Source organism: Clavelina lepadiformis, chromosome 5, assembly GCF_947623445.1.
Source record: "Clavelina lepadiformis chromosome 5, kaClaLepa1.1, whole genome shotgun sequence".
NCBI classification, from domain to species: domain Eukaryota; kingdom Metazoa; phylum Chordata; class Ascidiacea; order Aplousobranchia; family Clavelinidae; genus Clavelina; species Clavelina lepadiformis.
The window spans coordinates 10,873,741-11,017,919 of record NC_135244.1 but is presented as its reverse complement, the minus strand read 5'-3'; the positions used below and the strand labels follow the sequence as shown (position 1 = coordinate 11,017,919).

At 36.0% G+C, this 144,179-nt stretch overlaps 6 protein-coding genes, 2 long non-coding RNA genes and 1 pseudogene across 15 annotated transcripts; 4 read left to right on the top strand and 5 right to left on the bottom strand.

Moving 5' to 3' along the window:
- Nucleotides 1-6,782: 6,782 nt before the first annotated feature.
- LOC143461174 (uncharacterized) lies at nucleotides 6,783-24,381 on the bottom strand. Its single transcript, XM_076958992.1, has 2 exons — nucleotides 17,146-24,381; nucleotides 6,783-7,127 (listed from the first exon to the last, which is right to left on the bottom strand). The coding sequence occupies exons 1-2, from the start codon at nucleotides 18,401-18,403 to the stop codon at nucleotides 6,961-6,963; spliced, it is 1,425 nt and encodes a 474-aa protein (XP_076815107.1). The 5' UTR covers nucleotides 18,404-24,381; the 3' UTR covers nucleotides 6,783-6,960.
- Nucleotides 24,382-39,435: 15,054 nt separating this feature from the next.
- LOC143459556 (uncharacterized) lies at nucleotides 39,436-40,774 on the bottom strand (annotated as a pseudogene).
- Nucleotides 40,775-41,969: 1,195 nt separating this feature from the next.
- On the top strand, nucleotides 41,970-63,830 carry LOC143460378 (cAMP-dependent protein kinase catalytic subunit alpha). 5 transcript variants are annotated; one of them, XM_076957864.1, is made up of 10 exons: nucleotides 41,970-42,126; nucleotides 58,760-58,821; nucleotides 58,924-59,052; nucleotides 59,435-59,533; nucleotides 59,797-59,879; nucleotides 61,420-61,546; nucleotides 61,636-61,731; nucleotides 61,865-61,987; nucleotides 62,080-62,244; nucleotides 62,444-63,830. In XM_076957864.1, exons 1-10 carry the CDS (start codon nucleotides 42,084-42,086, stop codon nucleotides 62,567-62,569), a joined length of 1,053 nt encoding a protein of 350 aa, XP_076813979.1. In that variant the 5' UTR covers nucleotides 41,970-42,083; the 3' UTR covers nucleotides 62,570-63,830. The 5 variants fall into 5 exon arrangements, with proteins under 5 accessions (XP_076813979.1, XP_076813978.1, XP_076813980.1 ...); XM_076957863.1 differs by lacking the exon at nucleotides 41,970-42,126 and adding an exon at nucleotides 51,113-51,603; XM_076957865.1 differs by lacking the exon at nucleotides 41,970-42,126 and adding an exon at nucleotides 55,698-55,872.
- Nucleotides 63,831-65,437: 1,607 nt separating this feature from the next.
- Nucleotides 65,438-68,886, bottom strand: LOC143461188 (uncharacterized). Its single transcript, XR_013118019.1, has 3 exons — nucleotides 67,069-68,886; nucleotides 65,781-65,912; nucleotides 65,438-65,568 (listed from the first exon to the last, which is right to left on the bottom strand). It is a non-coding gene; the product is annotated as an uncharacterized LOC143461188 (long non-coding RNA).
- Nucleotides 68,887-68,982: 96 nt separating this feature from the next.
- On the top strand, nucleotides 68,983-69,791 carry LOC143461187 (uncharacterized). Its single transcript, XR_013118018.1, has 2 exons — nucleotides 68,983-69,118; nucleotides 69,652-69,791. It is a non-coding gene; the product is annotated as an uncharacterized LOC143461187 (long non-coding RNA).
- A 2,703-nt stretch (nucleotides 69,792-72,494) lies between these two features.
- Nucleotides 72,495-87,706, top strand: LOC143458932 (inactive tyrosine-protein kinase transmembrane receptor ROR1-like). Its single transcript, XM_076955843.1, has 19 exons — nucleotides 72,495-72,747; nucleotides 72,994-73,089; nucleotides 75,386-75,485; nucleotides 76,132-76,163; nucleotides 78,053-78,173; nucleotides 78,276-78,457; nucleotides 79,289-79,325; nucleotides 79,474-79,613; nucleotides 79,676-79,893; nucleotides 80,080-80,280; nucleotides 80,413-80,533; nucleotides 80,900-81,078; nucleotides 81,211-81,333; nucleotides 81,493-81,603; nucleotides 81,680-81,859; nucleotides 84,507-84,685; nucleotides 84,768-85,017; nucleotides 85,106-85,254; nucleotides 85,601-87,706. The coding sequence occupies exons 1-19, from the start codon at nucleotides 72,684-72,686 to the stop codon at nucleotides 86,637-86,639; spliced, it is 3,522 nt and encodes a 1,173-aa protein (XP_076811958.1). The 5' UTR covers nucleotides 72,495-72,683; the 3' UTR covers nucleotides 86,640-87,706.
- On the bottom strand, nucleotides 87,544-99,029 carry LOC143458933 (inactive tyrosine-protein kinase transmembrane receptor ROR1-like). 2 transcript variants are annotated; one of them, XM_076955845.1, is made up of 19 exons: nucleotides 98,859-99,029; nucleotides 95,612-95,669; nucleotides 95,318-95,358; nucleotides 93,950-94,073; nucleotides 93,343-93,524; nucleotides 92,966-92,993; nucleotides 92,670-92,809; nucleotides 92,355-92,560; nucleotides 91,952-92,149; nucleotides 91,719-91,833; nucleotides 91,289-91,476; nucleotides 91,079-91,201; nucleotides 90,908-91,018; nucleotides 90,581-90,760; nucleotides 90,312-90,490; nucleotides 89,962-90,211; nucleotides 89,706-89,854; nucleotides 88,893-89,083; nucleotides 87,544-88,778 (listed from the first exon to the last, which is right to left on the bottom strand). In XM_076955845.1, exons 1-19 carry the CDS (start codon nucleotides 98,911-98,913, stop codon nucleotides 88,219-88,221), a joined length of 3,078 nt encoding a protein of 1,025 aa, XP_076811960.1. In that variant the 5' UTR covers nucleotides 98,914-99,029; the 3' UTR covers nucleotides 87,544-88,218. The 2 variants fall into 2 exon arrangements, with proteins under 2 accessions (XP_076811960.1, XP_076811959.1); XM_076955844.1 differs by having other exon boundaries at nucleotides 87,544-89,083.
- An 18,401-nt stretch (nucleotides 99,030-117,430) lies between these two features.
- LOC143461113 (uncharacterized) lies at nucleotides 117,431-120,403 on the top strand. Of its 3 annotated transcripts, none has more exons than XM_076958898.1 (4): nucleotides 117,431-118,134; nucleotides 118,979-119,111; nucleotides 119,307-119,466; nucleotides 119,948-120,403. In XM_076958898.1, the coding sequence occupies exons 2-4, from the start codon at nucleotides 119,015-119,017 to the stop codon at nucleotides 120,057-120,059; spliced, it is 369 nt and encodes a 122-aa protein (XP_076815013.1). In that variant the 5' UTR covers nucleotides 117,431-118,134; nucleotides 118,979-119,014; the 3' UTR covers nucleotides 120,060-120,403. The 3 variants fall into 3 exon arrangements, with proteins under 3 accessions (XP_076815013.1, XP_076815014.1, XP_076815015.1); XM_076958899.1 differs by having other exon boundaries at nucleotides 117,476-117,495; XM_076958900.1 differs by lacking the exon at nucleotides 117,431-118,134 and having other exon boundaries at nucleotides 118,142-119,111; nucleotides 119,385-119,466.
- Nucleotides 120,404-129,083: 8,680 nt separating this feature from the next.
- On the bottom strand, nucleotides 129,084-137,405 carry LOC143460589 (dynein light chain Tctex-type 5-B-like). Its single transcript, XM_076958169.1, has 4 exons — nucleotides 137,232-137,405; nucleotides 136,792-137,046; nucleotides 131,146-131,359; nucleotides 129,084-130,669 (listed from the first exon to the last, which is right to left on the bottom strand). Exons 2-4 carry the CDS (start codon nucleotides 136,923-136,925, stop codon nucleotides 130,466-130,468), a joined length of 552 nt encoding a protein of 183 aa, XP_076814284.1. The 5' UTR covers nucleotides 136,926-137,046; nucleotides 137,232-137,405; the 3' UTR covers nucleotides 129,084-130,465.
- Nucleotides 137,406-144,179: the final 6,774 nt, after the last annotated feature.

Below are 144,179 nucleotides of genomic sequence, written 5' to 3'. Positions count from 1 at the left end.
AAAACGCATTGCTCTTCAAGTTGCTCATTGCTCTTCATTGCTCTTCAATTCCTCTTTCTTTATTATCTCTTTCATGGTATAAATGTACCCTTGCATGCTATGTATTAAGTGGGTTATTTAGAATTGGTATTAGAGAGATTGATGTTGTTGTCCAAACATTAGTTCTTCAATGTTCACTTTAGAGTTTTAAAGTACAATTAATGAGAAGATATAGATTGTAATAACTTTGGTGAATTAATCCTTTAAGTCCAAATGAAATGTAGTGTGATGTGCTTTTATTGTTAAATAATTCTTAAAACCCTTTTCTGTATAATAATAATATCGTTGTAATTTTGAGTGTTGTTGAAGTTGTGATAAATATATCAATTAATGTAACATAAAATTGTGTACGACATAGAATTCTCGGCTATCGAATCAGCGAAGCATAACACTGCATGACGTAATCGATTGCTTCTCTGTTACTGTGCGTGCATTACGAATTATCACTGGTCACTTTTCAGTCGTACGTTCAACGCCGCAACATGTCTTTGTGCTGTTGCTGTAACAATGTTCTATTTTGATTTATTTGTTCAATGAAGCTTCAATATAATCAGATTATACAGTTGTCATTCCTGTGTCATTATTACTGAAGTCTATAAAAGTTCACTGTTAAGATATACACAAGTAAACAGAATTTGTAAGGAAGTGGGCAAACCTTACAGGTTAAGGTACCATATACCACTTTTCATTACAAAGTAATAATGAAGAATATTAAAATCTATATTAATCAGATTCTCAGCGTTTAAAATTATATAAACTATTCAACTGAAGTTTAGGAGTTTCTAGACAGAATTCGCAACCTTCTAATCATTCTTAAAAGTCAGATAGCAATATATATTAATTTCCATAATTTGGCAGTTATTGTAAAAACAAAACAGCAACCGCAAAATTCTTCTTTGGGTGGTAAATTTATATGATTAAATTTCTCAAAACTATCCATGTAATCATAGGGATAAACACTTTTTCTTGTAATAAGCTCAATCTCACCAATTTCCTGTGATGTATACTTCATATCATCTTTTGTTATATTTTTAAATAACTCCTCTAATGAACTACTCATAAACTGAAAGCTTTCAATAACCTTCAAATGTTTCCCTATGTACTGTTCCATGTTGTTTGGAATTAAATGGATTTCCTCCCCAAATTTTCCTATTTTTTGCATGATAAAATGTGAATCATAACCTCTTAAATTACAGGTATTTTGTCAGTCAATCTAAACTTCAAATTGCATTTGTCATGTGCTGCACCTCTGTATTTTCCTGTAATGTGACAGTGGTCTCTAACTTTTTTATAAGTTTTTTTGAATTTTTTACTGCAAGTATGACGATTTATTGCTGCTCTTTCTTCATTATCTGTTAAATTCATAGGTTGATTGAAATGCTCGTTTTATTTTTTGACAACATTTAACCCCTTTCAACATAACTTCAAAAATTTATAAACAGATGTGTCACCTCTATGTGGCATTCGGATAGCCCAAACATTGCAATAATAATTTATACATTGGCATTGCATAAGGTTTTGTTTTTCTCCAGGCAGATAGTAATGTTTGCAAAAGCTTCGTATTTCGTGCAAGCAATTCTAACCGTCATATTTGACGCAGATTGAAATATTGAAGTAGCATTGTTTTCACGGCGTAAAGTTTGAGTGTACTTGAAAACGTTCAGATAACACAATATGCGACACGTGGTTCTATGGTAGCAGGTATTGTTTTCTAGTATCTTTAATCAATCGTAGTTTCAAACCGACCTGTGACGTAGTTAAGTGTGTCAAGTGGTTTTCTGTACACGATAGTAAATCGATATTGAATTCTTTGTGAGAAAAAGGCTTAAATTGGAATTGTACACGTGACTTATGGGCTAATTGGCAATAGCTGATTGGTCAATATTTTAGTATAAAAGTAAATGTTGGATTTAAATAGCTCTCTTCTCTTACTCTGACAAATGCAATTCTTTTCTGAGTATTTCCTTCTCTTGAAGTTCTGCAGAAGTATGTCAGATTAGGATCGAGAGACAAACTGCTTTCAACGGTCTATTAGCGAGCGAATTGCGGCAGACATTTCAGAAATTCTCGAAGTAGCCAGTTGAAAGACTTCTCGCTAACGAACAATGACTGTCATGCTACTGGCATTATGGATTACGATGATGACGACGCTAGCCAACACTAGCCAAATCCAGCAACCAACACAGACCAGCGACAAGCATCGCTCAAAAGAAAAATGGAAGAAAAATCATCAAGAAGTACGAAGTTATCAATCTGTTGTGGACACTTCTACATTTGATTCTGCTCCCGATTAATTCTTAGCCGGTAGAGTACATTACTCATTTCTGAATAAATCGTAGCTTGTTATTGGTGTTATTAGATATTAGCTAGCGCACATATGTCATGATTATTAATTACAACAATATTAAATACGTTTCTTATTCTGATTTTACCTCATCAATTTATGTCCCCAAGGACAACGCGCACGTAAATTCATACTGTAGTTATATCTTATATTTGTTATGCGTAAACCATGTATCATCATTATAATCGAGAAATTCAATTTGAATTAAAAGTTAATGTATTCCTTATCCCCCTGTCGACTTCTATCTATACTTATTTTTCAATATCATATTTTGTGGTAGATGATTTTTTATTTTATTTTATTGCATGGACACAGGCTAACTAAGCCAAATACTTATCAACGGTCACTCTCGCCCATTGTCTACCTACAAAGCATTCTTTTAATCTTTTCTTACGCTAAGCACTTTTAGCTACGTTTTATATTAACCCACCCTTATTGGTTTCATAAATGACTTACATAAGTACAAGCGTTAACAAAAACGCCGTACGATTATTTCGCCTTGTTTGTCAGAATATACCAGGTTGCAAACTGCCAGCCTGTATAAGTCAGAATCTGTTAATTGTCACTGTCCCGATATAACCTCGATTCACAAATGGTACCGCATAACTTGCATCAACAAATGCAAGCAGAAAACGAGTTGGGGCGAATCGCGATATTAAGCTTATTACTCAGACTGATCGAACTTTTATTTTCTTCTCCTGCATTATGCAAATCCTCTTAACCCTTACCCACCCTTATACTTACATTATCTTGCTATATAAATTCGGCAAACCAAACGCGTTGTCCGATATCATTGTGTCAAAATATTGAAATGCATTTAGTTATAATGGCAATCATTTCATTCAAACTGTTTGTGTTAGGTTTTGTGTGCAACTACATTTACGATACTTTTATGTTACTTCGGTTGTGGTAAAAGTATATAAACCAAAAAACATATCGAAATATTTAAAAACCCTTATATATAACATAGTATTAGTGAAGAATGTTTACTGCTATTTTTTTCTTTTGCATATTCCATCTGTGTACGTTCGTTGACCGCATCAAAATTCTGGCTGGAGAGAAAACAAATTCTGCATTCCCATTGCAAGCTGACAACAAGACGTCTTGCATGTTGCCAACGCCGACAATTCCTACCTCGAAGCTTTTTGGGTTAGGGGAGTTATTGTGGCATTCGGATAGCCCAAACATTGCAATAATAATTTATACATTGGCATTGCATAAGGTTTTGTTTTTCTCCAGGCAGATAGTAATGTTTGCAAAAGCTTCGTATTTCGTGCAAGCAATTATTCAAACAAGAAATTCTAACCGACATATTTGACGCAGATTGAAATATTGAAGTAGCATTGTTTTCACGGCGTAAAGTTTGAGTGTACTTGAAAACGTTCAGATAACACAATATGCGACACGTGGTTCTATGGTAGCAGGTATTGTTTTCTAGTATCTTTAATCAATCGTAGTTTCAAACCGACCTGTGACGTAGTTAAGTGTGTCAAGTGGTTTTCTGTACACGATAGTAAATCGATATTGAATTCTTTGTGAGAAAAAGGCTTAAATTGGAATTGTACACGTGACTTATGGGCTAATTGGCAATAGCTGATTGGTCAATATTTTAGTATAAAAGTAAATGTTGGATTTAAATAGCTCTCTTCTCTTACACTGAGAAATTCTCTTCTTTCGGAGTTATTCCTGTAAATTGAAGTAATTGCTAAGATATTGGGAATTGGAATCATGGTGTAAATATTCTAATTCGGACAAGTTATTCGAACAATATAACAATTTGAACTTATGAAGTTGGTGTTGATTTAAGAAGCAAATAAGACAGTAAAAGCAACGGAGTCAAAGACAATCATTAGCGGAGTCAAACAGTAGACTTGGCTCAGGCCAGTCTAAAAAACCAATCCACCACCCCAAATCCCATATCTATATAATTGAATTGGTTTACTGAATTCATCATCATAATAACAAATAGTTTGTAAGCATATCCACAATCAATATATTTTCAATATTTTTTGTGTAATAATTTGTATCATCTGGGTGACAGCTGTCATTTTTTTGAGTTATTGCTTCAAAGTCAGCATGTATAACAAATGGAACTTGTAACTGTTTGTGTAAGTTTTGAAATCTAACAAAACTATCTTTTTTAAGTAATTTTATAGCTTATTTATCATTAATAGCAATACAATTTGGTGTACATTCTTGAAGAATATCCTCAAAGTTAAAACATTGCAAACAGTATCTACAGAAATGTTTTTGTGTTCTTATTAACTTCGATTAAACGTGTATCTATTAAACTTTTTTATCCAAACATAATGTTGTTTTATTAATAACAACTTAAGGATTGTATTGACTACCTTTTTTGAAACATATAATGGATATAATGGTTCTATTTTTCATAACCAGATACATTGATATTGACGTTATTTTGTTTTTCAATTTTCGGTAGCCTATTTGTTTGATTGCAACTGAAAATGTTATACCATCATAATTCAATGTGTTAACATATTTTTTGTAATGATTTACCCTTTCAGGATGACTTTTCACCTCATCAGCAAATATTTTTGCTAGATAACACCATTTGAAACACTCATTACCTTTATTCTTAATATTTATCAAACCTTTCCTGGAATTTTGAAGTTCTTTTAGTAAATCAATATAAGATTACCCCGTTAGAGGTTTATTTTTGGCAATGTTAAGATAATGAACATTAGTAGAATGAATCGTCCACCTCGAACCTTCTCTGAGGTTGTTTGCCTGCCATTTTTTTTCTGTTATTTGATTTGCTGCGTTTTCTAACATGTCATCAATTTTATTCTCACTATATATTACAACTACTTTATTGTTAAAAAATGCATCTTTTGTATGTTCTTCTTCTCCTGGTTATGATTTTTTAAAAGTGATTTTGAGAGAGATTGATGGATTGAAACCTTTCATTTATCTTAGGTTTAATCGTATTTTATCTCCTACAGCTTTCTTCGTTATATTTAGCTGTTGTAATGGATACTTTTTATCAATGATATCCACTTCATACAATTTTGCACAAATTTTCAAGGCTTTTTTGAGTGAAGTTACTTTAGGAAATAGATTTAAAAAATTTTGAATACTTCCAGAAACTGTTGTTTTAACTTTTTGTGGTGTATATTTAACAACCAGTCAGCAAATTTATTAATATTTCTTCAAACTTTAGAAATTGCATTATAAGCTAATGTTTTTAGCTGGTTGTTGGAGACTTATTATAAGATGTTAATTTCAACACAGGAGTTTTGATCTCAGGAACTGGAGAATCTAAAATATTTGATTGATCCATGTTTTTATCTTAACATCATTTTTATACTTTACTGTATAATTGATATCATCTTTGTATGTTTTACTATTTCTCCAAAATACTGAAACTTTTTTTATTTGTAAATATTCAATTTCTGCTTTACAATAATCTTTAAAGCCGCGTGGGCGCGGCCCACATACAAATTCTCATCGCAGTGTATAAAAAACGCAAGCTTTAATATTTAAGTGCATGGGGTAAGTTTGGCTATATGACGTGTAAGATTTTACATTTATGTAAAGTCAATAGCCTACAAATTAAACTAAAAACTAACATTTTTATTTAATCAAATTTTTATTTTCACCACGTTATAATGTCAAATGTTATAAAAACGTTCTTAAAATAAAATTTTTGAAACATTTGCAGTAAATTGAAATTTATGAACCATATAGCCAAAGATGTTTAGTCTTCAATGAAGGAATGTACGACTTTTTTTGATTTTAACTTGCGTCGGAATAAATGCATTGTGATTAAAATCTGCAGCCAACAGTGAGTAACGTTACATTGGTGGCAACTGGCCGTTTATGAAACATGCATTTATTATTTACGACCTTCCTTAATTTACTTTCTGGCCCGGGTGTCATTTACATTTCTGGGAAGCTGATGGGCACCCATCTGACTGTCAGTTGGAGCATTTCTTCAGCAAATACAGATACACGCTACAGCATGGGTCCCTTGTTTTTGAAGTTTTTCTGTTCTCTGTGTATAGCCTCATCCTTTCCACTGCCTTCCATTGTGTCTATGTTTATCCCCGCAAGATTTAGGAGTCCACAATTTCTGTTTTTATCTTTTCGGCAAGATTTCTCGGTCAATCTTAAATTCTTTTTGTGTCTCGTGGTGGCAACATGTTGGGCATACGTGAATGTCATTTCCTTTAAATAATGATTGCTTTTTAAGTGAAAAGAGAAGAGTCAAGACTTCAGCTTTTTAAACATGACCTGAATGTGGTTGTTACAATTGTCGGTTATTTTTGAAAAATTGAAAACCGGTTTTGCAACATTCCTTGTGACTTGAGTTCCGTTCGCATAAATGGGAAAATGTCTGTTATAATTTATCTAAGTTACACGGTACACGCATATATTCATTCACATGGCTGTACAATTTATTTAAAAATCACATCACACAGTTTTTATTCTATTTTACCAACAATTTGTATCATGCTATGATGTACATAACATCAGCTTATATACATGTTCTTACAGATGCACCAGCCAGTGACGCATTTTCTATTTGTGATATCAACATTAACGGCAACAAATCAGTAACGCCGTGGTCGTCGCTCAACTGATAAACTTCTGCGACTAGATGCACGTTTCAACCCGCGATTATATCCTGAACGAGGGTTTGTTGAACCTTCATGGCGACTGGATGAATAATGCGAACCTTCACTGAAAGTATTTGCTTGTCCATGGTGTGAGCGTGAACCTTCAATGAAATAAAAATTTATTATTGTTCACGCTCTACGGAATTCGCTATACTACTTTTAGTGTTGTAATGACTCGACTCAAGTCATGTTAAGATAGTTGTGACGGCAAACAACAGAGCTTTAACAAAAACGGTTCTTTCTCTAAAAATGGACTTCTCTGTAAAAACTATTAACCAGACTAATTCGTAGACAACCATGGTGTTCTAGCGAGCATTTTAAACCTCAGAAAAACCTTGCACCAAACCAAACAATCAGTTTACTGTTTTTATTCATCACCGACACGTATAACAGCAAACTTCCGATGCAATTAAAGCAAAAGTGTATACTGCTTCAACCATTGGGTCTAAAACTTATTGCTTAACCATTGGATCAACTTCCATGACATTTTACAACCATCGGCAAATACAAACTCGCTGGAGATACACCTGTAGCAATTCGACCAGTTAACAACATTCTTGGTGTAAGAGGGAAATCGTTAGGATCGTCACTCATATGAGTGATTGGTCGGTTGTTAAAAATTCCTTTAACTTTAGTAATGAATGTTTGCAATCCTTCGGCCATGGATAAGTGTATATAGCATTTTGCAAACAGATTGAATAACACATTTCCAAATACCACCCAGATGACTAGCAAAATGAAGAAGAAAATTGCCAATCTATTCCTTGTTAAGACATCGTATGATGCACATTCTCTTGATTCTACTTCTGTAGTGCATCGCGCAGCTCATGTTCAGCGCCAAAAAATAGTCACTGCAAACAGCAGTTGGTCTGCCATAACGACTGACAAATCTTTTGAAAGACTGAAGAAACGAACTAGCAAAATGGGGAAAAAAACACCTCAAGGTGTACTGCACGAATGGACATATGTGTTAATACACAAATATAACGCTTGGGAGTGCTGCGACAACTTTCGACTAGCAATGGCCACTCTACGCCAGTCCAAGTGAACGGAGGATAATTTGGAGTGACCCGACATGTTGGAGCCATAATCTGTCTCCAGACTTTGCCTCCGCGACACTTCATAAGTACAGAGTGAACGGTTGACCATAAATAAACCAGAATTGCTAGCGAATGACCGCAAGCACACGTAACGTCTTGATAATGCCTTATCACCGAGGTAGGTACCGTGATAGGTAGCCTTCCAGAAGCTGATGGCTCATGGTTGTTAGGGAGCCTTCTTGCATAACCATTCTAAATATGTATTCTGTCTCCATACTTAACAAAGAGTTCTGGCTCAAGCTGAAAATTTTTAGGAAGATAACCAATTCGTTTCTCTGCCAGGAATAGATTGTTCGGCTTGGATAGCTTTTAAAGAAAAGCCATCTCATATTATCCATCTACTTTCTTTGTTAACTTTTCCATTATGGCAAGGGCTTTATTGTCATTAATTGAGGTAATTTTATAGCTTATTTATTATTAATAGCAATACAATTTGGACAGGTTGTCTTGTTAAATTTCACAGAAATCACACAAGAACATTGTTGTGACTTGATCATAAATCATTGCATCACCAACATGAGTAGAATGAACTAAAACAGTTGATTCTTTACCAGTGTCCAAGCCCATAAGTGCCCATCCTATAGCTGTATGATCTGCTCCAGGCTCCTGTCCTTAACTCCATTTCCGTTACATCCAGTGCAGGAAATTCTATTCCATTAAGATCAGGGAATTGAATAACATTATCTTGGAATGATAATTAATCATCACTGACCTTAGTCAAAGTTCGGACAGCAAACACATTTTTCATGGATACAATCACAGATTCACTCATACTTTTTTCTCTACCGTCCATTTACAGTAGAAATAGTAGATATATAGGCTTACGCATATGTCTTTACAGAAAGAGACCTATCATCGGACCATACTTCAATAGGTATCATACTACTTTCAAACGTACATTTCCAGCTCAGACACAAGGTGTTTCAGTACTACCAGATGTGGTTGTGGAACAAGAAACTGACACATTCTTCTTCATTTCATATACATGGGTCTTATCAACTGATTTTGCATACTTTGACTTATGTAGGAGCGTATTACGCAGTTTACAACAACCATTTAACATCTGCCTCTACTCTGGCAGCAACATGACCAGAGTGGAAAAAAAGGATCATTAACCGCTAACGCGTCAAATTGTGGAGATTTTCGTATTTTTCTGATGAATTTATCTCCACCACCATCTGCCAAACAAACTATATGCAAACCAAGTCATTAGCAATAAAATCTTTATTTCATTGCAACTACAAATTCTGTGATTTTCTCGATTTCCTTTGTTGACAAAACAGTACCAGTTGTAGAACGCTGAAAAAAATGTAACACAGCATATCCTGTATTTTAGCAAGTGGGGTTAATAGCATGGTCACTGGCCTTTATTTCATATTACTATGATGAAACGAACATTCACCACATAGCTGTATTTCAGTTCGATCTTGTTTGCGCCAAGTTTTTGAGCTATTCACAAAAAAATTGTTGCCAGCATATAGGCCCACTTTTGAGTGTGTCCATATCATCCAAAAAATTAACAGTGGGCTTATACAGTAAGTATAAAATGTTACCTAAAAAATTTTTGCTGCACTTGGCCGTAGTGGTCGTGATTAAAGCATATATTAATGTTGAACAAATGCGTAACCGGTACAGTTCAAATTCGTTTAACAGCATAATAAAAAAAATAAATAGACTTTGTAAGTAGTAGGCCAAACAGAAAGTTGTGTTGGGATTGATAACGATTACCTTTTAAGATGTCTTTTGTTTGAAAGCACAAAGATCTGTTATAAAATCGTCAAGATGGCGAGCAAACCACACAGACAAAGACGTCATTGTGTGAGGTGTAATTATTCTATTGTAGTCAAAGGCCAAAATGTGGCATGGGCTTATACACCGACATACGGTAATTACATATGAGTTAAAAACAATGGAAAAAATATATTTTTGTGACGTTACGTCATCACACATGAGTTCAGTATACGAAATAAAGTAAAGCACAAGTAAGTATGCTGGTTTGCATTTTAAATAATTAAGTGTACAGAGCTTGAAAGCTACAAATAACGAAAAAATGTATACTTCAAAAATTATAATGGGAAAAATAACTCTAAAACCACAAAACCTACCTTTATTTTTTTGAACTCATTATCTGAACCGTTTCAACAAGAACTGTGCGCTTTACAAGTGTTCTCATGAGTTATCAAAAAGTGCATGTTCATACATAAATCTCCAAAGGAAATTCATAAAGGCATGATGTAAACATTTAGTTACAAGTATCAGTCAAACAAAATTGTAAAAAAGGTGCGCGCCAAGTTTTAGCATGAACTCAATTGGAAACCGAAGACGCAACAAGGTCTAGGGGTTTTGAGAAATTACAGATTTCCTGATAATTCAATGATCAGCTGCAAATGCAGAAGCAGTCTGCTAAGTGGATATGGTATTATACTCTGAATTGCTCATCCTTACTTGTCACGAAATGCTTGCTTCATACACATATTAATATCCTTTAACATTTGTTCAGGGCTAACATACACTTCATGACAATCCAGAAATTGAAAAACTCTTGAAAATTACACAAAACTGGTTGACAGGATTCATATGATAGTTCGAAAATGTTTAAAAATTCCCTGCATTTTGAAAACTTACAGTATACTAAAACACTCATTTGAGCAAAAGCGACAAAATAATGTTGAAAATTCGAACCTTTCAACACTCCCTTGCACTGAAAATTCTAAAACATGATAAACACTTGTGTGGATTGAAAATAATGCAGTAGCGCACTAAACTTATGCAAAACCACATGCATTTGAATAATTTTGTTTGTTTCTGCTGAAACCTTACCATGAATATGATATCTGTTTATACTACTTGAAACCAGTTGAAATAGATTCTACAGGAAGAGCTCTCCTGTAATTATTTGCTTCAAATTAAGCTACCTAGATTTAAATTATTTGACTTAACTCTTGGTGCACTTCATTGATTTTAAACAGGTTTTTAACTCCACACTTTCACAGGTGACAACACTGGTTGCTTATAGCAGGAGTACTACTCAAAAGTCAGTGCTATTGTCGACCAACTGCAATGTAAAGTTGTCAACTCTTCAGTTTTACAAGGTACTAAGAAAAAAACGATCAGTAAAATTCAACATATCTTGAGCATTTGATTTCCCATAATTCTTTCGGATTAACAAACATGAAGTACAATGTAAAAAATTTGGATGACATATAAGTAGTGGAAAAGAGTTGTGTCATACAACAACGTATCACCAGCAGGCTAACACGACTGTTTCCATGAACACCAAGTCCGTTAAGATCTCATAATCCAGAAAATAGGAAACAAATTTAAAACTGAATGAAAATGTTAAATGCGTTCATCATGGAGCTTTCTAAATATTTGGTTACCACCATCTGCAAGGGGTAAAAACTGACGATCTTGCTCACTTTAAACAGCCTGGCCTGGAAAACATGACAATTCTGATTTTTACTTATACAGAACATGATTAGTAGAAACCAAGTGAACAGTCACACTCAAATTCGGCTTGACTTTCTGCATTGATGACAGTAGGAAGCCAGTGCCTATGATTACAATTACTGTATTGTGAAATAGATCAAGGAAGGGTGTAAATTTACGATGCAATTTTGGTGGTAATTTTATAAAGCGTTCTGAAAAAGTTTTGCCAAATATTTACTGAAGTTTTTTAATATCAAACTCACTTGTATACAAGTTGTAAATTAGCACTAAACGAAAAATATTATGACTATTTTTATTTAAACTGTAAATGTAAAACAAATTTCTTATCGATGTAGCTGAGAACATGGCAATCTCCAACTTACTGCAAAAAGCTTAATTTATCCTTTCATTTCACTTTCATTGAATTAATAAGGCCTCAACATAGTTTTAATTATGTATGGGGACAGTGTCTGCAGTTGTATCACATACTGTGCTAATAATGACATGATAACATCCTTGTCATTTCTTCATAGAAAACAAATTTGCTGCACAGCGGGTCAGATTAGAAGAACTGGTAACAGACAAGCAGGTGACCAAGATCCACGTAGCACGTAGATCGTACGTTGACGGTGCTGCTACCGTGTCATTTTGTGATTATACCTGGAACCCATCGTGGTTACTGGTCGTGTCATGGGACAAAGTTAGTGAGTGCACTATGTCTTTTGACTGCTCCTTGGTTTTTATTCTTGCCTGCCGCCCCTGGACCTGACGTGTATGAGATAGAAGGAAGACATCCATCTTCCTGCAAATTCGCTGACTGTTCAGGAATTCAATCTGCGAAAATCAAGTTGCTGAAGGTGTTCGCTGGTACTGCATTTCATATTCAGAAAGAGCGTCTCTCGGCGCCTATTTAGGCTTTCAAAGAGCTAGCTTAAATGTCTTCACCATCCTTTCTACAGCCTCATTTGTAGTAAGATGGTACAGAGCACCAGCAAGACAATTAATTCCTCGTGCGTGACAATATTCCTGAAACTCTTCGGATAAGTTCTGTCCAGGAAACTTATTGTTGAATTTGCCAACCCCGACTGGGTTTATGCACAGTTACTTCGAGTAGGTGTCTAACTTCACCAGCCAGTTTTAGCCCATAAAATTATGGCATGGTGCACATGTAGACGACTCCATGGCTTTTCAGGTATATTAGTGAGGACCACAGCTCCTAAACCGTACAAAGAACATCCGTGACAGTGGTAAGAGACTCGATCGATCAACGTTACTTTTGCGATCCTTTGCTGGCCATCCATCACAGATAAAATGAATTACCTTTGATAAGGTTGAATGCTTCTCAGTTGCTTTCGCTATGGAGCCAGGATTGGACGGTTGAACTTGGGCACTCAACGTCATGCAAAATGGCATTGGCATTAGCATCTGGCCACCAGCAGGTAAATGACTCAAAGCATCTGCATTCTGATGCTGTGATGTCCTGCGGTAAACTATTTCGTAGGAAAACTGGTTCAGAAATAGGTACCAATCACTTTGCTGCAAGCGCTGCCGTAGCATTGCTTCGTTCAAAAAACGAAAGCAATGGCTTGTGATCCGACACCAGGATGAACTTCCTTCCGAAAAGATATTGATAAAATTTCTTGAGAGTGTTGACAATTGCCAAATCTTCTCTCCGAATTTGACTGTACTTAAGTTGACTTTGTGTTAAAGTCTTGGACGCATTCACTATTAGTCTTTCCCTGTCACCTGGATAGCGGTGAAATAAAATTACCCCGATAAAACACTGAAGGCATTGCATGAGATTCGGCAAGGACATCCTCAGGTGGCAGGAGAGTTGTCAATTGACTCATGGCTGCTTCTTCTATTCCATGGGACTTCCTTTCTGGTTAGGTGATGCAGTGCTTCTGCCACCGTTGAGAAATTTGAGGGCAAGAACTTTCTATAAAACTGTATGGAACCAAGAAATGATCGTAGAAAGGACACATCGTGTGGGGTAGGCATCTTCAAAACATCATCCACTTTAGGGCTCTTTTGAATGCCGTTTTAGGAGAGAGTGTTGCCCAAATAATACAGTTCAAGAAGTTGGCAACGTAACCACATTTCATGCAGGCATCTTAGCAAGCGTTGATGATCACCTGCAGAATAACCACTCGCCAGAATATCATCCACATAAACTGCTAATCCTGGTAGGTCACTAGTCAAGCTGTCCATAATGTTCTGAAAATTGCCGAGTGCTGAAGAAATGCCAAATGAAAAGACATTCTGGACCTTGATGAGAGTACTGAAAGCCAGTCGCTGATGTATTTCCGGACACAGTTCAATCTGATAGTGGCCATGATATTGCAGCCCACTGAAACCAATGAGATTGCACCTACATGCAACTGCACCCGCACGGAATAACACAACAACATAATACAGTAGAACATTTGATTTAAGTCCAACTTGATTTTGGACTTGCCCCTCACTTTAAGTTGTTGGTGCCCTTGTTATTCTATTAGGCATCACACAATCAATCATGTTATTCTTTGTCAAAAGTGCGACGAGGGTGAAAAAATGCATGCAATGCTTAATATGAATGCTTAACATGCGCTCAAAAATAAATTAAGGTAATAAATGCTGGTAACAACTAGCACTGCCACTAAATCCATGGAGCCACAGGAGCAACCTAGCCTTACAAAGTTGCAAGAGGCTTTCATACAATAGCTTAAATGTTATTTTAAATCGTAAGTGCAAATTGCCTTTGACCGACTTTTTTGGGAGAGTCTTTGATTAACTTTTTATTAAGTTTTCATCCTTTCCAGATGTCTTTTGCAATCTTTAATGAAGTATAGACAAGTAATATATCAAAACATGTTCACTTATTTTGTCGTTTCTCTACAACATAACTGCACAATAACATCAATCCTATATTTCGAGGTTCATACATGTTTTTAGCTAAATCTTAAAAAAATCAAAAGGTGGCCGATATAAGCTAATTTCACATTCAATTGTTTACGTTGCAATATAAAGCAATCTTTTGAAAGGCAGCTTTTATTTTTCAGCTGGAGTTTTCCAAAATACTATACCTAAATTTAGTGTACACAGTTAAGGCACTGTACCTTGGACTGCATTCTTTACAAAAGGATCAACAAATGGTAGTATTCCATTTTTGTTGATTGCTAAAGTTAAACCTGTGTCTGATATTGTTTGAAAACTCGACATTTTAATACAGATCTGAGAACGAAAAAAAAATGCAACTTCAATGTTGTATTCAGCAGAACACTATGTAGCAAACAGAATCAAGCTTTTATGAGCTAAGTACCTTTTCAACATTCTCTCCGACCCTTAGGTAAAGTCTGGAAAGTATACTAAGATGTAATGCTACATCTGCTACCCACAATAAGAACTGATTATTTCGAACGAATTATTTCAAAACTAGAAAGTAATCAGAGAATCAAAAACACCAACAAGATGGCTGAATTTTTGTTTTCTTTTTAACAGTAATCTGGATTACTTCCAAAATCTAATTAATCGTTACTTTAGGTGACCCATTTGCCATTTGCTTCAGGTGAATCATTCATCCTTCTTTGATTTAAATCGTTCACTAAGAAAGAATTAACTAAATAGATATACTGTATATAAAAACTGGACAAAAAACCTTTTCAGAAGTAAAAACATAGCTTTCATTGAAGTAATAAAGAAACAGTAATTCCTGTTTCCAGAAAGTGAACACAAATGTTTTCGCTAAGCTTCCAAAAAATAAGCAACACATTCAAAAGTTTTTCATTTCATGGAAATGATTCTTTCACTCATGGATTCATGTGAAGTCACCATTTGTAGATCTTGTACTTTTATAGAAGCAACACCAAACAATTTTGAATAACAAAAGTGGACTTGACAAATGTTACAGTTACCAGCGGTCCATTAACAACACCTGAAGTACAATAAGCATTCTTTGTACTGGTTCAGAACTTCAGACTTTCACTTTTGTACAAACAGGTACAATGTGTGGCCAGGTGATATACTGATGTGAAAGGTAACAGAAACAAAATTACAAAACACATGGGTCCATTAATTATTAGCTGTTTTTTTATATAGTCAAACATCCTAAATCGGGCATACCCAGATTAATCCCCCAAAAATGTGTACCCGTCATGATAAAAAATGAATTATAGCTTTTCATATCCTTGTGTTGACCTATCTTTCATCTAACTACACAGGAAATAGAATGACACACGTCGGACAAGAAAATGTTTTAGAATCTGTCCCGACCTTGAGAGTGGGGAGCAAGTGGCGCATTCCAGAATTCGCCTCAGTGAAACGTGTAAACAATGATGATGAGTATGTGAATAGATTGGAGTTGGCAACGAAGGTTTTAATGTGAATTACTCCTATTACTCGTGTGTTGTTGTTTATTTATTTTCTTTGCAAAGTTTTGCAGCAACCAACTATTCTCAATACTATTTAATATTGACGATTTTATTTTTTTCTTAAAAGGTGTTGTGGCTAATGTGTTTTTGCTGACAAAAACATTGTCTTAGTCTACTGCTGTACTCATCCAGTAGTCCCATATTATTGGCCTAAAATCAATAGCCTAACAAAATACGTTCAGATAAGGTCAGAGGTTATCTTGCAGTCAGCAGTGCAATGAGGTTATCTTTAGTGTATGGTTAGTCAAGAAAAGGACAGGGAAAGCATGATTTTTTGTTTGTTTTTTTTATAATGACGGGTGCGCATTTTGTGGGAACAAATCTGTGTGTGCTCCATTTGGAACGTTTGACCATATTAAAGAAATCCTTGGATTGTTATAACCGAAACAGTTGTTTTGAGGAGTTTCAGACAAATTTCGAATACGTAGCACAATTCAATAAGTAATTCCAAATGTCACCATGCCAAATACAGAGCTTTTGTACTGCATTACTGGAAACATGATCACTATAAGCTTTTATTTCTGACCCAACATCTATTGCACTTAACTGGTTATATACCTTAGAAAACTGTCATGTTTTTGTATTAAAACCACAGCATCAGAAAACTAGATAGTACCCTTCATAGCTGGATTGAGCATAAAATAGCTTCCTGGTTTCAAACGATGTCAGCAAAGTAACAATGGTGGCTTATGCTGTTGTGTTTTCCAATAACAAAACAAACATTTACAGGGGTGGAAGTGTTGACTGTTCAACATATGCACGGCAGCATTGCATAATTTTAATTCTTAATTCAGCGTTAGATACCAGTAACCAGAAACACGTTAAATCCATCATGACATTGGAATTGTTTTCCCACATGTTGTGTAATTCGTATATCCTTTTACTTTGAATGAGAGTATTTATTAGTACATTGGTTACTATGACCAACATCTCTTTTTCTAGTATAAAAGTAAAGCAAATAAATTCATTTTATTCAGTAGTGGAATTCACATTAATGAAGCTTCCATTCGCAAAATGACTTCCACAATCCAATAGCACCAAAAAATTTAATTTCCTTTTGTAGTTGCACATATTCATCACCAGTCTAAACTGGTTTCAAACAAATAATCCTGTCATCCAAAAGTAAAACCACAAAATGAAATAAACAACATATTGTAGTAAGTAAATTTTTTCATAAATACCTGTAGGACGGTCAAGTATATTTCCTCTTTGACCAGTTTTTTCTCTAACACCAAGTTCCCCCCCGGCTGCATAACGTGATGTACGGCTACCAGAAAATTGAGATCGGCTTGAAGAATATTCATTGCTTTCAATTGGAGAATTTGAACGGAAAGATCCTGGATTGCCATGACATTTTGGCTTTAATGGGGAAACTCCTCTATTTTTTCGTGATGTTCCATATCGATTTGAAGATGTAGTATATGAGCGATCCCCATGGCTAGAATGCGGTGACCCCCTATATGTAGATGCATGGTAACCACGTTGGCGATCCTGCCCAGTCATCTCTTGTGAACTGTAACCTCTTCCACCCACAGGAGATGGAGAATATTGTCTTCCAAGATGATGCTCATTTGGACTTCGCTGAAAATTTCCACCATAACCAGACTGACCTGATGGCATTCGCCGCCTTTTATTGGAAACAGGACTCTCTTCATGCTTGGAAGAATATCTTTCCATAGGACTCCTTGATCTCCAACGAGTACTATACTGAACATTATCAAAACCTTCTTTGATACCATGACTGGTGTAGCTTCGAGAGATTGCATCATTACTATCCCTTCGTGTTTCCATGTAGGCATCACTGGAGGATCTTCTATGTGGATCATCATAACTTCGTGTAGTTTCAAGCACTTCACGATAACCTGCTGACCTTGATGAACTGTCATAAAAAGCATTGTTACTATTATCGAAATCATTTCCTCTTCTGTCATCATATGTACTTTTATAACCAAGTCTTGCAGTATCAAAACCTTCCCTTCTGGGAATAACATAACTACTACTACTACGATTTCTGGCATCGCCATACTGACGTTCTTGATAGGCTTCTGTGGATTGTCTTCGTTGCGTTTCATATCCTCTTCCACGTACCGTCCCATACTTGCCTTCGTTATCATGGTTGTAGCCTCTGTTTCCAACACTTCTAAACCCCTCTCTTCGAGGGCGATCTGGGAGACTTCCCTGCTTTTCTGCTTTTCTCACGGTTACACATCTTCCCATAATTTCAACACCATGCATTCTACGTATTGCATCTTCAGCTGATGCTGGCTCAAGAAAAGATATAAACCCAAATCCGCGGGAACGCTTTGTTTCACGATCTTTCATTATCAGTACTTGCGTTATATCTCCAAATATCTGAAATGATTTTTCTAGAGCCATTTCATCACAGCTGTGATCTAATCCTCCAACAAAAATTCGGGCGCCAATATCACCATGATCCATTTTTGAACAGAATAGAGAAAAAGTTTCTAAAGTGAAAGCTGCAAATACCAAAAAATAATATCTTATGTCGCAATGCCTAAAATTCTAAAAGATGTCTGCCACTGGCTAATTTCAATTTTCAAATTCAATTCTTTCCAAAGTAATTTTTTTGATTGAAAGGCTACTTTTTTATTTCAGCAAGTATGTACATCTGTGCAGTTCCACACGGTATCTGTTACAAGTATTCATAAACATATAAATCTTTTCATTAATAACCAGCACTAAAAGTTCCAGTTCTGTCAGCATGCAAAATCCAAAATCAGCAATCATCACTGTACTGACCAGGAAGTAACCAGATAACCAAATCTACGCTATCCATTTCGAGTTTCTGGTAAGAATTTGCAATGAGTAATTCGTTACTGCAGTCAATGCATATAATAACAGTTAATTCATGGTAAGCTACTTTCAAACCTTCTTTGCTATTTCTAAAAGTTTAAGTTTTACAAATATCAACAAAAATCTTGCCAAAATTATTAAAACTTTTAGTGTAGCAGATGTACCAACTTCAGTGGAATGATCCAGAAGGTACAGTTTAACGGATTCACATTTTCTGAACGATCAAGACTTAAGTAAACTGACCTTAGTTTGCATGCTATACCCAAAAACAAATGTTGGTTCTACTTGTGTAAGCCTACAAAGTCTTACAGGTATGGTTGAAAACTAGGCCTACAAGCTGACAGAACAGCAGTATAGCCTTGCTTTTGTTTCGACAAATGTTTAGCTTTAGCACAATTTTCTGGTTCAATCAATCCTATTTGAATAAGGGCGATGACAGTGTAGGTTTCTAAACATACATAGGCCATATTCCAATGGATTATTGCCACGCCACGTTTATTGCCACCCTTAAAGAGATAAAGAAATAAATGTAAAAAATAATACAACAACAAAAATTATTGGAGAATAAGTACTGTATCTATTCAATAAAAACACAAATGAATCCAGTTATCCTGTCGCAAATCATATTTATACATGAAAAGCAGGTGAATTGATCACTCTTTGGCAGCAAATTGACTCCTTTAACAAACAGGTAAAAGTGATATGAAAATGGCTGAAAATCAATAATGAAGAGCTGATGATCTGGAGCAGTATGGATGATGCAACTGGTTTATACTGCATGGTTGCCCAACAATTTCAAATACGCAAAAGATGGATTATGAAGAGTTAGTAAAATCAGATGTTGATGTTTTAAAGTTAAACAATAAACTGCTATCGAATGTTGTCTCCACAGACATCAACATTTTGCACGATTTGCCCAATACAAATTAAAAAATGTACCTAACCATCTGTAATTGCCAATTGATCGATGTTTACAAAACAATTCAAAACTTCCATACATTATACACAACAAAATTTGCAATTACAGTACTATTTTAAGTAAAATATTAACTTGTTAAAAACTTGATGTATATATATATATAGAGCAGTAGTCAAGTCGGTCATAGTAGGCGCAGTTGACTTTGGGGGAAAAGGCACATGCTAATTATAAAACAGAAACAAAAAAATTAAAGTTTTGTAATGCCAATTTATCGCCCTATCATTCTTCTAGATATTTTATAAAGATAGGCTAACTACGTGTGCTCTCACTTTTTGAGATAACATGTTTTGAGACAGCTGGTTGAACTTTGGTATCGTTCTCGATAGGCTAGCAGGATCAAGTGAGTTATGATGTCATTTCCTCAACAGAAGCATTAACCTTCGGTTACATAAAAAAAATTCCCAAAATTCCCGCCTAGTGCAAGGTAGCAGCCCGCACCTTCAATGCCCACGTGACTGGAGGGAAAGGGGTTATGCTACACAGGTCATATAGAATAGTCTGGCGAGTGTTGTGATGTGCACGTTGTACATGGTTATTGGCAGTTAACAATGTATGAAATCTTTGCTTAATATTTAAATACTTTAAATATTTAAAGGCATTTAGTTATTAATATTTAAAGGCAGTAATCTCGTAATTAAACTAGCATTCATAGGTGGGCAGTACCACAGTACTTTAATACTGAAGTACTGTACGCAGTACTGATACTGGTACCATCTATACTTTTGAGAAAAAGTACTGAATCTCTGTACTGAATTACTCGGTACTTTTCATGTGATAATTTCAGAATTTTAAAAAATACGTTTTCAAAAATAAATGTTAATAGATCCTTAATATTAACTTAGCATTTGTTGATCTTTTTTAATCTAGAAATGTCAAGTAAAATAGCAAGCGATTAACGTCACATATGTTTTGACCTGGAGTAACCTTTACCGGGGACATAATTGTGGCAAACATTGGATTTGCAGCAGCATCTTTTGCACAAAAAGAATCGGTACCGAGTACCGACAAATAGTATGATACCGAATATCAGAACCATCGGTACATTTTGCCAAGTACCAGTACCATTACTGATGGTACTTTCAAAGTACCGACTGCCCACCTCTACTAGCATTGAACTCATCAAAGAATAGATTAAAATACAGTAAATAATTTTTTAAGTCTGTAAAATAAGGTATTATTTTTTCTGTAGCAGTACATCTAAACGAGGTCAAACCATTTTGGGTGATAGTATAATAAGACGCATATCTTGAGAATTCATTATAATTTTCCATCTGGTGTGTTACCATGTGTGATAAACTTTCTGTTATATTGAATGGACTCTATTGTAGAAATCTAATTCATCTTTTGAAGGAACAACTTAAATGGTTCCCAAGATTGACTGTCTGAAGTATTTTTTTTTAACTTTCCCTGACCATATGCCAAAAGCCATTGTCTTTCCGACTAATCAAGCACATAACATTATCAGCGTGTCTTTGGTAGTAGAATTGTTGAAAGCAATAAAGCGAAGTGTTCAGAAATATGTCATGATAAAGAAACTTTTTAATCTTTGTGTAAGTATTCTAGTATAAGTAGCATGTTTTGAAGTTGATCAGCATTAGTGATAGTTTTTTCTCGACTGTAATTAGATACATTTGATTTTTCGTAGTTTTTGCTCAATAAATTGAATACAAACCTATTTCTAATAACAAACAGGAAAGTTCTGTCATTCATCAGTGTTTGTGTGTGGTACTTTTCATCTTTAACTCAAATACTATGTGCTTAGCGAAGCGCGTTGGCTAAGTCGACATAACTAAGCCTGATTCACTCTGTGTCAACTCTTCACTTGGTTGCACCTTTGTTGATTGTTTTCAATTACCTTGTAGTCTGTGGTTACTTTTGTATAACCTTACTACGGATATATATAGTTAGGTATAAGATATCATAGAAGTATGACTCAACACCAGTAGGTACAAAGGCAAGCGTGTAATTGGAAAGTTTGCAAAAATTGCGCATAACATACCCGACTTCACTATACATGTACAATATTCTTACTTAAAGATTAGGAAAAATCGACATTGATGAATTACTCTCAATCCACCATAAATATACCACAATGCATTATATGTATATGCCAAAGAAATGTTCTACAAATAGTAAGTACAGTCAGTTCAGTTTTTACAAAATTACAACATGGATAATCATATGGATACAACAAAGCTATGTATACGAGTTGAGTTGAAATCTGTAAAATACATTTAATCGATAAATGTGATCTTAGGCATCTGAATCTGTAAAAGTTAACAAAAAGTCTAAATTCAAAATAACATAAGCAAAAACACACATAGTAGGGATGTACCCCTACTACACGAACCTGGATATATTCGGCAAATTAGTGGTAATCATGTTCACACGAATAATGTGCACCATTCGTATACGAATATAATTTATCAATGATTATAACGTTACTCTTTCATCAGGGGAAGATTTTTCACGTCGAAATAGGCTTTAATTGTGTTAATCGATCCATAGTTTCTCTGCTTTTATAAAATCAGAGAAAAATATTCTTTTTTCATTACACGCTTTTATTGTTGTAGTTACCGTATTTTACGGACCATAAGGCGCACTGTCAATAAATTGCTTTGATTAGTTTTTTGTTCATATATAAGGCGCACCCGATTATAAGGAGTATGGGTTACCATATAAAGCTCATTAAAATACGTTGCACGCATGCGCATTATGATCCATACATTAGGCGCACCGGCTTATATGGCGCACGATCAATTTATGAGGAAAAATAGGATTTAAGTTGCGCCTTATGGTCCGTAAAATACGGTATGTACAATTGCAGTATAGTGAAAATGCTTCAGGAGTTTACAGTTTTTTTCCACTGCCTGAGCTTCCTAATTTAAATAAGTTTCGTTTAGTTACAATACTGTTAATATCAAAGATTTCGTTTTGACAAGCAGAAATGTGTTAAGCTCAATGGTATATCATAAAAGGATAGCATCTTAAAAGTATATTATAACTTATTAACGTGAACTTCAGTTTGCTTTTTAGGTGTAAATATAAGACCAAAAAATGCATTAACTTATTGTTTGAAATGACAATCAGTAGTGTTTAGTCGTACTCGTACCGTGTTTTAACAACAAAAAAATTCCAACAAATTTTATTCCATTCACTAAACTGAATCACATTCGCTCTAGGCTGATACCAGAAAAGCGTTTGGTCCGGTGCCTATAACGGGTCTGGTGCAATACTTGTAATTATTTTAAAATTTTTACTGGACCCAGTTCGCATTATCAAATGTTATGGAAAATTACTTCAGAATCGTTACCCGAGCTAGTGGCAAACAAACAGGCTTTTATCAGAAATAATGTTGCTACGTTGATCATACAAACAAAGCTGACGACATGCCCAGTCAGATGAAAAGGAAAATAAAATGAAAAGCGGTTGAGATACTGCTCGTAAGGATTGTGGAACGTTAAAGTTAGTTACACAGACAACGTGCGTGCACAGTGCGAGCGGAGCATAATGGCTTTAATGGTGTGTTCATCTGCCATCTGATGTCAGACAATTACACTGTGTATGAAATTGAATAAATTCAGATTCACTTAGTACTCGTAAGATATTCGGATTCAAACAAAACCAAACAATTTTGACTTCGAATTCAGCACATCCCTAACACATAGCCTGGGCTACCTTCTTTCATATATTTGCCTAGTTACTTTGCAAAAGAATTGAACCAGCAGTCATTCTTTCAAAGTGCTTCGAAGGAAAAGAACGTTTCTGCAAAAAGCTCTATTTATTTTGATTAAAAATTAAATTAGTATACCTCTAATTATTTGAAACTTACTAAACTGTAAAATTTAGTTGTTTGTCTTTGGTTCGAGCTTTCTTAATTCAAAACTTTTTGCGGATATATGTGTGGTGCACCAAGATACTCTTTGAGCAGAACGCATGTATCTTACACCTCACTAAAATGTACCGTTTCCTGAAACCAGACTGCAAGTATGGCTGTTTTCAGCTAGAACTAGGGTGGGCCAAATAACCAAAAATGAGCAAATGCCATGCGCCATAATGGTAAGAAGAAATGGAAGTACACAATTAGCCTATACAGGTTGACTTGATCTTTAAATCAATTGAAAATTGCGTGCACAGAAGTTCTGTCCAAGTAATTGAATGCAAAATAGCGCACCTTAAGTGCAGCACTGAAGCTCATGAAAAGCAGTATTGAATCCACCTATGCAAATTCTGCAGTTTGATCAGAAGTATTTACGTTTTCAGACAACGTTCGAACACCCGTTAGCCAAAAAGCAATTATGTCTGTTATTGAGCTAGCTGAGCTAAATTTCGGAACAGTCATTTTTCCTGTGTTGCAAGTTCCCTTAACCTGACAGCAATCTTCAAGGTTTTGGGTGGAAAACTTATGATGAATCATGTGACGTTTTTACGTCAAAATGCATGAAATAACTCTGGCGTGAAATCGGCTTTAAAAACGTCTAGCCTCAATTTTAGAAAATTTCCAGAATCGCACTGCTTGGATTTTTTGGGCAGTAAAGCCTATGAATAAGGTGTTAGATAAACTTATAGGCCTAGTTACCAGTGTTAACCCAAGACATGCACCATAGTTGGAGAAAGATTGAACAGGTGCACACCTGGTTACTGGACTGCAAGTTACGTCGAAATGTCGAGGGTATTGGCTACGAAAGCAAGATCCTGGTGTGCCGTACTGTAGAGTATTTGCAGTTTTTCCCCAGATCTCGGGTGTGCAAGGAAGCGGCTGGTCTGTACTGCGACTCGTGACTCGAGGCTGCCCAACCTAAGTCATACCAGCAGACACCTTCTGGCAGACATTTTTTAAAGAGCACTAATGACCACAGATCTCCTAGAATTTTTTTTCCGAAATAATGTTCAACTAGGTATGCATTTGGCTTCAGACCTGCTTTAGTTACAAATTTTTCTCGCACATTACGATACTGCGTATTGTTTATCATTGCTCCAAGTTTTAAAATCCTGCTTTTCTACTTATACAAATATTCCAAACAGAAGTACAGCATTCAAACTGCAAACATTGCTAGGAAAAGGTTGCAAAGTTAGTACTGTAGTAGAAGTAAGTCGTAGTTTTTGAATAGCAGGATCATTAGCCTGAGCTTGTGCTATTTTCTCATACTCTAAAGGAGGCGGAAGATTGGAGAGAGTATTAATGTTGGGTGCTGAAGGTTGAGACCTTGACAAGAGGTCCGCCACAACATTGGCAGAGCCTTGTGTATGAATGTATGTATGATGTGCTCAACGGTTGTAGTGTATTCTGAAATGAACAACAATTGTCGAAACTGTCTTGGTGAGTAATGTTCGGAGAGCTTACTGAGACTTGAAACCAGAGGAAGATGGTCAGTACACAAAGTAAATTGGCGGCCTGCCAAGAAGTAGCGGAAATGTCGAATTGAGTTGTAAGCGGCCAACAGCTCTCGGTCAAAACAACTGTACCTCTGTTGCCTAGCATTCAGCTGTTTTGAAAAGAAGACCAAAGGAGCAAGTTGATTCCCTTGTTGTTGTTCTAATGTTGCTCCAATACCGGTCAAAGAAGCGTCGACTGTTAAATAAGTTGGAGCATGGAGTTTAGGAAACGCCAAGGTGCTAGTATTAGCAATAGCTTGTTTGCTGTTGGCAAAAGCGCGTTCAGCTTCTACATTCCATTTTAAGGGAGCGCGTTTGCTTCGATTGCTCGGAAAGAGCTTGTAAAGTGGTTGCAAGATGGTAGAACAATGTTTCAGAAAACGAAAATAATAGCAATAAATGCCCAAGTAACGTTTCAACTGTTAGCAGGTTTGGGGCTGAGCGTAATCAAGAATGGCCTGCACTTTTTCCTTAGTAGGTCGTATACCTGGGGGATTTATGTGATGGCCAAGGTAGTCAAGAGACGTGCGGTTGAATTTACATTTGTCTAAATTCAACGTTAAGCCAAATTCATCAAGACGTCGAAAAAGCAGCTTAAGGTGTTCAAGGTGTTCTGACAGGCTACTACTTCCAATGATGATATCATCGAGGTAGGCAAAGATTCCAAGGTGCTGAAGAGGATCGACGTACCACTTCTCCTATGAGTCTGGAAAACGTCCGTGGAGCGCCGGACAAATCAAACGGAAGTCTTGTATATTCAAATTGTCCAAGAGGAAAAACAAATGCCGTTTTGTTAACATCTTCTGAAGCTACACTTATTTGATGATAAGCGGCTGACAAATCACATTTAGAAAAGACAGTCTTGTGGCGGCCTGGGTGGCTTTTGTAATACCATTACGTCATTCTTGGAAATGTGTTTTCCAGTTAACAATTGGAGTTTTTAAACTTTCAGTTCCGCCACATCATTCTTTGGAAAGAGTTTTCCAGCTAGTAATTGGAGTTTATAAACTTGCTTTTTCAGAACACTGCAATTATCGTTGGTATATTTGAAAACTTGCTCTGAATAACTTCGTGTGAAAACTCCTTTTAGTACGTTACCAGGTCGCTTCCAAGAAACTGTTTCCAACTTTAACCGAATGTAAATTGCATTGCAAACGCACTGTTTTTCTCGTTCACACGCTTTGAAATGTTCATGCCTTTTTTGTCGTATATTTCCGGCACATCGCACAATGTTTTATAAGCTCGAACTTCTGTGCGCAGACGTAAAGTTATAGACAGATGCACGACCGTACTACTGTAGTCACGGTGATTGCAAATTAATAGACATCTTATTAGCAATGGCTTACTATGCTTTTAGTTATGCGTAATATTGAGAAAGTGTACAGCACCTACAATAAAAGCCTTTTCTGGTAAACTGTGTTTGTTATAATATAATAAGAACGTTCGGCTGTCAATAAGGTTAGAGAATTCTAACCGCACGCAACAATAGAGTCAGATACTAATTAATGCAGTAGGTTAATTAAGTCAATAACGTAAGTTAAGACCGATAAACTCGGCATCTGCATTGTGGCGTTCGGACAATTTCATAATTGCAATAATTATATATATTGGCATTGCATAAAGTTTGATTTTTCTCCAGTCTAGATAATGTAATAATGTGCAAAGCTTGTAGCGTGCTGACATAGATTGAAGTGTTTCAAGTACCTTGTTTTCGTGGTGTAATATGCGACACGTGGTTTATGGTAGCAGGTATTGTTCTAGTATCTTTAATCACAAGCGTAGTTTCAAACCAATATGTGATATAGTAAGTGTGTCAAGTGGTTTTTTTGTACTGGTGTAAAGCGGTTTGAATGCTTTGTGAGAAAAAGGCTTAAATTGGAACTGACACGTGATTATGGGCTGATTGGCTAAAAGCTGATTGGTCAATACTTTAGTATAAAAAGAAATGTTTTGTTTAAATCGCTCTCTTCTCTGACTCGTACGAATTGAATTCTTTTCTGAGTTATTCTATTTTGAATAAGTAATTGCTAACAAATTGGGAATTGGAATCATGGTGTAAATATCCTAATTCGGACAAGTTATTCGGACAATATAGCAAATTTGAACTTATGAAGTTGGTGTTAATTTAAGAAGCAATATAGAGACAGTAAACGCAACGGAGTCAAAGACAATCATAGGAGTCAGACAATAAAACTGAAAGACTGGGTTTGGCTTAGGCCATCCCAAAACCATTACCACACCACCCAATCCCATAAATGGTGACCCCGACTTTCTTCTACAACAAGGAGAAGAATACGCACCTCTGACGAGCAAGCAGCAAGACGAGAAGTTCAAGGCCACAACGAACTCGGATTATTACTACTCTGCGACGTTGGCTGTACTTGGGATATATATCGAATTGCTTAACTTCACGGTAATGTCTTTCTTATTATTCTTTCATTACCGTAGTAATTTTCTATTCATTTATTGTTAGTTTATGGCATCGTTTCTACCAATTTTCAGCTCTAAGTATAATTTGCGCTCGACTAAAACCAAACCTACGTTATCGCCTATCTTTAATAGGACAACGCGACCGACGCCTACCCCAAATTTTGTAATGTCGCTTATAGAAACAAGTCCTACATCTAGAACCAGTATAATGTCTAATCCTACCGAGGAAACCTTCGCTATTGTAACCTCCCACGTAACTGTACCCGATAGTAGTATAAGTCGGTTGCCGGATTCAAATGTCGTTACTTCGGTTTTGAGTGAACTGACAGTTTCTCTATCGACATCGAGCAGACAAAACCCCGTCATGTCGACGTTCGTAGTCCCGCCACGTGGTAGCTTCGCTTCCGATGGGTTACCAGTCGATAGAGGTGTACGCGCCTCAGGATCGTCGCTGAATATACCTAAGCTTTGGCCTAAGAATATTTTTGCCTGGGTGTCTGTGGTTGAAAACATCTTTGTCGAACATAACATTATATCCGAACGTTCAAAATTCTTACATGTTATTTCGGCTTTGGATTCTGGGCATATAGATCGTGTCAACCATGTAATTTTGCAACCAAACGCCGAAGCACCGTATCAACATCTGAAACATGAGTTAATCAAGCAGTTTATGGCCAGTAAAGCTTTGCGCTTGAACAAGTTATTGTCTGATACGGACATAAACAGCACGACTAGGCGTCCTAGTGATTTGCTGCGCGATATGCGAAATACACTTAATCAACATGGTCAAATTGATCCGATGGTGGAAACGCTTCTCAAAAAGCTTTTACTCGATAGACTTCCAGCGGATGTTCGCAAAATTTTAGCGGCTTCACCAGAATTGACTTTGAGTGAATTGGCGGATAGAGCAGATAACATTTTGCAAGTATCTAACCCACACATGTTTGCGGAAACGACAGAAGGCAAATTAGACGCTAAAACAAGGGTTCATCAACCTCCACGGGCGGATGCTACGCAAATGCTTATTAATGACAATTTTGAACAACGTATTACTCAACTTACTACTGCTCTAAATCAAAGACAAAACGATACAAGAGGTTCAGCAGCAGATAACGTGTACCGTTCAAATCCGTCTTATCGTGCACCACAAAGATATCGACATACGCAGGACCATGCAGGTCATACAAATTTTCGTCAGAGAGTTCCGTTTGCGCACCAAGCAACATTTCGTCCAGCTTTTCGTCCTGCCCAGGACGGACGTAGGGCTGGAAGTAGTCACTTCAACAGACCAGTTGCGCAACAGCATAACCAACCACCTGTATGCTATTATCATGCTATGTTCGGCCGAAATGCTTACAAATGCAAGGAACCATGTGTCTACCATGCCAGATTTGCAAAAAACGGCCAAGGTTCTCCTCCCGGCCCTTATTAAATTCGGTGGAGGAGAACAGAAGTCAAAGAGCTACCTTTTATGTATATGATTGTAATTCTGCCCTTTCATTTTTAGTAGATTCCGGTAGCGATGTCAGTGTCTTACCCAGTAGTTTTAAAGGCACGGGAGCCCGACATCCAATCACGATGCAAGGCCCCACTGTACACTCCAGCATCCGTTGTTCTGCGACAACCAAGCTCAAGTTGGATTTAGGTTTTTCTTTCTGCTGTCCATGGTCGTTTTATATTTGTGATAAGTTACGCCAGCCAATTTTGGGAGCTGACTTCTTACGCCATTACGGTCTTTTGGTAGATGTTAAGCACAGACGTTTACTCCATCCATATTCTCATGAACAGGTTTCCGCCCAGTATTGCGGAGGAATCAGGAAGAAAATTGGCATATCTAGCACTGCTCTGGATCATATTATCAGTGACGATGACGTGGGCATATGTGGACCACTTCAAGCTTCAGCGGCGAATACGTCACGTTGCGACCGAAGCACTTCAGAAGATAAGGACCCTTCGGCGACACAACCCGTTCTGGACGCGAACAACAGCGATTCTAAGCCACCTTTGGCGCTCCTGGAGGAGTTTCCAGAGATTACTGCACCCTTACGGCTAAAATTAAACCCTAAACATAACATTAAACATTATATCAATACAACAGGACCGCCTGTTTTCAGCCGCTGCCGACGTATGTCACCGGAACTGGCTCGCGTACTACGAAAGGAGCTGGACAAGCTGCTGGAAGCTGGAATCATCACACCCGTTTCACAGGAATCCCAATGGGCATCACCCATTGTTCTCGTCAAAAAGAAAACCGGTTCATATCGTCTTTGTACAGACTTTCGTCAGGCGAACCTTCAAATTCCGAGAGACACATACCCCTTACCTCATCTGCAAGATTTTCTCAATGAACTCGATGGTAGTACCATATTTTCGGTTTGCGATTTAAAGGCGGCATTTCATCAAATCCCCGTAAACCCTGCAGATGTCATTAAAACTACCTTTACTACGATTTTTGGGAATTATTCCTATAATTCGCTTCCATTCGGGATCAAAAACGCGTCACAGACTTGTCAGCGCTTAATGAATCATGTTTTTCAAGGTGTTTCCAACGTGGCAACCTTCATTGATGATATTTTGATCTTCTCCAAATCGCCGGAAGAGCATAGGGAGCATTTACGCACTGTATTTGAACGACTTTCCAGATTCGGACTGGTGATTAACAGAGAGAAATCCATTTTCTTCCAGGAGGAAATTAAGTTTCTGGGTCATATGGTGAGCAAAAACGGGATTCTTCCCTTACGAGACCGCGTAGCTGTTATTCGGAAATACCCATTGCCCGACACGGTAAAGGAGCTTCGCCGATTTTTGGGTATGTTTGGATTTTATAGACGCTTCATTAAGCATTGTGCTGCCTTACTCATTCCCCTTAATTCGATGTTGTGTAAAGTCAAACGGCCCAGTCAGAAATTGGCATGGTCTGAAGAAGCTCAGCAAGCTTTTCAGGACTGTAAAGAACGTTTAGCTTCAGCGACGGAGCTCTGTTTTCCAAAAATCAATGCAAATTATGTTTTGTCATGCGATGCTTCGGGAAAAGCAGTTGGTGCTGTGTTAGCTCAATGCATTGACAATAAATGGCAGCCTTTGGCATTCTTTTCAAAAGCGCTCAACTCAGCACAAAGAAACTATAGCACCTTTGATAGAGAACTAACTGCTTTGTTTTTGGCCACCCGGCACTTTGCAGATATTCTGATTGGCAGGTCACTTACCCTGGTGACCGATCATCGCCCCATAACACAGGCTTTCCAAAAAGCCGGCACATCAATGTCCCCGAGACAAACCCGTCAGTTCAGTTACTTATCTCAGTTTACCGACAAGCTCATTTACCAAAGTGGACTTAGTAATGTTATAGCGGACAGTTTGTCCCGTATAGAAATCAATACTTTTCAGTTACAGGACTATACTATCGACTATGAACAATTCGCTCAAGATCAAATGGCTGACGCATCTGTAACAGCACTGCTGACCGACCAAACTGGCCTGAAATTGGAACGCCGTAAACTCCCGGATTCGGACCTCTCGATTCTGGGTGACATTTCACAGAAGAGATTTCGACCGATCGTGCCGACCACGTATCGTGACGTCATTTTTCACAACATTCACTCGCTCTCACACAGTGGATACAAGAGCACACTCAAACAGATTGGCGAACGCTTTGTATGGAGTGGTATGAAAACGGATGTCAAAAATTTTTGTCGCACATGTTTGCCATGTCAACAAAGTAAAGTTAGCAGACATAACAAAACACCTTTACAGCCGCACAGTGAACCCACAGAACGATTTCGGTTTATTTTGGCAGATATTGTTGGACCATTGGTGGAAAGTGACAATTGTCGTTACATTTTAACATTTGCTGACAGGTTCACGAAATGGGTTGAAGCGATTCCTATACCAGACGCCACTGCAGCAACCATTGCCAGAAATTTCCTGCTGCACATTGTTGGACGCTACGGAGTACCTGAGCAACTTCACACCGATCGTGGTCAGGTGTTTATGAGCAAACTTTTCACAGGCGTATGCAGGACCCTTGGAGTCAAGCTTGTTCATTCCCTGTCATTCCGGCCTTCCTGTCTTGGATTTTTGGAACGCACCCACCGAACGTTGAAAGGTGCCTTGAGAGCGTGTGAATTTCCGCAGAATTGGACGGCCAACTTGGGACTAGTTCTTCTAGGTTTACGGACATCGCTGAAGGAGCATGTAAATTGTTCCCCAGCTGAGCTTGTGTATGGCTCTACCTTACGAGTTCCCGGGCAGTTTTTCGAAGCCCTGGACGATGACACGCCTTCACCTTCTCAATATGTGCAACATTTAACGGACTTTATGGCTACCTTGCGGTGCACACCGCCAGTACATCACGATACTCCGCCAGTGTACATAGACAAAAGTCTTGCGGACTGTACGCATGTGTTCGTTCGCGTTGACGCTTCTAGGCCTAGCTTATCTCCTCCGTATGCAGGACCTTATAAAGTTTTGGCCAAATATGACAAGTATTTCACCTTAGCTATTGTAGGACAGCATCCTAATGTGTCAGTAGACCGTCTTAAAGTAGCTCATTTGCCTGTTTTTGATTCTGTAGATATAAGCATTCCGCCAATGAAAGAGACGGATATAGTTGATGAAGTGGTTCGTGATACTAATCATTTGCCTGTTTTTGATTCTGTAGATATAAGCATTCCGCCAATGAAAGAGACGGATATAGTTGATGAAGTGGTTCGTGATACTAATGATATCTCTATCGCTGCAGATTCCAACGTTGAGTTGAGTGGACTTCCGACCTCTCCGGTAGACACTGCGGAAGACATTGCAGTCGACGACATATATCGGGACGCCTTAACCGACATTCCACCTTTACGCACCACAAGCCGAGGACGTCAAATTCATTTGCCGAAGCGTTTTCAAGACTAAGCATGTACGTGCCACTTGCCTTGTACTTGATTTGCATAGTTGTGGTCTCCCAACCGACAATTGGCCTACAAACCTTTAACCTGTGTCAACCACATTACAAAAAGGGAGAATATTTTATACCTCCGCCGGAACCATGTTTGCATAAGAAACATACTGCAATTCACCAATGCACAGCCAAAATTTATGATCCTAGTCACCGCCTAATCGACATCGAGGTTTTTGTATGCCGTACGTTTATAACTACCTCAATAGCAACCCATTATTTCTTTGGATCCAAAAGTCACGATGATAGTACAGTCGCAGGACCTGCACCTAACCCGGATGCTTGCGATCTTTGGAGAAGAACTTTTCAAGCACCAAATGTTGGAGAGTTGAAGCAGCAAAACGAATTCACATGGGCGACCAGAAACAAAGTCAAACGCAGTTACAGCTGGCCCTCTACTACCACTACACGAACAATCAATGGCATCCTGAACAAATCGATTTTAAAGTATGATCCGGTAACGCAGAAACTGATGTCGAGTATTGCCACTTTATCGAAGTGCCAAGTGTCTTCGGGTTCCTATATTGTGGGAGCCAGAACATTTATATGGAAATTTAAACAATCGTTTCAATGTCCTCAGACTGTTCCTCAGGGAGTCCATAAACTGTTACTACATTACCACAAAGAACATTTATACCGAGTGCAAATTAAAGCTCTTGGGATTAGTGTGCATCATCGTGCAAAGTGTGCTGAAAAGACATTTCAATGCTACAGCCAAAACGCCATTTGCACGCCTACAGGATTGATTCTGGTTCCGCAAAATTGTTCGGAGCTTGCAGCTTTAGACTTTTACAAACCCGCGACAATCAAACAGCAATCCAACGACGTACATAGCCGCTCGTCCAGTTCGGAAGCCGGTGCCCTTGCAAGATTCATGACGGAAAGCAATGACAATATGGCTGACCATGTGTCTAATCTAGTGGACGATATACATTACCTAGAGTGTCAAGTTGAAACACTCGTCTCATCTCTTTATGCGCTGGTCGCACGTCAATACCCCAGGGAAACTTTAACCGCAATTAGCGGACAGAAAAAAGCAGCCGTCACCATAGGTGATCTTATAACAGAAATTCAATGTTACCCAGTATCGGGAACCGTATTACGAAGTCTGGTATATAAGGGTCAGTTTTCTGCTAGGCCCTTAGTTGAATTCTTCTATAATAATGGTACCAAATCGCTCGGTCAAATCTACCGAGACGGAAATCTTTATAGAGGAGTTCGATATGTAGAATCCTATGTTCCTGGTCGCATATTCTCATTTAACATTGGTAACCAATTCTATCAATTTGAGAATTACTCTCTGAGTCAAATAGACTCGGATGTGCAAGCTTTACGGCCGTCTTTCGCACCAGTGAACTTTACAGAACCAGACATTGATTTTGAAACCTTTATCGATGATTATCCTTCAGAAGAAGACCAAGGATTTGAAGACATCCAAAATATGTTAGTGTCGATGAGCCATTTCAAGCTCGCACATGATAAATTTTACCATTTTCTAGATGCCAATACTGATCAAACTAGGGATTACGATTTCTCTAGCGTCAGACACACAATCGAGAATACCTTCTCCAATGTATTTTTGAGTGTTTTATCTTCTATTACAAATCCTGTTTTAGGCGGGATATTGGTTATTTTACTATTCATGGCAATGTTCTGGGGCTTTGTCTTAACTATTTGGGCAATTAAGTTTTACAGAGGACATGTAGTCGATTTGGCACGATCTCTCATCTCTCGTGTCCGTCGCATCCGTCAGCCAGCCATGGAAGAAAACGTCCCTCCCGACGATGCTCCAGAAAACAGAGAGGACTTAGTTGTAACGCAAGAGGTCCGGCATACCGATGAAAACCCCAATGAACCGCTATACCCCAATTTACGTCAGCATTAGGCCTTGTCGCGGCGTTGTCCTATTACGGTTATGACGTAGGTACAGCGCGAACGTTTATTTCGAACGAATTACCTTTACATTTGCGTTTCCTCTGGTTCACATAGCTGATTCATACCTTGTGTTTGTGTGTTATTTTTTATATGTAGGTGTCTACTTATATGTAGTGTGGTATTAGGTTTTGTGTGAAATTACAATTACGATTCTTTTATGTTACTTTGGTTCGTGGTAAAAGCTATATATATAAAAAAAAATAAAAACATAAAAAAAAAATATATCAAAATATTAAAAAACCCTTCTATATAACATAGTATTAGTGAAGAATTTACTGCTATTTTTTCTATTGCATGTATCAATTCGTGTGACCTGTGATGACTGCACAAATATGACTGGAGGGAAAACAAATTCTGCATTCACATTGCAAGCTGACAACAAGAATCTTGCAAGCTGCCAACGCCAGTATCCCTACCTCGAAGCTTTTTGGGTTGGGGGAGTTAATTGTGGCGTTCGGACAATTTCATAATTGCAATAATTATATATATTGGCATTGCATAAAGTTTGATTTTTCTCCAGTCTAGATAATGTAATAATGTGCAAAGCTTGTAGCGTGCTGACATAGATTGAAGTGTTTCAAGTACCTTGTTTTCGTGGTGTAATATGCGACACGTGGTTTATGGTAGCAGGTATTGTTCTAGTATCTTTAATCACAAGCGTAGTTTCAAACCAATATGTGATATAGTAAGTGTGTCAAGTGGTTTTTTTGTACTGGTGTAAAGCGGTTTGAATGCTTTGTGAGAAAAAGGCTTAAATTGGAACTGACACGTGATTATGGGCTGATTGGCTAAAAGCTGATTGGTCAATACTTTAGTATAAAAAGAAATGTTTTGTTTAAATCGCTCTCTTCTCTGACTCGTACGAATTGAATTCTTTTCTGAGTTATTCTATTTTGAATAAGTAATTGCTAACAAATTGGGAATTGGAATCATGGTGTAAATATCCTAATTCGGACAAGTTATTCGGACAATATAGCAAATTTGAACTTATGAAGTTGGTGTTGATTTAAGAAGCAATATAAAGACAGTAAACGCAACGGAGTCAAAGACAATCATAGGAGTCAGACAATAAAACTGAAAGACTGGGTTTGGCTTAGGCCATCCCAAAACCATTACCACACCACCCAATCCCATAGCATTCTGCCACATCAACCTCTACAGTCTACATCCTAACGACCCCAACCTCTGCAGTCTTACTATACAAAACATCGGAAAAACTATGTAAGAACGGAAGAGGATAACAGCTGTCGATTGTTTGTTTATTGACCAATTTATAATCAATGACAAGACGATATTTGTTGCCAGAAGAACCTTTAGGAACAAGTAAAGCTGGACTTCCGTAGGGAGAATCACTGAAGCGGATAATTTCCGCTCAAGTAAGCTGTCATTCTCTGTCTTCAAGATCTTCATAGTTTCTGGGCTATACCGACGTGGACGTGCACGCACAGGAGGACCGGTAGTACGAATGTGGTGAACGACGACAGGACTGTACCAACATTGACAGCTGGGTGAACTAATCGAACTTTGATCGCTGTTATTATGTATTTGCACGAGCATGAGTAAACATGACATTCAATCTTGCAGCAATTATGGCGGACAGACTTTAAAACGCATGTGACTTTTCCCCCGCACCAAGGACGTGCTATCGCCGCGGGAGGGCAGATGGACCTGGTCGTTGTTTTTTACCTTTGTATATGGCTGAAACATAAACGTAGGATTGCGACAAGTCTGAATACTCATGTCTCATGTGCTTTGTATATCAAAGGACAAGTGCATCAATGTGTGTTATTACTGCCAAGTTTAGTCATATTACTGTACCAAATTGTTATCGCAAACTTCGTCGTTATTTAATTTTTATTTGTCTTTTTGAACATAGAAAGTGTAACGAAAAAGTGGGTAGGCCTATATGGCAACTGAACTTGAGAGGTTGACCCACTTCACTACAATAAGTACTTGTTGAAATGTTTATTGCGGGTGATGATATATGAGTCTCATGAGGTCGTTGTCTGCTTTTCTCACCCACAGATTTAATTGTTCACTTTGACGGCTTATTGTCTTGTGTAGATGACAATAAAGTTGTCTATCTTGACACTGAACTTCTTCAAATTGAATTCAACAAAGATTACACAAGAATGACAACTATTTACATTGATTATATTGAAGTTTCTTTGAACAAATACATTTAGACAAATCTTTGGCACAGCAACAGCATAAAGACGTCCGTGTTACAGCGATTATCTTAGTACTCTGTATGCATTGAACAACTGTGAATAATACACGCAGGATAGGCAAGCACGACATTTATGCTACGATTTTAAACGGTAAACAGGAAGTTATCGGAACGTAATGCCATGCTTCGCAAAGCAGATGTTCGAAAACGAGAATTCTACACTGTATTCGATCTGTATACTATAGTATCCCCTTATTATCACAAAACATTTCAGATTTTTTGCGCTACTTTTTCGTATCAATTTCATTTTCACTCAAGGTTATTTCAAGCAAAGGGAGCTTTTGTGACGTAACACGCACAGTTTTTGCTTACGGAACTATTTATCTTCGGGCAAGTTCTATTTTCAAAAGAATTGTTTCTCTGTCTTGACAAACCTACATTTTCAACAGTCAGAGATGTAATAAATCGTATCGACCACGCTTTGTCGAGAATTTTAGCTCTGACGGTCGAACTAATAAAACAACTGCAAATTAGTATGTGTTTATCTGACCGTATGTAAGTCTTTCCTAGGATAACTAACTACCAACAATTAATTATTCACGCCTTTAGATGAAAGTCGTTAGTATCGAGGAAAAACCGCGAAGCAGCATCAACTTCACCATCCAACTCGTTCGATTAAGGAATAACAACCGCATGCCGGCATGTAACATTGATGGATGTTACTGTTATACGTCAAGTAGCGCAGTACACATCCACAAATCATTACAATGCATGTGGAAATAAACACCATTTCCTATCGATTTACACTTGGCGCCCCAAGTGTTTCATTGGCAAGTGAATGGCTGACCCGGCTAAATTCCGTGGTGGCGTATATGGTTTAAGCATAGAACATAAATAACAAGTATTCTATTCTGTTGTTATTATTATTCTGTGATTTAGGCAGTGTCTATTTCGAGACGCAGAGTATGGTAGGAGCACACGCGAGATTTTTTTTCCGAAACGGTATTGAAAAATGCGATATATCTAAAAAATAAAAAAATGATACATTAATTTTGTCGTGTGTTGTATACAAATGCACAACCAGAGGACATCACAATTTGAGTAGCTCGGGTCTAGAAAACAAAGGCATTCTGTGGTTAAGTAGTTGTATACTGCATTCTTTTTTCTCCGTTTTGTTTTATAAATTGCCGTACTGGTAACTTGCCTCCCACAAACGCCGGAGAGACTTAGGTCACGAGTCGGAATGCTCACCGGCTGCTTCCTTTCACACCCGAATTTTGCTTAAAACTGCACCCCCGAGATCTGGGCGAAAACTGTCATTCTCTGTGGACCGTTAGCCAAGTGTACACCTATTCAATCTTAATAGAATAGACTCTATTTTAATGGCTGCTGGTTGGTCTATTTTAATTGGAAAAAGCAACTTCAGTAAACGGTTACGCAATTGGTCGGTCGGTCGTTAAAAGCTATTTTTCACAGTTTCTTGTCAACCCAACTTAAATGTTATAACTTAGTAACCAAAAATAACCTAAATCTACCTTCTAATCAAACTTTAACTTCAATATCGGTATTGGATGTAGTTCATTTTAGTGGGGTTTTCTTCTTCCATCCAAATACACAGTTCGTTTCTATATTCTATAAAGGTGACAGTTTGGGTTGGAGGGGATTACTATAAAATTAATTTAGACTTTGAAAAAAAAATTTAATTTATATTTGAAAAACAGCGTTTATTTCAATTTGCAGCCTAGCGTAGTAATTTATTCATGAGAAATGAGAATTTGGGTTAGAGGGAATTAGTTTTAGGTGAATTTACACCTTGGGAAAATTAGTATGTTGTTTTAAGTTGGAAATTTTCAAAAATCGGCCAGTGAAATAAATGTCTAGGCCTACTTTGCTATACATACTTTATGTATGTTGCTATTTACTGAAGTAAGAAAAGACCAATTGCGTAACCAGTTGCCATTTACGGAAGTAGGTTTTTCCAGATTCGGCAGCTGGTGAAATAGACATTCCTAACAGAAATGTAATATTGCCAGGAATCGAACCCGAATTACTTACTGTTGCAACTAAGTCTTTCTTTTCTGACTCAAGTCAATTGTACTACTTACACATTATCTTGAGTCAAGGTTTCAAAATTATTAATATGATTCAAATCGAGTCATATTAGTCAATGCATTTCACTTCTGAGGTCACCAAGATTGGAAAATTTGCTGTTTTTGAGTGAGAAATCCTCGTGCAACAAGCTGAAAAAATGACCATTATACGCACAGATAAAAATGCGCGTTATGTGTGAAAACAGTTCTTTCCCATAAGTTCGTTTATTTTATACAGAAACAAAATAGCCTACCAAGCAGATTGCTGCTGTAGTGCCAAGACCTGTTTACATATTGTGACGTCATAAATTCAAATGTAATTATGGTTTTAACTCAGCAAAAAAAGAGCAGGAGCCTGATTGGCGGGTTGCGGTTAACACAGTTGACTGAGTTGGAATATTGGACACTTTGTCCTGCATTTCTTCTAGGCTGTCTTTATTTTGACCAGATAAAAATTATTGTTTAATTTTTGTGGTTGTAAAGATCGACTGATCGTTTTTTTTTCAGGGCCGATACCGATTATTTTACAGTCAAAGAAGCTGACAGTCGAAATTTGAAGCCGATTTTAAATTGTTGTAAAAATATTGACGTCAAAATTTTGAAAAACACAAACTCTGACTTTTTTGAAATACTTTTGTATGCATATCAAACAGCTTAGCACCTTAGTAACATGATTTTGTTTTATTTTAACAATAGAAAGCCATGTTTTAAAATTTTAAACATTGAGTGCACTCAGCTCTCATGCTCTGCAGCATGTATTAAAACGTTAATCTGACACTTAAATAAACAAATAGCTTACTAAACTTTTACAAAATTTCTTTGTAACTGAACTGTTAATCTTTCACTTTGTCTCTGACATTTTGATATCAAATAATAACAAAATCAAAAGGTTTTTCAAAACATCAGCAGCATCTCTTATGAAGTTAACTAAAAATTAAACAACGTTTGCATAAAAATGTTAGTTTAAAATTAATTTATGATCCCAATTAAATAACACCATATTGTGGTAGTGGTACACAAAGAAGAGTTATTCACTATGCTCTCTAATTTTTAGGCGACTTCGCTTGCTCTCAAATATTGTGGGAGACATGCACATTTGGGCTGATGAGGGTGGTGAACAAAGAAACTTTCTTGTTTTGCAAGTAGCTTAAAGCGCCTTTCATTCTGTCTCCACCAGTATAGTCCATCAATACTGCTTCCTGGAGGTACAAATGTAACTCAACCCCAACACAGCTACAAGCTAGTAGGTTACCAGTATGAGATGTCAACAGAGAATTGAACATCTCATCAACAAGGCTGCAGCAGGGTGTATGTTCCACACATTGCCTTTTGTGGGTGTTTCCATGTGCAGCTGTCTTTTGCTTCAAAGTAGTTCCTTCTTTGACAACATGCGTCTCCGTTCTGACTTTGTTTGTGGCAACATGCTCCTTTCGAATGATATGTTGTGTGGGCTGCATCCTATTCCTCTTTAAAGCATATTTTGGCTTTGCTCGATGTTGTGGCAGAGAGAATCCATGACTCTTATAACGATGAGGTTTGAGCCAGGCGAGCACTACTGTTTTCGTGTCTTCTACTTTTGAAAAGTGCTTAACGAGGCGGCTCTCTCTCAAGACTTGCCTGAGAGTTCCAATACCTTTTAAAGATAGTCGCTTATCACCTTCAGTACAGCCAGGAATGAAATGATGCAGGATGCTGATGAGTTGCTGTGACTCACCTGAAGTGTCATATCTTATTTTTGGAAAAGAGTTTCCATTAAAATTCACACAAGACGCAGACGCTGTTTGGCCAGAATGGATTGGTGGAAATGTGTGGGATATCTTTCAAGTATACTAATAATATCAATAACGGCCCTTTGACTTGACAGGTCATTATTCATCACAAGTTGCAAGGTGTGCGCCATACAGCTGGCATTTGGGAGATCAGCAAGCCCATTCCCATAAAAATATTTTAAGCACGTTAAGCTCATGAGAGACTATGTCACTCCAGACCAACATTCTGTTGTGAAGGAATGAAAGTAGTCAGCATTCTCTGGTTGAATCAGAGCTTTGATTTTTTCCACAATTTTGTGGTGCACTTCTTCCAGCTTCTTTGTACGATAATACTTTCACTGAGTATCGTAGTTCTGCTTCTGTCAGTGAACAAGAAGTGTTGTGTCTAACATGAAACTTTGTGCATATATCATATGGCTTGGCTGGCAACTATTTGTGACTGCTACCTCCATCTGCAAATAAACGCGGTACCTGGCTGGGAAGATTGATCAACTCTAGAACATTTGCGTTAATATTTCAATCCGTATTGAAGTTGGCTGGCCAACTATTTGTTATTAGTTTTGACAGACGATTACGCGCTCTATGTTTGTTCTATGATCATTGTACTTGGTACGAAGGTACATAAATTTGAAATATTTGTCAAGTTCGAAGCTGGGGTGTGTCCTTGTAATTAAATGGTTAACAATTTTTGTAGACTTAATGTTTTAGCATGTGTGAGATCGAAACTATGCACATAGAAGCGGATGAGCACGATTTATCACCTGTTGCAAGGAATCCCAGATCAATGTGCAATGCCTTTTGCCCTCTAGTGGCAGAAAACTAAAATTTTTGTGATGAGCCATATCCTTGTATTGTGTGCAGTTTTATACTCAAAATGTGTTAGGTGGGAGCACATTAACTTGCTCCAACACATTAAGTGGACCCTGGATAAGGAATTATATCATTTAGCTCTCTAGTGACGGAGGACAAAACAGTTAAATGTTCTTAAAGCTAAATACTAAATATACTTTTACAATAAATATACTTACCGGTAAATATATATATGCATATAGAGAAATATCCAGGAGTTAAAAATTGCATGCGCTAAGGTTTTGCAGAGAAGGGCTGTCCAACTCAGCGAGAGTCCAAGGTGAACTTAAGTTCAGGCACACTTCTAGCATGTGGAAGGAGGTTTCAGGTGTCGCTCCACAGATGCAGGCACTGCTCTTTGCTAGTCCCAGCAGTGCATGTTAGTGATGAATCTTCCAGCACAGTTTAGAGTCTGTTCAGTTGGACCCACTAGTGTCGGGCGAGATCAAATACAGGAAGTAGTCTCGACTACTCTGGAATAAATTCAATCAGGTCATCGGCAATTGAATTGTTCTCAGATGGGAGGGTTGCTGGGTGGTCTTCAGTGGGTGCATGGAACGAAGTCTTGACAGCTTACGGGACCAAACTTTCGTACTAATATAAAAAATCTAGTACAGTACTATATAATGTATGCTTAGTAATGTAATAAATTCTTTTATGATTGCTTTGTAGAATTATTTTCTGTAGTATTGCAACAGAAGCAAGGATTATATTATTTTTAAACTCCTGCACTTCTGGAAAGGTGAGGTGGCTCCATACGGCATGGGAAACACACCTGCAAAAAAAGGGGATCAAGCAGAGAGTGGTAAGTGATGATAGTAAACAAATTTGTAACTGAACGATGTGCATTTAGGGTACATGCATAGACTTATTTTGAAACAATTATGTTCTACTTTTGTGTTGTAAGGTTTATTCTAACAAACCCTATCAAAAAGTCGAGGAGTTAGTGTTACATCGGAGCAGTGTTTCTTAGCCTGGGCTAAAAGCACCCTTGGAGGTGCTGAAAAGTTGTAAATAAAAGTAAATAGAAATTAGAATGAAGTTTTTTAAATAGAAATTAGAATGAAGTTTTTTAAATAGAAGGCAGTTAAGTGTAGAAATATTGCCTTTTTAGCTTTCTATATGTTAAAGATAATTATTGGTCGAAAAAAGATGGCAGCTAATGGCCTTTTTAGCCACAGTTTGGGAATATATGGCTGTTTTGATAAAAAAAAAAGTAAGAAATTATTTTATTAGCAAGCAAATGGTTAGCAAATTGCACTTTTTACTTTCCCATTCTGTGCACGCTAAATTCTACTGTCTGGCTTAAAGGGGTGCCAGTCTATTCAAACCTGTCCAAAAAGGTGCTAAAATCGCAATAGGTTACGGGACTCCAGGACAGTGCTCTTCAACTGTGGTGCTTGGTGCTGGTTCACCACTGATTTTTTATTGCATGTTATTTGCAGCCAGGATATATGCTTCGTAGACGCTGGAATACGAACAAGAACAAATAGGTAGGCGATATCTTGGGAAGCAAGAGTTGGTAAGATTAAAAGATGATACCGGTCTATAGGCCTACCATAGTGAATGAGTGGAAGTTGGAGGTGTAAAGATTGAAAACCGCTAAACTAGAGGCTTTTACTTCTTATAAAAAATTCTTGATGGAGTATAAACTAGGTAAATTCTCAATAGGCTTTAATCTTTAGATAGTTAGTTTATTCTTACAGAGATTTTCAAAATTCATACCAAGTAGGCTATATATTTGTTCGGGTAAATTCCTAAAACATACTGATCTCAGTAACTAATTTCTATGAAAAGATAGTAAAACTTCATAATATTTCTTTCGAGAAGGCAATTAAAATTTGCTGTGTATTCAAAATAGACCAGTTTGCCAACGCAATGTATTTGTTGCTGTAGTAACTTACTTTGAATATCGTTGAAGACTACAATTTGACATTCCACAATGCAGTATTTGGTCAAGTCAACAGATAAGCTGTCACTTTTTAATTTTCTCCCTGCTTAGTGTTAGTACTAACTTAGCCACTAGGTTAAGCAAAGGAAATGTAAAGTTTAATCATTTGAAATCTCTGCCCGGATCCAAGTTAACAGAAACCAAGTCAATAGAGAAACCTATTTAAAAGATATTTTTTGAGTATTTACTTATTTAAATTTTGTGCATGACATGATTAGCACGTCTCTATTTTAGAAACACATTTTCAAAAATGCCTCTCCGCCACTAAGAACCCATCGTGGCCTTCTATCTGGTAGCCTGAAGGGGCATCAAATTGCAATCTTGTGTAATGTAACATCTTCAATGTTTCGTCTGTTGAGGCATCTTCAGTACCCATCCAAAACACAAACGAACACAATCACAAGTATAAACCTTAATCAGCTGCATGTGTAGTCAGCATTGGTACGTTTAAATCCAATGTCGTGTGGGATGTGTACGTAAACTGCATCTAAATTAACCATAAAAAAGTTTTTTAACATAAAATGGCAACACATAACAGGCTTGTCCTAACAGTTAGCCTATAATTCTAAAACCAAATCGGAAGGCGGAATTTGTATTGTAATAATCAGGCCAATGGTCTTATCTCATTTGACTGATGCAAAATATTTTTTGATCCTTAATTTTTGATTAATACAAAAGTTGATTTGACAGGCTTAATATTCTGGCAATATTCTTTGTTTGATGCCAGCCTACCTTGAAGTTTCAGATACATTAGCTCTTGCTATGTTTGATTTCATTCTGTTTTTTCTAAAGAAAAGATCTCTATTGTAGTTTGTTTGCAACCATTGTTGTGGTTTGGAAAATTATTATGCTACTTCATCTTAATTTACGCCTAGTGGATGTCAGCAGGCCGATTTCCCGCTGAAGCCGATTTCATTTGTTTATCTGTTTGGATGTACAAGACCTGCAACATCTGACACTTGCATAATATTGCGTAATGCCCCATGCTGGCTTTAATATTGTGACTGTTAGCGTATGGAACTTAATTTTGTGTCATTATCTTACAAAACTTAATCAATACAGTACTACAGATCATACCTGCATGGTACGCGTATGCCATCAAAATTGTAAAGAAAATTTTCATGAGTGTTCATTGCTTGTGTTAGACAGAGTTATATGTGCTGGCTAGATTGTTACAAAAGTTTTTTGCTTATGCGTGCGAAAACGTCATGGAAACGCTTTCCAGAGAAGCTTTCTTAAAACAACGCTGCGCTGTGTGTTTAAACTTAGACTTTAATCCAACGCAACGAACACACAACGCAACATTCGTTCAGCGTCAGGGACAGCTTTGGAAACGCCATAAAGGGAAAAGTTACACAAATAGTGTCAGGATATGCCAGTACCACAAAGATGGTTTGATTATGCGTGATGAACATGGTGTTTAAGACAACAGTAACGATTACTGCATTCACTAACATTAAATTGGCGTTTTTTCAATTTCTCGGTATTGTTGTTTACATGATGCGATTTACCGTTATACAATCTGCTATGACTTTTACACTTGTGATTACAAACTCATGGAAACTATTAAACAGTTAAAGGATCTATGCTTTTTTGAAAATGCGCTGTCAGTGATATGAACTTTTCGTTTGAAAGGATTCCTTATACAAAAAACAGAGAAGAAAATGTTGGAACAACAAGTGCTGCTTGGCAATGAATTAGGTTTACTTTTTTTAACTCGAATCGGGATGTAATCAATGTAGGTGAATAGTGATAGCAACAGTGGTGTTGCTCATTAGAAAGCTTTCATAATAAAAACCAGCTCGTCAGTAGCCTTCCGTTGATACAGTCTCTGCTGTGCCATTTTATAAATGCTAATATTTAGATACTTACCGTAATTAAAAGTTGCCTTCGGGCAAGCTGTTACATGCTGTTCTGTTCATAATGTAATGTCAATGTTCAAGTTGTGCGTTTTGACGTAATCAAGTGTTCAATAGGGTATTATGGATTTGACATCGGCACATTGCTTGAGGTCGCAACATAGATGTTTTTGCAAGGAGCCTTTATCGATTTTACCGTAAGTGTTTTTGAGGAGCTAAGCACGGTACGGTTGAGGTTTACAATGCTGTAGAATCCGCTTTGGTTTATGCCAAAAACGCTAGCGTAGTTACATCATGGCTGTTTCTATTGACTGTGGTTAACATATTTTGATCAGCATAAGCATTTAAGGATACCGAATCCAAAACTATTCCGATCTTATTTTTGTAGCCGAAATTATTCTGACTATAAATATTTCGTATGGAAATTTTCATCTACTTTGTGTAATCTTTTCCTGGGCAATTATTATACAGTGAACGCGATTTTCACCACTATGCACAATTGTAAAATTATTGTGGAATTGAAGGAATATGACCGTGACGGCGAATGTTTGTGCAGTGACTCGTGCGTTTGACGGTTTGCTCAGCGGTCACAGTTGAAAAAAGGCAATCAAAGAAAAGAAGTATTCATACATTGATTTTTTAAAAACAACTTGCATAGACAAAACGTGGAGGTCGCATTTCATTGCACCTTGCTTTTATGAATTTGTTGCTGCATCCGGTTTATTCGCGTTTTGGCGGTAATGCACGAATCACTAACTGCTTTTTTTAATTCGAAACGAAATTCGCTTTCGATAAAAATTATTTTTTTACCGTGTAGCTCAGCTTTCAGTTCGAATTAATATCACTAACTTGTGGGAAGTTCCGCCTCATCAGACAAAAAACTACTTGCCAAAATCACAAAGAATAGTGCTGTACCGAATCGTGTTTTTTAGATTCGGTTCGAAACCTAATTTCGTATCGCAAAGTGAACAAAACATTGTCAATACATATAGTTGCTGCTCATATAGTTCTAATTCAAAAAACACAGTAGTTGAATTTAAGTGCATGTTGGTGTAATTTGCAACGGAAAGATGTGTAAATGACATGCTTAGGTTTCCTGTTAAGTGCAGAAACAATCATATCGGCTGTTGTTGTAGATTTGTTGTAGTTAAGGGATTTTCAGGCAGGTTTTTAAAAGTATTGTAATACAGTATTCGGATTATGTTCAAATCAAGAAACAGTTTCAGGAATTATTAATCTCGATAACCGTATTTGGGCATATTTACACGGTTCGGCCTGCCGAATATTCAGTGCACCTCTGCTACAATGCCTTCTACATATCACATTGGGCGATATTGGAACGCAGTTATGGTGTGAGACTTTGATCTTTCCGGAAGTTGCTGATTTCTTGCTTTTGTGCATAATTATAATCACTGTTAACGATTGTAAGGGAAATTACCATATAAATGCGACTTTGTACTATGAAATCTACACATACATTTGGCTCGGATGCTTTTTACGTTTGTTTGCCTTAATTAAGCAGGCGAGGGAGTGAACTGGCTAAATAAGTAAAATCCGTTCGTAAAAATTCCCTGTGTGAATCCACCCTTAAAATCTTCTATTTGGATTAATTTGTTTTGATGATTGTGTATATTTCTTGAAAAATGCCTTGAAATTAAATGCTTTCGGTCGATAAAACGGACAAATAACAACAAGAGTTTTATGCAATAACCTGTCATAGTCTTTGAAACGAGATATTTATGAAAACTTCATGGAGCTTATGCCTATCCTAATCGGACTGATATCAATTGATAATATACTTCAGAATCGTTCACTATACTTCAAAAGTCGTATATGTGGCAGCTAAGTAAGTATCGTTGTTGGTGATACTCTGTATGTTATTCGAAGGAACTGCAGTTTTATCAGGATATCAGGATGTAGTCTTGTGGTACGATTCTGGTACTTGACGCGACTTCCATGTTACAAATACTTGCGTGGGTGCGTGTGCCTTATGCAACTCTTCGAAGTGCGGGCTTGGTTGGAAAGTGTACATCGTTGACCCACCGCCAGAGTTTTGTCGTTTTATACCGTACTCTGAATTTTCGTCGTAGCGTGTTACAAATGTTACCATGTTACAAATACTTGCGTGGGTGCGTGTGCCTTATGCAACTCTTCGAAGTGCGGGCTTGGTTGGAAAGTGTACATTGTTGACCCACCGCCAGAGTTTTGTCGTTTTATACCGTACTCTGAATTTTCGTCGTAGCGTAGCAGTTGGCAAATTATGTTGCTTTATTGAACCACAAAAGACATGAGTTTACAATTTTACGTGGTGCGTATTTTCGGAGACATTTTTTGATTGTTATTATTAAGAAGCTCATTATGTTTTTTGATTACACGAATAACGTTTTCTCGGGACAGAATAATGGTATCGTTGCCATGTGGGCAGTTAGTGTGTAACTGCTGGCCATAAATAACGATCATCAATAGGCTGTGTGAATAATTTTTAGAATTTGCTACATCCTGGTACATCATTTCCCACTGCTGTATTATTTCCGCCGCTTAAAGACAGATTGTTTAAATCGATTAAAACGAGCGACTTGTTGCGGTGTGTTACTAACGTTATCTTGGGCGGCGTGTGTTTGACATGTGATGACTGCTTAGCTATGATTTAGTATTGAGGTGTTAGTAAAAACATGGTTGCTAGTCGCTACATACTTTATTGTCTTAGCGCTGGGCAAAAGAACGTTGCTTCTATTATATATAGATATAAACTAAAATATTTACTTTTATATATAAATGCGTTAGACTTCGAATTATTACTAACTATATTATTGTCTTCCATGCTGTGCTTTTGACATGTTTGCCCAGAAAGGAATATGGTTGATGGGCTTGACCAGAAAGATACCTGCAACTCCCAGGATAGACTGGATGGTGATGCTATTTTTTGTGTAACTTAGGTAGTTGATTGAGATTTTTCACAGAAATGTTTGTGATTATGTGGTACTTCATCAGTAGAATTAACAAGATCATCAAGCTTTTACCTCTCAGAGGCAATTGAGTACATTAGTGAGTTAGTCAACATTTGGTACTGTGGACAGATCGCTTACTGTGTGGAGTATTTGACTTTTTTTTGTACACACAATGTAACCTGCATTGTAGTAGTGTTAGTTTTGTGATGCGCTATGATGCCTGATAACAACTAGTGTACATGTTTACGATTCTTGTGTATTTTGCATGGTAATGGGGAAGGGGCACAGATGTTTTCAGCAAACAACAGCAGCCAACTTATTCTACTGAAAAGTACAACAGTAGCAACACATTTAGTGGACACACATAGTGCTAGCTGTGCAGTTTATTCCGATTTAAAAAGGGAGAATAAACTGCACAACTAGCACTGTGATAAAATTTCATCTGCATGTAAACTGTTATTTAAGTGTTTTTTTTTGTATAGCAATTTTAGTGTAATAGTGAGATTAGTTGCATGACATGTTTGTGACTGGTGTTGAATTTTATGTCAAAGTCAAATTATAAAAAGAGTGAGTGAGTGACCATTCAAGGTTGGAGATTTTTTTAAATGTCTTTACCTACAAAATTATATCATTCACAATGTGAGGAAGTTCATCTCAATGTAAATGGAATAACCGATATTTCTGAAGTGTTCGTTCCCTCAAAGACGCCAAGCGTAATTAAAGCAGTAAAGCAGGTTAGTCAGCCTGGCTGGTCGTTTCTCTGCAGCAGGCAGTTTTAACTGAGTGCCTGCAGAAGTTCACTGTTTCTTAAAATAGCTATAAGTAGTGATGTGCCAAATGAAACATGAGTCAGAATTGTCAACCATATTTTTTGCTACTTTTGTGGTTCTCGAAATTTACAATTTAGAACAACGCGTCCCCCTAGGTTTTACAGAAATGAGACTACTAAAATAATAATTGACAAATCATACTTGAGATACGATTGTCCTACTGAAATATTTTTAACAAACTACGGGTTCTGGCCATCTTGAAAAGTTTGGCACAGTTTCTTATTTGTTGTTATGTTAGTCCATATATTGACTAGACTGCACGATAATGTTTCCAGAAATCATCCTCGTTGTCATGGAACGATTTAGGGCTCTAGGCATTAAGTCGAGTATCGCGATGATAAGAGATATTGCTCATAAAAAAAGCGAAAACGAAAGGAGGGAGTCAATAAAACACAGTGGAAGCACTCCTTATCTTCACAATATCCAAGAAAATAGGGCATCGTGCAAGAAAATGAAGAGATGACAAGTTAAAAATTTAAGCAAGGAAAAAGATGAAAAGAAATAAAGACATTACTAAGAGAGCAGAAAGCGCAACACGCGACATATACAGAAACAGGAGCTAGATGGAAAGCGGAAGGTGTGAATGGAGATAACGAGATAATAAAAGAGAATAGGTAAGAGAAGAAAGGGAGCAACTCTGGGCCGCCTTTTTGATGCTTCAAGTATGACATTTATAATACGTTTTACATATGTCATGCCATTCATTTGCCATTTTGCAAATTTCGTAAAGTAAGTCTAAAGAATGGATTTGACTCGCGGGTTGCAAGCAACTTTTTACCATGTAAAAACAACTCTAAAATGTCCAGCCAAGCCAGTTTAAACCTGTAACGAATAATTACGGGCTAATCATTCAGTTTGTTCACCGTTTGACAACTGAAGCGTCACAATAAAGGATGGAATTAAAAAAGTATTACGAAATAAGTTTTGGCGATATTTGAAAATTTGTTAACAGCTTTTGAACAAAATCAATAAAAAAGTTATTTGAATTCCATCAGTTTTAGCACTTTTGAAAAGGTTTTACTTATCCATAAGAGAGAACGCCCTAATTTAGAAACCTGCAACGAATCATTGAGCGAGCGGCGCAAGTTTTCTCCCTTCGCTAGTTTCTCCTTTTGAGATCCTTTCAACTTGTTTCACGCGTCGTGCGCATGTCGTAGGAAAGGTTATTTTAATCGATCAGTTTATGTTTCGTCAAAAGCGCGGTGGGTACGAAAAAATCAAGCCAGTTGTTATTAACATGCGCTGATAATCCGCAAAAAATGACAAAGCCCGAAAAGGCTTAAAACGTTATCAAAATTAATGAATCTAATAATAGCTGGTAACAACAAGCACGGCAAGTAACAACAATAGTGACTTTGTTACATTTGATCTGCTATGATTAGACAACATTTGTTTTGTTACCTTCAATCTTTGGTGATGTTTTATAACCCCATTGTGCATCACAATTTACATTTACAGACACAGTATTTGGTCACTTTACTCGACCTTTATGAGTGCTATGTGAACAACCAAAAAATTAACCTTAGTTTTAGACAATAGTGCATGTGGAGAGTTTAACTGAACCTAACGGTATTGTACAGCAACTCAAATACTTCTTCCTATTTGTGTTTTTTATTTCTTTGTTGTTCAGCTTTCACAGAAAAAGAGGATTATTAAGTTTTAGTAGGGCTGTGCAAAGTAATGTGTTGTTGCCTAAGCCTACAGTGTCTGTGAAATCACTGTGCATGATGACCTGTGTTCTATTCCAGTATGGAAAGAGCTTTAAAATATTTTTGGAGTGATCTAATTTTTAAAAGCAAAAACCTGAGATTTTTGTCACTTACATGTTATCATACCTTGTTTCAAATAATTAAATGGCAAATAACATTTTCTGATCAACAAAATTTTGTTTGTTGTGGCACTATTGATTTTTCTTTACGCCTGTTACGTGAACTAGTTATTCTTAATTGGATTAAATTTGGTAACAGATGGGTGAAATAAGAACCACTGATGTAGATTTTGTAGTGAATATGACCTGATAAATAGGTGATTAGTAGCAGGTGACCATTATTTTCAATGGGCATAAGATAATTTTAAGTTACAGTTCATCTAATTCTTAAGTTATCATAACTTTATGATAGATGCTGGTATTAGAATAATGTTGATAATAGCCTACTCTGAACTGGAGCCTAGTAGCATGGTAAATAAAATTTATTCCTAACCTAAGATACTCCTATTATTCTCCTTTGCCCCAGCGTTTAAACTAAACTTGCTGCCAACTGTTTTATGAGATGTCCTATTCAATATGAATATGCATATGGATGGATGCTTTTCATTTGAATCCAACATCAGCTGTGAAACATATTGATTTCATGTTGTGATTTCATAACTGCCACTCACATCATAATCCATTGGACATTTGCCACACATTTTGCGCGTATAATCGCTTTACTACTAATTTTCTTAATTTTTTTGCTTTACCTACTAGCAGGCTGTCTTTCATGGTAAAAGTTTGCTTGTATCGGCATTGGTCCCACACTTTTACGCTATATATTAGGTTGCCACATTAAGCCCTGTTTAATTATTAGTTATGTATGTAAGGCCTCTAGGTCAAGTTCAATAGTAAGTGAAGGTTTTCAACTTTTGATATAATGCCCTGGTTTGGTAAAAAGGATCCTGCTCATAAATCACCTAAACTTCCAAAAGAAGATTCTGGTGAGTTAACTAAATACTTACCTACGTAACGCCAATTGTAGGTAATAATTTATGCTTTTAGTCAAACTTTTATGCAATAGAGTGTAGCTGATCTGCACGAAAATGATTAGCCTGACTGAAAAGTGATGTTTGCAGCCATGTAATATGACAAAGTTTCATATTTGGTTGTTATTTCAGGGTAGGAGTTTCGAAAAGAAGTTTCCCTCAGGTTTCTGTATATATGCATACATAATTATATGATACTAAATTTTATCTGCTACTTTAATTCAGTTATTTTAGTATAAAAATCTAACAAAAAAATTTACAACCAGTTTTGCTTTGGCAATCCAAGATCAGCGGTTACCAACTATAAAATCTTTTAATTTTAGAGTTACTGGATTTACTGTGAAATATTTTTATACAAACATTTTGGTCTAATGTGATTTTTTTGTTTTGTCATCTTGCAAGCAGTTTGTTATTCTGCAAGCTGATTTTACTACATGAGTTTACAGTACAAAAACCAAACAATTTGCAATTGGTTTGATGATAGCACCCAAATAAAAATATTGAAACCACAAAATAAATGTAGATAGATAAAACCACTTTTTTAGATTTACTTTGCATTTAGATCAAGTTTAAAGGGAATTTAAATTTTCAAAGGGCTTTTAAATTTTTTTAAACCTTAATATTGTAGAATTTTTTGCATCAATTTTCTTGAAATTTTATGAGTTTGTGGCATGTTTAGATGCAGGAAAATATTTTAAATTTTAAAACGGAGGTCGATGTTTTTCACAAAAAATTACCGCAATAATGATAACGCCATATTCAACAATTTTGTTGCATAATTTCATTACTTTGAGCGTAAAAAACATATTCGGCTATTTTCTGTTCATTCACATGACTAGTTCAGCTAGAAATTTCCAAAAACCTATAGAAATAACCACTTTTCGGCTCCTTTACGCTTTTGCTTATGTTAAAAACTTTGAACAGTCAGTGGCAACAATCAAGGCCAGTAACCATGTAAAAAATCATATTCATTGAAAAACGCACTAAGAAGTTATAACTCTAAATGTGAAGGTTACTTTGACGTTCTTTGACATTTTGGCCCAAAGTGTGTAAAATACCACTACTCGGTAAATTTCGACGAATAATTTAAACTCTAGGCGAGATTTGCACATTTTAAACCATAAGAACATTATACTGAACAAAAATAATATAACTGCCTATTTTCATGTTAATCACGTGATGACTTTGACCGTAAGTTGCCGAAAATCTTGAAAAATCAGCATTTTTGGTGTTTCCTGTCTTTTTTATGCATTGAGATATTGTCTTCACATTTAATTGACAGATGGGTATAGTCCTCTTCAGTATTTAGCCATACCAATCAACTTTATTTCAGTCAAATTTTTAGCTGCGCTCGTCTCAAAGATTTGGTCAAAGTTAATGCATTTGTATCCATCTTCATTAAACAAACTGTATAGTTTTGGATCGAGTGTAGGACCCATAATTTAAATTTAAATCGCTTTTTCCCTCGCCTCATCAGACAATAACAATCGCGATGTTATAATCAGCATTGTTGTTGTTCTGATTTATGCCCTGCAAAAGATGGTAAGGTAATGAATGCAGGCTATTACTGCTTTTAATTAAGGTTGTATTTTTAATTCCGCTATTACATGATTTGAGGCTAAGTTCAATATATTCTACCACGTCTAAATTTCTCTATGACACCTTTATGGCGTAATAAGCAAGGGCCATAGAAGATCATATATCCACCACAGACATCTTTTTACAAACAACACGCCAAACTGCCAGTTAGAAAATCAGCCAAATTCGGACTCAAACATTTAACCTTTTTCGGGTAAGACCTGGCCAAAGTTACTACAAGTCTAGCCTATTATCCTACTACCTCATTAGTTGTAAATAGCTTAAGTTGTTGTGTTTCAATGAACATGCACCTAAACGCTGCGACGTTCCATTTATACGCACAAGTGTATACGATTACTTTTGGCATCTGCGTCGGCCAAGCATCACCTACATGACGTAACTTACGACATGGCTCATTTCTATTCCCTTCTTCTAATGCATATTGAAGTGAGACCTGGCTGGAAAGATCGTCAATCAGAAGATATCAACTCTAGAACATCCGCATTAATATTTCGATCCATATTGAGGTTGGCTGCTCAACTACTAGTTGTATTTTCACTGGTGCATGTAGATGCTAAGCTGCAGCTCAGAAAACTAAGTTTTGGATGTTGGCACCAGCCTAGTCCAGTATCGGTAACTGGCAAAAAGAAATCAATACTTGTGTCTTCGAGAAATACATTGACTGTCTTCTGTGACGTTTCTTTGCTAAAAATAACCATTGCTTGCTACTAATCACCTGTCCATGGAGACATGTTCCTTTCAAAACGCATTAGCTAATCTACTATCGTACCTAATTCGAATCTCACTCATCAGGCATATGGTTTTTACATTGTGACATCATAATGGCCACGATCTCTGTCATAAGACGCCAGATTTGCAATGCATTTTTGGCAATAGCTACCCAACTAATATATATTATAAATAGGGCAATTATTTTTTGACTTGTCAAAAACAGTCCAAATCTGGTCAAAATTTAGGTTTAGGACAAAACTTGTCAAAACTGGTTAAAATGAGGAGCAAATTCACAAATGCAGAATACAGATGCACCACAAATACAAATGGTTTTAAGCAGCTGTTGCCAAAAATAAGTGGTAAAATTACACAAATTCGTTTTATAAAAATCGTGATGTTCGTCATTTTATTTATGACGAACATTATGGCTCTTTAAGTTTGAGCCGGTAATTCGACATGACACGAAAACTGTCTTTCCGCTTTCTTATTCAAAGCAATGTCTCTACCTTATGGTTTTGTATTTTCTTTTGTACAAATGTCTGTGCAATGCTGACTTTGTTATGGCAATTTCTTTGATGGTTTTTGTAGGTTAACTTAGCACCTAATTAACTACAACTATTTAACTATAGTATATATACATTTAACTGAACAAACTCGGTCCATGGATGTTGCTGCAAGATAAAGAAATATGAAACACAGGTGCTAACAGATACAGGAAACAAAGACAATTAATCGCTACATTGTAAAACAAATAAAGCCTTAAGGATCAAACAGTGTAACGAAATAAATACAACTGCAAAACTATAACACAACTACACCTGATGCACACAAAAACAATCGTTTCACATGCATATAAATAAGTGTTTTCTTCTCCCAACAAAGCTACCTTGGGCGATTTGAAAGTAACCTCCCTCCAAAGTATGCTCCAGATTAAATTTTACTCCTCGATTACTATGCATAAACTTGGATTGAAGTCATCAGAAATTTATCAGTTAAAAGCATCAAATGGTAATAGATTGTAAAGTTGCCTTTGCCTGACATTATACAAACAAGAAGTACTGTAAAGTTACAATGCTCTATCGTGTATCATAAAAATTAGCGAGCTTATGAATGGTAAAGGCTGGTGTATAAATCTATCTACACTGGAACAATCCAATAGAATATGCTTACTATAATATGAAGTCAACCAAGTTGGATTAAATCTGACTGAAAAGGGTTTTAACAGTGTCTCAGGGTTAAATGATTAATTTTTTTCGAGTAAATGTATTGAATATTGTATGTAGTATGGTATATATTCAATATACCATTCATCAATACTGTTCACAACAATAAATACATTTTTTGAAAATACCTAATTTAATGACATGTGGTTGCTAACCACAATTATCTTTTCTATATCCCAATTTTTTTGGTACTTGTCTGTGTAGTATGTTAATAGCCATGTTAATCTTGAACAAAGTTGATGGTTTGGAAATTAAACTGTGTCTTTGGTTTCTGCTATTACGACAGTTATACTTTAATTATTAAGTAAGACATTAGTCTGTTAACCTCACCTTTTATTCGAAGTGATTCAACCAAATTTAAGGCCAGGCTTCTCTGCCCTTGGTAAAACTTAAAAACTTTTGATCTATTGTACAATTTTTTCTTATACAAAAGCTGAGTACTGTTAGCAAATAGAGCTGGCCAGGCATTGTTGATACAGTGATTGTTGGAATAATTTTTGCTTATAGGCCTTCTGAGTAGAACATACAATATCGTATTGAATGTGACTGTGAAAGCTTTTATTATTCCGAAATGCTACTTCAGTCACATTTGAAAAAACAGCTTTCTGTTGGCCAACAGTTTGGCTTCAGATTGCATTTTTTTTGAGAAAATTCATAGTTTCTTATAAGATGGCAAAAAAGGGGAATCCAAGTGAGTGGCTGAAAATTCAGTTTTTTTGCATAAAATATTAAAAGAATTTGTTTAAACTTGATTTGTGCGTTTGATGAAATCACATTCTAATTCTTTGGTATATAACCTTTAAAAGATGTACTACTTAGCATATGCTGTAGTTGCAGCGATAACAGCCAATAACAATTTGGTCTAATTGATCGATATACCTTTTGTTGTTATTTAAAATAATTCAAATAAAATTTGCGGAATTCTTTATTTAAATTCCGACATGGGCGTTTTGCTATTATTGTAATTCATGAATATTTCATGTTGCCTATGCACTACTGCATGGATTTAACTTACTACTTACTGGAAAAATGATTGTTTGCTTTGTTGATACGCTTAGTTTGGCAGGAAGCAATACAAAGAATGACAGGCTGTGTTTCTCCTTGTGAAATTTCATGCTCTCTTGCCTTTAGTCTCTAAAAATAGCTTTCCCAGACATGTTTATCTCACTTTAAACAGTTGACTGCATCAAACAGGCAGCTTTGTGAGTTTACAAAAACTTGATTGCTTTGTGAAAATATGCATGGTTTGTATTCGCTTTTTGGAAAAGATAGAGATAGTCATAAACATTATAAACATTCACAGGAGTATCATGAAAAATACTATGCATCAGGTTTGTCCAATCAGTAAGATATTTTGTATTTCTTTGGTTTTATACCTGTTTTACCTATTTTTTGTTAAACATAGCCATTTATGTGTTAATTACGGCGTAACAGATACAAAAATGTAAAGTAGAACGTTTACTCTCTCTAGAGTCGTTGACATTTTGACAAGCGAGAAACATAGGGTTGACTTAAAGGATTGTGTACGTAATCATTTGCTGTACAGATTACCATACATGCATATTGTACATATTTTTTGGTACCACTTTAAAAGTAAAGTTTAGCAAGAATGACTAATAACATTTTTATCAATGCATACAGTGTATGTGTTCATGTAGCATTTTGAAACAAAATGTACTGTACTTTGTGCTGAATAGGGGTAATTTTTTATTCTTTTTTACGATACTTGTAACAAGGAAAACATTATTTAAAACCTTTGTTGGTGTAAATTTTGGCCATGATTTTGCTATACAGCAAAATATAAAAGTATAGTTGGAAGTTTTTGTGGTTTCATATGTACTTTTTTCAGAATAGATGTTTTATTTCACCCCGATTTTTGTAGTGAATAGAATAGGAATAGGTAAAAATATTTTTAAATGTGACAGCACCAGTTTTATCAATTACTAAATGTTTGACAGACTTCCACAGCAGTTTACAAATGCTTAATAAAGGTATCCCATCCAAGGTTTTCAGTTGTTAGTATAAGCTTGATATTCTGTTTTTGGTACCAGCACATGGTCGCCTGATGTTTTGACACATCCTTCAGACTAATTTATTATTGTATTATGTATATATTTCCCTCTTTAAATTGTCTTTGCGAAGTACCCTACTAGTAAAGGTAATGCTTTACAACTTGCTTAAATCTGTAATGTACAGCAGATAGACTAAATTTGAGCAGGTGATTCGACATGACACGAAAACTGTCTTTCCACTTTCTTGTACAAAGCAATGTTTCTACCTTATTGTTTTGTATTTTCTTTTGTACAAATGTCTGTGCAATGCTGACTTTGTTATGGCATTTTCTTTGATGGTTTTTGTAGCTTAACTTAGCATATTCTGCTCTTATTACCGCTATATGGGATTGGCTTCTTTGTACCTTGTAAACCAGGTAAATTATATTTGTCCTAATCATTCCAGAAGGTATATTTTACCTAACATAAAAACAAAGTCTTAAACAGTGAAAACGAAAATACTTTTTTTCTTAAAATGTTATGACTTGTACTATTAGGGAAAAGCTACTTTTTCCTACTTTCACTGACTGCTTTGACATTATATTTGCTTTGCTGTCATCTTTTGTTGCTATCTTCTGAGTCTAGGCAGACAGAGAAAAGTATCAGCTTCCATGTTATATTAAAATATCATCATAAATTGTGTACTTAGTCAACATTTTCATTACTGTTAAAGGTTGAATTGCGCCTAAGTAAAAGATGTTTGACATTAAGTTTAATACTATCAGTTACATTCCTTAATATGTTGGGAGATTAACTGAAAGCTTAGCAACAGATAACATGCTTTTACCAACTGCCATTTACTGTTTGGCGATGAGATATCACAGCTGTGAAAAACTGCAGCCTGTTTTGTCAACGCAAATATAATTTATTCGTAAAAATATATAATCTCAAAATAAATAGAGCATCCAATAGTATCACAACAGTAAATGCCGCTTTAAGGAAAAATATTTCCTATTAATTTTAAACAAGATAGAGCAAAATGTGTTAAACAGAATTACCAAATTCTGGAATTTCATATTATGACGACTGGCATATCGACTTGTAGATACAAAGAATGTGCGAGTGCCCTAATTTTGGATTTTTATATGTATTTTTCATGTTTTGCTTTTGAAAATATAGCAATTGTTTTCTATTTAGAGTTAAGACATTATTTAGCTATATACACAGAAGGTACAAGGGCAACCTTACAATGTTATATGATTACTTAATAACCGCTGTTGTGTTCATTAAAATCACTATTCAAAAATACTAAAATTGTGATAACACGCCCCCTTTTGCTCTACTCATTGCAACATGTAAGGCAAATAGTATAATTGCTTGTTTGCCAGCAACATTTTGCAAAATTTCGAGAATTGAATTAAATTTAGTATAAAGAAACTTGTAATAAAACTGTATTAAAACTATATTTTCTGTTTTGTCACTATTTGCCCCTAATTACGGTACATATATCTACACTCATTTAAAAGCAATATATTATATTTACCATATGTGCTTTCGATGTTATCAATCTCTTCTTTGTTGTTTCAGTAAAAGCCTTTTTGGCAGAAGCAAAAGAAGAATTTCTACGGAAATGGGAAGCACCAACTCAAGTAGGCTTCAAGTTTTATCTGTTTCAGTATCTGCTCATCATTAATGAATGCTAAGTTTTGGCTATTGTTAAATGAAAATAAGTGTTTTCAACTTGACTTTAGAACAATGCTAAGTTGGATGATTTTGAACGTTTGAAGACTCTTGGTACTGGTTCATTTGGTCGAGTAATTCTTGTTAAACGGAAAGAAAACTCTACCTTTTATGCTATGAAAATTCTTGATAAACAGAAAGTAAGCTTTGCATATCTATATTGATCAGCTTTCTTTAGATATATCATTAATACCTATTGATGCTGACATAATATAAAGTAGGTAGGCTATATAGAGTACGCTTAAAGGCATAAGTTTGTCTTGGCTTTATTTCTCGTGATTGGCGTACAGCATACAATTTTGTACAAGAGAAATTAGCTATGTGATTAAAAATGTTGGTGATAAAAAAATTAAACGCTTACTATGGTTTAATCTACTACTATTGCAATAGAACTTCATAATTGATATTAATGTTAGAAGTTAATCGTTAAGCATATGCATAATGTAGTACCCAATATTTTCGTATATATTCATTTTTGTATATGATGTTACATACTGGTACAATTTTTTTATTTTCATGTAGGTTGTTAAGCTCAAACAAGTGGAACACACGCTTAATGAAAAGAAAATTCTTCAAGCAATTAATTTTCCTTTTCTTGTCAAAATGGACTTTTCCTTCAAGGTACTTTTTATTTTGTAAGATGATTTTTTGTATTTTGATTAAATAGGTTGTTTAGTAGCTATAAAACAATTTTGCTGAAATGGCTGTGCGACTTTATGGCTATGCCTGGAACCTGCAAGACAGATATAGCTGTAGCAGCCTACCCATGAATATAGCGAGTTTTTTCATCTTTTTTCATAATCTTTATAATCCTTATATTTGCTAATTATTTTGTAGTACTGTATACATTACTTTTCATTCTAATATATTCTTCTATATTTTAGGACAACAGCAACTTATACATGGTACTTGAATATGTTATTGGAGGGGAAATGTTTTCACATTTGAGAAGAATTGGCCGCTTTAGGTAGGGCGCTTCCTTCTGCTATTGTATGATTCTACCTTCCTTCTGCTTTGTAAATTTAGGCTCAAAATATCTTACGTTAATGAATATTTTTTATTAATTCATGTATCATGTGCATGCACGCAAGAACTTTCTCATACTGTAACATTAGTCAATGAAAAATTAGTTTTTGTTTTCGTAGTAAACAACACCAATCTTGCCTCTTTAGCAGGTTTCAGGATCACTCTTTGAAAAATGAGCAAATTATTACAAAATATTAGGCATAACCCCATATTGAGGAACGGATTTTTTGTTTACCATATTAGGCTGCTTGGAGCATGACATCACTGCAAACAAAATTATTGACAAAACTTGCATTCGTGTTTGCTATGTTGATAATCGGTTTAAAGTCAAAAAAAATGAGCTTCTCAGAAGAGAAACAGTGACCTTTGATTGAACAAAATATAATTCAGAAATGTTGCAACAAAAACTTTACTAATCGTGATTGTACAAATTGTGTCTGACCCACTTAGACAACAAGCAACTTGGATGACGATTTTTTGGTCAGTCAAAGGCGACCAGTGCCGGGACATCAGATAAGCATGATGAGAAATGGATTTTATTGTCACTTTTTTGAAACTACGTGCTGGATTTGTTAATCGTCATAAATTATATTGCATCATGTTAATTTGACAACTGTCATTTTACTTAAACCATAATAACTTAGTAAAGGCGAAAGAAAAGCAATGCTGGGGTTTCAAACTATTCTAGAATAGGAAATTTGAAATAAACTATTCTGGGTAAATGTGTATTTTAGAATAGTCAGGTATTTTGTATTATACATTCCTAGGTACGACACACCCCACTGGTTCTATAGAGCAGCCTGAAAGGTTGTTACTGTAATGAAACTCTTAACCTGATGTGACAGTTGACAAGTTAAGGGAAGAAAAGTTCACATAGTTTTGGGTTCACATGCATAAGATTCAAAAGCAAATTGATGTGGTGTAAGGTTATCTTGTTAGAGTTAAGCAGTTATTACTGTCTTTGTTGTTACTATAATGTATTTTGTTAATTACAGCCATATGTACGATTTAAAAATTATGTTTGTTAAATAGTTATGTTTTAATTATCTCATCAGCAAACAACATCCACTTTGGAAGTTGTTGTGCCTACTTACATGACATGCAAGTACCAATCAAGTCTACTAATAAAAGCTGTTCTGCTTGTGTCATTACTATAGATAAAAATCATGGTTCGAATTGAATCTGTTTGCAAGATTTGTTTTGGGAGAATAACAAAGATGGTCTGATACTCTGATTATGATGCAATATACATTTTTGCGTATGTTTAAATCAACCTTTCCCTAAAAATTAAAAAAATTACTTTGCATATGTGTCGGTTTCACTTTTCAACACTCAGCAGAAACATTCTGCATTTGCGACAAAAATAGATCGGTGCTTTAACAGGAACAAATATCTGTTGACCAATGTTACAATTGAAAGACAGAGATGTATTTGCTGAAGAAACATTTATTTGTAGCTATATAAACTTCATTTTTGTCCAGTGAACCACATTCTCGATTCTACGCTGCCCAGATTGTACTTGGATTTGAATACTTGCATTATCTTGACATCATTTATCGCGATTTGAAACCAGAAAATCTTCTCATTGATCAGCAAGGATATATACAGGTAAATAATACACACAGTACATTTTTATAAATGTGAACATGTGCAGTGGTGTAAAAAGTAAATAATTTCCTATATTTTTGTTCTAAAAGGTGACTGACTTTGGGTTTGCAAAACGTGTTAAAGGAAGAACATGGACATTATGTGGCACTCCGGAATACTTAGCTCCAGAAATTATCCTGAGCAAGGTGCATTGTGTTGTTTTTGTATGATGAATTACTTGTTTCCTTGATCCTTAATTATTTCATAATAAAAATAGCTTTGATTATTGTCAGCAACAGCAACCACTAGTGGATATTTCGTGCAACCTTTGTTTTGTAGGGTTACAACAAAGCTGTTGATTGGTGGGCTTTAGGTGTCTTGATATACGAAATGGCTGCAGGCTACCCTCCATTTTTTGCTGATCAACCAATTCAGATCTATGAGAAAATAGTGTCTGGAAAGGTATGTTGCCAGTGTGAAGACTGACTGTCACCTTAGCAGTGAGAGCATGCAGTAAATACAAACGTTAACTGATCACGCTTTGTTTTGTTTAGGTTCGATTTCCATCCCATTTTACATCGGAATTAAAAGATTTGCTTCGAAATCTTCTTCAGGTTGATTTAACAAAGCGCTATGGTAATTTAAAAAACGGTGTTGCTGATATCAAAAATCATAGGTGGTTCCAACCCATTGACTGGATCGCTGTTTATCAGCGAAAGGTATACCATTATGCAGTGGTCTAATACTAATATATTTTGCGATATTAATTGATGTACATAACTTGATCTGTTTACCACTTATAGTTTGGAGTATGCAATCAATGCATACTTCAATATGCTTGAGGCTCTGTCATAGTTCGTGACAGTCATAAATCTCTATATCATACAATTTCAAAGCACAGGTGCGATATTTTTACAGTTGGACGCTCCGTTTATTCCAAAATTTAAGCATCCAGGATCCACTGAAAATTTTGACGATTACGAAGAAGAACAGCTACGTATTCATTCTACGGAGAAATGTGCAAAGGAATTTGCTGATTTTTAAGCTTATCATCAGCGTGAATTGTCAGGTTTTAAATGACAGCTTGTATGGCTGTTGTGGTTTAAGTTTTTTTGATAGTTCCCTTAACAAATGACATTGTTCGGGGAATGTAGTGATCAATTTGCCATTTGTACATTACGGCGTTGAACCACCCTTGCGTTTTGCTAGCTACATTTGCATTATCGTTCCAGAGTTTTACTGGAATCTAACTCAGTTTTTGTGCTAAATTCTTCAACGAACATTCGGTACCCTTGGTACCCATAACTCGGCAAATCTTGACGTCGCCCAATCAAATGCTTCAGCTGCTTAATTGCCATTTGGTTATCTGTATGAAATAATAGTATTGCCTTGCACAGTCTATACAAACTTAATTCCTGTAATTAGCTTTGTTTTGTAACAGAATACCGGGGTACAATCGCTTGTTTTGCGAAGTCAACTGCAGCCATTCTGCTGAGTCAAAGTAATTTTTTATAGTTAACATTTCAGTTAACTGGTTCATCACGACTTAATCGAATTGAACAGGTTTAATTAACGCGGTTAAAATTACGGTAGACTTAGCAAGGTGCAAGAACTATTAATTGTTCTGCTTTCCATGTTGAAAATGCGTTGGTACTTCGTGGCTATGTTAAAAGTGAGACTGTTAAGTATTACTCATGTAGTTTTAGTGCAAATCATATTTTATTCTATGTTCAAAATGTTCATTTGCATTAATTTTAATTTGACTAAACTTGTGAAATTAGGAAGAAAGCATAAAGCATAGTAAAGTTTTGTATTTACCAAGCGCATTTCCAGATATTCCAAAATATACTAACTTAGTGCTTTTCTATCTAAAGACTTGGCAGTTTACTTAGTGCATTGTGTAGATCGTTTTAGATTTTGTTGATGTTTGGTGTTAAAGGCGTTTTGTTTTACGTTATGCTGTTCATATTCATTCGTTTATATTCGTGGAGAGTCACTGCATTGTTTTCATTTTCAGTTAGATACGACTGTCATCACAGTAAACGTGGACGTTGTTTTGCATTGCTTTACGTTTAACTCGCACTACGAGTTCTATGTGTACGTACAAACGGATGTGCGTTGTTGTGTTTGTGAAGAAAATTAGTTTTATATGTCAGGTAAACCTAAGACCCGAAGTCATGCATGAATCATTTTGGAAACATTCGTGATTTTTTGTCCAGTTTTGCAAGTATAACTTTTTACACTAAAATGTGTTACGTCTCTTACCACCTTGAAAGGAAATACATCAAAAGTTAAATGCTGAAAATATATCCTTACAAATATACCTTATCTTCAGTAGTTCATCGCGTGAGACAGGCCTGCTATGTTAGCAATTTGACCTAATTCCCTGGAAGAGCTATTGTAAAACCTCCATTCTTAGCTCTTTACATGGTGATGTAAGAATCAGAAAATTAGTGTGAAAAGGGCGAGCTCAAAATTTATTTCGGGTGTTCTTCAAATTTTCTAACGGTCGCCAAAGTCAAACCTTAAACACTACATAGGTCTAACCTTGTGACTGCAAAAAATCTAAGCTATGACGGGAAATAAACTGGTTCTAGTGCCACACTTAAATAATAAAGAAACTAAGCATATGCCGTTACCGTTGTTGCACAGGCATTGTGATTATATAGATACTTCAAGCCTACTGACTTTCGGTTCAAAGTGTGAAAATCCTTGAAATATTTTTTGCTTTTACAACAGTAATTGATAAATAAAGTGCTGGATTTACATGGTAAAAAAACATAGCGTTTGTTACTGGCCTCGCGCTTACGCTGTTTTTTTGTCACAAAAAAAGAAATAAATACGAACGTATGTTGTGTGCAAGTACGTTTGTCCGATTATTCAGTCACTCAAACCTGGAGTTAGGTGCTGAATGACTCCCCCAGTTCAGGTGGCGTCAAGCACCAAAAAATGCCATAAAATCTTTGTTCGTTTTATTATACATTGAATTTACTACAGACTGATAACTCGAAAAATCCTCCATAGGGCTCTCTGAAATTTTGCATGTTAATTTAGTATACTTTGGACTACCATTCCATAAAATGCCATCAAAAAAACATAATTCAAACTTTTTTTTTACAGAGGCGCAAAATAAACACTAGAATTTTAGCTACTTTCGTGCTAATTTTTATCATAATTCTGCACGCGACATGGGACATTGAAGCACGCCAACTGCTCGGGTAATTCCCAGGCTAGAAAACAACTCTAACCGTGCTGCATTCTGATTGGTCTAAACATGTTTTTTAAAGCCCTACGTAGGACGTCCAACAAATTCATAAAGATCTTAGTTTTAGGTGTTTGACGCCTCCTTAAAGTCTGAGTATCGAAGAGAGCATAGTTCAAGTGGGGTCATCTGTTCCCGGGTGTAGCAACATGGTGCACCAAATTAGGCCAGAATGTTTTTTTATAATAGTACCATTAGGCTGCGTAATGGGGCTCGCACTAACATAATAAGAGGGGAATAATTGGGCCTAATTGCTAATTGCTGCTTTCATAAACACAATTTGGGGGGCCATTGGCGTTTTCACGTCATTATTCCTTTTCGTTCATCGCATTTTGTTGTGTGTGATTAATTATTTATCAGCTATATACGATCTAGAAAAATATGTTTAGCCTAATAGAATAGTTGGGTTACAGTGGCGGAAAACTGTGTGCATTATTGGGGAGACAACAACCAAAGTACAAAAATAAGAAATTTGATGTGAAAAAATTATTTTTTTCTGGTGAACTAACAGCCACGGTTTACTATCCGTATTGAAATAGTTTTACTCCGTTTACCAATTTCAATTATATTACATCACTATCTCGTTCAAACACAAATAAGAATACAATGCAATTTTTATTAAATTTCGTTTTTTCAAAGCAATATAATAACGCTAAAAAACGGCTTGCACGTGGCCCGTGGGATCAGATGTTTGCACTCGCTGGCGCAATGAAGTATTTGACGATATAGATCCAATTGCGCCCTGAGAGCCATACGCGGACCAGCTAAGGGTTAGTGCGGTCTAGTAAAGAGGTTTCCTTGGTTAGTATGTAAAGTAGTAAAAGATACCCTTAAATAACAACACATTTTAATTAAAACGTGAAAAACCAATTTGAGCTTCGCGCATTTTGGACGGGGTGATCAAACGAGGGAATTTAACATATCCCATTATAGTTCACACCTTTGGTATTCGTTTTTTTCATTTATCTTGACAGATATGGGAGCAAATATTACCTCTGTCTCCGGGGCACGGAAAATCCTAGATACGCCTACGATTCTGTGTGGTGCAATTTTTCTTGTGGTGTAATCCCGTGTGGGTGCAATTCCTTGTGGGCACAATCCCGTATGGGTGAAACACCGCGGCCACTATAAAAACAAAATCTGTGGGAAGAATATGGTAGCATTGACCGCCGTAGTTCCCGACCAGGGTTTCGTGGAAAAGTCGCAGGTGAGTAGGGGGAGGGAACTTGTAATAGTTTTTAATGGTCACTTTTATTTTTTAATGTTTGAGCTCATTTCTGGGTATGGGTATAAAAGCACTGGTTTCATGGGTCAGTTAAGATTTCACGTAAATAACCAAATGAAGCGATCAAGGATATGTGGGTTTGGCCATTTAACATGCACACACTGAATGCGATTTGCCACACGTCAACGCATTCGCAAGCAATTGCAGCATGTGATTAAGGCGGGTGTTGATGGGGCAGCAGCCCCAGGCCTGCTTAAATACAAACGCCTTTATAAAAAAATAAGCATGTTTACCACATAAGCATGTAGGTTGGTGGGTTTTTTTTCAAATCTTTACTTGATAAATTTGCAGTAGGCTTATGCAGTATTACAGTATAACAGCAATAGTAGAATATAAAGCATATAAAGAAGCACATAAAAGGTTAACATTAACTTGTTTCTATCAACTTTTGCAAGCTTGTTCTTACTTCTTTATGTGTTATTATACGAACTATTTAGCTGTGTGAAACTTTCGCATCCCTTAGTGGTATTTTTTTGTTAAACGAGGTAATTTTTTTTCACAATTATCGACATTATGGGGCATTAAATGGTTTTAGAATTAATTTTTTTATTCGCACATTTACAGGAAATTGTTCTGTCATCCTGGGAATATAACTAGTTGTACAAAAACTTTTCGAAATGAATATTGCAAATGAAATTCAAAGCGGTGTCTTCATATAAGTTTATATAAAGTGATTTTTCAAAAAGTTTTTCTCCACGAAAAAAATTTAAATTTGTTTGCTAAAGTGTTTTATTTCTCATATACTATAGCTTCCTTTGATTTAGCTTACTTGTGTCTGCAACGTTAGCCTAATTTTCAAACGTTTGTTTGTAACAATTTTTAACGCAATAGACATTAATTTCGTAACCAAAATGGAGATCCTAGTACGTAAAAAGAAAACTTTACGAACTTTACAGTGGTAACTTTTCTACTGATGTTGGAAGGCCTGTAATTTATGCATTCTTGCCTGCCTACCATTGTCATCTTTGGCCTGAAAAGAGTTTTTGTACAACTTACTTAGCGATATTTCGCTGATTGCTACGGAGCGAACCGTCTTGAATGTTTTCGAACTCTTGCTTCAGAGCATGTATTTCCGTTTCCATTTTGTGGATTTCCTTGGTTTGTCATCGAAAATGGTATAAAGAGGATACCTATGAATCATTATTGCTCAACCCATTGCTACCTGCTGTTGTGCTTGCGGAATGCAGAAGATAGACACAACCTATGTATGGCAGACCCATTCTTACATCACATTTCAATTCATGAATAGCGACTTACTAAACTCATGAAAAATATATCATGACAAGTGTATAGCCTATATTAAGCTTAGTTTGACTTGCATTTATTAAATGGCATTTTTCAAAACTAACTTTATTTGGATCGTAAATCTTTAACATTACTTGTTTTCTGTTAAACTAAACTTGGCTCGTAGGCGTGGCTTTCATCTGTAGAGCGCGGTGAAGCTGGCTTACTTTGCACCATATTAGATTAAAAAGAACAGCTTATATAGAGAATTAAACTGAAACAAGAATTTGCGCATACAAACGCTCAGTCTAAACTAGAATGTTGGCCAGTATACAGAAAAATCAGCAAACAAACACCTTGGTTTATAAAAATAACTTATATCGTCGAACAATGTAATTAATTTATTCCAATTAATGAAGATGCAATAAAAATTGCATTGACAGGTACTTCCCCTAATATAAAACCGCAGTTCAATTTCCTAAACCCATTACTGTATAGTGTATAGCCTAGGCCTATATATATTTGTCATGTGAAACATTCGAAGTTTTTTAATATGATTTGGTCGAATGCGTTAGTTAAATATTTAAAAACTAAAGAATTTTTATCACACGTTTACAAAAATACTGTTGGTGAATATTTTGTCTGCGTTTTGTTTTTTATTAAATGGTAGCGACAAAATTCCGTATAGGTCCCTTGATACCTTTAAGCTCTAGGCCCATCACGGTCTTAATACGGCTCTGGTTATTCACCTGACATAAGGTACTGTACTTTGGTCAAGTTTGAATGGCAATTCTGAAGACAACAACGAAGTGAACTGTTCAAGTGTACAGGATGAAGCAAGTTAAGATGAAAAATGGCTTCACAACCTTTTATTGAGAAAAACAGATTTGAATTGAAAAGCAAAATGAGAAAACCTAAATAGAAAAACAAAAGAATTTTAGTTTGGGTCACGTAGCCTACGAATTTGATGAGGTAAAAAGCGCACTAGCCTAGGGTTAGCGTATAGCTCAGCTAAACATTCAAAAAGTTGGCCTCGACATTTCGATTGTGCAAAACAGTTTCGTGGGCCACGTGCTTGCATCACATTCAGTCTAGTTGGCACGTCACCTGTGGATTTCGTTGTTGACGCAAACTGCCAATGCGTGTGACCACCGTTTCCTTGCGATTTCGTTTTGTGACTGCATTGCCTTGAGGCGACGCAATCTTATACAGTGTGTAGGCACCTTAAGCGATCGGTTACTCTAAATGCGCAGATATTTTCGCGTCAATTTATCAGTTAATAAAACGAAAATAGTTCTACGTATGCAAGAATGTAATTAAGGTCAGTGTGTGCTATTTTGGTAAGCATTTGTTAATACTCCCCAATGCGGTGTAGTCTTACTGGCCAGATGAAGTCGTTCCGAGCCCGCTCAGCAAAAGAATGCAATCGCAATCAGATACTTAGCCATGCATGACACAAAATAGGAAGCAACAACTAGTGTTAAAATAATATAACACCAGATTCGGCTAGTATACAATCTTGAAACAGAAATATATTTTCCCAATAGTAAGGCAATAAGCATCATCAGTCTTATCTAAACAGAATTAATTACGAGTTTTGCATTCCATTGTTTGAGATTGATGGAAACGAGGAATTTACTAAATCAAAAACAAATCTTTACTCTTAATTTTCATAAAATAAGGCAATCTCGAGATTGTCGTTACTCTACATCTGGATTTTTACGTTTAAAGTGATGGGCAAGTCCAAAAACAAGTTGATCTTATATGAAAGAACGCTACTCAATGAATATTTTGGAAAACAATTTTTGGAAAATAATTCTTGGTAAGGTAATCATAAGCAAAGGAAAATCGAAAAATTAGCCTTAATTGTGACGTAAACTAGATCAAGCTCTTGTGATATTATAGGTCGGGGGTCGGGAACCTTTTTGGCGAAAGAGCCATGAAAGCCACATATTGTTAATTTTTATTTCCGTTAGAGCCATATAATATTTTTCAACACTTAATGGAACTAACGTGTGCATTTTTAAGCAAAACCAACTATTTTAGACAACGGTAAATGTCTGAATTTACTCTTTAATAACATGCTAATTATTGTTAATGCGATTTCTGGTGCTGCATGGTACAGAAATTACAAAACTACAAATAACAGAAAACTTTTATTCGTAACAATTGTGCTAAGAAATGCCAGCTTAGATTTATCTGCGAGCCAGATGCCGTCATCAAAAGAGCCATATCTGGCTCGCGAGCCATAGGTTCCCGACCTCTGTTATAGGTAATCACACACAACATTTGCGAATTCATAAATTTAGCTATATCTACTGTATATCACGTATAACTTGCATGTATCTGTTACAGCTGTACAGATTGCTTCAAATGCCAATGTCTTGGTAGGTGGCAGCCTATCACCCAACCAGCACGGTATCAGCAAGTATCACCCAACCAGTACGGTAACGTTTTGACGGGTAGCTAATTCGGGCCAAAGGATACTGTAATTTCACGCGACGCATATGATTGGGCTGCTGGATATTTTATGTTTAAAACAATCGTAATTTATTCAAATACAATTCTCCACGTTGCTAATTTCTTCACATGACGCGTAATTGGACATAGGCCGAACTCCTATGACCTACACTTCTGACTTCAGTTGACTACCGCACAAAGAAAGCAACCTTGGCCTCAGCAGCATGTTGTCAAGCGGCTTGACTAATGTATGACACAAAAAGAGCCTAGTTCTAAGGCACAATGAAGGCAAGAACTGAGTTTTTTTCAATCTTCTTTTTCTGATAACTGCCTAGCTAATAACTATTTTTCAAAAATATTTTACCAGAATGTTCAGTTAATAGTGTTCTTCATATAAGATCAAACTCTTTTTTTGACTTCCCCGCCCACTTTAAAAAAATGATTAATTGAGTTACTTCTACAAATACCTGTTTGCCTATTTGGTCGAGAAAGGGTCTCATTTATTGATACTTGAATATCTACGACTTTACTTTGGCTTGAACATCTACAAAACTGATGCTGATATAGGAATGGTTCCAAATTTAAGGCCTTCGTTAAATAATTTGTATTCAACATCTAAATGTTTTCTGTTGTAGATTGGTTAATTCCTGACTACTTTTAGTTCACCTTCAGAATCCAGATCAAAACCAGTTCTTTTGCGTAGAACTTACCTTTTGATTGGTTTCGTTACAGTACGCTTGATCATGACTCAAGACTTGTCAAGAAACAGCCGAATCTTTTGAGACTGTGACGCATAGTAGTAGCCTGTGTGCTGTTTTTGAAGGCGTCTAAAAAACTTTTGAGCGTTGCTAAGTGTTGGCTGGTTTTGGTGGTGTATTTGACACGCTATTTTCTCCTTTCGTCTGTGTTTTTAAGTGTGAAAGCGAAGCTTGACGGGGTTGGGGTTGATTTAGAAATTAAGCGCAACATGTGAAACCAAGCGAGAAAATAAAATAATTTACGAAACAGATCACACTAGAGCGTGATTAGATACAGACGTTTTAGTTATTGATGAGCCTACAGTTACGTCTCGAGGTTACTTTGGAGAAAATACATTATAAAAAGCGCGATTAAATTTGATTTAAATTAATTAGTTAGGAATTTTTAAATCAATTTCGTCAAAAACGCATGCTGTGCGATAGGTGCAAATTGTACGGAAGCAAATTGCTTCTCACCAACAATTGCAATTACACAAACAAAAGAAACTGACATGAGCACAGTATAGTGATAAGCGTACCTTCGCAATTTGATGTGCTGGAAATGTCGTCTAATCTCACTTTCTCCTGACACAAATGGCACTATTATCCTGAAATGGACAATAATGCCATTTCTCGATTACAATAGGTGTTTTTTCATAAATCTGTCTCTGTCCAAAACGTTTCAAGCAGGTCAAAAAAATTCTAGCGTTAACAATGGCATACACTGTTGTTGGATATAGGTAAATAATCCAACTAAACAAACACCGAAAGACCAAGGTTGCAATAAAGCTACGAGAAGTAGAACTCCTTTCCGGTAAAAATTGAAATATGATCAATTTGGTTAAGAATTAAATTAAATCGGTAAGAAATTATACACATGCTGCCAACGAAAGATTTGTATATACTTATTTAGACGGGTGTTTGAGCAAAATCTAATGCATATTTTACTCCTACTTTAGCTATTTTCCTATACCTTGGTCTTTAACACTGCATATGCAACCATCACCAAGAAAAGAAGCAATTGCATAAACCATTTATATAAATCAACCGCAGTATAAAATACATCCTTGCTTGCACAAGTTGCATATTTCTAAAATATAAGTGGCAATATGCAACAACCACATTTTGGGAAAACACAAAAGATTATGATTCTCTTGCAATTTTTTGAGTTGACTTGTTTTTTTCCATTGTCACTGCAATCTTAAAGTCTAGTGGTAGGAGAAGTACACTTAATAAACTACCAAAGATGACTAGGCTGCTAAGCTGTAAATCTGCATAGAATATAGTTAGGAAAATATTTGGAAGTAATGGAACAAAATTATTGCCGAAACCCGATATGGAATGACTTTTTAAGAACAGCTTTTGGACCATATAGGTAGACTACTACGTATAGGTATACTATACATTACTACGCTTAAAACTTGTGACAAATCAAGGTTATATTGTTACTTGCATAGTGACAATAAACAAACAATGTTTGATGATATATGTCGGATTTGATGTGCAAAATTTATCCCCGCCACGTTGGCAAATCTTCTTGGTCAAGTTTAAAGAAAATGAAAACATTTAAATTTGTTAGTAGTTTTCAAAGTTAAGGTTGGTGGTATCAGGGTGATATTAATAGATGCTGCCTACATTTCACTCACTTGATGTCGCAAATCAAAAGAAAGTGGACTGTTACTTTTAGTTGTGAAACTTTTGTATCGTCAGTCCAATACCAATGAGTGACCTGAACATACTCAAGTTTTAAACTATCAGGGTGCGAAAATAAAGTCGCACGAAGCGGTAAACTGGGGCTTGATTCGTTCATTAAGTCAAGCAAACAGTAGCTGAAATTGGTATTTTATTTGAGTATACCGAAAGGAATAATAATTAGAGTGATTTGAGAGACATGCGCAAATATTGGAGAAGAAGGTTTTTTCGCTTGGGAGATGAATGTTAGTCTGACTTTAAAGGTTTGCCAATAATATAGAAGGAACTGATATCCATTACATTGGCGAAATAGTGTTGTTAGACTGAGGTTTGTTGCTGAGGTGAAATGAAGGGTACAGTGAAAAGGCAATTTATTTCCTTCAAAGCTTGATAATAAAAATAAGAAAGATATGATATATAGGCTATATGTCCCAGAAACAAACTTTTCTACGTTTGTAAGTAACGTCTGATGGATAGACTGAATTAGTCGATAAGACTATGGACAAATCACTTGTTAATTATTCAGTTAAAAATTCTCACATGGTGGATATTGCCTTCAAAGGTTTGTTCGTGGGTTTATCTGTACATTAGAAAGACTTGCAATTTTGTGAATAAAGTTTACCCTATTTTAACTCGCCTGCAGGAATGTAAGCTTGACTTTAAAATTTAAGATAACAGCAGTTGGCTTTTGTACGCTGGTGGCTGACCTAAATTCCTGAAGCCTGACGCCTCGGAATTTAACGCATTGGATCAGATAATTGCACTAGATTACTTACGTGTGTCTCAGTTCGTTCGTTCTCTGTTGTAGACTTTCCAGCCAATGCAACTTGGTGGAAAAGAATGAAGCTATTTCAGTCAATTATGTTGATATCGTTTCTAGTACTGACCGGATTTTGGGAACAAGGTGAGTAATTTGCTCATTTAATGATTATTGCAAAAAGGTTAGAAATAAGTCAAACGACTTCTAGGAAATAGAAGTAAAGCAAGTTATTGATATTACAAAGCCTTTATAAGGTATTTGGAAAGTTTGCCAACAGCTTCCTATTTATTACAGCCAATTTTATATGTATGTCTATATTATATTTTATAACTATGATAACATCTTCCAATGCCACGAGCTAGCATATTTTGAAATGGTTTAAGACTAGCTACGTGATATGGAATGAGTTGGTTGTTTTGCTTTGGCATGTTAAATAGCCAAACCATTCCTCTTATTTTGATTCGTTTTTGCATTATTTCACTGTTTTGTGCCAAATAGTGTTAATAGTGAGCGCAAAAGAACTGAAAGGCAGGACTACCCTGTACAAAGTGTACATCTTGCGCAAGTAATCTTATAAACCAAACTTGCTGATGAAGTAATATTATACCTGTTTCTTGTATGTAGTATCAATATACGTGTTGTGCACTCTATAAGTAATGTCGTTTATTGCAATCATGTTATCACTAACTATATTTTTCCTTTATGATTCCCCGCTACACCACGCTACGTGCAAATCCCATGACGAAGTATGTTACTTATGTGTTGCTATAATTTCGAGGATAGACCTATACTAGATTATGTTCGTGTTTCATGCGGTAAGCTTGTAAATGTAGTTATTATTTATTTTTAAGTGGGTTTATGGAGAATCTTACTTTAGCTCATTATATTATAATGGCAATCACGAGATCCCAGAACTACACCTGAGCTTGTCAGCAAACGTTTACCAAATTTGCTTGATGTGGCATGGATGACTGCACCTATGCTATACGAGCCCGAGGCATTTGAAACCTGAGATAATAGTTCTCATTGCAACATCATTCCTTGAGGTGTATGAAGTGCTTTCATCACATCATTGAGAGATGTATTGTTAAGGCATTTTTACCGACGGTACAGTGTGCAATCCACTGCTAAGATGCCTTTTTAGCCAAATTGTAAAGTTAATAACTGCGTTCAGAATAGTAGTAGTTCAACGTACGTTTTCTCACTTTGAAACAAACCCTTGTATTTTGTAAAGTGTTATTTCCTTTTGCAGCTACGCATCACACACCATGGAAAACTACTATATTGATGTTCTATAAGACAGTGTTCGTTCTAAAACTGTTATCAAAAATATCTGGTCCGATCCTGGTTGATCTTTATCAAAAGATTTGAACAATAGGCCTTAAATTGCCCACTAGCTGGTCAAATAGACTTCGCGTTAACTTTTACCAAAGAACAATGGAGAGCGATTATTTGTCTTTCGTATGTTTGAAATGAAGCTTTATACCAGCAGATATCTTTATATGATCTTTGTTTTCGTATAACCTTGTGAATGGTCCTTATTGTGTTGTTTTCTTGTGTTTGATGAAAACAACGCAAATTTTAAAAGTTGAAAAAACCTATTCGCTTTAGTTGGTGCGTGAAATGTCGGAATGAACTTTGCCAGGTCATCTCTTACGCGGTCAAGATTGAAACCGTAAGATTTACTGTATTTTCTCTCAGCACCGTTTTCATGGCTCAGTGAAGTGTAAATTTCTCCCGTTTGCAGTATATACTGAATGTGATTTGTCAATTTAAATCGAATTTCAGACAAAGGTTATTTCTATGGCATTTTTTTTCACAATTCGTGGTCTGAATTTACTGATATTTAAAAACGCCCCATACCCGTTTCGATAGATTTCGAAAATCGATATTTGAAGCTTTGCGTTTAATCCTACACTACGAAGTACATGTCACGTAAAGGAACGTTTAAAACTTTTGTCACTATAGCCTGTGTGGACACGGTCGCGTAGCTAAATCAATCTACAGTACTACAAAACAAACTGAAAGAACTTAAAGTATATATTTCGTGTATAGATTGCGTTCTGTGTTATCCATCTCAATTTTTTCAGTATAATTATATAAATTTCTTGAAATCATTTTGATTCATAGTAAGCGTTTTTGTTTATCCTAAAAGTTTTATACAAATTTTTGATATTTACATTGAATGAATAAATCAATCCTTAACTCATATTTGTCCAACTTTTAATATAAGTTAGGGTTTACTTATATTTTTTTAAATGATTAGGTAAAAATCCTAAGTTCCATAAAAGCCAATATTTATGTTAATTTATCTTGTTAAATGCGCAGATATAGGCTTTTCTGGTGGTAGCTATGTCTATAATAGATTTAATTATCTGGCTCAATTTAGATTTTTTGCAAGATACCTGATTTTACATTAGGATTTGTTTTGTCTATATAGGTTCGTTAGGGGATAACTCATTGTCAAACTATGCAAGACTACACAGTCTCGTGGGTAACGATCGCCACCCTAGAGTAATACGTACCGTTGAAAGTGAAAGGTAAGTATGATAATGAAAACTACTTCAATTTGTAACTTAAGCTATTGTCAAAATATTGGAAAATATGAAATTAATACTAAAGGAATTTGAAAAACATTGCTAAAAATCTTCGTTAGGTTTCTTGTTAAGGAGTTTGAATTATCCCGGTGTTGAGATTAAGACGTGTAGCTTACATGAATGACTTGAACTAATGTGAGCAGAATATCCTCTTGAACTAATACATATTGTATGGTAAATTCAGAGCGATGGATTTCTTAATTTCAATTTCAGTATTTTAAGGCTGCAATTTTAGTTCACTATGTGTTCTGAGCCTTAGCGAATCTGTGCGATATTCGAATAACTTGTGTTCTTATAGCATTTTTCCGCTTAGGGCTTAGTGAGTGTCAGTTAGAAGTTATCTCATCAAACTTAACTCAACCCCAGACTGCTTTTTGCTTTACAGCTTACACAAATTCAACCGAAAGAATCTTAATCAACGTTTTGCTTATCTTTTGTCATACAATAATTTAACCACCTTTATAGTACTTTATCATTTTGTCGTTCTTTTTGTAGCAGGCCTCGTATCCGTACTTTTAGTGATTACTGTAGTTGTTCCAGTTATTCAACAGTTGAAATTTTTGTCATTTATATTGTTTTTTCATTTTAGGTCATCACGTGCTGTGGATGGAAATGCAATGGGTAGGTTTCAAAAATTTCATTTCGACATTCTAGTGATCTAGTGCACACATCGGATGTGCTGCTGCTTGCATGATGTATTTTTCGATTTTGGTTCAAATGCGATACATGTACTGTATTACTGTACGTAGTCTACTTGGTTTGGAAACGTTTTTAATTAAAATCCTTTTTTAATTTTATTGTGGTCAGGTTAATGAATACTATTATGAGTCATAGCAAATGTGCTGAAAATACGTGCATTAGTCTTTTATAGTATGAAATTAATCTAATACAATTTTAAAATTTGATAATTGGTATGAATAAACTCAAATATAGTGATGGACGTAAAACGTGAGCCGCAAATCCTATTTTGGTGGAGAAAATTTGCAGTTAACTCCCTGTCGATTGTCAATTCAGTTGATTTCAAACTTCCATTTGTTTGGTTTGATCGTTTATATCCAAGCGGTATTTGGTACTTTGAAGAACCAAGTTGCTGTTTCTTTTTGCTGCTGTGACCATATGTTGCGGCCGTCTGCTTGGTTTCAGTCGACTTAGTCACATCGTTGGTAGTAGAGATAAAGTCAATTAGCTGGTCTATCGTTCGTGCTGGTGGTAAACCATTTGAGTCATATTTAGTCTTCATTATCTCCTGTGTTATTTTTTAACCTTTACAGTACGGTATGTGTTTTCCAATGGGTTCATGTTTTGAGTCAAATTTGTATTGATACTTTTTGGTGCACGGCAGATGTTTACGTACATCAGTGATTCTCAAACTGTGCGTCGTTTTAGTTTTCCAAGGGCGTCACACAATAATTCTGTTTCGTAGTTAACCTTACATCAGCTCATAACAATATATAATTTCGTCGCACAATAATTTACTATCTCCTGGCACATGAATTCGAATTCTCCCAAGATTCGATAAACTTAGCGAAAGCAAGCCAGCCCAAACATCACATCAAATGACATTTTTTATTCATATTTCATTTTTTGTTATATCATATTTCTTTTTTTTCTTTTTTCTTTTTTGGACATTCATATTTCTTTTTTTTGTTGCATCAATAAATACAACTTTGATAATAAGCGTCTTTATGAGATTCTTACCGCTGGTGCATCGCAAGTCCAGCAAACTTTTCCAAAGGCGTTGCATGAAAAAAGTTTGCGAATCGCTGAGTCGTACAGGAAGGCCTCGTGTGGGAAGTGGGAACTATAACACTCCTGATTATGTCTCGCTGGCAGTAGCACTAATACATTGTATATGACTGAGTAGTAGCTAACTAACTATCTACAATGAAGTATTTCCAGCGATTCGGAAACCGTCTCTCAGATCACTAGGTAGTTGAAAAGTATAGTATTGCGCTTTTTGCTACAGTCATCTTTGTAGTCAGACTTTCGACCATGGTAAAGTTTAACTTAAACGTTAAACGCCAACATTGCTATCAATGATCTGAATCAAAAGCTGGCTATGAGAATCAAACTTTGATGTGACAAAAAAGAAACTTCCAGGTCTACATTGATTATTTTCCATTGTTTAAAAGTAAATAGTTATCCTGGCTAATGCACTCAAACTGTGTCGCATTTCGTTCAAAGCGATCAAGAAATATATTGTAATATTAGACACATTGTGCTGACATCAGCATTTCATCTCAAATTTTTCAGCTTGGCAAAGTCTTATGTTTATTGTATGCGTTTGATGTTATTTTTACAAAAAAACAAAACAAGTTGTCATAAACATGTCCTCGCGACGATATATCGTCGCGTATGCACTACGTATTACTAATGTATTTGTCTTAAACTTATCAAACGTTTTAAAATAATTTTTTTATATATTAAGTAATATATAATCATTGTAAATTTTGGACACCATAAATATTGTCAATATTAAAATTATATGCTATCATTTTCGCTGTTTTTAGATGATATGCCTAATCTTGAATTGATTGAAAGAATGCAAAATGAGACATATTTCTCTGGAGAGACCGCTACTTTGAGATGCAAAGTATCGGGTTCATCGAGTACAAACATTACTTTCACATGGTACGATTTTAATAAGGTTTGCATTTTGAGGAGGTACCAATAATTGTATCTAAATCATCAGGTATCTAATCGATGTGTCCGTTATTACTTACATACGAATAGGTTCAAAGACAATGTGCTTGTCGAAGATGGATTTCAGAATCGCGTAAAAATCAAACGTCGCTCATGGGGATCACGGCTGGTGGTTGAAGGTTTGTTTACCTCCGACTCAGGAAGATACCGTTGCGAGGCATCAAATGGTTATCGAAGAGTGTATACCAGCGCTTATCTCCACGTATCTTTTAGTGCGTATACATTGTTTATTGGTTACGTTTAGTATTATTAGAAGTGTATACTATAATGGAAATTATAGGCACCTAAGTTTGATAAACAGAGTTGCACATTATTGCACAGTTTACTATGTATTGAGAATACCAATAATTGAAATTTAATCGTTATTAGTGTAAGATCGAATTTAGCACTTTTGTTATTCAAGTTATGAGAAACACGCTTGGGCATGAGAGATTTTATAAACTGGTATCCCCCCCAGGGCCAGAATGATGATTCCTTCATTATAAGACCGCTTGTTTTGTATATTATTGAAAGATTTAAAAGTTTTGGTTTAAAAGTTCAAAATTTTCTTGGTAAGCTAGGATTAAATATTTCTTCAAAGACCTTCCATTGAAACTATACTGTAGAACGCCATCGCCATTTAAAAGTATCCATGTTTGCGTTTGTTTAATTTTAATACAAGCGACTTGTTACGAGAAGGTATTAAGTAGAATACTTCAGCATATATATATATATATATATATAAAACAAAACATATTTACAAAGAAGACAATGTCAATCCAAGGTGTAATTAGCCAACGCAATAAAGATTTTGATTGATGACGTTTTTTGCATTATCCTGCTCACGTTTGCGTAGTTCACGTCTCATCTCGTATTAATTATAATTAGTCATAATGATCAGGGTTATTACTCAACCAAATGCAATTAACATAATCTCCGGAGCTCTTACATTATCTCTGTTCATGCTATATCAATGTTTGTATAGGCTATATTTACGTTGGACTGTTGGTTCTATTGGATATTGATAGTTGTCTATTAAATGTTTTATCGCTGCTATTTTACAGATCGTCCACCACCGGTGGAGGAAGATGACAAAGTCTTGTAAGAGGATTACGATTTTTAAATCATTTTGCATGCTAATGTTTTATCAAATTTCTGCTACGATATTATTGGTAAAGGAAAAAATCGTTGCTTTTTCAATTCGTTGTAAATTACATTGAAACTATTCTAATAAAGCTATTTTGTTCAGAGATGCTATCAAAGGAAACTGTGAAAAATATTCGGGTTTTGCTTGTAAAAAATATCTTGGTGAAAAAGCCGTCTATGTCGAAGCCTTTCAGATCCAAAGCGAAATGGAAACTCAAATTAAAAGCGCACTGTCTATAATTTGTGAGTTCATACTTTTTGTTATCTGATTGTCTTCTCATTTGTAATTTAATTCATTTTTGCAGCCAATATAGAAGGAGTGTCTTCAGAGTGCCAGCGTTATGCTAGAAAAGCATTCTGCTATTTTGTTTTCCCACCTTGCGCGGCCAAAGAAAACGGAACATCAGTGGGTGATCCTTATCCATTAAGCTTGTGCAGGTCGGATTGCCACTTACTCAAGCATAACGTTTGTCAGAGTATATTCTTTGAATCAAAGTCGTCGGATTCAAGCAGTTTGATATCGGTAAGTCTATGCTAAGCTGTTCGTTACATTTGTATTGTACGGATAAGCTACGGCATTTCACAACATAATGTAGGTCGCTTTGGCTTTGGTTGTTTCGTACTTAAAATGTTCACCTATATACTGAATGATCATACTAAGTTTGTACACCAAATTGCTTACGGTCGATACAGTGTTTTTGATTTGTAGGATATAGTTAACTCAGCCGATTGTGAACTGCTACCGCCAACTACTTCAGCAGTCCCACAGTGCACTAGCATTGGATTGCCAAGCGTTGTCAACCGTCATCATAAATGTTACAATGATAGCGGTGAGAGCTATAGAGGTACACTAAGCGTGGCGTCTAGTGGGGAAACCTGTCAACCATGGCCTTCAGCAATGCTTTTTAAGGTACAATTCACTTCGTAAATGAACAATTCAAGTAATCCACCTGTGTTTGTCAAACTATGGAAAAAAGTGTCGGATATCCACTTTGCTACCACAAAAGATATTTAGTTGTTACAATACTGAAATGTTTTGCAGTATCCTGAGTTATCTGGTGGTCATAATTTTTGTCGTAATCCTGGGGAACAGAAAAGTATTCCATGGTGTTATGTTGATAACGACTTAAAAAAGAAAGAAGTTTGCCAAGTTCCATTTTGCGGTAAGAAAACATTTTCTCTGTTTTGGTTAAGTGTTATGTAGAGCTTAAGCGTAAGTAATTTACTTATGCTCACGCATCTGGTTGTAAACAATATATTTAACTCTTCGCCTTATTAATGAATTTTATTTATTAATTATAATAAAACGTATATACTTATAAGCGTTATTAATTAACCTAACTTACATTAATCAGAAAGTACTAACACAGGATAATGCTATCTGCATGTTTAATGGAAATCATATTTCTTTCACCTTATGGCTGATTTATAACATACATCGCAATTACTACAGCAAGGCCAGACGTGCTGCTCTGACAACAACATATTGCATCATTATCTGGTTAAACAAACTTACTTTGCTTTGATAGATTTTTCGCAGGATGGAAAGCCTGATTTGATTATGATTTTGATACCAACTGTAAGCGTTCCACTGCTTCTCGGTTGTTTTGTTCTAGTATTCTGTTTTGCGTGTAGAAACCGTAAAACTAAAAATCCATCACACACAAAAGGAATACGAATGGATTCAAAACCGCTTTCGTCGAAAAAAGTAAAGGACGGAATATAATTTAAACAGTTTTGTATTCTGTGTAGGATCTGTGAATACAGGTCCTAAACTAACTCGGTCAACTTTAGCAAGATGGGTCTGTATGGTCACTTAACTTTCGTTTTATGCATGCAGGCAAAGGTCCCAGAACTAAGTGCCAACGTGGTACACGTGATTGGGGAGCTTGGTGACGGAAAATTTGGCAAGGTTTACAAAGCCCACGTACTCAGTAACCTTCATTATTGTCCTAATGAACCGGTAATTTTGTCTTCATTTACTATTTTCGACTGTAAGAGAAATCGAAACTACCTATTCCATACAAAATACTCATCTGTCAATCAAGGAAATTCCGAAGAGATATACTAGATAGATAAGAGATATAGATATACGAAGATTTTTATACAAAAATAATTTTAGGTCGCCGTAAAAACGCTCACAGATCGAGCCACATCTGCCCACGTGCAAGAGTTCCAGAAAGAAATGGAAATGTTTTCTGAGCTTCAGCACGCAAACATAGCAGCATTAAAAGTAATGGGCACGTTTCATGCAAGGTTTGTTAGCTGAGGTATTATAAAAATCTAAATACCCATTTTGTTAATTACAGGCTGTAGTTATTCAACCAACATTGCGTTGTATGATATTTGAATACACGAATAGCGTTGACTTGCACGAGTATCTGGTTCTCCATTCTCCTCAAGCCGATTTTGCTAAACCGCCAAGCAGCGCAAGCAGTCATACATCTTCTACGATAGATCATGCTGATTTCATTCGAATGGCCATGCAAGTATGCATTTTAAGTATAATAGTAAAGTAATGTAAGTGTAGGGAAAAATAAATGAAATAAGCAATCCTTAAAGGGAAAAATGCCTTATCTACTTCAATTTTGCTGTTATATCATCCATATCATGTACATGGATAGTTTGCATAAATGTAGACACATAATCATATCACGCTATCACACATATCATGGTAATTAAAATTGTTTAGGAAATCTTCTAAAAAGGGTTTTTACCCCATGGTTAACAAAATAGGTGCACTGCCACACTTCATCCCATTAATATAAATTACAAACAACATTAATTAATTTATTTGTAATGGTGTGATTCAGAAAAAAACCAATATACAATCTTTTAGATAATTAATTTTACTAACTACGATGTGGTTTAGTAACTTGCGCCAACAATTCATTCCCAAAGACCAAACGCAATTTACAATAAAGGGAATATAGAAATCTAGCTATTTGCTCGGAAGGTTATTTTTCCAGACGCAATAGGCTGAGAGCCATGAGATGGTTTGTGTCAGGTGCAAGCCGTTACTATATAACTTGCTGTTTGTATCTCTCCATACTTGTTGGTTGCACTCGCTTTTAGGCCTCGTCGTAGCGTTTCTGAACTAAAAAGACCAAATCTTGTCAACAAGCAATTGAGCCTAGATTAACCCTAAATCGGTAAAGCAAGTTTTCGTTTACTGTAATAGGTAACCTGATGTATGACATACCTCAAACAGTATAGGTGACAAAAATTGTGCCTTTTCTGTATACATCAGCAAATGCTTCAAGATACAATAAATACTAAATATTCCCACTCATTCTGGCATACAATAGAGATCTTTGACTGAAAAAATATACATTTAATACATATTTGAACTAAAACTAAAATACCAATTTCCATGGTCAACCTCAATGACCAAGGCTTCGAAATTTTGTAAGCGAAACGAGAAGCAGAAATAAAAGAAATATGTTCTTGTATTCATGGTCATACCCGTGAACCTAACGCCGCAGAAAACAGGGGTACGAGATACCCTATGCAATGTCCAGAGGTGGGTAGTAGCTCGGTAGTATAGCACCGAATTCGTTTTTTCAAGAAATAGTCGGTCCTGGTACTCGGTGCTTTTAAAATGATTACTTCAAGTTTTCGAGGAGTACGTTTTTTAAAACTTCATTTTAATTAAAACTTAATGCTAATTTTAGCACTTTTTGTTCTTTTCTTTATCTACAAATGTCTAATAAAGTCGCAAGTGTGAGCGGGGTTATAATATCGGCAAAAATTGCACTTGCAACAGGATCCGCTGTACAAAAAGTACCGAACTACTTTTTTGAAATAGTATGGGAACCGTCGGTACATTTTTTGCCAAGTACCGGTACCGGTACCGTTACTGACGGTACTTACAGAGTACCGACTGCCCACTTCTAGTAATGACTCTATATAGATCAACCTGAAAGGTAGTTACGGGGGTAACATTCCCGTGCCCAAGAGGCCCTTCACAAGTCAGGAAGGTAACTAAAAGAGATCGCTTGACTTTAAATAAATTGAAGCAAAAAATAGTAGGGTATGAGATATCCCAGGTTCCCTACTAGGGTTACGACAGCTTGGAGATACCTTGCCTTAACTGATGGTTAGATGTTGATTAATATTTTTAGCAGTGCGGGTGTGCTACCTGACCATACTATACTTTCTACCATCTCTCATGGCGCCATTGTTTGCTTTACTGTCCAACGGAAGCTGCCAGAAGACATTATGCGGCTCGCAAGAATGAATTTCTTGCTGCTAATCGCTGGTAACACACTCAGGTGATATCTGCAAGAACTGGTCAGGGAACTACTTGAGCAGTTTTAAGCACTACTGCTCAGGTAGAGGTTTTACTCGCTGACGCCGCAGTGCAACTGGCATAATGGCATAAATAACTCCCGGTAATAATTATATAATCATAATCAATAATTGGATAAAAGTACTTTGAAGGAGCACACCCCAGGCAAGGCAGTCGTTTCGTTTTCTATACTGAAGAGCTTATGCCAGCTTGAAATTTCAAGAGTGCAGTTCGGGTTCAAACTTTCCTACATAGATGCTCTAAGGCTAGGTGCTAGCGGTAGGCTACATCATTGACCGATCAAATCGCACCCCCAAGTATGCCGTTTAGGTTTGGAAAGGAAGTGTTCTGCTGTTGACTTGGATGTTGAATTGTCGGTCTGCTTCTCCATTGTTTAGGACAGGTGGAAAGCGGCACTTACAGCCTTTGTATGACTCAATTGGCCAATAGCACCCACGAATTATCAGCAGATAAACCACAGAAAACCAGTATTTTTAAAAATTGGATACCTTAAAGTTGTAAAACTGTGTAAAAAAGAAATATAGTAACTTTCGCATATATATCCTCTGCTTATATAGCACGGGTATAATGTTAAGACATCGAACTGAAGGCACATCCTTAGTTAACCAATTATCTGATTTATCATTTGAAAAATAGGTAGGGGCCTTTAATCTGACCTTTGTTCTCTAATATTTCCCAACATCTATGAATATAGTAAAATATGTGTCTTGAAATAACAGCATAATGTAACATAAGGTAATATAAAACCAGCCAGTATATTTTACTCGTCGGTGTTAGAGTGATGAAATCCTTGTATTATAACCGTCGATGCTTTCTCAACTTAGGTTGCATCAGGAATGGAGTATCTATCATGCCATAATTTCATTCATCGTGATTTGGCTGCTCGAAATATATTAGTATGCGGTAACATGGAATTGAAGATTTGTAATCTTGGCGTCGTACGAGATTCCCATCTTTCTAGCTATTATAGATCACCGCAGGGTGGGCAGATGCTGCCAATAAGGTGAATTTATACAAATTTTAATAATTTTATGATGGGCACTTCTGATAACAAATTTCCTGTATTTAAGCAATGCTTTTTACAGATGGATGGCTCCTGAATCCTTGCGCTGTTGGCAGTTTACTGACAAAACAGCCGTCTGGTCATTTGGCGTTTTACTTTGGGAAATGTTCAGTTATGGATTACAGCCTTATTGTGGATACAGTAATCATGAAGTTTTAGATATTATTACTCGTCACCAATTGCTCACTTGTCCCGACCAGTGCTCGGCAAAGGTTTATTCACTCATGCATGAATGCTGGTCCTCCCAACCCGCTAATAGACCACAGTTTAAGGTTTGTTGCGTTGCTAGAAGTACAGAGCAACTTGCCAAAGTTAATTACGCAAATGATTTTTTATTCATACCGAAAATTATTGTTTTAGGATGTTCACGCCAAATTAGTTGGATGGGATGGGACTAACACTGCGAGAATGACCTCACAACTAGCTCAAGGAATTCACTGTCAATTGACCAATGTAATGAGAGAAGGAGAAAGTAATCAGTACATTCAGCATGGCCAGCCAGCAACAATGTGATAAGATATACTTTTTGTAGATGTTAAAAAAAGTATCATTATAGACATAAAAATAATTTGTTTGCTTAGAAATAAATTGTCAACATTCGTTTACAATATAATGAAGGAGGGTGTAAAACAACAATTAGATTTTCTACGTCACGGCTTACTGTTTTTAAAGTGAAAATGGAATATAAACAGAACTACAGCGTAAACTAGTAAAAACTACCTTGCTTGTTAGAACTATTAGACTGGTTTGGTAGGCTTTTTAATTAAGCTTGTCAATGTATTAGTATTCTAAAGAAAAACTGTAAAGTTTACTAACGTTTTTAGTTACTCTTTTCTACTTGTGTATACCTTCTAGGGTGAATAACGCACATGTGCAATATTCTGCTACTCCCGCTACTGGTTATATTGCAATGTCCCCGCCAGGAGCTCCGCACACGAGTCCAACATCACGTTTGTACCATTCTCCAGGAGGTCTGACTTCTGCATCATCTGGAAATAGTGGGAATGTATTTCCACCACAATATATCACAGGACAAGCCAACCAACCTTTAATTCCAATGCCACTTGTTGGAAATGCGCTTCCTCCATATCACCCGCAAAATGCTTTGCCCTCGTATAGCAGTGGTCCCCAAAGTAAGAGCAGCGGAAGTGTGGCTTCATCCGAACATAACCAACACTTTCCCCTCCGCGTGAACCGTCTCGCTTCCCACCCAGAAGTTCAGGAGCCAGCTTACTTACCTTCTACTGGCCCAGCATTTATTCAAGACCGCCGGCATGGACAAATGTCCGCAGCAGTGGCAGATCAACGGCAAGATTTGATACGTAGTAGCGATCCTTTTATTCCATCGTTGAATTTTCATGATGGGAACGCAAATGTTGAAAGTAATATTTACCAAAACACTGGAGAATCTGTGGAACAAAATCCGGTTACACAACTTCGTATATCACGATCCAACAGTGGAGTGAGGCCTGATGGTCAAGTGCCTTTGTCTGTTTATCAAGAATCTTGCAAGCAAATTGGTAACGAAAACACTGACGCGATTCCAGACTTAATGGTAAATGAAAAACCAGTTCTTGCCCCCAAGCCCCCAAACTATAGTGCACCGCAAGGAAAAGAGGTGACTTTTTCCAATTCTCAAGAACGAGCAAGGTCTCCCTTACGAGAAAACAAGAATTATCCGGCACGACCTATACCAGGGGACTCGATTGGTGTTAAAGCCCGCTCTTGTGACTCGGGTCTCCCAAATGATGATCTGGATCCTGATTTTGAAAGCGAAGGAGCGGATAGCCATCGCCCTTTACTCACTTTAAAGTCGGCACTTTCTCCGAATCGACCGACTAGCAAACATCTCGGGGAGCCATCGGCATCTTCTCACACCACAGCTAAACTATAGCAAATAAAGAAGCTTAACTAAAGACATAATAAGTAATTTTTGTCTTCATAACACTTTGTGAAAAGCTGTGAAGTAGAAGTTTTCAACCCTTTTATAGTCGTGGCCCACGTATGTTCTGTTAAGTCCTGCGTGAATTGGTTAAGAAATTGATAATTATAATTATAATGGAACGGCTTACTTTGCTGTCTAAAAAGGTCCGTCTCAGGTTAATTTCGAAAACAAGACTAAAATTTTTAAATGTGACATCTGAAATGAAGAAACAGACTTGAGATTTTTATAAGATGGATAAGTATACTCCGGTAATAAATATATTAATCAATGAGCTATAACGATGTGCCGCTTTGTTTTTATTTTTGCATTTCAAACGAGAAACAAAACAGTTCATTCGGAAAACGAATGTGTCTTAATGCTTCTTCATCTGGAAGGCATGACTTGCAATTTTTTAAAAAGCTCTGTGGCCCGCCTCAAAATGCCCCATGCCCCACTGGTTGAGAACCGCTGCAATGCGAAGCGTCTATACGAAAACGTTGGGAACACTGGAGTGCTAAACAGCTTTTTCGTGAACAATGTCCAAGGTTATACAGCGTACAGCAATGCATTTTATAATACATTACGTATTTTACGTTTTTAGATTAAAGTTGAACACTCATTGACATTGCTTAATCCACTATTTTAACAGATTTTCTCATTAGTATAGAGTGATTTCTTTTTTAATTTTGTAGACATGTTGTTGTGCTATTCTCGCGTAACAGTAACTGCCTAGTTTGTTTTATTCATGCATACTCTTTACCGTTTTTTCATGGGTAAAGCTATTTATCTGTATTAGTAGAGTTTGCATAATGTTGAAGTGTGTGAAACTTTCCACACTTTTTACGATTGCTGACGACAACATTTCAACACCAAATTAAGTAAAACCTGTTTTTATTTGAAATGTGCTCTCAACAAAACCTTGGATACGGTGCAATTTCCTGGCAGCTTTCTTTTTAACTAACGAATCTTTTGCGCATTTGTTAAGAAAAGCAGATGTTGTTTTAACAAAGGTTTTATTAAACTGTTATGATAAAAAGTTAGAAGAATTTTTTATGCATTTTAATTCAAGAAAAAATGCCGGTAAACATGTTTAGAATAAATTTAAAACCATTAGCCTACCATTAAGCTGACTATAATGACCAAAGCAAAATCCAATAAGGAATATTTTGAAACAGTTCAAATAAAGTAAATTGTTATCGTAATGTTATTGCTACTGTTAGTAGAAAATCTTTACACATAGCAGTACTGTATCTTCAAAGCATTGTTAATTTAAGAAAAAAAAACAAACTTTACGCACAAGTGACGAATCATTAAAACTGGCATGGTAAACAGATATAACTGCAACATATTTGAAAGTGCAGTATTGTGAGAAATGAAGCATAGTTTTGTTTTACATTTGGTCACAAATTATGTGCTTACGTAATGTTTCTCGGCAATTGTGTTCTTCGTCGCCATCACTGCCATACCACATCACTTTTACCAAACCTTACCCCATATCGTAAGTGGCCAACATTAATGCTGATGTCACTAGAAGACACAGATAAACTGTTTATACAAACTTTCGCGGCGTAGCACCTCGTACCGGTGTTTGATTAGGAATTCTTGGCGGACGACCCATTAAAGGGGTTTTCAAATCAACAGCATGGTTGTCAACGTCTTCCGTAGGGAGACCGGAGTCACATGATGTTGCTTTAATACTGGTAGTGGACATGTCGGATGAATCAATTTCTTGGCACGGTGGAGATGGTAATTTTATGTCAACTGAGTTCGCTTGCTTGTGAACTGGATTTGTGGTCACTACGAGATTGTTAAAAGATTCTAGTGGAGGTGGCAGTGATCTATCACGTGGATAATAATCTTCATTCAAACCATCATCTTCGTTTTCAGCTACCTCACTAAGCGGTCGATTTGATGGGCCAGAATATGAAAGATGACTTGGTGATAAGCCTCCGTAGCTTGCATTATCGAGATGATACCTGTCATTGTTGGTTGACCGCGGATGCTGTACTGGCAAAAACTGGTCTCTCACTGAGGATGCGCAACTGCTGCTGCTACGGCTATTATGGGAACCTGGACCAGAGATTGACTGCCCATGTCGTTGTTGGTTCGCTAAGTTGTTTTGATAGTTTTGATGACTACTTGCAGAATACATATTACCCATGTGCAAGGAACTAGGCTGACAAGCAGATTGATAACCCGGTGGAGCAAGTGAAAAAGACCCACCTGTTCCATGAGATGAAAAATACTGTTGGGTAGATGTGCTGACGCTTGGTGGAATAGGTGGTTGTGCTGTAAACGTAGACGAAGACAAACATTGAATAGGCACAGAACCACCATATTGGGGAGGCGGAGAGGGTGTTGATCCAGTCGGGCCAGAAACGTTAGAACTAAAAGTTATTCCACTGCTCCCACCACTGCAAAAGAATATGAAATAGTGTCAAAATGAGAAGTACAAAACTCGTGCCCAAAAAGATAGGACAATCATGAAAAAGGAGCAAATACTAAAATTTAGTATTTTTAAGTCACTAATGAAGGAGGAGCACTATCGAAAAAACTGACAAAACTCATGTTTTGAATAAAATAGTTTTTAAAACCAATCTTATTTAATTTACATTCATAATAAAGGCAAAATTCAATATTTTGTGAATCGTTTTTAACATTTGATGACGTCATTTAGTCAGTCGTGTATCAAACATTAAAAGACGATTCAGGAAATATTGACTTGTGCGTTTAGTTTGAATCCAAAACAAAAAAGTTTGATTTTAAATGACTATCGTTAGTCAAGGTATCAGTTAAGTCAGTTTTTGCGATAATGCTTCCTAATTGATGACGTAAAAATATGAAAATTTAATATTTGTTGTTTTTCCATGATGGTCTTATCTTTTTGGCCACAACTGGACAAAATATTTTCGATCAGTGTGCGTTACACATTGAAACCTGCGAGTGCAGTGTTCAGTGCGACAATGGGTGAAAATAAATAACGACTAAAAGGAAATAATTGCCTACATGAGTTGATAAAAAATTTTCTATACTCACATGCTGCTAGGCTCGGAAGTATATTGATTATAAAGTACGCCGCCTTCTTTCATGACGTTAGTCAGTTGTCGATGGATCCCATGGGCTAAGTGAGATGTGATCTGAGCCGTATTTGTGTTATCCCATCCTTGAAGCTTTCCTCGCAAGTCCTGCCAAAGTAAAAGCAGTGTATGTGCTTTGACTGCATATTTGTACTGTGTGCTGGAGACACAGCCAACCAGACCAACCGTCACAATTAGGGGTGACATTTACTTACCTTAAACTGAGGCCTTTGCACTGGACTAACTACCCAACACTCTAGCATAAGCGAGTATATTCTTGCCGGGCATTGGTCGGGACAGGTTAAGTGTTGTGGGCTAGCAATAAGCTCTAGAACTTCTTGGTTGCTATATCCACAATAAGGTTGCATGCCGAAACTAAACATTTCCCACAAAACAACTCCAAATGACCATACAGCACTTTTATCGGAAAACTGCCAACATTGTAATGATTCTGGTGCCATCCATCTAAAACCGTCACAAAACAAGTAATGAAATAAAGTACTCTTAGTAACAACAGGCTTAAAATACCATCGTTATAATAGTTAAGGAGGCTAAACTGTATTACCTTATTGGAAGCATTTGTCCACCTTGCGGTGACCTGTAATAACAGGAAAGATAGGAATCACGCACAACTCCAAGATTGGATATTTTTAGCTCTAAATTTCCAGAGACTAAAATATTTCGAGCTGCTAAATCGCGATGTATGAAGTTGTTGCTTGTCAGATATTCCATACCACATGCAATCTAAAATAAACGAAAAAGTACTGTATGCTTGGTTTCAAAACGTACTTTTGAAACTATTACAGTTTTTGTAACTAATAAATTAAAGGGTACCTGTATTCCCATTCTAATGAAATCAGTGTGATCTATAGTGGATGAAATATGACTGCTTGCGCTACTTGGAGGTTTGGCAAAATCGGCTTGGGGTGAATGTCGGACAAGGTACTCGTGCAAATCAATGCTATTTGTGTATTCAAAGATCATACAATGCATAGAAGGTTGCGCTACAACTGCCTGCGCATGTGGATTAATTATTATAAGTTAACGCGTGTAGTAAATATAAGACAGAGAAGTAATATGCATTATATGTTAGGAAATTAACTGTAAATGGCTTTAAATACAAACATAAACTTTTAGACTACGAAACATAAGCGTCTTCACCTTCAAACAGGAAACATTTTCATGTTGTATTTCTGAAAAGATTTCGATTTCTCGTTGAAACTCTTCAAGCTGAGATTGAAGAGAACTTTCTCGAAGTGTTTTAACTGCAACCTAAACAAATACCAGTTTTATTGACTTCTGTAACAAAATAACAATTCACTGAGTACTCACCGGAAAACTTGTACTGAATTGAGGGTTAGGCAAAATTTTAGCTTTGTAAATTTTCCCAAATTGTCCTTCTCCAATATCCACAAGAAGATGAACACAGCTTGCGTTTAATTCAGGAAGCTTTGTCTGACATTAAACATCAAATATTGAAACACAAAATATTTTCAAATAAAATAAGTAGTTGAATTATTTTTTCTTTCTGCTTTTTTCTACCTTGCGCATTGCTATCGTCGTCATGTCCACAAACATTCCCGACGTCGGCTTACTTCGGCCATTTTTCGTCAAAGTACGATTTCTCTTTCGGCAAAAGCAAAAGGCCAAGGCAATGCAACCAAGGATAAAAGGAATTGCTATACTAGGCACAAGTATTACCACCATATCCGTTCTTTCTGATGGTTTTGCTGAAATATCAAAAACAATGTGGCAAGTTTTTCAATTGTATTAGGAGGTATAAGTGCCAATATAAAAGACATGATATATAAGCGCTAAATTATCGAAATCATCACTGAATTTGCGATAAAATTGGACACATAATCGCAAATATTAGGACCACTTAATAACACAGAAGTTTGATTTACTTGTCAATTTCTTGTATATCATGTAATAAAACTAATTAATTAAAAAAAGAAATATATATGTTTACCGCATTTTTTCACCGCGCACAATTCCCTTCTGTGAAGACCAATATAACACCAAGGTCCATCCATTTTTCCTCCAGGGTTACGACAGTAGTTATGTGCGCCAGCAAGTTCTGGAAACTAAATATTTAACATTTAAACTGTAAGGTTACCATAACTTTCAACTTATACTTGCAACTTCACTGACAGCAAATTGTTTAAACACGAGAGACTGGTAGTTAAAACTATATAAACGTACTGCAGGCATCATGCTTTCCGGCCAAATATTACACTTAACGCCTGATTCAGAAACAGAAGCTTTGCCTTTGTACGAAGTTCCTGAATCGTTATAACAAGAATGACCAGCGCTACCAATAAGTGGTAAATCTAGAGATGTGCATCCTCCATCAACAGACTGAAGCATTGGAAGCTCTGTACAATTTACCTTGAAAATTTCCTGTGATAAACACAATATTTTTGTATGCTAAGGACAACTGTATTGCGAGGATTATATAACTCTACAAAAAAGACATAGAGCCTTTTATAAATTATCAAGTTGTGTTCATTAAATGTTAGACCACAAAGCATGTTTATAAAAACGAAACTATGAATATGGACGATTGGACGTATGGTGGCAACAAATAACACAAAACAAAAAATACCTTCAGCAAAAAGTCATTTTCGCGGTTGTTGAATTCGGCTCCACATACGTCGTACTTCATAACTTGACAATCAGTTCGGCAAAGCCTTCTGGGTACAGCCTTTTTATCACCGTCTACATTCGTGTATCGGCATGATGGAAATATGTATCGGCACAAAGCGGGAAAAGCAAAAGATTTGCATTTTGTGGATACTTTATTTGTTTCGGCTGCAAAATATAATATTACACTTGAACGTATTACAAAAAAATACATCACAGATTACATTTACTACGACAAAAGAGTGCTTTTCACCACTGAAAAATATCTTTTGCTTACTTATATATTGCAGAACATCTTTGACTCCTTCTTCTGTCATAGTTTGTGGAACAAATGGGTAGCCATATATAAGTTCTTCCTTCAGCACTGACTGGCAAGCCAAGCCGGTATATTTTTCACATTTGCCTTGAGGTAATTTTCTAGCAAGCAATATAACATCAGAATTTACATTAAAAGTTGATGGTTTTACTCAAACGCATATGAGCTAAAACGTAAGTTTAATATTAATAACGCTAATTTAAGGTAGTATAATAAAAGAATGGAATAATACAAATCACTTTACAACCAATACTCACGGTTGATTGCTAGGGACAGGTGGCATACCTACAACAAAACGCTTACATTATACAGTATACTTTCAATACAAACATGCAATTAATTATACACACTGAGTAAACGTTAGAAGCCATAAGCAATAGCAAACACCATCGTAAGTGACGAGATGTCTGGAAAATGTCAAAATAAAGCTCTTGCTCTAGGAAGCAATAAGGTGAAAAACGTCATGTCACTTTTTGATAAGTGACGAACTGTAGTTTGCAGGTCCGTTGGTTGTTCAATCCTGTTGTCCTCGTATTTGCTTGTAGTCAATACAATTGTAATATTTGAGGAAGGGGGTTAATCATGCGTAAAGAGTTTTCTTTTAGCTTGATCTTACACCACATAGCTTACTTACTGAAAGATACTTTCAGGTAAGCACTTGAAACAACTCTCCGGAAGCCATTGGACGCCTCACATCGATACCATCCAGTATCTGACGTGAGAAGATATTTTATTCTTAGTCTAGATCCATTTGGTTTATTTTGAATAGAAATTCGATTGTCATCGTCCCGTGAAATAACTCTGTTGTCTTTATACCTAAGAACAAATTCTGAGTGAAACATTAAAAGACGGCCAAAAAGCGTTTACTTTTGTCAAAATCGTCTTTTTCGTTCAGCATGGTCGACGTGCTAGAACCGCGAAAACGGACGTGGTAGTGGTACTGTATATAAACGAATTAAATTTTGGAGACGAAACAACAAGGATGACACAAGCATGACATGAAAGCTAAGAAAATAAAGCATAATATTTCACATTGCCGTGACTAAATTAACATATTTTAAATACATAATTAAACGGTATGTCGTTTAATAGCGTGCTATACTTTTCCGGCCACAATTAAATTGATTCAGTAACTTTGACCGCATTCATGTTGGATAGAGTATAGAAGGTAGTTTCCGCCCATTTTAATGAACCTTATCATATCTCATTGAATAGCACGTTGAATACCATGAGTTTATTACCAAGTGTACTCCATTCTATTATTCGGCCATCCATCAACTCGAAGTTTGAACGTTACACGATCTTCCGAAGTCAAATTTTGACTCTTTAATTCACCAGTGATGCGCAAGAAGGTAGAACGGGACTCTGTTAAAAACAAAAAACACTGTTTTATAACGTGATTTTGAACAGACATTCATTACTTATTTCACTGAAGATATATATATTTCAGTATCCATCCCACACATGGTACCATTTTTAATGATACCCTAATCTAATGGTACCTTTATCTAATGGCACTATGGTATCCTTTATAACAGTATAAAAACGTTGGAATAGCGATCTACCAACAGATTCAATAAAATGGCATTATCTTAGAAGTGGCTGTGTAAACTTTGCGAAAAAAGTAAAATATTCATAAAGCCTGGGCATATTGCGACTGAACTCAGACATAGTGGTAGACTTATCAAGTTACAGGCTATTATTTCAGTGTTCGGCAAGGTGTTTCAAAAGAACACCAAACTTCAACTTAAAAATTATATCTTCCATTCTCACAATATTTTGTGCAATAGGCTACATCAAGTATTTGCGTAACAATGGAAATTATTTAAAGTGATTACTTACGCACTGAAGCAGAGTTACTAATTACGGAAACATTTTAACTTATCTTCGTAAAAACGGAACCGAAAACACAGAACAAATTGGTAGACTGGAGACTGTACCCGCAGATCTAGTTATTATTGTCGTCGTGAATGGGTAATTACTGCCCATTAGGCTTTGGGTACCATCTTTAATCATTAGTACATGTATGTTTAACGGCTTTAAAGCTTGGAGTTAAATGTTTTTCGAGTACACTTCAGTGAAAATTAGTCACCTACTCCAGAGTCCAGACACTAAAGGAACAATCTTGGTTGTTAACTAAGGTCTCATACCAACCAAAAAACATCTTGAAAATAATGTTTTTATAGTTACATCGAATATCGAACTCCACGCACCAGTAACACTGGGTTTGTTTTCGAAGTAGCTCTTTCAGATTATGATGAATAATGTGCTTTATTCCAGTATTCAGCTTGGGTTTACTCATAACATCTCTATTTGAAAAGGTTAAAAAAAACTTAAAGGAAAACGTATTCAATGCGTTATTCGAAAAGAAAAGCCATTTGTCATCGAAGCCTAAAGAGATGTTATGGAACCAAAACGGGTATCGGCTATTGAAGAGTTTGAATAACAATTAACCGAGCAACGATACGATTTTGGCCAATATGCGTTCGCATTTACAGAGCAAAACCAAGAAAACAATGCAAATTATTCTATAAAAGAAGTGAATTAACTTCATTTCAATCAGCAATTTTGGCCAGTTTTGGTCGACCCATGCATTTACGTTCACTTACCCATATCCTTTTCACTTTGGTTTCCCGTCTGCGAAGCTGAGCTGTAGTACAAAGGTAAACAATGCAAATAAAAAATTGGAAAAACTCTGAAAAATCATTCAACGTAAAGTGGTACATAGTTGAAATATCATCCCTCGTTTTGCTAAAAGGTAAAATCTAAAAAATGTTTCATTTTTTGTGTATTACATATTTAAACACTATATGGGTAATAGATTTTCAAGATATTATATAAACAACTTAAAATAAGATTGTTGTTCAGGTAACGAAAAAATACAAAAAAATGTCTATACATACCTTTGATCGGTGTGTGATTTAGGATTTCCGTTCTCTTTTGAATGAGTTTTTGTCACATCTGTTATTCACACAAATGTTTTAGAAGAAATTGCAAAAACGTGTATGATTATGTTTAATTATATGTTTTAAAAGTTTTACAAACAGTAAAACCTTAGAACAAATGTCGGTAATTGCAACAACCTACGCAAAACATCTACGTTTAAAACATATCCTCTAAGTCACTATGAGATAGCTTGTTAACGTCATTTGCCCAAAACAAATGTTGGTTTTGGAAAAAGGTTTGCTGATAACAGGCGGCACACCAAGTGGGTCAAACCTTCAAAGTAAGCAATTTTCAATAAAAGCTTATGTATACAACATTAATCGTATTGCGTGTTTAATTACAAAACCATAGGTGCTACCGAATAAACATTGCAGCACAGAAACGCTGTCGAGAAAGCAGAATAAATTTGTTTGCTTAGTTATCACAAATATTGCTTGATATTCCTTTCTAACAACAGAAATATAAGATTGAAAGATAACGAGAATGTAAAGATTTAAGTAAGGTTTTGCCAGTTGAAGTTTTGTTAGAACAAATAGGAGTAAATTCCTTTTAAATTTATACAAACTAATCACTCTTCTCTAAACTTACGAAAGCTATCTGAATTTTGGTTAAACTTACATTTTTGTTATATTACTTAAATGTAGCTTGCTATTCTGTCTTAACTAGAACTTAAGCTAGAAAGTAATAATCAAAGCATTAAAATAATTGAATTTGGAAGACTGATAAAAACGTATTTCATATCCTCATCCACAATTCCTAAAGTAACTTGGTTGCGTTGAGTCATACTTAGGTTGTAATCGGTTCGGTCGAAGAAATGACACTACAAAAACGTTAACTTTACATGTCAGCTAATCAGCAGTTTGTTTTTAAACCTGCTACTGCTATTATCACAGTACATCTTGATTCAGGACATGGCGCAGTTTCAAGCAACTTTCAAAAGACAAAAATTTTTGACAAAAATACAAAAGTATAATCAAAATTAATCACAATTCCCTTATCAACACATGTTCAAAACAGCTAACAATAACCAAGGGGCTCTGAAAGAAAACGCTAGCTTGGCAGTAAAGCCGGTTTACCGTCAACGTTTTTACAGATCAGTCAATTATTATTACCATAAATAGGATGACTAGTTGTATTAAATATTATAACACACCTGGGTGCTAATCAGACGTTCAAGGTTTTAAGGGTTACTTCTGGTAAACAGACAAGTTTAATCTATATATCAAACAGCAAATTTAAAATTAATCAATTATATGTTTCTCTGACAAGTAAAACGTCTTTAACACATTTATTTTTTGTAATGACATCTTGTTAAACGAAAGCTATGATGAGTGTTAGCTAACATAACGAACCAAATGGAAAATTTTTTGTGGCATATGTTAGCACAATTTTTTTAACAGCAGGTTCGTGGGCGGTCAAGATAGGTTAATCTCCGATTAGTGACAGACGAACGCAATTCACGATAATCCCGTCAAGCAGCCGCAAATCAGTCATATCATTGTAAGTTTAGCATGCACTATAGCAAAGCATTAAATGCGACGCATTTTCGGTTTTACCTTTCTCTATAAAGTCAATTTTATTCTATTTAACTATATTTATCTCTTCATACATACAAAAAGACAAAAAAGTTTTCGTAAATCATGTTATATGTTTGCAAACATAACATAATATAATCAATGTGGAATAAGCGGTCTTTGCAATATATTTACTTAGGTTTGTTAAGTTCATTATTTTCTACTTTTTGTAACAGATAAGTTTTGTCGTTATACCTTAATATTACGTGATTTGGCTAACAAATGTTTTCACCATAGACAAAAAGGTATGTAAAGGTAGCAATGAAAACATTCCTAGTTAGCCCGAAGCTATGAACAGGAAAGGGGACTTGTGATTTCGTACTTAAATCCATAATATGATCAGACCACGAAGGTATTGGGATAAAAGAAAAACGAATTCTGCATATTTGATGAAGACTTGTTTGTCTTTAAAAAATAAATAAAGAAACGGTTAAAAAGCATTAGACTGCTAGCTGAATAATCATATTCAACAAGACCACAGCACGTCACAACAACGTCATCGGCCAAATGGAGAACAAACGAGAACTAACAGCACGTTATACCAATTTACACTACCAAACCGCTAACGCAAATAATGGTAAGTATAGATACCACAAATGTTAATTTCTGAAAGGAAACGGGTGGAAAAATAGAGCTTATCCACTTGGATAATAAATTAGAACAAAGCGTCAAAAGAAAATAATGTTTGCATAAATCTTGTGACAGAGCTAAGTCCAGTAGAGCAATACTATATGGATTTTCTGTAAGATTGTTTGCTGGTCTACGCAGAAAATTAAAATGTAGTGAATCTAAGTGGGATTTTCATTTACAAAGGCTAAGAGAACTTTCACATGCTATCGTATTGTAAAGTACACAAACTGTGTATGATCCAACCAATAAACAAACAAAATATTATTTTCAGACAAGTTATTTGAGCATCTACTGTTAGCGTCTGAGTGTGTGAGAAAATGTCTTGAAATTCCACTTTTCCTACTATTGCATGCTCCCTATTTACTTACTTTTGTCAATGCAAATTTTATTAACTAGGATGCGTAACGTAAACTATACGAAACATGATGTCAAATAGGTCCTCAACACGAGGAAAACGTGTTGTCGATCAAACGATATTTGGCGAAAACACAATCAAGTATACTGCAGGATTATCTTCGGCTACATAGTGGGTTTAGAACGTAACTGCTGCACCTGTTACTTCAAAACATTGATTGCGCGTGGCTTGATGTGATTGCTATGATACACAGCAGAGTGTGACGAATCGAAACAACAAATGCGAACACTAGATTGTGCGGGCGCAAGTAGGTAAATATAGGATTAAGGTCAATTTGCCATCCTGTTGCATGGGCGAAAACAGATCACACTAAGAGGCAGTTAAAATAAATTAGAGTCTAACCTAACAGTATAACTATACAACAGTAGTTTTAGCTGACAATATTCTATCAAAACTATAAGGAAACCAAAATGTTTCTGGTTTAAACTGCGACAGACTCACTGGGGTTCTGTTAATTTAGTTCAGTGGAAATGATTACAGCAAGATTCATGAAACATGCAACAAGTGACCTCATACAGACATACAGTAACATCAGTTGTCAAAATAGAAAGACGTAGTTAATATAGGCTAGTCTAAAAACCATACCTAATGACAAGAAGATCATCATCATCAGCCAAAATTCAGTTTTTACGGAATTCATGTTTGTTGCCGAACGGATCGATCAGGTCTCTAACTGACAGTGTTAACCAACAGAACTTCACAAGTAAACACTTCACTTTTATTTCTATTGCTACTGATAAGACACCCAGCTTATAAATATCTGCAGAAAAAAAGGAAATCTGTCTATTTTCTATTCTAAAATCTATTTTCAATCTGCTTTATTTTAACGTAGTTTATTGTCTTGTGATGCTTACTGTCACAAAACAACACATTATAGTTGGCTAAAAAAGAATTATCTAAACGCAGTACTTGACTATCTTGCATCTTTTAAAACACTGCGGCAGTAGCTGAATACAAAAACCAACGTTCTCTGAAGCAAGTTTATATCATGCTTGACTGAAACTAAAGTTAGTCAGTTCGACTTCAACCGCGTATCGACTCGTGGCAAGGCATTTTTGCTTACGATTGACAGTGCTACTTACTTCTCTCCCACAATTGAAAAAAATGAAAAAAGTTGCGCGATCAAAAAGGGCCTACCTTTTCTCGTTTCAGCCGTGCAACTAACTGCCCGGTTCATTTTTCACAAAAATGACCAACGAGATAAACAAAAGGAGATCTCATTATCGACAATGCCACTGGTAAAGCTCCATAGAAACCGTCACGAGCCAGCACATCTACCCGCTAATTAAAATGTGCAAAAGTAAACACACTTTTTAAAATCTGTTCTAATAGTTCCTGGAAAATAAACCTTATTAGCTGTTCTGAGTCATTAAATATTTTGTTTTAAATAATAACACCCAATTAGTCGTTCGAAGCAGCTTCGTCTGGCGCGCTAAATAATGATATCGGCTTAATATTGATGAATAGAGTGGTTTAACTTTGTACCGAAAACAACTAAAGGATATCTATTGAGTATAGAACGTATCTTAGATAAATATATACATTATATTTAAAACGCAGGCTCCTTTTATTTCTAATAGGCTACAAACAAAAGCACAACAAAAACTAAAATGCCTGTTAACAACAAATCAGCATTATATTTCATCTTTTACAGTAGCCTACTCTACTTTATGCTTAAAGTACACAGCAGTAAAATTATGTATAAACTTTATTCATCAGATATAGGTTATATCTTTTTTGACTTAAGGGTCAAACTACAATTAATGTAAAGCTTGAATCCATATACAGGGTATAAAACATAACTATATTTGAACTTTGATCTGAACAAAAAGAAGTGTATTTGTACATTTCAATTGAATAATTCCTTCAAACGTATATGCCAATAAATTACGTAATAAACGACTTTTGAAGTAACGTTTTTCATTTTAGAGTATTATTTTGCACTTCACACTTTAATTTGCTATTGAATATTAGACTGCAAAATATATTATGCAATATACCAAAGGGGTTGTAGCAAAATGGCTTAAACAGCCAATTAGCCTCATTTGGACAATGGCAATGGGGACGCGTTTTTATATCAAGGACAAAATACTAATTCTTTGATAAAAGCAATAACATCGCATTAATTTAACAACATAAATTACAACCTCGTGGTTGTCTATATAAAGAAGCAGAAATGTTAGTAGTTTTGTTAACACCATACCATGGCGAGTAGCAAGCTCTCTGCGCTACAACTGCATAGCAAATGATGGGGCCATATATTAATGTATTGGAATCACCTAAAGCCAAAGGCTTTAATTGTACTTGAAAACTCCAGTTGTTTGTTCTATTTCTAACTCCGTTGTTCCTTCTATATTCTATTGTTTCTTTTCAATTTGTTTCTGACAAGCATCACCACCTTAATAAATGTCCAAATTGTTACACTGTATTCAAAATGTAGCCACACTTTAATTACGTATTAGAAGAAATTTATGCATGTATTTTTTCAAAACCCATATTTTACAGAAGGGAGCGATTCAACGTAAACATTCGTTTTTGATCCTTCTATGCGGTGTACCGACACTTAATCACGCGACACTTAATCACGCGACGCTTAATCACCGACACATAATCACTAGGACATTTAATAACGCGACACATAATCACTAGGACATTTAATCACGCGACTTGGATACTTAATCACGCGACATTTAATCACGCGACACATAATCACTTGGATGTCGGAAAAGCGTGAGGAAAATTCAGTAATTCAAGCTCGTGTGCATCTCTCTGTGGGAATGGCCATGTGGATTGCTTTTAACGTTGGCCTAAAGCCAAAGGCTATTAGTCTTTCTTTTAGAACTCCCCGACAATTGTCTTTGACTCCGTTGCGCCGGCTTTCTCTATAATGTTTCTTTAAATCAGTGGTTCCCAAAGTGGGCGCCAGCGCCCCCTTGGGGGCGTTGGCGCCTCTCAAGGGGGCGCTGGCTACTAAATGGGCGATTGGGGGGCGCTAATAATAAAGTGGGCAGTAACAAGAACAGTCCCAAAGTAAACATTTGCGCTGTTTGTATAATAGTTTTATGCTTCGATTTACCTATTTTACTTTCCTGTGTTCGGTTTCATAGTCTGAGAATTTTCGGTTAATCCTAAAATAAAATACATTTATTGGTCTCACTATTCTTATTATTATGTTAATAGACGAATTCCAACAGTATTGCGTCATAATAATCTTGCGTTTTTTCTCATGTTGCATATGCCAAAGGGTATTTAAGCCACGAGGAAGCTAGTGTGATTGTGAATAGCAATATTCTTAGATTTTAGTTAGTGAGTTGGTACCTAGTTATATTTATGTTATTCAGTCATTAGAGTGCTAAATAATGAGTTCAGTCAAACGAAAATGCAGGCAATACAGTTCAAGTTATCTCCAGTATGGATTAATTCCAGCCCCAAATTCCGAATCACAGCCAATGTGTTTGCTGTGCTCTAAAGTGTTTTCTAATGAAGCGATGAAGCCGTCCAGACTTTCCGAGCATTTAACGAAAATTCACCCAGATAAAGTAGGCAAGAGTGCAACATTTTTTCAAATGGTCCGGGACAATTTGAAAAAACGGAAAACTGTTGGCACGATGTTTTCAAACCTTTCCCATACAAGTAATGATGGATAATGTGCGTCTTACAATTTGTCTTTGATGCTTGCAAGAAAAGGCAAGCCGCACACGATCGGCGAAGAATTGATCTTGCCATCAGTGAAGGAAGTTTTAGACACCGTTTTGCATCACAAGGCCTCTTCTACAGTTATCAAATCTATTCCTCTGAGTAACAATACTGTACAGAGACGGGTGGATGAGATGGCCACCTATATAGAAGATAGCTTATGCAGCATCATCAGGAATACAGAATTCAGTTTACAACTGGATGAGTCAACTTTGCCAGGAAATGAGTCTATTACTTGGGTATGTTCGTTTTGTGAATGATGGAGTTTTACATGAAGAGTTGGCAATAGCTTTAGTACTGGATTCAGGTACTCTGGGTGAGACAGTATTTCAAGAAGTTAAAACATATCTCGAAAAAAACCAAATTCCACTTACCAATATCATAGTGTGTGCAACTGACGGCGCCCCATCTATGATGGGCCGTTACCGTGGCTTCATGGCATTCCTAAAAGCAGCGAATCCAAACGTGCTTACAATTCATTGTGTGATTCATTGGCAGCATTTGGTGGCCAAGAATATCAGTGGTCGTCTTAACCTCTCATTGAAGACTGTCATCAAGGCAGTAAATGAGATTAAAGCTCATGCGCTTAACACACGCTTGTTTAAGCAATTGTGTAAAGAGAACAACGAGGCCTTTGAGCGCTTGCTTCTACACACGGGAGTAAGATGGCTCTCCAAGGGAAGCTGCCTTGCACGATTTTGCACACTGATAGATACTGTTGTGGAATTCTTGGAAAGCTGTCACCCTGGCCTAGCCAAAGAAATTATTGCTATGAAATGATATCGCATACTTGTCAGATATATTTTCCAAATTTAACGAATTGAACCTATATTCCTTCAGGGTAACGAAGTAAATCTAATCAAGGTAAAATCAGCACTGTGTGGATTCAAAAATAAGCTTGCGTTGTATGGGCGAAATTTAGCTAGACGCAATTCTTCCAGTTTTCCAGCTTGCAACAACTTGCTATCAGCGACAAAGGTATTTCTAATGTTGATGTTGAGACATACAGCATGTATATTCAGGAATTGCATGAAGACATGGAAGTTCGGTTTCAGGATGTAATACAATTGGAGATTCCTGACTGGATAATCGACATATTCATTGATATTTCCGAGCAAGGGATTCTTGCAAAATGATTTTGAACTCAAACCAAAATTCCGTATCTCATATCAATCATTTTGGCTGCAACGCGAAATTAAAGTGAAATATCCTCACGTGTGGGACCGGGTAAAAATTTTTTTCATTGCATTTCCCAGCTCATACTTATTAGAACGTACGTTCAGTGCCGTCACAATGCTTCTGGACAACAGAATGTACCGCCTGGACATAGTGAGACGAGGAGATTTACGAGTGTTATGTAACAACATGTTTATGATGTAACAAAAGCTTTGTTTGACTTGAATGGTGGATGATGTAATAATCCCTGCTATCTAGTTTTGATGGCTGGAGCTAGGCTTGTAAACGTTCAATTTATTTGCTTTTCGATGTAGTTAAAGATAAGCGATTACACAGTTTGAAAGAGGAATGTCCTGCCGTGTCAGAAATGTTTTAGCTGTCAAAATTGACCCATCGTACGTCGAGTAATTGTAAAAATTTCAGGCTAATTTTAGTGCTGGTTTTGCAAGCGTGCATGTGCTTTTTCCTTGCTTCTCGAATGGATAGTAAATTTGTTGTTACTTTTTTGTTAAATGGGCGTTTGATAGTCAGTAAGTTGTCCAGGGGGGCGTTATCGGAAAAAAAGTTTGGGAAACACTGCTTTAAATCAACACCAGCTTCATAAAGTCTAACTTAATTGTTATATTGTCCGAAGTAAGTTGTATCACAATAGAAACATTTTCATCATCTTTTCACATTTAAACAAAACTTTAACTCCAATTCAGTAATGAACAGTCCAGAAGGTAAAACTGATATTATGTGTAGAGACAAGAAGGGGAGATTCTAACCAAACCTTAGTTTTTATACAAACACATTAGCCAATCAGGAAATAACATGTCATTTTGCATTGCTACGTATAACCTATGTAATATTAATATCTAACATTATTCTATTGTCACAACGTGCAACGTTTCTGCAAGGAATTGCTAGTACTCAACCTTCTATTCCAATGCGGTACGAGGCACTGAAACTGCGCGTGCAAAACACAGTTGACCGTTATCTGTCAAGCGAGATTTTAGTCTATCTTCGTGCAGTTGCTTACATTTCCCATGCATAACATTGCTGTAAATTGTAAATAAACATTGTAAATGTGTGATTAAATGTCGCGTGATTAAATGTCCTAGTGATTATGTGTCGCGTGATTAAATGTCCTAATGATTATGTGTCGCGTGATTCAGTGTCGCGTGATTAAGTGTCACCAAACCCTTCTATGCTACCCAGTGCTTTTCAACCTGTAAGACCGAACACACTAGTGCGTATAGCAAAAAAAAATATTGCGGATGAAACTCATCTCCCTGATTTTCGCTTGTTCTTAAGCAACGCTGATTGGTTGTGTAAGTATAGTTTTTTCACGCTTACTCTCCCGTCGGGCAATGGTCGTAGCAAGCTCATCCGTAATATACGTTGCGCAGTTATGACAATTAAAAAAGCAAACCCAGTTTTGTCAATAAAGCTCCATGAATATTGTAAGACTTCCATTAAAAAAAGCGTGACAGAGTGTTGAAATGGCAAAGAAAATGAAACAGCAAAGTAACGGAACATGTTGATATCATATGATAACAAGGCGATGGCTTATCTCGTTCGTTTACATTTAGTTAAAAAGTTGTCTGGTGCTGTTACGGACACAAGAATGAGCCTTTTTCTTGTATCGACATAGAAGTGGAAATTATGAGTGAACGTATAGTGTTAATAATGAAACAACATTTTTTGAAATATTTTTTCTTGGTTTTGCCCGATCCGAAAATTAATTTTGTATCGTCTTGAAAAAGATCCGCAGATGATTTTGGTATATTTCTAAATGAATATATTCATAATAACTTTACCGCCAACTTTCAGCTCACGATGTTTCTTTTTTATGCACACATCGCTAACGAAATCTTAGGCACCGATGTTACTTGTGCAAGGCATCGTTTGAACTAGGCTATGTAGCCTACATTCGCGTACACCCATTGTTGCGTCATGAGATTGAAAACAAAAACAATTTTTTTGTTAATATTTATAACTGTATTAGCTATATGTGTAACACTCCATTCGCTTGTATTGGGAGCATTGCAATAACCCATAAAATCAGGAAGGAAGCCTTTAACAAGGCCTAACTATTGTAATATGAATGGCATAAAAAAGTTTCCCGACAAATTAGTATGGTATGGTACCACAAATTTTATTTTCGCACTGAGGACACTCGGCGATGATTCCTCATCGCTCGAGTCTCGGCTACCGATCTTGTCTACGTGCATGTTCCGATAGACACACACATTGTTTATTATATTTTTAATTTTTTGTATTACCCGAATTTGAAACTGTTCATCAAGACCACTGAAAAAAAGTAAGCGTCGTTTAAACCTTGCTCAAGGAAATTACAATGGTATTAATTACGCAACTGGAAATCGAATCCGGTTCGCATTTGGCCTTTGGTAATTTAACCCTGACGCAGGACCGTATTTAGGTGGAGGGAGGGGACTCAAGGGCCCCCCACCAGTTTTTTGGCCAGCTACATTGTGTCAAAAATTACCAAAAATAAATTGATGTATAATGCAAAAATATTAACCAAATTTTAAAGTTTTGCCTAAATTTAACCTTTAATTTTCCTAACATTTAGATCGCATTGCGTGTTTACTTCGTTTTAATACTTTCCAGCTTTACTGGAAAATATTACTTTTTTAAACTCAAACTAATTGAAAACCGGCTGCACACGTCGATGACTCAAAATTAATTTGCTAAGACTAACGTATTTACGGAGGGGACCATAATTGGGACATAGCCACCAATACGTGATTTCACGTCTTCCCGTTCATTGCTTTTTTCCTTTGCGACTCCTCATCGGCTATATTATATTGCTATAATAACCACTGCAATATTGTATATTAAGTACGACACAATGACATGATAGTTTCAGACAGCGTTGTTAAATAACAATGACCAAAGTTAAGAACATAATTGGCTGATCATGAAACGCAACAGATTGCTTGTCGTTCTGATTAATTATCAAGCATGGAGAGAAAGTTTCTAAAGAGCCTATCTTCCAACAATGCAAATTGAACATTCCAGTTGATGATACAGAATTAATTGTTCACTGTTTGATCGAGTTGTCGATCAAAATAAAGTTATCAAAGTTGTCCAAAGTAAATGTTGAAAGAAAACGGTATTACTAAACTCATTGTGAAGTGAGTACGTTGTAAGTTGGCGTTCTAAGTTGGCGTTTTAAGGCGTTTTAAGGCGTTTTAAGGTAAAGCGGCATTTGAGGCGCACAAACACAAGAGTTTTGCGCTTCGCCCATTTTGGGCGGGGTAGCCAAGCTCGGATATTAAAGCTTTTTGGCTCCCCTCAACGCAACCCTAAATATACCGCTACATGCTAACTATACACAGTTTTATTTGCTAATGCAACATTACAGTGATGGCTATCGGTATACTGTATTAATATTTTCAAGCCGACGCTGTTTTTTTAAGTATAGGGTAGTTGCGCAATTGTATTTGTATCTCATCCATCACAAGTGAAGGAAGACAGGACATTGTCATGGACACTCAAATTAGAAAAGTTATGCTTGCCGCTCCAATCGGTAAAGGACCATCGAGTCAACCAAGAACCAGTTGGTACAATCAGGGCTTCCCAAACTTTTTTGCTCGCGACCCCTTTCAAACTTCGGAAGTTTTCCGCGACCCTTCACGTTTAAATTGATTAGCAGTGCGAAATATACATTAGTCATTAGTGACATTTATTGAGATGCAAAGACTGAATTCAAGCAACCAGTACTCAAAGCCTACTTACTACTTTACACATATGTAGGCTACTGGAAACAAAAAAGCACACACATTTATTTAGTGTGATTGGTGCGACTGCTTTCTGCTACAAAGCAAGTCCAGCCGTGGCTCAATATATGTTAATGCTGGTCTCAAGGCGGTTTCAATGTTGATTAGGCTGGAACGATATTTTGTTTTGATTGTATTTTGTACTTCGTGTAAAATTGGTATACGCTCTGCGACCCCTGAAGTTCGTTACGCGACCCCTTGCTGGGTCGCGACCCCCAGTTTGGGAAGCCCTGGGTACAATAACATAACTGATCTGGCCTGGTCACGACTAGGTATCCCTCTAGCCAAACTGGCAGACTTGGTGAAAGATTGCTAACTGTTTAGGGAACTCCTAAAGCTGCTGTTTCCACGACCCTCCTGAGAAAAAGAAGTGGGCTTCGAAAAGAAAGAGAGAAAGGGTAGCATATAATCATTTTAGGTAGTCTACTAGTAAACTGCAAATGGCGCCTCATTTTGTTCAGTGCATTGTTGTTCCACGAGGTACAATACTAATATTAAAATAACAGAAATATTAAAATAACAGAAATAAAATTAGAAGTAATATCAGATATTGATCAGTATATTTTATAGAAAAAGGTATGAGAGGTGGTGTTTCTTATGTAGCAAATAGATATGCTAAAGCAAATAATAAATATATGAAAAATTAACACTAGTCAACAGCCAATTTCAAGAGATGCCATTAGGTAATTCGTAAAGGGTTTTTGACGCTGATTCCGAAAATACCCTTATTTTGTTTCTAGCACATCAGGTTTTGGAGATATTTGCATTTTAAATTTTTAGTTGTTAAGCTATAATAGCCTATTATAGGGAGAATCTTTTGCCAACCTTTTGCAAAATAAGTGGTATATTGAGCAGTTAATTCCACATGTAGATAGTGCTTGTAGCACTGCAGCAGAAAATATGAAAGAAACTGTTTGGTTTTCACAATGTTTGTTAATGGCAGATTTTAATCAATATTGTAGATCAATACAATCAAAGGTAAGCAACGAAGTATCACTTCAGATATCAAGAAGATGTACAAGTTGTACTTTGGCTGCCCATTAGGAGACCAAGAAAAAGAGTGGGCACCACATCAAATATGTACAGCTTGTTCAACTGGTTTACACAATTGGCTGCAGAAACGAACGTCATAGAAGCCTTTTGCTATTCCCATGATATACCGAGAACCAAAAGACCACATTCAAAACTGTTATTTTTGCCTTGTCAAAGTAAAAGGGTTTTCTTCAAAAACCAAAAGTAAAATTGCATATCCCAACTTAGATTCAGCGAATAGACCTGTACCACATGATGCTTCACTTCCTGTTCCGCTTCCTACTCATGGAGATCTTGAATCTGTTCCTGATGAAGTTGAAGATAGTGCTTCTGATGGGAAGATCCAAGTAATTCAGCTGAGCCTGAATACGAACCAGAAGAAAGTTCAAAACCAATTCTGTTTTCCCAGAAACGTTTAAACGACCTTATAAGAGATTGGTCTCTTTTCAAAGAAAAGTCAGAACTGCTTGCATCAAGCTTAAAAAAACCATTTGCTTGAGAAAGATGTAGTAATAAGTCATTACAGAAAGCGAAACTTGGACCTGGCCGCAGCATTCACAGTAGACGGATCTCTTTGCTACTGCCACAACATTAATAACTTGTTTTAAAATTTGGGTAAAGCACACAATGTTAATTAGTGGCGGCTTTTCATTGACTCTTCAAAGTGAAGTTTGAAAGCTGTGTTGTTGAACAATAGAAATATAAAACCGTCTATTCCTATAGCACATTCTGTTCATCTGAAAGAATGTTATGAAAGCATCGAAGCCTTTCTGGAAGCTATTCAGTACAATGATTACAAATGGAGTATTTGCGGAGACCTTAAAGTTGTTGGCATCTTGATGGGAATCCAGAGAGGATTCGCGAAACACTGCTGCCTCCTGTGTTTGTGGAACATTATATCAGAAGAGACTGGCCTGTAAGAGAATCGTACTTAACTGGAGTGGCTAATATCGAAAACTTTCCTCTAGTAGCTCCTCAGAAAATTCTCTTGCCACCTCTTCGTATCAAGCTGGGTTTGATGAAGAATTTTATTAAAGCAATGGGAAAGTGCAATTCTAATGGGTTCACATTTCTCTGCAAAAAGTTTCCTAGCATAAGCCAAGCAAAACTGAAAGAAGGAATATTCGTGGGCCCTCAAATTAGAGCAGTGCTAAAGGATCCACATTTTGAAAAATCATTGTCGACGTTGGAATTTAGTGCTTGGCAGGCATTCAAGTAGTTGTGTGCTAACGTTTTAGGAAATGCGAAATCGCCTTCTTTTCAGGCAAGAGTTGATGATTTGCTTGAAGCTTACAAAAAATGGTTTGCCGCATGTCTCTCAAAATGCATTTTCTGCACTCCCACTTCAACTTCTTTCCATAAAACCTTGGTGCAGTTAGTGACGAACAAGGTGAACGATTTCACCAGAGCATTCAAGCTATGAAAGCTCGTTACCAAGGTTTTTGGAATGAGGGAATGATGGGGGACTACTTCTGGATGTTATATCGTGATGACCCCAGTCTTGTGTACAAAAGAAAGTCATATGCTAAACATTTTTAAGTGCCAGTATCATAGCTGTTTACTGTTTCTAATGCTTTTTTATGAAAACACGGATTCGACGATATCTTGAAAATGTGATGAGCTAAAGACAAACTAAAGGCAGATTCGGAATCAGAGCACAAAAATACATCTCAAATAATATACTTGCGTTCTCGTTTAAAAAAAAGAAGTTTTGTTGATCTGTGTAAATCTAGATGAACCATCAAATTACATGACATATTTAGATGAAAACAATATATATGGTTGGGTAATGAGTCAATAGTCTTCCAACAGGTGGTTTTAAATGGTTAAAAGAGAAATATAATGATAAAACAAATCTCACGAGATTAAATAAAACAGAGATAATATTAAAAGTTGATTTAGAATATCCTAAAGAATTACATGAAGAACACAATAAACAAGGGAACACAATTTTTGTTGACTTCGATCTAACAATTGTTTTTGACTAACTTTTGGGCACTGAATCCAAAAATGACATCGGTTTGTTTTATCACGTCAAGTTTTGGAGCTAGGCACCCACCACTTTGTCTCATAACCCACAAAAAAGTACAACATTTAAGACATCTGCGTTTATTGTATAAAACGTTTTAAGAACTACAAGCAACTGAAAGTAACTCAAATGGTTTTCAAATAAACATTTGTACAGCTCTATTCTGTTCCTTAAAACGGATATTGCTTCTGCAGGTCAAATAAAGTGCGAGTTTTTGGGCAAAAATTTACGCTTGTAGCTTTTCCTGGCATGTTTAAGCTGTGGTCAGTCTCGCTTAATACTCCAGCAATAGTCAGCCAGCATATGTAAGTCCCATCTTCCCTGATACCTTTCCTCCGCGCGCGCCGGCCATCACCTTCAGATCTTGGTGGAATCTTTCTCCTTGCTCATCGCTGACCACACCAAGGTTTTCCGGGAAATTAGCAAGATGGCTATGCAAAAAATGCATGCAGAAGGGGTACAATTTCTTAAACCCTGAACAACTTATACCAGTACAAGAACTTTAATAACACACAAATGATAATAGTTTTTGATTATATAAAATTTGATAATAAAAAACATGGATTAATTAAAAGAATATTTCTCACTTTCTAGGAATAAAAATTGTAATTGTATTTATCTCACACAATCATATTTTGATACTCTGAAATATATCAGAAGGAATACTAATTGTTTTATATTTTTGGAAATTTATATAATACAGATATTAGACATATAACTGATGATCATGCTAAAGGTATAACTAGAAAAGAATTAGAATCAATTTATCACGAATCAACTAAAGAACCATATGATTTTATGGTGTTGGATAAAACAGCTACACACAAATCTCTTCGTTACAGAAAACGTTTTGACCAGTTTTGGTTATAAACTTATATACTATACTATAAAATATGCCTTTTGTTAATGAAGAAGAATATTAAAAAAGAAAAATAACTTTATTAAAGAATATCTTAATAATACAAAAGCATATTCAAACCAAACAACAATTACAAGAATCTGCTTCAGAAATTTTTAGTCGTAATACTAAAACAATAGAAGAAGCTCAAAAGAAAACTGATTCGCTTCGCTCCCGGTGGGATGATCGAGTGACAAGATAAAATCCTTGAAAACTTACAGCCCGCTATTTTACCAACTCCAGAGGCAAACCGCGAAGCGTCTTTCAGGAAGCCTCCTGCGTGTGATGCGAAACGTTCTCTGTGTGAAGGTATTGACGCGAAGCGCCCTGCGGATTTATGATGTAAATTTTTAGAATAGTTTTGGAGATGACGAAAAAGAATTGCTATCAAAAAAGATTGGAAATAAATAGTAATTAAATTTTAAGTGGTGGAGAATATTACATAAATAAATTATAAACTAAATCTTCAAAACTTAATACGAGTTTAATGGGAAGAAAGAGAAGTATTAAAATAGTTATTGGAAGAAATGAGTACAGTAGACAAATAGAGGTTTTAAAAAATATATAAAAAAAGATAGTATGTTAGCAGGTTCAAAGATAGTCACTGAAAGTGTAAAAGGCCTGCGTCGCGGTTCGCCGGACCTCAAAAAACTTTGTTAAAGACTTGATTTATTAGTAGCAGCTAAAAAACCTGGTAATAATAACAAAACGTTACATAGAGAAATTAAAAGTTTATTAAAAAAAAACTTAAATCTTATGATTGTATTTCACATTGTGAATTTCAACAATTGTCTCACAACATAAAAAAGACATCAATTCCATTACTCTTCGATTCTAGAAAAGGTCAACGAAAATTAGAAAATTTTGTAACTAATTTTAATGCGCCGTTACAACTATTAAAAGAATATATTAAAAAGAATTATGAAATATTTTTAATAAGTTCTCAAATTTGGTATTCTTGGCATACTGTTGCAATTATTAATAATAAATTGATTTATATAATAAATGGAAATGAATCTAAACATTTTAGAGTACCGCCGGGTAGTTATAATACGGAGGACATCAATGATGAAATAAAATATTTAATCAAAATGAAAAGTGATAATTAAAATTGGAATAACCATTACTCCACATTATAATACATTAAAATCAAGAAATGAACTTAAAAATAATTGTTCAATTGAATTTAGATATCCGAATTCAATAAATACTGTTCTTGGATTCGAACCTGTTAATTTAAGTAAAAATAGAATACATGATGATAATGCAAATATTGTAAATATTACAAATATTAATAGTTTGCAAATTCTAAAATGATATCTCAACAAGATATTCGATTTGAAAAAAAGAAAATATTTGGTAGAAATTTTCTTTAAACTATTTATGATAAAGTTAAAAATGTTATTAGTGTTGGTTCAAAAATTCTCAATAGAGTGCTGAATAATATAAAATCTGAGTTGGGAAAAGTTGTGCTTACCCAAAAATACAACCCTTTAAGCAATGAAGCAGAATGCACAAAGAAAGCGAAGTAACTTTGGAACCTTACAGGATACAAAAAATCCACCTGGAGGACGCCCCCCAAAGGGAGCAAAGTGGTCCACGCTCAATGAAAAATCAAGAGATATTTTAAGTAATGTAATATCTTGTTCTGGTTTTAAGGAATTTGTGTGACCCAATGTAAAATTTTAATTATTATTAGTAAAAAGAAATGGAAGAAACAATAAGTCAGTATTTGAAAATTAAAGAAAGTAATTTGATTGATCATTCAATAACAGTGTTTGAATATGTTGAGTACGTATCTACCAAGAGATTCTAAAAATACGTAAATATGTAATAAAGATGGACAAAATATTATTGAAACCAAAAATGAAGATGTTTTTCTTTTACCTCATAAAGCATATTTGGAAATTAGATGAAACCTTCAAACGAATGCAAATGCTAAATATAATCCTCGTGATTATAATTCATTGGTAAATAATTAATAGTTGGTTTTTGTTTCAAACTGCCCAATATATGTCGAACAATCAAACTATTGAAAATAAAATCTATATTTACCTCAAGCTTCAATAATTAATTCTTAACGTAGTTAGTTTTAGCGATGATTAAATTATCACTGGCCAACAAAAAAATTTTGGCATGAAAAGTAAGAACGATTTTAGAGTATATCAGGGGCGCTGAACTCGAAAATTCCGCTAGTTTTTGCAAATTGGCTCTAGTTTTTACTGTATTAGCGAATTTTGATATTTTTAGTAACTTACCTTTTAAATTTGAAGCTAGGTTGCATTTTATCTTAAGGAACAGCCTATATTAAATGTTGTAGTGAGTCTATCTGCAATAAAACCACAAGAATGAGCAAAAGCGATAGAAAGAATGAGATTAGCTAAATGAAGAAGTGCTGCATATTCTTTTCTATATATTCAACACAAAAAACTCCCATTTATTCGTATTTTCATCAGATTCTCCTAACATATTGTAATTTGTGAGACTAAGCTTCCAATACCACATTAAAACTTGCTTGAAGTGAACAATAAATAGCAGTAATTTGGTAATAACAAACCAAGTACGCCTAAGCCTACACAAGGAAGACGACAATTTGTAAAAACAGACAAAAAGAGCAAGTAATAATTTTTTCATTTGTCACGGAGTATTCAAAGCAAAATACTTTATAAAGAAATATGTCCATCTCAGGATGTGCATTAGTGAAGTTCTTAGATGCACTCTATTTATTTACTCAAATTAGCTTGAAGTCGTCTGCAGGAAACTCCTCTTGTTGTGTCTGCTGCTTCGGAAAAGGTTTTCGCGGTAGCGGCAGTTGACCCACCCAACTTGTTCGAGTTTATGGAAAAGGACAGCTACCCAGTCGCTTCTCGCACTCGTTCCTACTGGAGGGAAGACTCCGCTTTGATAAAAACCTAAATTAAGAGATTACTTTCCGAAGACATCATTGAGCCGTCCAAGTCGCCATGGAGAGCTCAATTACTAGTGGTGCGAAACCGAGAAAAATGTCGTTTAATGGTCGACTACTCAATCGCTTCATAAACTGTCAATCGCTTCACTTTGCTCAATGCTTACCCGCTTCCACGCATTTAGGACATTGTCAACAAGGTTGGAAAGGAAAAATACTATAGCTCACTCGATCTACGGTCGGCCTACCACTAGGTACCGATTCGAGTGGAGGAACGCCCATTCGCTGCGTTTGAAGCTTTGGGCCGCCTGTATCAATACAAAAGACTTCCCTTTGGTGTTACAAACGGTGTGGCCGCTTTTCAAAGAGTGATTGATGATTTCATGCGACGCCATAAGCTAAGAAAGGTATTTGCATATTTGGACGACGTAACAGTTACTGGCGCGACGATTGAAGAGCACGACCAAAACTTAGAAGCTTTACTAAATGCCGCGAAGCTTACCGGATTAACTTTCAACGAAAAGAAGTCGAAGCTGCATCAGCAAACCATAAACCTGTTTGGGTACCAGATATCCCACAATCAAGTGAAGCCGGACCCGGAAAAGCCTCCACCTTCTACTTGACATGTCTCCACCGAAATCCCCTCGGGAACTTAAAAGAATTTGTGGCATGTTTGCATACAATTCCAAATGGATCGAGAATTTTTCCGGAAAAGCTGGCCCCCTTTTTAAGGCAACCGATTTCCCTTTGAACGCTAAGGCGTCAAATGCTTTTGCCGAGTTAAAAGAAGAAATTGTTGAAGCTAGTCTCAGTAGTATCTGTGAAGATCTGCTGTTCGAGTTTGAGTGCGATGCATCCGACTACACCGTTGCAGCCACTTTGTCACAAGGAGGGCGCCCAGTGGCGTCCATGTCTCGGACACTCAGTAAATGTGAACGACATTATCCTTCTATTGAGAAAAAAGCTACTGCTATAATAGAAGCGGTCCGTAAATGGGACCACTACCTGAAAGGGAGAACTTTCACACTAGTAACGGACCAACGATCGGTTTCCTTTATGTTCAGTAAAACCAACAAAAGAAAAGTTAAAGATAACAGAATACTGATGTGGCGTCTAGAACTGAGTCCTTTCCACTATGAAATTCACTACAGGCTATGGAAGGAAAAAGTTGTCCCCGACGCCCTTTCAAGAGTTTGTGCCATGGTGGATTGCCTAAAAGACTTGTCATCGCTTCATGATTCCCGCATACATCCGGGCTACGCTCGACCTTATCATTTCATTCGTGTTCGAAACCTTCCATACACCAGCGAGGAAGCAAGAACCGCTTGTAAGTCCTGTCGTGTTTGCACCGAGATTAAACCCCGCTTTTTTAAAAGACAGCCTGAAACACTCGTGAAAGCTACTCACCCATGGGAACGTTAAACTATGGACTTCAAAGGACCTGTTAAAGGGACCAAACCTTATCTATTGGTAATTCTTGATGAATTTAGTCGTTATCCTTTTGTTTATCCTTGCAAGAAGATGTCTTCAGACACAGTTATCGATTGTCTCTGCGACCTTTTCTGCTTGTTTGATTTTCCGGCATACTGTACATACATAGTGATCGAGGATCCAGCTTCATGAGACGGGAACTTAAAGATTTCTTAATGTCTCGAGGAATTGCCACGAGTTATTCTACTCCGTATTATTCTCAAGGGAACTCGCAATGCGAAAGAGCCAATCAAACAATTTGGAGAACCATAAAACTGCTTTTATCCTCCTACAAAACCTCAGTAGAACATTGGAGTGTTCTCGTGTTCTCCCTCAAGCTCTACACGGAATTAGGTCGTTGTTGTGTACGGCCACTAACGAAACTCCACATGAAAGAATGTTTTCTTTTCCAAGACGGGCAGTTCTGGGAAGCTCGATGCCTACATGGTTACTAAATCAAGGAATCGTACTGCTACGTCGATTTGTGCGAAACAAAGGTGATCCAGTCTGCGATCCTGTTGAGTTAATGATGGTGAACCCCACTTTCGCTCGAGTTAAATATCCAAATGGAAGAGAGAGTACGGTATCACCTTCCGACCTTGCACCTTACCCACAAGTAAACCCAGCTAACGATGAAATTGAGCAAGTCGCAACGTCGGACGTCACTTCCCCATTATGTCAACCAGGTTTACGTTTGTCTACAGGCACTAGTGACAATCTGCAAAGAGAGACTGACATTCAAAACGGTGGACACCAACAAACTTCGAGTATCAGGCGCTCCACGATAGAGGGAAGACCTCGACCACAAAGATATGGCGACTGGACTTTGTAGTTATCGACATTGAAATTACTTATTAGATTATTATTATTACTTAATAATTATTTAACCGGGGGAGAATGTGGTGACATTCCTTTGTCTTGCTTGTTTGCCTGGCGCATAATCACGCCGCCTTAATTGGTCCGCCGCCCTATATGTGGCGGTTTCATCTGTAGGACGTCGTTCAGTTTTAAGCGTAGTGTCGGCGGGTCGGCTACTCAATACTACGAGTTATATATATAAGTATATGGTTTTCACGTTTTGCCTAACGGATTATATTTTGTTTTAGGTCTGTTCTGTTCTGGATTTCGTATTTAAGTTTCGAGGTCATGACGAACGACATTCGTCTGTAGTCTTGTTGTGGACAGCTTCGCATTAGGCACTAGCATTAATCTGCCATTATGTGAGTATCCCATCTACCTTGATATCTCTCTTCCGTTAATTTGATATCTTGATGAAACTTTTCACCTTGTTCTTCAATAATATTTCCGAGGTTTTCGGGGAAGCGATCCAAGTGACTGAATAGATAGTAATCTTTTTCTGTGATGTTGCTTCTTAATGATCTCGCAATACAATAACATCACACTTGGGTATTTTTGAAGTGGTTGTGCGTTTAAGAAATCAGTCCCTGTAAAAATAACGTACATCACTTAGTTTACAAACAGCCACTTTGCGCAATGTCTTAAAGTGTTTTGGAAACCTAAAGGGTTTCTTAAATTTCCCCAGCAGTCTCTTGCAATTTATACTTCTGCAACTGCAGCAGATAAGCAGGAGTAAAAGTATTACAAAACTGCTGTTTTTTGAATTTTTATCGATTGCAGTTTTTAATTGCAGTATTACAAACTGCAGTTTTTAATTAGTTTCGAATTTGAGCTTTACCCAGCAGATTTCAAATTATGACAACTTTTTAAGACCATCTATCTCTACCCTTACAAAAATGGCGCCTTGGGGATCACTTTTTGTTAACGGTTTGTCCAAGAGTCAAAAAACTTCTGCATAATTTCCATGAACGTTTGGTCGGGTTGTGAAAAAACAAATTTTAATAATATATTTCAGATAACTGCAAGAGTTTGTAATAAAACATGCGTTAATCTATATCGTTTACATGATTGTATCAAATACTTTATTTTAAAAAAATCTTGCTTGCACCTGAATATATCCATACTACATCAAGAAGACTTCTTGATGTAGGCTTGTATGCCAGCTATCATTAATCAGTGGACGTCACTTGAGTTCTCATCTCATCATTGTTTGTATTTGCTTGGTTACAGTATTTCCATTAATGATTAACCAAAATTTTAGGTTATGTATTAAGAATGAACATGCTTGTATATAACATGCTTGCTATGTATAACGAAGTACATACGCCTTCGAAAAGTAAAGGTATATCAGACCGGTACAACTAGGTCATGTAAGTAAAGATATAGATGTAGAACAGAGGCGTCATTTTGTTGTGCTGTGCGAAAATTACTAAATGGTTTCGTAGGAGTTTTGCATCCAGCAAAACTTGCAGTAAATATGAAAGTTTCAATTGAAACTTATTACGTTGCCGACTGCATCTCTACTGTAGAAATCATGCTGAAGATAACAGCCAAAAGCTTATTAGGCAATTCGAATTCGATTTTAATCATGAACACGGTTGGAGAGGTTAAACAGTCTTTGATAAAAGCTGACGATTTGCGAGTGGAAATATATAGAATTCTTGTAAAGAGCTATTCATTTTATAGCCTACCACAAGAAGTGTTTTTGAAACAGACCAATACTTTTCCATAGTGCGCCGTTAATGTAATTTACCGATTATAATTAATCGTAGTTGGCAAAATATTTTTAGACTTTTATAAAATGACAAAATTGTGATGAAATGTTTTAATAGAAGTATAAAATGCCGTAATTAATTGTCTTTACTAAATAAAGTAAATCATGTTTATGAACTGCTTAGCATGTTAAGTTTACATTAAACCCGTTTACTTTTTTATTGTTAGACAAGAGTAGCCTGCTACTGACGTTTCTATTAAAAAGCATAGATCATGCAGATCAATAGCATAGATTGGTATGAGAAGTTGATATCTCTTTGTTTAAGCCAATGTAATTTCCAACACTTTTCCTGTAATTTAGATGATTCAGTAATGTTTTAATATGATCAGAGTTTTTTGTACAATTGTTCATTGGGCTACTCTAATCGACTACATTGGAGATCATTTTTTAGTAAAAACACACCGACCTCGCGGATTTTGCTGGAATATAGTTTCAAATTTTAACATAATTCTCATCTTTTTACACGTAGCCTAGAACTTCTTCAAAAACGTGGCCAATTGCAGGTTACACGCATACAGTATCTTTCAAAGTTATCTAACGACATACATAGTAGTTTTTGCTGCCTTGTATTATGTGCATATAACTCATCAACATATAAATAATTCAAGTTCAAAGCTTTTCCATTACCAAAATAAAAAAATAATATTGCACAGCAACAAAGGAATTAGTCTTCAAACGCTGATTGTAATATATTCATCGTGCAGCACTGTTCACAGCTAAAAATGTTAAAATCCAAGAATCAGAGAAGTTATGCTAAGATATTTAAAGACAAATAATTTACCATTGCTGTAGTAATGTTTGGCGTTACTTGATGGCATTGGTGACATAATTTTATTAATTTCAATCAGTGTTTGGGAAAAGTAAGAAAAATAAGCTCAATTCCAAGTCTTTTTGTGGCCTACCGGTTGAAAAACATCATCTCATTACGAATAGGTTTATATATTAGAATTTGTTCAAACTGATTGCTTAACTGTATTTCTATTTGTATTACACTCAAGGGATAAAACCGGAATACGAAAAACAAAATACAAAAACAAATTTATACATTCATTTCCAATATTTACTACGCGATTTTACAGGTAAAGTGAATTTTTTCCTAGTGCTTCTTTACAAACATGTCTTCGACGTACATCAAACGTTATCATAGATGCAAATGGATGGCTGTTGTTTCGGCAATTTTTACAGTTATGACTATTGCCTGTTTGATACCAGGTGCTATAGCAAATTTTGAAATTTTTACTTTTACATCAATAAATTGCTATAAATTTAATATACCCCAAAACATCTAGAAATATTTCTAAGTATTCATCTTCAAACAAGTTTTAAGTTATCTTTTATGACATTATGATATTTATATATTTTTCTGCAATGGCCAATATTTTTAACAAGGTATCTATATATTTGCAGGAGCAATTGGAGTCGCTGGCCTAAACCATTATAACGACACTTTACTTTACCTTGGACTAATTGACTTCATTTTTGCAGCGTTATTTTTTACAGGGTGGTGGTCATGTCAAATTGAAGTGGATGACGTTACACAATTTACGGGCAAAGTTCCTGTAGCAAGGTGAAAACTTATACGATTATTAGAAGTAAACCGGGAAATTATCACGTTAACTCTTTGACTTAGGTAGAGCAATCTAAAATAAAATAAACCAAATATACACCCAATCCAAGAAATTAATATAGCCTACTGTTTGCATTCACTTTGTGCTATTTCACGCAAAATAGTCAGATTGTTGCTGTTTTACCTAGCATTACCCTTGCGATATGGTCTAATGTTTAAATTAAAGACAATAACTTTTCCAAACTAAAATAAAAAAGCCGTGAAGTTTGCTTACCAGTTAGTTATAAACTAAACATATTTCCAAGTATAGACTTTCACATAAACTGACGATAAGCAAACTCCCTAGCCCAGATGAGTGCTATGTTATTTTGTGAAAATCTACAAAACTTGTCGTTACAGAAGGATGTGAAACTAATGCTTTTGGTATCTATTATTGCAGTTCTGTTGTTGTTTGCTTTATTTTATAGATATCTATTTGTAGACAGGTCCAGAAAAAACGAGAATCGGTATGCAGTCAAACATCGGCAGATTCCATGTCTACTCATCAGTTGATTCAAATCGGTGTAGCTCGCGGAAACATCAAAGAAGCCTAGAAATGAAATGAAAAAGTTTGTTTTCGCCAGGAAAACAAACTTACTCTATGATGTATAAGCAACCAAAACGTTTATATTTTAAAATTTGCTATTTATAAAAAATAATGTAGACCTTTCATTTATCATTTTCAGCTCCGTATGATTATGTGGCGGCAAACGCCGCGCCATTAGATACTTTTACCCAAATTTGCCGTTTTCCCGCTTAATTCTTTCGTTGATTATTTTCCATTAGAGTATAAGTTCTTGCGTTTAAAACCCTACAGATTATGTTTTATTATTGTTCGTACCGGTGCCTTTATTCATACTTAGGTTCTGTCAATAAAGTTTTATCAGCAGTTTCTATACGTCGGTCGTGTTTGCTTCTACCGCAGTGCTACCCGAGAAGAACACGCAAATTTTATGTGAAGTCAGATGCGAAATTTCTAGGATCCAACCAAATCTCTCAGCCATTCCAAACGCAGTTGCTCAGCGAACCTGTTGGCAGTCCACCCAGACATCTTCATCCTGCCAGCTGTGCCAGTTTATACAACAAAAACAGCTGAGAGATTTATTTACCTTCTTCACTCGCAGACAGACATTGATAACCCGGAAAATGTCGGATTTTTATTTGGCATGGAAAGTGGATAGAACACTTGTAGGCCACTTTGTCGGCTTTAGTGCCTTCCGACATGAACGCGTCTTCTGTTCCGCTGGCCTTTGCTGCTGTCTGACATGTACGCAGTTTGTTTCACCTGCCTCCTGTATGTAAGCAGTCTCCGCAAGGATTCAACTTTAATTTTCGTCTCGCAACCTCTGCTTTTTCATTAAGTAATTACTTTTGTTTTCTTGCTTAATTTAAATTCTTTCGTTAATTACGTTATTTTTCGTTATAAATTGTTGTATTTTGGTTTCTTCTACATTGTGATTATTCGTTCGGTTTATTCGGTTTGATTCTGTTAAAGTTTTTATCAGTTTCCATTCGTTGGTCTGGCGTGCTTCTTCGTCAGGGTTACCCGAGAAGAACAGGCAACCTTACTGGAATTCAAGAGCGACATTTTTCGAAGCTAACCACAAGTTTCTCAGCTACACCAAACGCAACTGATCAGCAAACCCGTTGGCCGTCCAACAAGAGCATGCTGCTGTGGCAGTCTATTCGCTTTCAAGTACAAAAGAGATGACCAAAAAATCAGAGAAAAAAAAATGATAAACAAAAAGGTAAAATTTTAGCTGAATAGGGCTACACATACCGGCAGGGATTAAAGATATGCAACAAACAATAAAGCATAGAAATTGACTGAAGACAATAACAATAATGAAAGCTTAAGTAAAGATAAAAGTCAGTGAACAACAAGAATCAGGGAAACAAGAACGTGTGGGACTTATTTGCTCTTACCTTTTTGTGTGAACTGCAATGAATAGAAAAAAGTTCATCTCCTCCCTCGCGAAAGCCAGCGGCAATTATATATTTTGACAAACTGACCCAAATATTAACAAGCGAAAAATTAAAACTAGGTCAACATAGACGGTTAGTAAGCAGTATTTTGATATAAATATGTTAATATCAAAAAATGCAAAACCGAATTTTATCAAAGTTGCAAAGCCTGATGGCCTGTAGAATTTCTGAAAAAGTCATAAAATCTCAGCTTTTTTGCCCCTACAAATCAAAAGATTTTTGACCAAGGTGCGTCCACCTGTTACCGAGCTAACATAGTCTTTGTGCAAGGTCTGATTTTCACACATTTTTCATTTATTTTTTTATATTTTTTTTACCATATTGCTTAAATTTGGAACTGTTCACGAAGACCGGCATACGGAATAGAGTTAGAAGGAATACTCATGTTAGCTTACAAAAAGGGTGAGCAAAGTTACGTAACGTAGGAACTACATTTGGCTAATCCAAAATACCCTAGCGTCACAAAATTTAGAATGAAAACAATAAGCTAAAATGCGACTATATATTTTTAACCGCTACAATTACGAACAAAGCTATAGCTTAGGGGTGTTCACAACTTCATATTTGCAGATTTTACTATTTGGAAGCCTGAAAAATTATGATTACAAAAATTTAACCTAATTTATAACCTTCTCAATACTACAACAACTTTTGGCATTTATTAAAGTTTGGTAGGTTACCAAATTGATTAGATTAACTGCAGTCAGCACTCAGCAGTAAGAAGTTTTGACTTAGTATTATTTTTCAAAACGGAATATTATACAGTAATTAGCATACAGTAAGTATAGAAACTAATAAGGTAAAAGAAGCAAAATAGTAACTAAATAGATTCTACATGACTTAACCAATTAAAAGACAATTATCAAATGGTAAAGTAAGATCACTTGTATTTGTACGTAACCTTTTGTTGAAGTTACGTTGCAAGTACCGCCGAGTATTGGAAAATTAGTACTCGAGTAGTTTCGAGTCCGAAAAAATGGTACTCGAGTCAAGTACACTTTACTCGGGAAGGGGAATTGCTGACACCTCCGAAAGACTTTCCCGCCGTTTCTCTAGTGAATGATAAAATAATATGAAATCTTACCAAAAGCAGTCGCCTACTACCTTGCGAAGCTCACTGCTGAAAGTAGGCTAACTAAATAGTTAGAACAAGAAATGAAGTTTTTCTGAAAAACGTTACTGCGTAGTCGTAGGGTGTTCCTAAGAAATTGATTGTATCATTAGATTGTCATATCATATCATACTTGTCATATCGATAGATAGATAGATAAGTAAATCAATTTTCTATTTTTGTTATTACTTTAGTTTTGGAGATGAGCTAAATTCCTGAAATTTTAAGCTCGTAGGGAACAGTGTGGATGGAAGCATGTCGGATATTAAAGCGTGTGACTTCGGACTATATATATAATCTCCATTGATCAATGGACTTTTCTTATATGCTCGGTTGATGGTTGTAGACGACTATGTTCTTTTGTTATTGCGTTGTGTTTGTATTCTTACAGCAGCTACATTCTTTTATTTCAAATCACCATTCATGGTTTTGTGTGCTTTTGTGAGCTTTTGGCGTGATAGCGTGCACTGAAACTTCAATTTTTTGTTTTTTTGTTTTGTAAACCAAGGTTCAAATTATTAGTTTTCCTTCATTTTTATTATTATAAATCGGGATGATGTTAAAAAAGTTTGGAGTGCACGACTGCACGTTGATCAACCTCAAGCATGCGGTACCCCACTTTCCACTACGGACCGTACCGTATTATTGTAGAAAGTTTTCACACCCAATCCTATTTTCCAGACTGCAGAGTATGACCATTTTCAGCAAGATTTTGCATGCGCCAAACGATGGAATACAACAATCGCGATGTAAAAAATTGCTCAATTAGGTACCAAACACCAAAAATGAAAAGTGCGGTGAGCAAAAATGCTCTGACGCGATGGAAGTGTGTCAATAATGTATGCAGGGCGACCAATCCAATCTCAAAATCAATTGAAAATTTAGTGCACAAAAGTTCTATTCAATGCAATACTGTAAGTGCGAAATCACACATCTTAAGTGCACCACTGAAGTTTATAAAAAAACGGAACTCATGCCAAACTCTGCAGTTGAGTCTGGCCTATTTCAAAAAACACAAAATAATTAACTAGCCAGTAACCCTTATGCTAACATTAAATAATTTAACTCCAAGCTTTCTTTACGAGGCCTATAGAATCAATGAGCGGTAGGATATCCCACCGGTATTGCTTTTAAGGTTGAGACTAAGGAATAGGCTTAGGAATTGGTTACCGGTATTTCAGTCTTTTTAAGTCTGCTGTGAGTCAGATTTTTTTAACAGTGCGGGTATTTTGTGCGGGCTTAATAAGCGCGAGAATTTTAGACCAAGCTTTCAAAACATTCCCCCTCAACGCCCGTGGACACAAATTGGATTAATGGAGCGCAATAGGATTGCTTCATTACTGTTATCAAACAATTTAGTGCGTATCATTCGAAAATATTCTGCGGGCAACCTTAAATCATAGCCGTTGTTGCAAAAAGTTTTCCTGTAATGAAAAAATTTTCAAGAATTTCTTTTTAAGTCTTTTAAACATTTGGTCATTTTTACCCGATTCGGCCGAATTGATTCATGAATCAGATGTTTTCACTTTTATCTCTGTTGTCTGAAAATTTCTCAGATTTTGACAAAAAATTTTTTTTTTTAAGTTCATACAAACTTTGTAGCATTCAAGCTATTATAAATATTCAAAAATATAACCACCAAAAATTGTCACCACCATCCCCTAATGCAGCTCTGAATGAGTGTTTTAAAATTTAACAATCATAATTTTTTTAATTAAATAAAGTATCTTAAAAACGGTTTCTAATAAAAAAAATACGGTTGTTTGATGACCCTCATTGTGCTTTCAAGCTACGGTTTTGACCAATCTTAGTTGTAACTTCACCTTTTGGTTTGGACACCTTATTGCAGGCGATACAGGAGAAGTCACCCATGCATGATAGGACAACGCGATAACTTCCAACAAAATTGACTTTTGTGCTATGCCCATGAGTCCATGACATTGCCACCTTCTTGTAATCAATTGACATGTTAACAAAAGACAGCCGTTGTGTCTTGAGCCATTTCAATCGAAAGAAAAACGATCTGATATTTTAAATTGTGCATGGATTTTGCTGGTCTATAACTACTGTAGTTTTTAGTAGCCTATGAGCTTAAGGCTACAGCTAATTTTCTTTTGTTATTCCAACAACGAAAAGCCTTGGGTAGCCTACTCTATGTCACTATATGAATGACAACTTAAAAATTGACAGTTACTGTACATCAGTTTGTCATCAAAAATGGTTATTGGTAACGCAATGATTACTATAAGAGGCGACACATGTCCCGACTCGAGGAACTATTGCGTAATGGGAGCACGACATATGGCCGCGGGAAAGTGGCCGCGAACAAACTCACCGGGGTCAACTGAACGTGACGTAAATTGACCGCAGACAAACTGACTGTGACATAAACTGGCCGGCGATCAAATTAACCGTCGATAAATTGGCCGGCGATCAAATTAACCGACGACAAATTGGCCGTCAAAAGGTCAAAATTCTAATTCACTATCTAGTCACTTCTGTTTATTTCAATAAACGTTTCAATGTGTATTGAAATAAAAAACAATTTTGTTAAAAACAAAGGAAATAGTTACAAACAAATATTTACTTTACATATCATATACTACCGAGTTTAAAATTTTGACCTTTTGACGGCCAATTTGTCGCCGGTTAATTTGATCGCCGGCCAATTTATCGACGGTTAATTTGATCGCCGGCCAGTTTATGTCACAGTCAGTTTGTCTGCGGTCAATTTACGTCACGTTCAGTTGACCCCGGTGAGTTTGTTCGCGGCCACTTTCCCGCGGCCATATGTCGTGGAACCTTGCGTAATACCTCTTTCTACGGTTTTACTGTAATTTCAACCTTTGTTATAATTGTTGAATTTATTTCGAACAAAAGCTCGGTATGAGTAAGAAGTTTAATACAAATTTATGATGATAGGCTACGAACCGAAAAAGTACAAAATGCACAAGGGCAAGTCATGTTGATGCTTTCAGGAAAAACCGCAGTTTTTTTTATAAAGACTACGTCATGATCATGATGTCTTTTTACTCTCTTCATACTTTGAAAAGTCGAATGCAGGAGGACGAAGTGTTGCATTAGCTACCCCATTCTGTGAGGCTTTCGTAGCCCTTGATGGTAACAAAAAAACTCGAAGTTTAATATGTGTTTATCTGGAAATATGAGTAAGTGTCGTGTCGATCGTACAAGGACTTTCTTGAGTTCGAGCATAAATACACACGGCTACAGAATAAGGAGCCCCACTCCAACCGGGCTACTTTTTAGGAGCAGGGTACACCACTGCTTACGTTCTTGGAATGTAAGATTGTATATCTCTAAAGCAAAATGAAAACTATGCAATTATATTACAACATTTTAAGCAAAACAATAGTACACGTTAATTACTTCTTAAAAGTTTCCCTCATTTACATTTTGGAAAAAAGCTTGTTGTACTGGCCATTTAAGGAGGAGGCCTACACAAAAATTATTATACAATTGAATAGATAGCAGCGCCAACTGCCATCAGTCAATCCATAAACCAAATGCGTTTATAAGATGTTGTATTGAAGCTTTGAAGGTGCTATCACGTCTTTTTGATCGTGACACTTTTCGTTCACTCAACTTCATCGTTGTGTTTTATTTTCCTTTTTTGTTCATGAAATTCTTCTGATTTCTTCATTATGGTATGATCTTTATCCTCGGACTGAGAAAGTCTTTGCACGAATTAAATCTGGCGATGATTATGTGGTGTTTAGTGCCACACATTCATGCCATACGGCATTATCCCTTTAACTTTTCAAATTTAAGGTGTATTCTTTACATTCATTACTTTAATCCATACATTTTTACCCTCAAGGCCCAACCCAGTTGGGGGTCGACAAATATGGAATTAAAGATGGAAGAAGGATCTATAAAGTGAACAAGGAAACAATGGAACGACACCAACTCCCATCGTACTTATACCTGGGCAAGATTCGATGTGCGGTAAGCTATAATGGACAAATCCACACATGCTCTTTTTGCACAGAACAAGGATATAAATTCAGGGAATGCCAAAAGAGAATGCAAGTAGGCAACAACAATGCGGAAGGACGGGATATTCCGATGACGACTGCTCGGACTGTGGAATTGGACGAGGAGGGATCAGCACCATCCCCAGCGAAAGTCGCAAAGTGTTTTCTGCCCTCGCAGAAACAATTGAGCTACTACGCGGAGCAAAGGGAGAAAGCACCAAGGATGCGGAGAGGAGCAGAGCAAAGGCGGGGCTCCCACTGGAAGAGAGCCCGGAGCCCGACTCTGATGAACGACCCTCGGAGCGGGAGGAGAGTGAGGGCCGAGGAAACAAGAGAAAGAACATAAGCAGAGACTCAGACGAAAACCAAGAAAAAACCGAAGTACGACGATACAGGGACGAACACCGCAAATACGATTTTTCCAGTTTGGCACCCGGGGCAACGAACATGCTCGGTTGCTCATGCGGAAAATTCCTTTAAATCAGAAGAAGCAAGAGCTCACGAAAAACAACTCCAGACTTTAAACAACCGATTTACTGCGAAGGCTGTACGACAGCTTTTATGCGATGTAACTGTACCAAATTCTCGGTCTCACGTGTTAATAACAGACTTAAGCCGTTCCAATGTGAAGCATGTGAATGTACCTATGAACCGAGCCCTGAAGATCTTAATTCCACTGTGAATTGAAGATTGTAACCTTTATGTGCTTCCTGTTTTAGAACGACTCCCAGTCCAAATTTACGAAATGCATTACTTTCTTAAACTGTGCGTCTATTCCGAATTTTTTACGATCACTTTTTTTTGTTGTTGTTTTCTCTCTAAACTTTTTTATTTGTGTGTGTGTATTTTCGTTTGAAAAAGACGCACATGCGAATAAACAAAAACAAAAAATTTACCCTCTTGTTATAACGACTTTTTAATGAAAAACCATACATAAATACTAGAAGTAGTTCTAAATATTACACTTTACCTTGTTTCAGCAAGCAGTTCACTCAACAGCCTTTAAAATATTGTAGACCAAAACGATGGAAAAATTTACCAGGCTCTATTAGGGAATTACATCAACACCTCTTTTTAGTAACAAATTAAAAGCACAATTACTAGAGAGACAGTCTAAGAACATGTACCCAGACTGGCAGCCACTCGACTAACTCAACTTTATCTTCATGTTTCTACACTTCTAAAGTTACCTTTATTTTAAATCACTGTAATCAAATTGTACTTATGAGCACTTATACACCTTTTTATTTTTACCGCTTTCTGTAATCACTGTGGTCAGACCTTACTTATAAACACTTATTTACGTTCACTTTCTCAGAAGTTTATTAACTGGTACTTTTTCCCTTTCGTTTACGTTTCTGTGAGTGTGCTTTTATACACAAATGTATTTGCTGTCTACTGCACCTTGTGTATCTACGACATAAATTGATTTTGTATAAGGGCTAGCCTACTTTACACACCCACGCTACCTCGTTTGTAGTTTCTATCAAAATTAGTATTATTGCTCTCTACCTCTCTCTTTCTCTTGCATCATATACCACTCTACATCTATTTTTTCTTTATGTTGATTCTTGTCTAAATAACCGTTGTTGTATAATCAAAGTCTAGTACTCTCTCTTGCGTAATAAATATTTTTTTCAGAACCTCAAAACAGAAAAACTTTGGATTGAAAAAGAGACTTATTCACACCCTGGCAAATAAGACCCAACCTTGAAAACTGGATTTTCAAGATCGCTTGCTCCAAGATCCAACCGGGCATCAGGTATGTTCATCTTTTCCTGGCACATACATCATGGTCGATGTATGCATATTCAAACAAACTGGTCATACCATCTGCCTGGACATCAGTGGCGTAGCTGACCATGTTCTACTTCCGCTTACAGCCAACCTGTGTAAAAGATTCTTACCGCGTACACAGGCCACCTGAACGGGACTCTGGTCCTATTGTATGGATGGAGTTCATTTTAGTGGGGTTTTTCTTCTTCCATCCACGTTTCTGCATTCGAGGCCTTGTCACATTTGCCCGTCCAATTTGGGGAAATTATTGTCATTAACTGCTAATATGTTTGCGAACACCTGCGTCAGCACAATTTTTTCGTCCCCCACATTGAAGACAAAAAATAAAATGAATGAATTCCTCACATATAATTACCATTGGGCATGTTATATAAATGACAGAATGTCACTGAATGTTTTATGCTTTACTATTTCGAATAAACGTTTTAGTTTGAGTTTTATCTTACTGTTTGTCTGCAACAAGTGCTGGAAAAGAAGGACAGGTAACCTTCGTGGAAGTCAGGTGAAACAGAGTTTATTGACACAGACACATTTTTCGAAATTTAGAGCTGTCCACTGGACAGAAGTACGAGTCGTTAACGCCAAATAGTAGGCTTGTCCTGGCAACTATGAGGCTATTGAATTGAAATCTGCGAGTAGAACTTTAAACTGAAGGTAAAGGTAAATTAATCTACTGACAGCAATTTGCATTCAAAGCAAACACTCAACATTTTTATATACTACTGTCTTTATATGATTATATCACATAAACCGCTGAAATCCAATGTGAAAAAGCATTATAAGCAAACTTACACATGATCTTTCTGCACAACTTGGTTGCATTAAATCCCATATGAATCCTGTGTAAACAAATAAAATTCGCATGCTAATGGAAATACATGATATGTATTGTGTTTGCAAAAATTCATTTAAAATATGCAATGCGGCAAATGAGGATGATGTCTATTTGCTTGTGGTTTAAAAACGATAAGTTTACAAAAACATACAATACGAAAATGCTATAAATTTCTAAACGCTAAACATGATTTCTAGAAAAAATATACAACTAATACAAGCATCTTGTTTGTTTTAAACTAAAATATTGCAAACAACAGCGAGAAGTAAAATTATTGAAACAAAATGACAAGTATTAAAACAAAAATATAAAACAAAAACATATACTGCTTATCAGGTAAGCAATTATCCACACAGTACAGTAGACGTCGCTTAATAAGTTTATCTTGGTTACAGCCAGTGTTGTAATGACTCCAGTCGACTTTAAATACAAAAACTTGACTCGAGTCATAGTTTAAATTAACATGAGTCACAACTTAAATTGACTCAGCTTGACTCAAGTCACAATTTAAGTTTACTTGACTTGATTCAAGTCAGAAAAAAATGACTTGGCTGCAACACTGGCTATTACTGATTCCAGATTTAGTTAGTTTAACAACAGTCAGATATGTCAAAATAAGCGCCTCTGTTTGTTTACATAAACAATGCACATAAAATAAAAATAAATTTATTCAGCGGAGTTTGGATTTATTAACCAATGGTTTTATAATGAATTTAGAATGGGAAAAATTTGTTGCAGGACAGATGAATTTACAATCTGTTGACTTATTAAGCTTCTACTGTAACTGGATTGAAAAATCAAGTATGTGAGACAATGAAATAATTAATTAATACACACATAAACATATTACAAATGACACTGACAAAGAATTAAAAATATCATACAACATGCATAAAGATTAATCAATTGATGGAAAAGTGTGGAAAATATGTAATGATCACCCACAAAGTATTTCACACAAAAACAATTTTCTACAGCAATTTTCTAACATAGTTTTTAGTATTTTAAAACAAATTAGTTACACTGTTCCACAAAATAAAAATTTGGATGAAATATTTCATGAAATGCACTGAGCAAAATAAAACAAAACTGTAGTGTAAAAAATATAAATTGAAAATAGACGCTTGTATACATTTTTTGGATTAAAAGTCTAATGATGCAAGGATTTTATTACAAAGCCTTAAAAGCTGCATACTAAAGCTTGTGTAAACCGATCTTTCCGGACTTTTTTCTAATCTACTCAAAATATACACCATACACACACGCAACTGCAAACAATGATGAGTTTTTGTATTCAAATGATGAAAATGTGTCAAATTTAGCATTCCAAAGACATCTGCTACTGATTCGTAAGCCTTGATTACTTAGTTCACCAATATGAACCATACATATGATTTTGTACCTTGGAATGTCCAGTTCCTTTACTTTACTTTTTATGTCCTGACCATAAAAAATCACAAATTACGATTTAAGTAGCATTACATTATTCCAAGCATCATATCTAAAAGTATAAACTTGTAGCAAAATTTAGATGAAACTATAAACATTTATGTTGTATATATTACCAGTAGCTAATTTTGTGATCTTTTACAGACTACCAGTACTACCATGTATATAACCATAATTCTATATCACAGTGTTATATCAAAAGAAACAGAATATAGTTTGGCACTCTTAAGATTAACTTTATATTTTTCAACACAAGCTTTTCACAGTACACCTGAAGAAGCAAGCTTATGCTTGCGAAAGCTCGTGTCGAAAAATATAAAGTTAACCTTATTAGTGCCAAACTATATCCTGTTTCTTATTTTAGTTTAAAATTTGGTTAACACGGTTCAGACAACATCAGTGTTATGTCAATAATAAAATATAAATTAACAACTTTATTAGTATATATATAAACATTTTAGGCTTACATCAGAAATTAATTTTGTTAACTTTCTGCATTCGTCTGGTTTGTATGAAACATCGGCCAGGGAACTCGATAAAATATTTTCCAAAATCAAGCCAATCTCTGCCACAGGAAAATGTGTAAATGGTTCAAGTTGATAAGAATTTTCGTATTGATTTGTTTGTTTAAGTATATCATCATCATGGGGGTGATCCATATACGACACAGTACTAACTGACCTGTTACAGAATAGTTACCATAAAATATAGTACCAGTAAGTGTACAATAGATATAGAAAAACTTTTAAACTTCACCTACTTAATTATTCTAACATAAAGTCAAAGAATAAACTGGTAAACTAATTGAATGTAAGTACATGTCCTTGAAAATGCTATACAAAGCATTTCGTACTTTTGTTTTGCAAATACTAATACAATTCAAACATCAAAAACAGTTTCATAGCACTTATCGGTTTGTCTGAAATAGAAATTAAAATTTCTGTTTAAAATGCAAATTATTAAGATATTATTCTTTTATTTTATTTTTGAACCATAAAGCGTGGTGGGAGAAAAATTATGCATGTATGCAAATTGTCAAAAAATGTAACACTGTTAAGAGAATATGACTATTCTTGCCATTTTAGCCTAGGGAGCTAATATAACAAAACATAAGATGGCAATGATTAAATTTTAGCTTAGGCACAGCCACTAAACCCTTTTAAAATTTAGATATTTTAATTTAAATGTAAAATTTAGCTGGATGTACGGGTGGGACAAATCCATTTGTGCTATAGCCAAGATCTGGAGTGGGGAAATTTTCCTCAGTAAACGGCCGCAGTGTTTTAAAAAGTCTGGAAATCAGTTACATCACAAACTCAGTGCCATTTTTATTGTTTGTTTAATAACTTTGTGAAGTAGAAAAAATGAAACAAGCTTTTACTGGCATGCACTACATCGCAGTAGCATCTTATAAATAAATATATACATGCTTATTGCGCCATGTCTAATTACATTAACACTAGAATGACGGAGGGTATCATTTTGAAACCTTTTGAAAAATAAAGTTGTACTAACCCAAAGTCGTTTACTGTAGAACCGCTTTCTTTTGTGACTTTAATCGTAATCCTTTAATAAGCTTAATGCAGGACTGTAACCATTCTTTGTTTGGAGTACAAAAAGTGCCCTAATCTGTGTTGTTTACCTAGAATGATGGAAGGTGTCAAATTGACACCCTATTGTACGATGCACAAACAGGTCCCACCAAAGCTACGAATCTCAAATCCTTTTGTGATATAACAATCTAAAATTCCTCGTCAATGATACATGCATTGTTTCACCATCAAAGATGAATTGTCTCTACATTCTTGCTTCCCACGGTCTCTTTTGCGGCTTACATGAAGCGTAGGCCTACTGCACGTCTTACTGGCGCAAAATCCGCAATTGCAGTGAATTTCTCACGTAGTGTGCATTCGGCTGCAAACGAGGTATAAATGGAATTTGTAGTGAATAGTGCAGTTTTTGTTCACTGCATCTGTAGACGAGGTAGTTTGGCTGACTTGTGCAGGCTGTAGGCTAGCAAATGGCTCGAAAAATAATATCAGTTGAAAAGGTTTTATCTGTTCTACGTCACATACCAAAAGATACATCTGAATGTTGGGATGAAGAACTCCAAGACATAGAGTCCGACGATGAGGAGTTTATTCCGGTTATCGATTCTACAGAAAGTGAAGATGACGACATACAATAACCGCCAGGTACAATTTCATGAAGTCTTTTTGTTGGTAAACCATTTTGTTATTTCTTTGTAAATTTGTAATGACTGTTGGTTGAAATTCTTAATCAAACGACAACGTTTGGGAAACGTACGAGCGCATAGAAGACTGCAGCGTATTCAGGAAGGGAGTGCACAACATTCTGATGAGCATGGAGAGCTATCAGCTACAGCTGTTCTGAACAGCACTGTTTCAACTGAAGAAAACCAGCAAAATGTAGCTCAAATAGGCACCTGCAGTAACGCATTAGTTGCACGTGATGGTACAGAATGGATTCCAGTCGTTCCCAGAACAAACTCAAGAGGCAGATGTTCGCAGCAAAACATCCTAAGAGAATGTCCTGTAGCAACCTCTTATGCTCGAAGAAATGTGAGTAGAAACAGTCCAGCAAGTGCATGGTTTGATGATTGATGATTCTATTTTTGAACACATTCAAAATTGTACTATAACCGAAGCTCACCGACAAACTGGATGTGAAGGTTTTACACTTACCATAGAAGAGTTAGAAGCTTTTATTGGCATTATGTATGTACGTGGAGTGACATGCCGTTGTCCGACCTTTGGAATAAGAATTGGGGTGTTGCATTTTGTAAGCAAGTGCTGTCCAGAGATCGTTTCAAGGAGATCAAGGCGATTTAACAAAAAATCTAGTCGATCAGCAAGACTACAACCTGACAAATTTGCTTTGTTTTCAGCAGTGTGGAATCGATTTATTGAAAAAAGTGTTGCCTGCTATAAACCGGGAGCATTTTTGTCAGTAGATGAGCAGCTTTTTCCTAGACAGACATTTCTGCAAAACTTGGCAGAAGAGCTTGGGATGTTCTCTGTAAAAAGTTCCTCAATGCTTCGCTCTACAGAAGAAGCAGCTGCTAGTGGAGATCAATAACCACCAACACAAAACTGACAAGTCAGAGACCACTGCAAAAAGAACCGCTCTGTTGGCAGATTCCACAAATGTGAAAAATCCCTATGTGGAAAATGCACTGCCAGTATACAACGTGTGTGCCTTGGCTGCAAATGAAGTATACTCGCACATTTTGGCATTATATGTCACTTGTGTAGTGATGTTTGACTTGTTTGTGTTGTTATGTTAAATAAAAATGTAAACAAAACAGATTGCTGGACTCCAAAGTACATGGGTGTCAAAATTACACCCTCCGTCGTTCTAGGTAAATCAAAATTTCAGTCTTTCTAGTGTTAATAGCTCTGTCTTCTATATCTTAAACCTCTACTATACTTTCTCATTCATTAGCAAGCCTCGAACGTAAGCTCGCAAAAAATAAGTAAACATCTTAAATAAACAATATATATAAGCCAAATTAAATACTATCAGACTATTATTACACATAAGATTGTAGGCACTCCATGGAAATTTAGGTGTATAATGTGTGTGTTCAAGGATGGGTAAGGGGATATTCAATAAAACAAGCATTTAATTTTTTGTCAAAAGCTTGGTGGGGAAGGAAAAATTAAGCCGGTTGCTATTAGCATGTGCTAATGAATGAGAATAAGTGACGAGGCCGATAAGGTCTAAAACGTGGACAAAATTAGTAATGGTAATATTTTGCTAATTATAACCAGCACAACCACAAAATCTAAAAATAGAAAAACATAAGTAGAAAAAGTAAATAACAAAAGGTGCTCAGCTAGTGAATTAATTCTTTTATGAACTAACGTTTCACAAACCCATGCGGATGAGATTTGTCAGGACAGATTACAATAAGAGAATAAGAAATATTTTTTAAATCTACAGGTTCAGACTGGCATCTTATCAAACAATTGACCGTAGCGTCAAATACGGAGTTGCCCCTAAAAATGCAGTATAGAGTAGAAATATTTATAGACTTTTATATTTATAAAATCAATATAGACCTCATTCTAATTTATGTGTGAAGGTTACAAAAACTTTTATTTCTGTAAACTTGTGTATTTCTGTATATGTAAGTTATCAAGCCAATTTGTTTTTAATTGGTTTCACGAACCATAGTGTTAGAAGCCCTGCAATAGATGATAGTGCAGCAAATTCTCAATCCAGTTAGCAGGACCCAGTCTCAGATAATGGAAATATATAAAAACGGCCAGCAGTAGTTGTAATAAATTTACTCAATAGCTATGTTTTTAAAACTGTGTGTAAAAATTTCTTTTAAACACAGGTATATGCATGTATAATTAAGTCTGAATTTATTTTAAAGTTTCATGCTGGATGCTTGTTGTTTTTTGACTAGAATTTGGCAATTATAATTTTGCTAGTAGATGGAGAGAAATAAACAGTTACTATTTTGTTGGGAGAGAACACAGCAAATGAAAGTGTACATGGAATTTAGATACTGTAGTCATTAAAGCATAATCGAAATACTGTATATCGATATACAAATATCACATATATACTTACTAAGATTGAATTAAACAAGTAACTTCTAAAAGTCAGCAAGCATTCATTAGTAAAAAACAATGTGAATCATTAAAGTAGATAAAAAAGAAAACAAAAAACTAAGGATTATAACAACATGAGTGCATAGTGCAACATCACGAACGTGCTAGTTGTATTGGTCATTGTATAGCATAGAATTGTGAAAATTAAAAAAAAAACGCTTAAACAAAATATTATGAAGCTTGGTTTTAATTCTTTTTCATAGAAGAAAACCAATGGTTAACCCTTAAATATATATGTGAGTCCCCAGACCCCAGTTATCCGACAATATTTTTGTCTGCTCTGATCTTTTTAATCTTTAGGGCCATTTCCTTGAAACATTTGGTATTCTCTTATCATAATTATTATCTATTTCATTCTGAAACTTGTACAATGTGGTACATACCATACCAAGTGCTTGCTGCTGTAGTGTTACAGTAAACAATTATCAAACTTAAAAATATGCTTAAACAAAATATTACAAAGTTTGGTTTTAATTCGTTTTCGGAAGCAAGTCAATGATGAACGCTTACACACATATATATATGGGTCCCCAGAAACCCGAGACTATTTTTGTCTGCTGATATTTTTATAGTCTTCGGGGCCAGTTCCTTGAAACATTTGGTATTCTCTTATCATAATTGTTACTTATTTCATTTTGAAACTTGTACAATGTCAAACGATATTTTTTCCATAAAAAATGTCTAGGTTTTGCAAAAAAACATATGGTCTCCAACAACCCAGTTGGAAATAGAAGTACTCATATACAGGTAATAGTATTTCCCATTTGTCAAGTTTGTTTGTACTTCATACCACCGGCTGGGATAAGTGTTCAGATGTCAGAACGCAGGAATGAAGTATGCGATCTGCTGAATGCTCCTCTGCATCACACTAGAATGCTGCAGAAGCTGAGAAACCCCAGTTGTGTGTAATTGTGCATCAGAGATCCAAACCGTCTAACACCGAGTGTTACCATAAATGATGATGTCGGTTATAAAGTTGTGGAGGTATAAGGTGTTATTGCATCATTCTGTAGTCTTTACGCTAGGTGTTCTGGGTCCCGGTTTTTGCATTGCTGGCACAAGCCAGTCTGTGTAATGTCTGTGGTGCTGATACAAATGGGTGAGATGATCACAGTCTCTGTATGGTTGCCGATCTACTGACAAAGTTATGGAGCAGGTGGTTTTAGGGGGTACTTTTTTAGGGGTACCCATTTTTACAAAGCCAGGATGCCCAGCGGCATCCCAGTAAAACAGTTAAGGGTATCCACTTAAAGCCCTTGCTTAACACAGAAGAAGAATTAAGTTGCTTGAAATCTAGTACAAGTAAGTAATTGGGAAGATATGGTACTGCACTGTTTGATCAGCATGTTTGAAAATGTATACATTAACCGTAAAATAATGTACATCGCCAGTAGAAAGAACCTACTCTTTAACCAAATAAAATATTTTAAGACATAATATTTAGTATACTCATAAAACCAAACTTACGCAGCATATCCCTTGTGCCTTCTGGACTGGTGTTCAGTTCCATTACTCAGAGCAGATGAAACACTACCAGTTCGTTTCTTTAACAACCGTGCTGCTTTTGCTTGAGCTAAATCGTGAGTTCTAATATCCGTCATTATTGTGCGAATGAAATGTGAAGTGTTTCAAGAATTCCACAGAATTTGAAGGATTCAAGAAATTTGAGGCAAGGAATGTCCACACAAATAGAAACTTCTTACATTAATATATATGTGCACCCTGCAGGGGCACAAAAGTAAAATTAATATTTCAAATACTGTTTGTCGTACTATAGCCCATTTCCAGTAGTGGAAATACCCAGTCCTGAATTTGCCTTGCCCTCTCGCTGGCTTGGACAGAGTTTCTCTACATAACTACCAGTAGTGCATGCAATTGTTAACTTGCACATATTTATTCATGGTTACCACTGATGTTGAGACGCTTTTTCAATAGTTGTTTCAGTACAAGATTTTTTCTCTCCGCAATCCCTTCCTTTGCTTACATTTTTTGTTTCTTTCTTTCTGATCACACACCATGCATTTCTTTGTTTTCACTGGCGGCAGACGTTTTGTTCTAATGCCAAGCAGTATTTCTGGACCTAAATACTGTAAAAACAATGGACTTATACTAAGATTATGTTATTTAGACCAGACGTCGGGTACCTCAACAATTTGACATATAAGAAAAAACTTTTAAAAATACGACACCATACTTATCTTTATATCGGCACTTTATCATGCGACATTTGTAGTGATACACCAATTTACAAATTGTGCATATTATTAAGAAAGTTGTACTGCCTTTGGTTAGTCATCTCATTCAAACATTTAATTCTTAAAACGTAAATAGTTTGCTGAATTTCAAACAATAGACAGATGTGGTTTTGGGAAGTGCTTTTCAAGTGTTTGTAGTATACTTATAGTGCTACGAGTTTAAACGTGTTCTTGTTGACAATATCTCTGGCATGTAAAAGTGTTGTCAGATTGTTAGTGGTTACAAAGGAGATATTTTGTGACACATCGACAAGTGACGTTTAACGGGTGGTCTACTCTGATTGGCTAAAGCATAGGGCTATGAAAAAGGAAAGAGTTTTGGCTTAATTCTCATTGTAAAATGTCTCTTTTAAAAAGTTTGGCTTATGAGAGCTCTCTCTAAAAATTATGTTTTAGAAATGGTACATGCATAATTTATTATGGTGTAATTAAAGACAATTACATTTTGGAATATAAGAATTTGGACTTTATGAATGTTGTGCTGACTTAAAGAAAGAATAAGAGATAGCATAAGCAAAGGAGTCAAAAATTAAATAGATAAAAGGAGTTCAAAAGTAACATTTAAAGCCTTTGGCTTTATGTCATCCAAAAATATTAATATGGTCCAGCTACAATCATATGGTTTTTCTTTCAATGTTGAGTTTTTTAACAATAGCACGTCCCAAATTTTCTACACGTCTAGTCGAGATAAAGTAGCATTGGCATAGGTCCATTGTTTTACAATACAGCATGTATATGTATAAAGGTACCACATGGCGTTAAAGCGAAACGTTTGCCGTCAGTGAAAACAAAGATATGCAGTCAGAGCTTGTTAATCCGGACCACTTTGTTTCGTAATAAAATGTCGGTTTAGCGGGGTATCCGGATTATTGGAAAGCGAAAAATCAATCAATCTTGCAAATGTTGCACTGTGTTCAAAAATAAGCATGCACCTTACTCCAATTCAAAGTATGCTTATTCGTAGGACTTTAAAGAGTGAAACTGCAACATTGTGAAACTTCATTGCAATACATATTGCTATCATTGTTTACATTTCACTGCTTTTCATTAGACTGTGTTTTCAATGCTTGCCTGTTCAAATTAGTATCACTAACAATCATCCGGTCATAGTGCCATCGATTGGTTGGTTTCTAGTGTCAGTAATATCGGCTACCTAAAGTTCTATGGGGAAAGTAACAGTACATTATGGGGTTTTCATTGTTTTGCTTTGCAAAACAAAATTTATTTAAATTTACAAAACATTTAGTCTGAGAAAAGAGAATACATGGCCAATGGCAATGCAATTTTTGATATATTTTGCATTTAGCTAATTTGCTATGTTGTTTGGCTATTTATTTTGAGATAGTAAAGTTCTCTTTTCAGCTGGACTTTCTAGCCTACTAGGAAAGCTTATTGGTAAGGTGGATCAGCCTAAATAATTTTGGGTCTAGGACCACAAATGTCAGATTGGATTCAAAAATTAGGCAATAGGCCTGGTCACTAAGTACCCCTGACTGGATGAATTTTTGATGATAAATCGTGCATGCAAATTTTAACCTTAATTGTTCATTTTATAAATTAATATTCAATTGACCAGCTTTTCTTTGTTGGTTTATTAAAATTCGGCGTGAAGAGTAAACAATTTTGGGTCAACGTTGCTTACTCTCATGCGTGCAGATACTTTAAACTGTAGGCTAACTAAGTAGGTCTATAGTCTGTGATATTTTGCGTGGCAATTTTAACTAAATTGATGAGCCGGTGTGTAAGCTGACAAGCTGTTTTGCACCAAAAAACTTTGGTGGGCACGTTGCATACTGTGCAGTCTATCATATACAGACTTACATACAAACTTTCCAGAATGGCGGGATCAAGACCATGTTAGCGCATAGCCTACCGGCTACCATATGTTTGCAATGCAAGTACCGTACAGCGTAGGGCAAAAGGATAGAAGCCATAGATTACGTTACAAAACCTAATTACTTAACAACTGTGGTTCTGAACTCAAAAAACGTAACCTACAGGTAGCCTTGCCCAAAATTATCTGTCTTATTAGGCCTACTATCATATACTGTTCGATTGAAATAAAGTAATGAACAAAAAATGTTTGGCTAGGTTAGTTTCCATGGAAACACCGTCACAGCCGACTGCATCAAACCAGAGAGTTTTTAAGACTTTTATACCTTACCCTTTGATCAAACTTTTGAAATAACGGTTTGTGGATACATTTATCGGGTTGAAGAAACGAATAAAGGACATTCATGTCATTGTATGACAGATTACTAAGTGGGATATTGATAGCTTAGCGCCTTAGCCTACCGCCCTACCTTGTAACCCAGCGTTCCCTCTGTGACCGTGTTGTGAAATATTCTGTCATGATGACGTAAAAAGCGTGACATGACTCCACAGAATGCTTCGTTCAGAAATACCTGGTGACCGAACACTAGATCCAGAGAAGTTTTAGCCGAACGCGCGCGGGACAATTGTTAGCTATAATTTATAAATAAGTGAAGTAGCTAAAGTAGATGACGTTTACAGTTTACTGGGTAGGCCTATGTACTCTGGTATGAGATGAGAGGCTAACACCAGTTTTTTACAGTAAGTATACGACAAATTTACATAATTAAGCAACATTAATCCTACAAAATAAATAACCACAGTAAATGACGACATGTGTTAACGACAAACATATGACATACATAGACAAAAAAATGTTAACGACATTTAATAGCTGGAATAAGATTGCAAAGTACGACCATTTTAGACAAAATATTGGTTGTGTGTGGATTCAAAGGGTGTGCAATTAAATCGTAAAATTATTGCTGATGAGTTTAAAATAAGATAATGAACTTATAATCAGCCATACATTGCAAGCTTGCCAATACTACTTTACAGGAGTGATATACTGGTACGTTACCCATCTAAGCTAGTTTGTTTCATCTCCTTGACAGCTTGCTGCCATGATTCTAATTGCTCTAAGTAAAAGTTCAAATTTTTTTCCCTTTTGTAGTGGTAGAATGAAACATAATTGACAGATAGGGAGACGGGATATTTCACGACAGCGCCAAGCGCAACACTTTGAACATTTTCCTTTATATTTTCGTTTTTCTCCTTGATTTACATTCTTTGGTTGATTACTAATTAATTAATTATCTTTATATATCTTTGCGTTTTCAGCAGGCTACCTTACTTTACAAATATGATTATCAGTTTAGTTTATTTTTGCAAATATAGTTTTAAAAGTTTTTTTTATTTGTTGGCCAATAAGCCCAATATGTTTCTGTGAAGAAATAGTTTTGCAACCCGAGAAGAACACGTGACCTTATCAGGAGTCAGTGGAAGCCTCATATTGTGTACTGACATCCTGTTCGGCCAGATCTCTAAGAAACCTAGCTGAGTAAATTTTTATTTCACAGATCGAAAATTTTTTAGGCTGAGCAAAAAAATTGTCACTATGGAAATGTTAATTTACGTACTGATTTTATATGCGAGTCAGTTAAGCGGTTTTGTAATGAAATGCCAGTATAGGCTACAATGAGATTAAATAAATTACATAGAGATTTGCAACTGCGCCAAATTTCCACGTCAAAATAAAGTAAAACCGACGGATGAAATAAACGTGTTTTACCCCGTGGTTATCTGGTAAATGTTCTTTTGTCTTCGTTTCCCGCAAACTTCGCACAACAACCTTGCAGGAGCGTATTTAGAATTGTGTGGAGGGGGTAAAAGTTTTAAAGCTAGCTAGGTCTAACATCTACGCGTCTATCCACCCCATCGAAAATTTGTTTTGCATCAAAAACTGTATTATAACGCCTTGAAAAGAAACATATTCTCATATATAAACGTACAATAGCTGTATAGCGTACACTTTTGAAACTACATTTACGACAATTTTTGGAAGGCCGCAAACAGCGATTTTGCTTGAAAATAATGTCGCATGTGTAACCTAGGTCCTAAATTTCTACAACAATGCGATTCAAGTTATTTTAAAACTTTTTCGAATCAATAGAACAACGTTTTGGTTAAAGTCTTGAAGAATTTTTAATGACAGCTTAAGTCTTAGGTTTTGTGGTTTAATTTGGGCTGGTTCTGGAGCTATAGCTTATGTTATTTGGATGACTAATGGTTTATTTTCCTAACAAATGCGTCAATATGTTCCGGCTTCTAAGCAAATAGATTGTATCGTTCAAACTCACATCTCCAACAACATGACGATTGAAGAATCATTTTTGCTGTTCTAGAATTGGTTATCAATCTCCACAATTTAGCATCAATAGTAGCATGCCTTGTATTAGCCTATAGAGATGTGGCAATTTGAAAAATATTTGGGTTCGTTGGAAAACCAAGAACAGGTTTTAATATTTGCGCAAATCCGAATCTGCTGACTTTCACTGGCAGAATAACTGATGACAAGCAAACGAACCATACATAACTTGTCACGTTGTTGCTGAATAAAAGAAATTTCTTTTTTGCTCATACAAAATCACTCAAAATTTTCTCAGCTATTCCACTATGCCTGTATAATCGATCGATAAGATCGATTTAGGATTAGATATATAATATCATAAATGAAAACAATCTTTCGGGAAGAACAAGTCTTTTTGTGACACTTGCACACGAAAAGCATTTAGGAACTTCTGGTGTTATAAATTGCATGACAATTGATCGTTAAACTTTGAGCATATAGCAGAATAACAGCAGATCAATTAGTACTGTAATACATTGATATACCGAACGATTTCAATAAAGGAGCCCCCTGACTCAATTTTAGCCATGGGCCCCGCCCAGGCTTAATCCTGATTATAGCTGATAAGTAATGGTACACAAGTAAATGCGGTAGACGAAATATATGCGGTAAATAACAACGAGTTTACATCCCGAAATAGATTTTAAAAGGGTTCTTGTTTTCGTATTTGAAATTTTTGCAAGGATTACTGAAATGTGCGACAACTAAATTTCACTGCGCTAACGTCAGCTGGAACATGCACCTAAGAGGGAACACTGCCGTAACCATTTGATGAAAGTTAGACATGTGGACGGCACCAAGGCAAATCCATTTTATCATGAGTCTTTTATTATACTTATATGATATAATGTAACCAAATGCCTCTATATCAATAGACCATTTTCGAGTGTATGAGTGGCAAGGTTTGTTCGATCACCTACGGACGATTCAACCAACGGACGATTCAACCCAGGACCATTCAACCTAGGACGATTCAACCTACGAGCGATTCAACCCAAGGACGATTAAACCCAGGACAATTAAACCTAGGACTATTCAACCTGCCGACGATTCAACCCGCAGGCGATTCAACCCACGGACCTTTTAATCCACGGACGATTCAACCCGTTTACAAAAAAAGTTTACGCAGTTCGTTATCAGGTGCGGATCCCGCTTTAACCACTATACCAATACACATCTTGTGTTAAAATGAAAACAAGTTTATGTATCGTGTTCTAATGAGTAAGGCCTGCTTAGCGAAAAATAAATAAAACCTACACGTCGATTAAAAGTCAAACCTTAGAAACAACTGTTTGTTGATAAGAATGACGACTGCCCGCAAAAAAGTTTGAAGCAGGAGATCAAACATTTTGAGAATAATATAAGTTGCCTGTCTTCAATCAATTATTATTTTGAAAATAAACGAATAAACTTTCCTATAGCAGAGAGAGGCATTCTGTGGGTTATAATTCTGCTTATTTCGTTTTGGTTAGTTTGTACAAGCTAAGTTATGCTTTACTATGATTTACTATGTAACTTCGGCAAAATCTTTTAAAGAAAGTGGTTTAAATTTGGAAAAAATTGCCTGAAAACAACTATAAAAACTGGCAGGTAATATTTGTAGCAATAAAGGCAAAACGAGGGCTGTTTATAACTGAAGGATCACAAAAACACTGGATACGACTGTTATTGCAATTACGATTGCTAAGGTAATCGTTTTTTTATGAATTGTAGGCCTATTTTATTTTAATATATACTGGGTTAACACGGTTCAGCCACCATCATATATTTACGAAATAATTAAGCGTAACAATATATCGTTAATATGATCTGCAATCGCTTTATTAGGAAACATCGATATTCAAAACAACATTTACTACAAAAATAAACATTTAAAACTAAATTGATACGAGCATAACAGTAAAGATCAGGAAGTCCCCTACATAATCGTAAACAAAAAGATTGTTCTCAAAGGTAAATTTTCCTTATGGGGGTTCTTCACATAAAAGTGACATAAAGACCTCCGCCCATGAGTACTTTGTTACGCCCCTGTCTTCACATACCCCTGCCTAAAGCGTTTAGAATTCCTTGACGTGATGCGAACTTGACTTGTCGTCCACGAAAGAAAGATTCTTTGGCGTAAAAGCGAATTTGAAGCTGCAAGGGATCATGGAATACTCCACATCTAAAAGAGGAGGCACTGTTCTGCTCTATAAAGGGCATGACTATTTACAAAAACGGATGACACCAGACGGTGTACGTTATTGGAGATGCCGACAATGCTTTAGCAATAAATGTTCATCCACTTTGATGACCTCCTACGATGACATTGTAAAAGGACCTGGAACCCACTTCCACGTCGGAGATTGTATTCTGGTCACTGCTAACGCAACTGTAGT

Coding starts and splice junctions, on each gene's coding strand:
- LOC143461174 (XM_076958992.1), bottom strand. CDS start 18,403: ATGGATCATGGTGATATTGGCGCCCGAATTTTTGTTGGAGGATTAGAT. Junction 7,128..17,145: donor TATACTTGACCGTCCTACAG/GTATTTATGAAA, acceptor ATTTCATTGAAG/GTTCACGCTCACACCATGGA.
- LOC143460378 (XM_076957862.1), top strand. CDS start 56,419: ATGCATGGTTTGTATTCGCTTTTTGGAAAAGATAGAGATAGTCATAAA. Junction 59,053..59,434: donor AAATTCTTGATAAACAGAAA/GTAAGCTTTGCA, acceptor ATTTTCATGTAG/GTTGTTAAGCTCAAACAAGT. Junction 59,534..59,796: donor AAATGGACTTTTCCTTCAAG/GTACTTTTTATT, acceptor TCTATATTTTAG/GACAACAGCAACTTATACAT.
- LOC143458932 (XM_076955843.1), top strand. CDS start 72,684: ATGGACAAATCACTTGTTAATTATTCAGTTAAAAATTCTCACATGGTG. Junction 80,281..80,412: donor CTTCAGCAATGCTTTTTAAG/GTACAATTCACT, acceptor AATGTTTTGCAG/TATCCTGAGTTATCTGGTGG. Junction 81,079..81,210: donor AACCGCTTTCGTCGAAAAAA/GTAAAGGACGGA, acceptor TTATGCATGCAG/GCAAAGGTCCCAGAACTAAG.
- LOC143458933 (XM_076955844.1), bottom strand. CDS start 98,913: ATGAATTCCGTAAAAACTGAATTTTGGCTGATGATGATGATCTTCTTG. Junction 95,670..98,858: donor GATGATCTTCTTGTCATTAG/GTATGGTTTTTA, acceptor TGTGAATAACAG/ATGTGACAAAAACTCATTCA. Junction 89,084..89,705: donor ACTTCCGAGCCTAGCAGCAT/GTGAGTATAGAA, acceptor ATTCTTTTGCAG/TGGTGGGAGCAGTGGAATAA.
- LOC143461113 (XM_076958898.1), top strand. CDS start 119,015: ATGTCTTCGACGTACATCAAACGTTATCATAGATGCAAATGGATGGCT. Junction 119,112..119,306: donor TATTGCCTGTTTGATACCAG/GTGCTATAGCAA, acceptor ATATATTTGCAG/GAGCAATTGGAGTCGCTGGC. Junction 119,467..119,947: donor GGCAAAGTTCCTGTAGCAAG/GTGAAAACTTAT, acceptor ATCTATTTGTAG/ACAGGTCCAGAAAAAACGAG.
- LOC143460589 (XM_076958169.1), bottom strand. CDS start 136,925: ATGACGGATATTAGAACTCACGATTTAGCTCAAGCAAAAGCAGCACGG. Junction 131,360..136,791: donor AGGCACAAGGGATATGCTGC/GTAAGTTTGGTT, acceptor ATTCTGTAACAG/GTCAGTTAGTACTGTGTCGT. Junction 130,670..131,145: donor TAACAAAATTAATTTCTGAT/GTAAGCCTAAAA, acceptor TTTTATGGTCAG/GACATAAAAAGTAAAGTAAA.